The sequence below is a fragment of the Lutjanus erythropterus genome, chromosome 24 (assembly GCF_056507025.1).
Source record: "Lutjanus erythropterus isolate fLutEry1 chromosome 24, fLutEry1.hap2, whole genome shotgun sequence".
NCBI lineage: Eukaryota > Metazoa > Chordata > Actinopteri > Lutjaniformes > Lutjanidae > Lutjanus > Lutjanus erythropterus.
This window is the reverse complement of record NC_139340.1, coordinates 14,535,301-14,679,479: the sequence shown is the minus strand read 5'-3', so window position 1 is coordinate 14,679,479 and position 144,179 is coordinate 14,535,301. Positions and strand designations below refer to the sequence as shown.

Sequence of the window (144,179 nt, the reverse complement as noted above, 5' to 3'; positions counted from 1 at the left end):
AACTGTGGCATATTTCTGGAAGGAGACGTTTTCTGTTAGAATTTTGAGTAATTTTTCAGAACATGCCAAACAAAACTCTCCTGACTAGAAGTGACGCAAACGAGCAACTGAGCAAACTTCAGATTATTTCAGGTTTCTCTAATGAAGATGTCATAAACTGCTCTGTGCGACAGCGAACGGGCAAAGCAACATGTCGCTTGTTTGAAAAACTACTCGCCCTGATTCTGTTTTTCTAAGTTTGGCGGACTTTCATCACCTTCAGCCTATTTTCAGAGGTCAGAATTGACACTGACGTCCTTGACGCTTCTGTGTCCCTTCAAGTTTGCAGTTTCATTGTTCACTTGAGCAGCGTGAGAGGAAACTTTGTTTTTCGATCGTCTGTTTTTTTTCTCCTGTTTTGTTCGTTCTTGTTTATCACCTCCTGCAGAAGTTTCATCATTAAAACCTTGCAATACTAAAATTAAGATCTGACCTTTTTTTTTTTGTTTTGTTTTAGAAATTTAAACAGTTTTTTTTTTTTTTTTACAATGAGCGAAATTAGGAAGCTAATTGGAAGAAATGTCCGTTTTGTTGTTTACAGACACTGCTGCAATGCAGAACCAATTATCAGCAGTATTTCACAATCGCAGATCCACAACCTGCGTGGGAGAAACACAGCAACAAGTGAAATGCTTCCATATGGACTTCAAAGTGTGAAACATGAGGATTTTCTGCACTAACGTACTCTCCACATGCCACTGTGGCATATCCATGATCAACATTTGATGCCCCCTGTGATACAAGATGAGAGCTTATATGGAAACCTCACATGGCATGAGTGTGTCACAGAATATCCAGAAGGCACTTGCAGTGAACTCGTTGTAACAAGCTCCATTATTCCTCATACTAAAGGACTGAGGCTTGGCTGTAGCTATGAAAAATGAAGAAACATTAGTGGTAATCTTGCAGATTACCACTTTAATGTGGACTCCAGTAAAAAATATTAACCTTGTGAGCCGTGTAAAACCATAGTCTTAATGGACTTTATTACAGACCTCCTTAAAATGCAGTTTAATTTGCACTCCCTCATATTCTAATCAGCAGAATAATCACAAATCTATGCAGATGCTCCTGCTTATTAAAAGCATTTTTCAGCGCAGTTCAATTTGACCGGCTAATAACAGCTACCTGCTCTTCATGAAAAACCCTAAGAAAGAACATGTGTGTGAGTCAAACCATACGGGTCAGGTCGAGGAAAATATCTGATGAATAATTCACTCTCAAGCGATACGCTCACGCTGATAGCCTAACAGGCGACTGGGTGAGGTGGAAAATAGGGGAAATTCTACATGAGAGCTTAAGTTGAAAGAGGGAAAAAAAAAACGAGTGGGTGGGAAATCACATAGATCGCTGTGGATGAAAGAAGAGAAACCACGAAGGAGAAAAACTGATGCACAACACCTGGGATGAAATATGTCTTTTACATGCTTTATCAAAAGCACCTCCAGGTATCTGACAGGTGGCATTATCTCTGTTGTTATAATGCACCGCTGCAAACAGCCAGTGTCCATATTATATAGTTTACATATATTATTATAGTTACAACATGTAAAAAAAAAAATATATATATATATACATATATATATATATATATATATATATATAAAAGACATGAATAAATATTTTAGGAGTTGTAGCATTGCCCACAAACAATCATCAGATGGAACCAAGACAAAATTAGAAAAAGTCTGCGTCAGTGCCATCTGAAACACAAATAAAAATAATTCATTTGCTGATCTGCTACCATGATTAAACACTACAAGGGGTTTTCAACTGGTTGTGAAACAGTTTAAATTTAATACTGATGCCTATACATGCCCTACATAAGGAAACAAGACCATCAGCAAGAAGACTCACTGCTTGTACAAAGTTGTTCTTTATGCCTGCCAACAGGTTGGATTCTCCAATCGAAATGATCAATCGACCAGAGGCTTGCAAGAATATAAGTTGCCAACTATTTGATAATCGATTAATGCTATCAGTAATTTTTCGATGTTTTAGCTCCTGACAAATAATAAATAAACAGTAAATCAAGAGTCGGACTGTTGATGAGGATGTCACTCAATTGTGACGAACATGTTTCACATTGTTTTTGACATTTTATAGACTAAATGATTAATTGATTAATCATGAAAATAAATGGCAAATGAAACTAATAATTAACTGCAGCCCTAGTGACAGAAACCTCCTGCTGTCTCCCTCAGCTGAAGGCAGATTAACTCTCACAAGTTAGCCGACTAACTATACCAAAGCTGAACTAAGAAACAACAGTGCAAATAATAACAGCACGACTGGAGAAAACACACAAACAAGAGCCCAGCAGAAAAGTTATGAAAGTTCGCTGTAGCTGCTTTGATATTTGGATATTTTTAAGATGCTAAAACTACTTGCCAAAATATCTCCATCATGGTTACCTTCAGGTCAACAACAATACAAAGTCTTTTTTGATTGTCATCCGTCAGATGTCCTCTTGTCTTTATTGGACCAGTCAAACTATCCATACACAAGACAAAAAGAGCAAAAGGATTGAAAGTGCCTTCCTTTACTGTCAGGCAGTTTACTCTTTTACTGTTTACCATTTACTGTTAGGTCAAACAGAGTGTGACATTCCCCTGAGACGTCCCTGGAGCTGACATTAAAATGCCAAGCACAGCGGTGGTTGTTTCGGACTTGTGCACCAGCATACAGAAAGAAGGTCTTATTTGCACTAACAATCTCCATGCCATGCACCTCCTTTGTTCTCTGCCTGTTGCTTGTGGCCATACCGTTCAGAACAAAGAACGCAGACAGCATTGAGCAACTTGTTTAAATTTAGATGACTGAAAACTGCCACGAGGTTTAAGTGGACTCCCAATTAACTTAAGTGTACTACACTGAAAAGTGAGTTGTGCAAGCGCCACCAATATCATTTTTCTTAGCTGATGGTCTACCTGCTGAAATCAAAATAAGTGTTCTTACAAACATTACAGGAGGTTCTGCAATCAATCAGCCCTGCATGGTTCTTCCATGTGACTTGATGTAGTCAGTCTTGATCACAGCACGTCAATGCAATCTCATTTTAATGTGCTTCTGTAACGTGGCCTAGACAATATAAAAAGCTCTGCAAGAATATATGGAAGCCCCGGGTTCTGAGAGTTCATACATGAGTCACTATTTCCCTCTCCCCTGTGTTTTGGCAGTGCATAAGTGATAGACTGTTCCCAAATAGAAAAGGAGGAGGCACACGAAAGGGAAACAGCATTTGGGCTTTTGGGAGTTCAGCGCAATACCATCAGCGTCCCCTAAGTAGCTTTCATTTGCGTATGGAACAATGTATGGGAGAGCTTAACATCTTTATATTCTGATCTGATTAAGAGTTCTGTCACAGAGACAAGCTGTAAAAGAAGACTCAAAAGTGGACAAAACACAATATGTACAGAGACGTCTATATCATGGATTTTTAGCTCAGCAACCTCCAGGAAGGGCAGATTTACTTTTCATTTCCTCTTTCTAGATCTTATTCAGACAATGTCTTTGTTAGGAGTGTCCAAGGGCGAAGTGGAAATACGTGACCCTCTCTCCTCTTCTTCAATGGAGGGTTGAGCTCCAGCACTGCTGCCAGTGTCAGATGCCAGCATTGATAAAGCCAGAGGCAAGATGGCAACTGTCCACCCTGGAGCCTGCATTTTAAAACTGCTCCTGCCTGCAGCTTTCAGATGGGCACTAAATGCATAGAAGAGCTCTGTCTTAGCAAGCCTTCCAGTCTTTTGTTCTGCTTTTTCTAGAGCTTCTGAAGGTTTTATTTAACATGATTTTCAAAATATGATAACAATGCTGTGTTGTGATGAGTTATATTATAGATCAATATAATGTCTTTCAAAGGATCTAAATCTGAATTCTTGTTTTAATTTATTTCAGACTTATCAGTAGAGCTTTCAGGCAAGAAACACACTGCTAAAACGAACATCTACAGCACAGCAAATAAAGCCATTAGACGTCACAGAACTCCTCACATATCCAGTCACACATGAGCTGCTCCGTAAACACCCCGAACACACCCTCTAGCCATGTTTCATGGTCCCCTCCAATCTTGAGATTGCAGATTCTTTATCAGCACGAAAACACCTGGCAACTGTGCCTTCAACAAACTGCATCAAAAGACTATTTTATAATTTTCTCTCTGAACTGCACAACATGTAATTCAGTGGCAAAGGTAATTAAAAGAAAATGAAGCTGGAAGAAAGCAATGCCACGGCTTTCTGATGCTCACACACACCTGCAGAAAATTAGAGCTGGGACGGTATTCAACCAGACTCGGCTTCCCAGCATGTAGAAATGAATTGTGAAATCTGCACTGACAGTAGCCAGCACTAATTATCAGTGAGGTCATTGAAACACCATCCAACCAGGCTGCTAATTCACCTTATATAGGTCAACCCATGCTTTTCTCGCAGCTCAAATTATTTTCCTTGAACATTATTTTAAAGTACTGACCTCAAAACTCACAACCCGCATTCAAAGAACTTTTTCCCACTTTGAGGACTTACTGTAATAAAGTTAATGTGGAACTTCCCTCTGGCACTGTGCCATCTGCCTCTGAAACAGCAGCAATTAAATTGCAACTAAAAAGCCCATCCTGGAGGGTTGAAAGTTAGACATTTATGATCTGATTGCTTTTGATTCTGATGCACGAGCTTTACACAGCCACTGTCACTCATAAACATGCGCTCATTAATATGGTAAACAATAACAAACTTCTAGGTCGTCCAGAGTGTTATTAGAGATCATTATTTTTATCATTAAAGCTAAAGTCTCCATCTATGTGTTAGGTTTTCTAATTCACTATCAATGAACCATTGCAGTATCTCTGCAACAGTATCGCAGTATCTCTGTGCTTAACAACAGGCATCACCGATGAACGGACTTTGTAATGGCAATGGCCTACTTATAAAATGATCTAATAAATAATGTAAACACAGATAAACTTGTAATGATCAAAGGGCTGGATTGAGGTTGTTTAATGGTGGGATTCTCATTGTGCATTCATGAGGTGAATAATAAAAAAAAAACATATTATTCCAGACAAGGAAAATTGCCAAAGTTTTGGTACACGACTTGCCAAGTTGTTTAGGTCATGTACGCAGGCTGACAAAAGCAAACGCTCATTTGATGACAAGAAAGCTCACTTGTAATCTGTTACATGGTCATGTTCGTTACTGTCCATGTAGAGTGATCTTGATTAGTTAGGTAAGGCAGTATTTTAGTAGTTTTCAGGAATGTACCGGTGCAGCAAGAAGTCTAGGACAAAATCACTTTGTAATATAACGCTTCTAACTGTTTTAGTAGTCTTGAATAGCAACATGAACCTTCACTGGGATGCTTGTCTGACTCACTGGGTGTATTCTGTGGGCATAAACCATAAGTGGCATTGGCAACAATGGCATCCTTCATAATTCTTATTTTTTATGTCTCTTATAGGACCTTGATATGCCCCACAAAGCTAAATTCTATGTTAAAGAGTAACTTACCATCCCCTGAAAATGTTAGTGGTCAGAGGTGAAACAGACTTTCATGAATGTTTCAGAAATTTTCACGGCCACAAGAACGACTACAAAGAAGAAAAAGTCAAATTACTTAGTCAGTTAATATAATCAAGGTCGTTTGGCCTAGAAGTTACGGGCATCACAAACTTTACTTACTAGAAGTGGAGTTGAAGGACATTGCTGTACTCAGTCACTTTCCTGTTCTCATTTGAAGGAGTTTTTTTTTTGCAACAACGCTGTTGTGGAGAAGACACTTAACTGTACTGAGACAGCTGTCGTCATATCGACAGCGGTTGTCTGCAAAATCAGCCAATAAAGACTATAATATGTCAAAGGAGATGGCACATTCTCTCCTCTGCACAGTTTTCTTTTTTTTCCCTTCAGCTGTCTTTATCTGGTCCTCCCACACTCTCATTCACTGTACAGAAAAACATCATTCGTCCTTTTCTCCTCCTCTCAGTCATATAGCTCTGTAGCTACAGGAAATATATATGTATAGTGCCTCTTTACGTGTGTGTGTGTGTGTGTGTGTGTGTGTGTGTGTGTGTGTGTGTGTGTGTGTGTGTGTGTGTGTGTGCGTGTGCATGTGGGTGGGTGTGGGTAGGTGCAGTATTGCTTCCTCTTTGAACTCTTCACAACGATGGCCACCCAAAGCTGTGATCTATAATTTATCTGCCATGAGACGTGTGTGCACGAGTGTGCACGTGTGAAGAGAGTGCGTGTGTGTGTGTGAGTGAAAGAGTGTGTAGGGGAGGAGCCTAGAAAGCCATGCAGATCGTGACTAATGACAAGACACTGAACCCAGACCCATTCTTAAATGACAAGTAAGTACAGGTATAGAAACTCTTATGCAGAGCAATGTGAACAATCTGTGTTACTGTACATTACAGCCTTGAAAAAAGAAAAATCACACTGCGGATCCATAGTTTGTGGGGGTGGTGTGCATAGTGCAGTAAAAATGAGGAGAACATTTTCAGAATTATTTTGAGATTAAATTTGGACATTTTCAAGGGGAAAAAATAATTAATCCAAGTTTAGAACTGGAAATTTAGGACAGAGAAAAGTCAGCATTAATCAGAGGCTGAAATAGGGCTAAATTAATTTCAAATCAAAAAGACAAATCTGGGAAGCAAAGATTAATAAAAGTTAGAAGTCTCTGACTTTGACAAAATTGATTAAGCGTCCCTTTAACTTTCAATTAGACACTGGGTATACTACTTAGCCAGTGAAAACAGCGTGACTTGAGTAAGTTGGTTGAATTCAAGACACTTCACATTTCTGACAGAAAGCCTGTGTACGAACTGAGAGCACTGGGGTTTAAAAGAAGGGTACATATCAGTCAGGGGATGTCTAACAAAAGATGCTATAAAGGTGCATTACAGGAAGCGTAAGAGCCTTTGTTTTTGAGCTTGACCCACACTAGGGACTAATATATCTTGACCTCTGCTACATCAATTTTTATCTCCGCCAAGCTTATGCCTGGAGGGGTGCACTCATGCATGCATGCGTGAGCGACTAGCTGGTCCTTTGGTTTGTCCTTAGCTGCGGACAATCAGCCTGCAATTTTTTTGTGCACATTATGTCTGTACGCTCAAGGACTTCTCGTGGTTGCGGTGATTCACAATGTTTGAAAAACTCTACAAAAACCTTTATAAAGCACTTAAATAACCTACACCCACCGCTGACTCTCCACTCCCCTTCACGGGCCAGTACAGCGCACAAGTCATCAACAACTGCCAGACTAAAGAAAGTTTTACCTACTAGTAGAGATTAACTACATTACATGTAATTAAATGACAAAATCAGTGTAACTGATATGGTTACTGACAAAAAAAAGTAAATAAATTAGAGTTACTCAGGCTGGATAGAAGTACCTTTAAGGTATGGAGCGAACCCAGTACCAAGTCGAAAATTCACCCAACAACACCTGCATTCAATCTTTTCTTTATCCAGATTTAGAGAAAATATGACCATTTGCATGATTTTGCTTGCAGCCAATCACCACAGGCATCCTTTGATTTAATGCAACCTGTGATTGGCCTACAAATGAAGCAGCTACAACCCATACAGTCTGTGGTGTTCAGCATGCTGAGATGCCACCAAAACATCTGAAACAGGGCTGCATTAGCAAGAATCTGGTGATATGATACATATCACGATACAGGGCCATACTACACATCTGTGGTGTGATAAAAAAGTAATGCATGTGCATGTGCCAAAACCCTATACTTTATAGAATTACATTATTTTCATTTACTGCTGCCAAGAAAAATAAATGCAATGTTACTTTCAGTACAGAGACACGATGATCACAGAAGATATTATGGATATATTTTGCAGAGAACATGCAACATTTTCTGCCATTTGCATGGAAATAGTAGACAATAAAGTATTCTATTCTATAATAATGTGCATACTTATGTTCTAATAGCTTAAAACAAAGCAAATCCTGTATTGAAACTGAATCATCTTAATATCAGATCATCACTAATTAATTTATTCCTCCAATACTCTGAGAAGTTTTCTGCATATGAATGCTGTGGACAAGCTGTGCAATTTCCGTTTTGATACAAAAACATAAAACCAGCTTTGATCATGTGTTGAAACTTAAAAGCTGTTCTGGACAAGATTACATACAGAAATTTTATCATCCTGCATCACACAGTGTAGCTTCCTTGAGGCCTGTGGATTCTCTTTTTTTTTGTAAATGAAGTTCTGGTCACAGAGATAGTCTGATCTCTGCCCACAGGAGGTGCTGAATTGAAACTTTGTCAAAATTAAACTCTGTCATACCCAAGAGGAAGCCGCTTAGTCCAGCCACACCACATCCTTTGCCAGTATTTCAGTCCAAAGTCTATAGTTTACTGTCATTTTACTTAAATTGTAGGCATTAAAAGTTATATTTTCATGCAGTTTTACCAGTCTCTGCTACTTGGAGTAGCCAAAAAAATGAAATTGCCCTCCACACACATCTTTGAGTATTCAGCAGGGCAGTGAAAGGTGTGACAAATTAAACAGATTAGTCATAACTACAACATACGTTTATTGTTAATGCAATTTGTCCTGCATAAATTTGGTCTAGATGTGTTTGAGTGTCTTTTGTCTATTTTCTCTTATCTCCAACTCACAGACTTAATTACCCGTGTGAGTCCATGTGGAGCACGCAACACTGAGAGGTGGTGCACCACTTGTGCTGGTAATTATTTTGTACTTCACTGAGCTTGTAGACAACCCAGTGAAAATGTAAGCAGCATCCATGATGACAAAGTATCAGCAATGGGCTGCTCTGGGCTGATTACAGCGTCGAAGACTGTAAGATGGATTAAGCGGCGGGGAGGAACATTAGCCATCTTGACATAAAGGTCAACTTTGTGCTTACAGTTGGATGAGTCACGTTTTTCTTTCAACTCATTGTATGTTTGACTTTAATCAAAGCAATTCCATCAGTTCAAATGAGTGTATCTGGATTAAGAATAAAAGCAGCAGCTGTATAATTACTCTCATTTACATTCCAGGATGGTGAGCATACAGTTACTGTGCATTAAAGCGATTTAAAAATAATGACTGTAAATTACAACTGTCTGTTTTTTTTTCCCCTTTGAATTTATACTTGGTTATAGAGATATGAACTGCAATTTTCTTTAAGCAACTGTGAGCGATTTTGCTTGTTATCTTGATAATTACCAATCAAAGTCAATTTCTGCATTATTATTATAAATTAAATGTATAGTAATGTACAGATAAAGTATGAATAAGTTATCTGACTGTTGCTTTTTTTCCTGCATTCCTGCAAAAATGAACCCTTTGACTAAATATTGTTTGTGAGATACAACAGTGAAAATAAGCTATTTCAACCAAAGTCATAATGAAATAATATTGCAGGTTTAATATATTCCTCACCTCTGTCACAAGGTAAATTCTGCTAACTCTGTATTAGTCAACGATTACCTTTTCCAGGAGTATTTCTTTCCAATAAAGTCGTCTAGCCTTTACTGCCGAACACAGTTTGTGGCCACTCACGATATATACCGTCGTCTATGCTGAAACTTATTCAACATTACAAGTCCTTCTTAAATATTTTAGCACATTGTCTTTTTCTGTCTCCTAACAATCGCTTCTCCTCATAATGAGATGCTTTACTTAGGAAAAGGTTTCAGAACTGGCTGGTCATGCTGAGCCCTGCGTGCCGGCCAGGTGTCATCGCTTTAGACGAGCGTTCAGAGACAAGACCCCTCACTGTCACCAGCTGCTGTCCTCTAATCTCTATCCCCTCATCTTTTGCTCCTGTCTGCCTCCTTATTCTCACTCTGCTTTAGTCTTGTTTGTTTCTCATGCTCGTTTCATTGCTCCTAATCTCTACCCCTTGTTTTTGCCTCCCACTGATTTCATGTATTTCTCCCTCGCCCAAATGCTGTTGAGGATTGTAAACTCGCTAGGCAAAATGTTGCAGAAAATTAAAATGTTCTTTTGATGGGGTTGGAATTACACAAACGCCTACAGCTAGAACACCGGTTATTTATTCAGTGCAGTGGGCTAAAGGTCATGACTAACACCTTTCAAAAGTTTTTTGGACAACTGAAAACCTGCAAGAACTTTCTCAAACTATTTGCAGCAATCCTGAAACTTGCTTTGAACAATTATTAATTACAAGCTGTCACTGGGCATGTCCATGGGGTGGTGAAATTTATTAGGTAATGAGGCATTGTCAACATTGAAAAGAGGATAAAACAATGTGCTCTTGTTGACAACTGATTATGCTAATTTGAAGAAACTGCTTCCTTAAAACAAAAGTTTAACCAACTGTTGCACCATATACGTCAACTCCAGCTCCAAATTCACTGTTATGAAGCTTTTCTTACAGTGAAACTGACAAACCCCATTAACAAACAGCACAAAAAGTGGAGCAGAATTACATTGTGTTTGTGCTAATCACTGTTAGGAGCTACTTGTCAGCTTTAAAGACACGTTACCTGCAGAATCTTTCCCTCATCTGCTACAGAATGAGGGCTGCTAATTTAGCCCAAAGATCTGTCTGATCACTCAGAGCATCCGTCTGTGGGTGTGCGGTAATTACAAGATGTGCACATCACTGTGGAGAGGGATAATCAAGGACATACAAGCGCAGTACAACCACTTGGATGAGCTGAAAAACGCTTTAGAACAACAGCTGTCATTATTCCTGCACCATACCTGGCAACCTTGAGAGTCCAGAGATAAGGAGATTTTTCAAAACCTTACTTAGAAAATGTGGAGATTCAGAGATCTTATTTCCTGTTGCACTCACACTGAATGGATATCAAAGATGATGAACTGAATTGTGCTTTAAGCTGCCTTTTTTTTAAAAAAAAGAAAAAAAGAATGTAATAATCATGAAGTTAAATCTACAGTCAGCTCAGAAAATATCACAGATCTTTGTGATATTTGCACACAGTCTTGCTGGGATGGATCAATACATCCAGCATCCACACTTTTCATTCTATCATCTCTTCCTCTGGCTTTGTGCTTTTGGAATTATGCCTGGTGGTATATCAACACCAGTCTGCAGTCATCAAACTGTAACCCTTACCAATGATTTACTTTCTGGGCTTGTTAAATACAGAGCTTCTAATCAGTGCTACCAGCTGGTGTCGGACGGACACGCCATGTGGGGAGAGCTCGGATAAAGAGGTGAAATGAGGTGGACTAAAAAGACGAGAGCCATGTTTTCCCCTACTTTCTCAAGTCGGTTAAGTTTTCAACACTGTCTGATGGCAGTTTGTTAAACAGTCACAAAGTTCAATCTATTAGATCTGTGTGCATGGACACAAATTTATTCATACAAATTGAGTTAAGAATAAGGTTTAAGAAATATTGTGGTTTAGGTTAAAACAACTACTATAAACAGATTTTATAGGCCCACAACAGCATTATTGGCCAACTCAACTCTCTAAGAAGACAAGGAAAAGCTCAATTAAAAGCCACGTAGAAACAAAAACACATGCTTTATGACCGACATTCAAGGACGAAAAGCGTTTTTGGTTTCTCTTATTTGGTTAAATAAGTTACTGTGCCTGACTCCGGAATTTTTATTTGAGCACAAAAGGAGGAAACAATGTGTGAAAAGAACATGTCTCTCTATTACAACCCCAGTTTGTGACCTAGGCTCTAAAGAAAAAAAAAATATCTCGGCTGTGTAGCTTTAAAGTCAACAGAATTTTTCAAAGATTCTCTTTCAACAACAGTAGCTTTCTCTCATCTTTCCGGCTCTACTGGTGCAGCTTATTCCCAGCCCTTCTCTTTGTCAGTCTGCTGTATGTCTGTGAAAACAAAGAGACCTAGACAGTTCATGACACATTTCCTCTTTATAATAAGTCACCCTGAAGTGAAAACAAGCTGGATTAAGTCCTCTCCTCTTGACCATTGTGTCTGTACTCACACAGCAGCAGAGGCGTATTCAATTTATAGACAGCGCATGCAGTGCAGTTGTACTGGGGCCACTTGAGCTTGAGTTTACATTTATTTAAACCTATAACAAAATTATATGCTGATTCCACAAAAACAATAAAAAATATGAATAAACTATTCAAGTCAATGAATAATGTATTGTATTCTTTGGTGTTTTTGTCAATACAGATGTGTGATGATGATTGCTGGGTAATATGTGTGTCAAACTCTATTTGGTCATGTGACGATGCAAGAATATGAATCTGTCAAGACTGACAAGCTGAGCGCATCTGCAAGCTGAGCGAGCAGCCACGCTTTTCAAACATAAAAGTGGCAAAGAGGAGAAACACGAGAGAAAAGAACAGGAGAGGAAGAGGAGATTAATTTGGCTTTTTTTATTAACAGTTGCCAGCCCACAGGCGACCTCCATCTTAGCAGTAATGCAGCATTTTGGCTGGCATCAGCATCAAGGCTGCCCTCAGTGGTGTGTAGACAATGAATGTTAAGATTGCAAGCTGCTACATAACTGGTAACTAGTGTGCACTAGGGTCCATAAAAATTAGCACACACTGGGGCCCATCATAACTGCCTTATGCCACTGAACAGCAGTGACATAACCATCCAGATCTGAACAGATTTAAATCAGAGTTAAGACAGCATTTATGAAACTCAAATGAAAAGATATTCTGTGTCATACACTGAGTATAATTTTGCCGTGGGGCGTCACTGTATGTCAGATTGTCAGGAAGAGAAAACTGTGGATAAATCCTGCTAAATCTTCTGTGATCTTAGTGAGACTTGCATCAGTTTTCGGAAACACATTCAATTGTACTGTTTGGCTGCAATCTTAGAGCGTTTGCGACCTCAACCTCGGGTCAAACTTTTGAGAAAGTTTGCGACAAGGACCCCATTTTTCCAGCCTGAAAACAAACCACGCACCAACCCGACTTCCATGCGTCACTCAGTGCTGCATCACTTTTCATTGCCATGATTGGTTGTAGCTTTATCCAATTGGAGGCATTTCAGTCTGCACCAAATGTTAACACCCCTTGGAAATTGAAAATGAAAAGAGAGATTCCAGACTGATTCGCATTTGTGAATTAGTCTGGCAGTGCAAAGCTAGCTCGTCATCACGTCGAGGTGACTTATTATACGGTCCTCTCCGTGACCAATGCGGGTACACTTGGACAGCAGTGACATAACCGTCCAGATTTTAACAAATTTAAATCATTGTGAACAGACAGCCTGCCAGCGGTTCAGTGTTCAATTTCCATTTGTGAAGTCAAATGAGAGGATATTCTGTATCACACACTGGCATAGACTGAAGCTCCGGGGAAAAATTATCAAAGTGGGAATAAATCAGTCTAAATCTCTTCTGATCTTAGTGAAATTTGCATCAATACGCGCTTAAGAATCTACATACTACATACTACTATGCCTTGGATGTTGTTGATGGCTACTCACTTTTGGCTCAGCCTGCTCATCTGTGGGAGATCTGGCTCATCACTTTCTTACATTTTATGTTGGCCATGAAAATAATTGATTCCCTGAAGACAGGGGAACCAGTGAGCGGCAGTGACCGTCCACTTTAACATTAAAGCTGAGCAGCAACTTGATCAAGTGTCAAGTGGCAGCGGCGCTGCTTTGAAACCGAACCTTTGATAGTGGGACGCTCGAGGCTTTAAACCTGGTTAGTCCAATGTAAAACTAATGTCCCTGCTAGTCCAGATAGTTGAATAATGAAATATAATGACAAAGAAAAGGTGCCTTCGAGTATCTTTTCCTCTCTCAGTCACCTATATTGACTGCTATCCATGTGAAGCTGAATTACTGCAGCGCAGGCCTCACATCTCGATGTGTGCTCTGTGTGGGCGCCTTCCTACACCAAGATATGAAATTCGGCTTTGTCAAAATTGAAAATTATAATACATTTGATATGTCTCCCGTTGCCTTTAGCGCATTCTGTACAATTGATGTGAAACACTCAGAAAGGTGTGTGGGCAGCACACGTCTTCCTCTTGTGTTACAATAATTTGTTATGAAAATGTGGAAACACCATTCACATGGCTTCCATGTTTGGTATTCACCTCAGTAAACAAAGGCAAAGTGTTGTGCTTCAGCTAATTGTTTATAATAACCTACAGCGCATATTAGCATTTTAATTAGATACAGGCCATTTTGGAGCTTGCATTTTTTCAGGACTCTTCAGTTCAGTTAATAAGCAATAATTACAGTACCTTACCATAATACATTAATTTTACTCGTCATTTATCAGTGATTAAAAAATATTCCCAAAACGAAACATTTCCCTCCCTCTTATCCTGTTTTAATTTCATTGTTCACACAATGTGCTATTTCTGCACCCAAGCCCCCCTTCAGCAGAGTACAGTCAATAACAGTGGCTTCAATGAATATGAATTTCCCCTCTGCCGTGATCCTTTTATTGTGACTCCATCTTGGCTACTAAAAATATTCACCTCATGATTAAAGGTAGAGATGTGGCACTATGGCTTTCATTACCGCTTATAAAAAAAAAACACCCTCTATTTCACCACTGTGGAGTAAAAACGTATTATTTGATTATTTGCTTATCCCACCAGGAGACACAGCATATTAAACCTCCTGACTCTGATCAGGCAGATGCAACAGGCAAGTGCACTCTTGAATGGATTGATGCCGGGGAAAAAAAAAAGGGCTCCATAAATAACGTCTACAAATTCTCTTGATGGCAAGGACAGCCACACAATAAAACATAAGTGATAGGGGTTTGATCAGAGGTAGAGGTTGAAATAGTTTTCTGGCAAGGCCTTGCCATCTAAAGCAGGCACAGACACCCCAGGGGGGGAAAGGGGATTATATTTGTTTTACACTGAAACATCAGTGTTCCCAGTAGATTCAAGATACACCAGGCTGGATAGTTACATACTTTAAAAAGCTCCAGATTATCAGCAGCATTTACTTTGCAATGCAAGTGGGTCCATGTTGGTAAAAATGAACATGTTTAGTACAGTTTCTGATGTTAAGTTCTGTATTCCTCGATTATTTTGTTGCTATTTAGAGCCACCAGTGTATGTTAGCTGCCTTGTGTAGCTTCTAATGCTGCGGATAACATATCTTTCCCATGACAGTGATTCTACAGAGTCGCTGAAGAGCCACAGGGGTACTTTTGCTTTCTTTTGAAGTAGTTTTTATGTTCCTGTATGGCACTTTTTCCCCCATTACTTTGCAAAAGCAATTCCTTATCAGCATAAGAGTAAACACCATGTTTACATGTTTAACATGCTTACAAAGCTGTATTTTGCTATGATCTTCCTTTAAAGTTAATAAAGCATAATCCAAGAACTACGTGTGTTCAGTAAATTGCACTGTCTTGTGCACCATGATAATGGAAACTTTCACATGGCATTTCACTTTGATGTAAGGCTCTGGATTCTTCCCAAAACTTAAAATAATTGAAATAACATATATTAATTAACAAACAACTCAAGACTGTACATTTGACAAACAAACATGGATGAATGGAATGAAGCTGCTGGTGTGTGAAGAATTCAGCACCACAGTTGGGTGGACAGCTCCACCTCAGGGAAACAGTGTAAACTCCTGTCAACGATGGGTCTCAGTATCAGTATATTAGGATATATTAAATTATATTATCAATACACTATTTTAAAATGAGTGCTGGGGAGGTGGGCCGCCCAACACTGATAAGAGGGTATTAAAACACTTTTTTAAAACAGGAATATCATGACATAGAGCAATCCAAAACAGAAACACTACTTGAAGAAAACAAATGTCCATAAGAGTTTAAAAGGAGATTCCAGCTACTGAAATTCAGCCAAAATGCAATTAATGCCTTTTTAAACTTTAAATATCCATAACACACTTCACACATTAACAGAATCACTGTCTTAATATTAGGCTTCATTTAAACCATCCTTGCATGACTTGGACAAAACTCACAGGTGTGGGCTTCACACATCACCAGGCCATCAGAGAACATCATCCTCCCATGTAGCAGTGCCAGCATTGTGCATGCACGGCCAAAGCCCCAGGGAGCTCTAACTATTATAAAAGAATAGAAAAACTGTTGCAAGAAAAGACCAAAGTATTTTGAGGGAATGAGAAAATATTTCAGAACAATCCTCCACTGTGGCTTGTTAGCTGTTCCATATTATCCAGGGTTAGCAGTTGTGGTGCGGATGTATTCGTGACTAATGCCTGTTTAAAAAAAAGATGTTAGGTCACGTTCAAGCTGAGATAGACACAAATATGGAAATTGGATGGGGTGACTAACAACAGCCCAAATGGAGCACTAACAAACAGATTTTTTTGCTAAATCTAAAACCGCCATGCGCCCTGTGAGTTCCCTCATTCTGCAGCATCTAATTATGATGCTTTTATTCTGCTCACTGTTCTCTCTCCGACCGTTATTAATCCATTTTAGAGAGAGAGGACATTATGACAGATGGGATACTTCTTGTGCTCATGTCCTCCCACTTTGATTGCAGCGACCCATCCATACCGCCCAGGGGGCCATATGTGCTGTACTCCTCCTTGAAGGAGTGCAGGGAAGGGGCATGGAGACACGCCAGCTCGCAGTAGCCTTGTTTCCAATATGATGCCAAACATGCCAAACACGGCTTTTGTCACTATTCAAGACAATTAACCCTCCGCTTCTTGACACAGTTTCTTCTACAGTAAGCAGTTTCAGGTTCTCAATTAGATTCTGTCAGAAACACAAAATCGATCATGCCATTTTGTAACGTATCCAAACCAAATGAGCCATCATTTGCACGTTTTGTTGCCAGAAGAGATGGTTTACTAACTGGGTTATTGTTCCCAATAAACAAATAACAGTTTGGATCATGCACTGAAGTAAATCATGCTGGATTGACCTCAGTCCTGACAGGCACCGCAGGGTTCTTCTGTGAGGGTTCTACTGTGAAACCACTGGCAACAATCCAGGGCCATTCTGTCATGTCAGAAAGAGCTTTTATGGACCATTTCCAGCACCATGCGCCATTTCTATTGACCTCGGTGGTCACCTCTGCTCATCGGTGCCACCCCGGAGTGCCGCTATTGAAGGGATAGTCACCCAGGTAGGCTGTTATCTTTAATGTACAATATCTTAGGTTGAAGTGGAAAGAGCAGAGGAGAAAGATTTAACAGGTGAATTTGCATCAATCTTCCAGGTCTGCGTCTCTGCAGGAGGCCACCTGCTCTACACGCTACAGCCCGTGTTTCTTGTCAAACGTTAAGACAAATTGCAAGGAAGTGAGGAGGTCAAAGGAGTGACAAAATGTGACGCAAATACAGATCGTGCTTCTATCCACTTATTGAAAGTAATCAGATTGAAAAGTACGGTCCGCTGAAATCTCGCCGTCATTATTAAATGCAATCCCTCAGCTCTGGCCTCGTAAATCTATCACAGTCCATTCCCGAAAAGCTACAAGTTAATGCTTCAGCAGGGAAACAACGTCCGCACCCATCGCTGATTTAAAGTACAACTTCCAAATACAAAAGCCATTACAAAACCAGACTAACATAAATGACCCTCGGTGGCTTTTTCAGTCTTACTTCATCAAGAGTGATATGAACAAACTGATCCAGTCAGCTGGGTCCACTGTGTTAGATGTGGTTCCAATTGCCTCCAATCTAGTTCCCTTTGTAGAGCATGTACCGCCTCTGGCATTTGGAATCTATCCACCACTCAGACTAAATGAAATAACACACTGTAACAATACCAAAAAAAACAATATATATTCTATTACTGTGACTTCTTATAATGATCAACACTGATTTGTGAGTAATAGCACAAATGCCCAAGTTGATAAGAATTTAGAGACTCATGCAGATGCAGTGAGCGAGGAACTGGTCGCATTTTTCTGGTCCAGAAGGTGACAGTTATGCAAATGCAGCGTCCTGATCTGTCAGTAGCATTCCTCCAAGATTGATATTTTGACAGCATGACAGACTTGAGCCTTCTATTTTTGGGAGATGTCTTCGACTGTCAGAAACACTGACTGAACTGTCTTGCATCAGGAGAGAGATTATGTTTTGGGGCATATTCTTATTTAAGCTTCTGAGTTTTTGATAGACCAAAGGAAACGCCTTTCATCCACTGGTTTAGGGCTGCAGCTAAGGATTATTTTCATGATCTGTTTTATTAATTGGCTAATTATTTGTTTAAATCAACTGATTAAAGTTACAAATGAAGGCTGAATTGTCTCCTCTACCATTCCTGTGATCTTGTCTCCCAAAAAGTTTGCTTTTCTCTTTTGGTCCATGGCTATTCCTGACTAAACTCGTGTGATTTACAGATCAAATGGGTTTCTTTGGCCTTTTACACTCAGTATCTTTTTTTGTGTTTCTAAATGAGCAAAAATAATGGGAAAATAAGAAGGTGTGTGCAGAGGGCAGGGTTTCTGTGGCTGCAGGCGCCACCACACACCTCTGGTCGATTATAATTGCATGAGTCTATGCATTTTTTTTGTGAAGAACCTGCAGCTTGCCTGTAATCACACCTACAGAAATTATCTTCAGATTATGTTCAAGTATAAATCTTCATTTTATTAATCTTTGTAAATGTTTTGTCCTATTATAACAGCTGAATATCTAAAGATATTTAATTTACGATATCAGAGATCAGTTGAATTCTTCTAGATTCAAATTTATATTGTTATCTAAAATTAGTATCTAAGGTTTAAATAAATGCATTCACTATAGATATTTTATGTGTTTTCATGAGCATATAAGTTAAACTAAAGACCTAAAACATGCAAGTACTATTTCTGTATCAGCAATGAGAAAACCTCTTAACCATGTACCATTACTTCCAACGGTGCAGTAATTTGCATCCAGTTTTATGTTCTGTTTTTTTCAAAAGTAACATGACAGGTAATACAAATAGCCTCATTTCTAGGTGCACAACACCCCCTGCAAGTTTAACAATTAATGTACACTCTTGACAAACTACCCTCTCAATGAACTTCTGGCAGGGGTGGGCTTAGCACAAAATGGCCATTGAATAATTTGAGTGCACTATCAGAAGCAGCTTACGGACCAACTCTGCAAAATGGATATGATCACACACATCTGCTGTATACAGTCTATTCTCAGTATGAAGGGATTTACAGTACACAGGATGGAAGACATTTTCTCATTGCTGCTCTTCATACTGTACATATCCAGTAAACTTAGAGCTCATGTGCTGCGGCTGACTAAATGTTCATGGAGGCGGCAGGCATCTGACCCAATGATGGCCCTCATTCTCCCTAGCAGATGTAGAGAGTGCAATTACTGCTCACACAATTACTACTCCTCGCAGTGCACAGCAGGCCGTTAGGTTCAGATTCTTTCTAACGCGTTGCTCAAAAAAAAAAAAAAAAATCTCCAGAGCTCTGCTAAGATGAAGGAATCCTCTTCGGGGGCACTTAAAACTGTCATATTGGAAAATAATGTATTTGAACCCACTAGAGGTGACGTGGAGATTTCAGTTCATGATTGACAGCAGACATCAATGCAGCGTTATTTACAGTTACTATTAAAAAGTTATTTGGTCATTTGAATTTTCATCAGAGAGTAAATAGTACACCTGATTCCTGCAGCACACGTAATATGGACTCATTTAAATAAGGAAATTCACTTTGACAATAAATATAAAACTCTACTCTCATTGAGCTTTGAGAGATTCAGGGCTATTTTGGGCTTTTACGGCCTGGCTCTCAGGTGGAAAATACTCTGGAGGAATGAGGGTTTTCTCCTCATATTATTAATCAAACCAACAATGCATCCAAAGAAGCTACTGGCGCAGAATGTACTTTTTTGCCCCTCAACGACACTCTGCTGACCAATTTCCCATCACTTGCTCTGACTCACCCCATTTTGAAGAAGCAGCACAATGACTTTATTACCGCGGCACAGGCAGACGGGGACTCATAAAGCTGACGGGTGTGATAACTCGTTCCCTACCTTGTCATGGCTCGGAGAGGAGGATGGAACAAAGGTGTGATGGAGAAGGGCATGAAGCCATCGTCCCGCGGTGTGCTCGATGGGTTTTCCCAGTGACACCCTGTCGCTCCAGATTTAAAGAGTGAGGGGAAGGCCCAGACAGTGATGGGTGATGGAGTGCCGGAGATGCACACAGGGCCGATGTACCTCGGTGTTTATGTCTTGCCGTGCACATCTCCTAAGAGCAGTTTGTTCTCTTGACTGAGGCACTTTTAATGGCTCGGGGTGAGAAGGGCATATTGGTGCTTTCGGGTTCCTTTACAATCTTTTTTTTTTTTCCTTCTATGTGTGAATGCTCCGTCAGGATTGCTACTCAATTTCATCTGTTCTGTGCAAGGACAATAAAGGAATTCTACTCTATTGTACAGATAGATCCATAAGGTGCATACCTTTTTCAGAAAGTCCATTCATTTTTAATAACATTATTAATATTAAAACATGTCATAATATCATCAATATTTAATATGGGGACCTATCTTCACCTGCTGAGTTTTACATACTCTACATAAGGAATATGCACACAGCGACACAGGGAGAAACCTTTGCTCCTCATGCTAATGCAAATACAAATGTTAAGTAAACATTTTGCTGCAAGATTGCAGGGGTCTGGTGTTAAATGATTCTCACAGGCAGGAAAAAAAAACATGAATTCATCGCTTCCTATACATAAACTGGAATTTATAAAAAGAAGTGGCATGTGGTGAGAATGTGCGCATGTAATTCATGCCTCAGACACAGTACAAACTGTTCTCTAGATCAGCTGAGTGGTTATATAGTAATGTGGAAATTTTATCACCTGCATATGTTTTTTTCTTTTCAGTCTGCAAACTTAGAAACTGAAATTATGCAGCAAATCCTTGAATCTAAACAATAAAATCAGCAATTGTTATTGCTTCCCAAATTAACCCATATACTGTGAGTATTTTCAGATCTACCACTGCTATAGTTAAGGTTTGATTAAGTTCAAGTGACTAATCCTCATTGGTGAAGGTCAGGGAATGATCGAAGTCATGATTAAAACAGTTAATAGTTTTGGTTTTTTTTAAATGACCAATCCTGTTACTTTCCAGACGAGGACAGTCTGAGAGTACGTGGTCAAAATGAGCACTGTACACAGTTTTAATAGCTGTAATATTATTTTATTGGTTCTACTTTTTATGTTTTACCTGTTTTTTTCCCTGTGTTTGTGCTTTTCATTTTACACGTTATCATAGGACTGAATGATATGCAAACAAGTCCCATATTGCAATTATTTTGACAGATATTACAACTGCATCCCTTCTAATTATCTTTATGTTGCTTGATCACATTCACTTAGATACAGTATGGGTGCTTTAGTTGTTAAAAGTGACAAATTAATGCATTTAAAGTTTGGCTTGTGCATGTGCACAAATTTGACAGTGTCTCTGCATATTTCCATGTACAAAGTTTTTGTCTATAGAGTTTCATTCATCTGGCCCTCAGGAACAGCAAAAAGGACAATGTCCCATAAAACTTATGCTGTTATTCCCCAACAACTCAGACTATTGATTTTGCTCCTGAATAGTTTGCCGTCGAGACGAATAAGAACAAACTTGTGCAACGTGTGATTTTGGTAAAAGCTTGGACTCACAGGTCAGAGTATTCTGAATAGCTGAGCAGTTTAAGAGGTCATCACTGGTGGGAGGCTATCATCTCCTATTCACGGCTCTGCAAGTTTGCTCGGGGGTATTGTCGACCTCTGCGCTGACACAAACTTATTGCTGGTGTAAATCACACTCCAGCCACACACCACTCCTGCCCTCTCGCAATGAATATTTAAACAAGTATACATACATACGACGCTGCCTTCCATTGTCTAGAATACAGCCTGAAGTAATGTTTGAACGATGCCTTTCTCTCAGGAAGTGCAACTTTGGACAGCTTCTGTACATCCAGACACATTCTGATGATATATCAGATGAGAAAATATCCAAAGCCTGCCTTGTGCGCTCGGTGTCATTTTCTTCACGAGGTTACTGGGGACACAGAAGTGACGGGGTGTATCCACGCTAATGCATCTCTGCTCACAGACAGATGACACACCTCCAGACCTATCTGTTCATTTACCTCACAATCAAGATTCACGGCTCTATTTTCCACTGCCCTGTTTGCCAGAGGTGCTCTGTTTTCTTCAGTGTTAAATTAATTAAATGGGCGGGCTGCCAAAAGCACCGCTCATTCCACATACCAGATATAGCAGCAGCGTGTCTGCGTCTCGGGTGTGTATAGACAGAAATTTGGAGCGCGTTCACACGCTGCCTGCGGCTGATTCAAAGCGATGGATTTTGGTTTCAGCTCTCTGCACCACGACCTCTATTTTTACAGGTCAAGCTGTGTTAATGTCATGATAATAAGAAAAAAATATATATATTAATACCGGCTTTAAGTTATAATTACCAGAAGCATTACTTTTAAATGCCAGTGCAGATTTCACACTCAGGCGCACGCAGAAAAGTTGCAAAGAATGTCACTGTGATGAGTACAGTCTCTCTGCTAAATGAGCTGCAATAAGCCTCGTGCCTGAGAAACGGTGAGCAGCAGACAGCCGAGGCTCAGCTCTGCATGACTGGCTCCGTCAACGGCAGCATACGGAGGCCTGGCGCTGGCCAGGTGGCTCTTACATCTGGCCCATTAGCTCTCAACCACTGCAATGACTCTCCACACCGCTGAGAGCCTGTTGAAATAATATCATCAGGACCTGTAAGTGCTGAAGGCCGCCTTGCCCATTGCCTGCTCACAATAGCGAGTCACGAAAAAGCTCTGGATCTGACCTGTCAGCTCGGAGGCCAGGTCCATTTCTGAATGGAATATCTTGTGAGGACACTGCACTGCTGCTCAGGTGTCACGTTAATGCGGCATGCGTTTGATCAAATTAATATAGTTTTACAGTACATCACTGGGAATTAAATAACATTTAGAGTTTTGGACCAAGAAGAAGAAAGGTTTGTGTGTTTGTGTTTTCTTTGTTGTATCTTGCTGGTGGAATATCTGACTGCATCTTTTAAATTTATGGTTGTTCCAATACCAATATCATATCAGAAATTTATTAATACAGCCTAAAATACTATGCACTGACATGTTATCATGTATTTTATTAGTTCACAGATTTATTTTAATCTGACTTCTACCAAACCAAGAGGTTTTCGAAGTGGGAGGCAACTTAACAGGAGGCTCAAGTGAATGGAAGTGAAAAAATATCACATTACCTAGTCCATTCCTTATGAGGAGGAGATCACAGAGCCTAAATATGTGTGATCTGGTTAGAGCAGTTTTTACTCAAACTTTTTATGATATGCTCCAGAAGCTGAAAAGAGTTCAGTCCCTGTACCCCACAGTTCCTTTTTTTTATTTTTATTTTCATATATAATTAACAATGATGGGGGAAGCAACTAATAAAAAAGGATCCCACTTACACTGAGCGAAGTACAATAACATCACATTCATATAGGGTGGGTAGTATACAGCTGTTTAAAAATAAATGTGTATGTTTATTTTTTTAAAATGCACTAGAATCAGGAGTGAAATTCAGTAAAGTTCGGATATCAGGAAGGAAGAAAAGTATTGGAACATCTCTATTATTTGTTAACATTTTAAAATGCAGCCTTGTGTCTCTCTGACCACAAGAGTAACGATTTTAAAAGATACAGTCGAACTGCTGAAAACTTCACCACATATATTTATGGATTTTTAAAAAGAGCAGCATAAAGTATAGGTGTTGTCTGTGCTGCAAAAGTTCACTCATATTTTTCACTCAGATGTAGCAGCTGACTTTAAATAATAGATGTTTTTATCTGGGACCTCAGCCGAGATAATCCGGAGACACGTCTGTCTCTGGTGAATTTTGTGTCCCTGTCAGGTCATGGTAGTTAACGCGAACAAAGCGGCCAGGTCTTTGGCCTTTACTTTCCAGTCTCCAGTCCCCTGACTCTCAGGGATAAACCCCCACGTCCAAAAGCATGCCTCTTGCCCTGAGCACTGCACCAAGTGACACATTCTATCCATCAACCGCTGTGCGGCAACATACGAAGCAAAAAAGTGCAGGGACGGCAAATTTTTCATGCATATGATATTCGGGCTACAGCACATCCGCCTACGTTAACCCAGGAGAGCACAAGACATGTTGGGGGGGGGAAGGAGCTTTGAAGATGGATTACCAGATCGCGTCACGAGAAAAGAGGCTGTTATGAGCAAGCAGCAATTTCAGGAGAAGGCCCTCAGAGCGAGCGTGTGGGGAGAGGAATACAGATGCTCATTGGTACAAAGAGTTTATTTTCATGTCAACAGACGAATGCTGTGTATTAGTGCTGTCAAATACTTTAAACCCCAAGCTAAAAGCCACTCTTTTTTCACATAAATAAAAGTAAAAAAAGATGTCATGGGCTTAAATTTGAAATTACAGAGCTACTGACATTTTTGCAGATAAGTGGAGAACTTCTGCTTTCTCCTTTTTGGTTTTAGCAATCAATTTTCTTACAGCTAAGCCACATTTGGCATGTTAAAAATCTTCACTTCAGCACTGTGTTTTATGAGTGTAATTCTATTGAGCGAAAAATTAAATGCATAATTCAGGGTTGAACAGGCTGCCCAATTCATTTTACTAAAGGGGACACAAGCCAAAGAAAAAAGAAAATGGCAATCTGTGGATTGTTCCTTAATTCATCACGGCCAATACAGCAGTGATGAAGAAGGTAGACTTTAAATGTTGCTCTATTTTTCCTCCTGCTGGCAGCTAGTCTGTAAAAAAAACAAATAAAAATTTTTAAAACTGCTTTTTTGTCCTTAAATGACAAGGGCTTGCTGATGAAGTTGCTCCTAAATAAAGGAGGACCAGCGTAATGAATGCCCGGATCTCCCTCTTGCCAAAAACTGCATTACAGTGCTCCTAATGGTTTCCCTTGTCTGAATCAAACTATCTGTGGACGTGCTCCCAGCAAGAGTGAATTAAACCCCCTGAGATGAATTGTGGGAGGGAAATGGGTGAGGGTGGAGGGGGGGAAATAAGGCCCATCAGATACACGACCCCATTCACAAACCAGGGGCAGGAGCAGCCATTATCATAAGCTCTCTAAAATGAACGACAATTCATCACATCCAAGGTTAGCAGCTCTCACTCAGCAGCGCTTTTTTCACCTCAAGGACAGCATTTGGGGAAATGTACGAAGGCGGCTGTGAGAGCAATGTGATTACGCAACAGAATCGCTTTTACCAAAAATGGAGCTGTAACTTCATGTCCTCTGAAAATTGCATAAATTAAGAACATCGATCACAGATAACCAGCACTTTTATGTGTGTGCATTCCCAGTGTCACCTCGCTATGTCTCCTAAAAATGGGCAGATTTCATGTTTTGGGCATGAATAATGAAAGAAGTGCATGCTTTCCTCATATGAAAGGCCATTTCCTTCATTTCATGAAAACGTTAGCAAGAAGCCAACTGAAAAAGCTTCACTTAAAGGGTGATTTTCTGACCTGAGACTTCCTATTATCTCCAATCCCACTATGGATTTTTGCAAAAAATTTCATCACTTAGAGCTTTATGTTGCTCAAACTAAAAGGGAGCACTCTTATCTAATACACACACTGAGAGGACCAAAGGTTAAAGTGATTAAAACACATTCATTCAACACATTGACAGTCAGAGTGCAACACAGTCTAACATTCTGAGTGTCCTTTAGAAAAGTGGTCTGATGCAGACAAAGAATATAAAATCTGTGTGTTTTCTGGGCATCCAGAATATGAGTGACAGGTTCAGTGTTATTCTATAGTATCTGAAAAGTAGTTATATTTGGGAGATAAAACTGTCCCTGGTACAGACTACAGAATGAAAATTTATGTCATCCCTGATGACAGTGGTTCTCATCTTTTTAGCAATTAACAAAGAACTTTTACAAAGAAGACGGCCAAAAAGTTCTGCAAAGTCTCCGAAAAATGTCAAGTTTCATAATATCAACGCTTCTGTAACTGAGCAAATGGCATCAGTTGATGAAGATTGTGTGATACAGCTGAAAGCTCTAGAGCATGCAAGTAAAACTGAGGCCACACTACACAATGTCAGCACTGATTTCTCTCTTCTTTTTCTGGAGATCACAGACAAAAGCCCCCAGATCACAGGCAAACCAGCGCCCCTGCCCCCGTGAGCAAGGATAGCTGTGTATGAACTGTTCAAAGGTGCGACCAGAGCTCGGTGAGAACTCACTGATGCCTTGCTGTCGCCCCAAAGAGATATCGAGCAGGTTTAATATCTGGTCCTGTTGGGAATGGCTCAAGGAGCCATGCAACTGCTCCAGCCAATGAGAACAGACAGACAGAGTGCTGCAGAAACAGGATGGATGAGGAGAGGAGGAGAGATGGAGGAACACTGGAGCAGCTGCCAGAAGAGCCCAGATTAAAAAAAAATAGCAGAAAGCAATTATAGTAGTAGTACTGGATATAAAGTTACTGAGGCAATGCTGTGAAGACAGGTACATCTATGCAGTATCATGCTGCACACTAATGCTTCAGTATTAATAATCTAACGTCACTTCTGTCGTGGGTTTTGGTGATAAAATATAGTTTCAGTGTTTCACTTAGATTCAACTAGAAGCAGCTGCACACTGCTGTAAAAATGGGCTGAGTCTCATCTCTTTAGAAACAAATGTTATATTATTTTGCGCTTCAGATGCTTCAGTTCCAGGTTAATTAACACACTTGTGAGTAAAACATATAAATGACGTGACCAAGGTGTAAGCGGACCATAATAGTTGTGACCCCTTCACCACGTCGCAAAAGTACAGAAGTTATGAACTACGATAACCAAGAGATTGTCCCTTCTCAAGACTATGTTATTATTTGCATAACTTAAGAGGCTCAAAGAGATACTACTATCCAGAGGTCGAACTAGCCAGGAAATTGGAAAAAAAAAGACAATTATAGAAACAGCAGCCAGAAGAGCATGTATGCCAATTTTTGAAGTAGAAGTTTCTTTTCTATCTTGTTAATTAACTCATGACCTCACAGATTTATCTTGCAAGCCATTACAAGGTCCCAACTTCCAAGTTGGGAACCATTGTCTCAAGCCCACTGCCTAAACCTGCATAAATTTTGAGTGTTCATTAATCTTACTTTCTATTTAAACAGTAAATCGGATACCCTCATACTCTGCTCATGGTATTTTGAATTTTGTGTGAAGACAATACTGATAATCAGGCTACTAACTTGAGGAACTCTAAAAGAAAAAATTTCTGGAAGAACAAAGCACTAAAATATTTAAAGGAGAGAATCTTCACATAAAGGAACACTTGACTTATACAGTGTATGTAATTTATTGCTCACCAAGTCATATAATGGCTCCCAGTAAGACCTGATTCATAATTGTCCAGTTCCTAAGCATTGTTTAGTTCCTCGGACAATGACTTACGGCCAGGTTGCACACTCTCGGGTGCACACTTTTACAGTTTATTTGCATGCACGACTTGAGCTATGCAAAATAAAGGAGTTTAAATGCGTGGGCACATTTTAAATTGGATGATGTGGAAGATTTTAAATAACCTTGCATGTTGGTGTTGCCGTCTCTCCCTCCGGCTCTGTCCTCCTCATTCATGCGTCTCAGTACTTTATTGTGCGATAACTGTGTGCCTTATATTTACGTTTTAAATTTTCATATTTTCTACTGATGGGGATTGGGTGTGTGCCCACGCACTTCGTTCGAGTTAGACTTCCATAAATCTCTCGACTTCTTATTTTGGAGGAGTTTGATTTAGGGCGCCAGGCCCGTCTGTGAGAAAAATACAGCACTGAGACGTCATCGGGCCTTTTACATATAAATAATTAGTGTTTCAGTAATACCAAAGATGGCACTGGGCAAGCTTGCTGGGAAGTATACGGTGAAGAGATGTTTAAGGCTGATTTTTAACCTGACGAGTAGGAAGAATTGGTGGAGAAAGACGATGTATTCGGAGGCCATCTCTGCCAGAACCCTGTGGTTTGTCATTTGAGTCAGACAACTACTGCTAGCTCAGCAAGTCAGGCCCCTGCAGCTCATTACAGCACACTGGACTGCTATAGTTTGTCCAGTGAGTCAGACTCCTGTAGCTCATCCTTTAAGGTGGGCCCATTGTTTAAAAATGTCACCTCAAAATACACTTGAGCGCTCCAGAGCTGCTGCAGCGACACCGAGAATTGAATAAGCCTCTCTGTTGGGTCCACGTTCTGAGTCCTGTGGGAGCTGGATCACTCCTACTTCATCTCCCACATATTGTATCCATTTCATTAGGTTTTCTCTACGTATCCTGTCTAACTTTGTTAAAGCCCCACAGGAGCATCAACTCACCAAGTGCATGTAGAGTAGCTTGTTCAGGTCAAGTGCTGAAACAGCAGAGCGAAAGACGACTTCTTCCTTGCTTGCAGCATCATCTCCTGTGATGGACAAGGACAGTATAATTTATCATGTATTATGACAATGACTTTTTCTTTTAAAATTTTTGCAGCTAAAGGAAAAACTCCAAAGTTTCTTACCTTCCACTCAATTGGAGTCCAATGTGGAACGTGTGACCGCACTGTACAGCTGAGGTGTCCTTGAGTTCTGTGAAAAATATTAACCATCAACATACATAATCTATGTACATGTTTTCATCTCACAGAGCCCTATGGCAACATCAAAACCTGGTAATAGAGGTCTGCACAGGGCGGGCTGCTCTGTCCCGCCTGACTGAGAGCAGATGTCGGTGGCAAAGATCTTTTTTTTTCCTGCTTTCTACAGGGCTGCGTGTGTGCAGCTTATGTGCTGGACAGTCTGCCGTTTGTCCACAAAAGCACCAAACTGCTGATTGTAAAAAACCTCTCACACTCAAACAGCATTTATTGGAATCTTTTTTTTTTTCTTTTTCAATCAAAATCAATTTTGTGAAATGTGAATGGTGCACAGCGCAGATGACAGATTGTGAGCTGGCGGGCAGGCTCATGCAGTGGATGGCAGGAGCTGAAAAACCCTGCAGATGTGACCAGCAGTGGTGTAAAAAGCAGCGGGAGCAGCCAGTGCATTGCTGTGTATTGCTACAAAACCGTGTGAAAATGAATAAATCTATTCCTCACATTCCACAATCCAAACCATCGACGCATCAAATTTGTTTAAAAGATTTTCTCAGTAATAAGTTCTACATCTCCGTAAAGCTCAAATTAGATTTGGAATGAAGCGTGTAGTGATATACTGTGATATTTAAGAAAATGAATTATGGATATCATGTTAATAAGACACGAATGGTAATACTGTGCAAATATTCCAGCGCCTCTTAAACATACCATAACCTCTTAAATATCTGTTTCTTTCTGTTCTAACACCCCTTTTTACTTAATTGCACTTCATACATTTATGGTTACAGACTCTCTCCACCTCCCTACGCTTGGATTTTTAGGGTAATCAATTTGCCAATAAAGAGACAATAAATAAAAGATGAACTTGGCTGATAGCATTTTTAAAATTTTCTATAGACATCCTGATAAATTTGTTGTTGTGAATTCTTTTGGACACAAAAATCTGATATCGTGACAGCATTATTGGGAACGTCTTTCGCTGCAAAATATTTTTAAAATAATTATTTCTTGATTTAACAGTTGTCACATTTCCATCTCCCTGACTGATGTATGTGTGAATGTATGTATCGGAGTATTACTGAAAAAAGGTCAAGAACATTCTGCTGAGATTATCGGACTTATCCTGAGGTAAGATATAACACTTAAAATATTTATTATATTCTTGCATCTAATATTTCAGTGCACAAACAACAACTCACACACAACATGCTTCACAGAGCTGTTTTACTTGTTACTAGTCACCTGTCCATGTCAATCTTTTGGATTGCTTGGACTGTGAAAGAGACAACGATGAAGCAATATTCAAAATGATAAAATGATGACAGGGATTGCAGCTAAATAGCCAAAGAGAAAGACTGCAAAAGGTTAGAATACGGTTTACTTGATCAATGGGCTGGAAATTGTGGCGACACCACTTTCAGTAGTTTTCAATACTTTCCCTTAGATTTTTTTTTTTTACAACTTTTGCAGGTACTGCCTGTACAATAAGGCAATTCAGACAACCAAAGGCTGTTTAAAAAAAATTCACCTCTGTCTACCAGTAGAGCAGGAGACCCAGGAGAGACAGCTGTGCAGGCGGGTGGCAGGTAATGAGCACCCAGGCGAAGTGCAGAAGCAGACAGGCTCACTGAGGGCACGCGGTGGACAGGTGAGGTGCAGCATCCAGCGAGCTTCAATACAGAAAAGAAAATAATTAGTAAAAGTAATCTGCATGACTGTCACCTCACTGTACTATTACTTTACACCTATTTTCGTGGTACAGAATATCAATCAGTATCATTGACAACACCTGTGTTTACATGACTCTTTTATATTAAAATGGTTTCTGTAAAGGTGATGCCCCTGTTGCTCAGTTTATAAAGCATTTCTTGCAAACCCAATTATAGAAAACCATATTAACTTAAATTTACAACAGCTGATTATGACTTTTCTTAAGGAAGTCCAGCATGATGCAGGCTATACAACACAGGCGTTACCGATGATGCTATTTAAGGTCCTGTTCCGTTTAGTAGCAGAGCCTGTCCAGTGAGCCAACATGCAAAACACCAGCACCCTGACCTGAATGGAACAGAGCCTTGCTTCGTATCTTTGGTAACGCCACGGTTCATTAAAAATGGCTGCCGCTTAAAAGGCTTACAGCGCAAATAAAGCAGGAGGAGGACCGAGATAATTAAATTCAGGTGTGATGGTTGCATGTCGTGCAGTTTTGCACGCTTCAGACAGAGCAACTTAACCCAACTTCAACTCAATAACAAACCAAAATGCACCAATTTCTAACTAATATTTCGGCCACATGAGCGCCCCAAAAGCCAACTGTAACAGTGCATTATGTTTAGCTAACATAAACGGTGTTATTAAAAAATTATTAATGATATTTCTCACCTGGAACTCTTGCACGAAGTTCCAAGCAGAGACCCACCGCCATCTTTTCCCGTCCTGTCAGTCCGGTTTGTTCGGTCTCCTGTCCTGCAGAAGCTCAGACTGGTAGACCTGGAGACTTGAGACAGAAACTATTTGGAAATGCATGGTTAAAAACAAACAAAACTTACGCCAAAATGCACATATTTTTACTGTAATATTCCAGCGTTTTGCAGAAGCACCAATTAGCTTGACGGGCAGCAGCTGCGGTCGGCCGGCAGAGGGAGCACGCGCAGCGTCCGACCAACCACAAAGCTTCATTCAGAGTCAGGAAATTTAAATTTAACATTAATAATTATTATTATTATTTTTGTCCATTATTTTTGTATTATTATCTAAAAAATAATTAATTACAAATACGAAAATTACTGTAATTAAATTTTTTGGGGCAGTTTTATGAGTACATTTTCAAGTCTGTATTTTTACTTGTACTTAAGTATTAATTATGCAATGTAATCTACTTAGTTACTTTTAAAATCATAGTTGAGTACTGAGTACAATTTGAATTAATATTCAGACCTTTGATCTGTATTTTTGGAGCCAATAAAGTGATTTGATGGCAAAAAAAAAGCCAATGAAAACCAGGACATATGGACAAAAAACAAAACAAAACCCAAAAAAAAGTATGGATATTTAATCAATAGTCGTGGCAGTAACTAGCTTTGTTTTGTCTGCTGGAGACATTTGCTGAATAAGGAAATACAAACTTTAAATGAGAGAAAAAAAGACAAAAAACAGCCAATCAAAATGAGGGGGAAGAAAAACACTTGTTTTGTATCAAATCAATTATTAATGATTAATTGATTGTTAGTGTTTTAACTATTGGTGAAGCAAAACAAACAAAATTTAGATCCCTAGTCTGGAGAGGTGATGGTGACATCATCGGTTAAAAGTAACTAATATTCTGAGTAGTTTTTTGACTTGAAAACTTTGTACTTTTACTTAAGTATTTTTCTAACACTAGTACTTTTACCTGTAATTGAGTAATATTTTAGTAATATAATAGTACTTGTACTTGAGTACAGATTTTCAGTACCACTTACCTTGTCCCGTAGAACAGCCTTGTATGACATACCACAATAAAAAGTTATTCCAGTTCCACTGGGTCCATTCCAGCAGACAACGTGACAAAAAAGCAGTGGTTATACATGTTTAATCTAAATGTTAAATAAAAAAAAATGTCCAAAATAGCCTCTATCATTCTTGTAACTCTTTAAATGTTTATTTGTATTTACTCAAGACAAATTCAATAAACAACTACATCATGCACAAAATATTAATTAACAGATAATTCAAGATTTTATTTGAAACTTTATAAAATCACATCAAAGTAACAACACATCTATTTAAACAGACAAAATTATAAAATGTTGTGACGGAACTGAAATGAGAGAAAGACAGACAGTCATAGATGCAAGTTTTTTCTCAGGGTATAGAATTTGCCTATGTTTTGGGGAACAAATTTAAACAAAGTATAGTAAATTAAAAATAGATTCATAACTTTTTCTATGCATACTGCAATAATAATTCACGGTTGTCACAAAATCCCACAGCACACCTGGACTCGCTTCACGGCACACCCTATGGGAACCACTGTTGTGTCCTTGGTGCAAAAAAAGAGAGCTGAAAAAAAAAGGCAGAGCTGCTGGATGGAGTGTGTTTGCTTTTCTGATTCAGTTGTTAAGTAATCTCAACAGTCTTCTCTTTTTGGAGTCAAAGCTCTGTGCAACAAGCTAGACAGCAAAATTGCCTGTGTGTAAGCAGAAACCCTCAGTCCCTGCAGCCCCTGGTATTTTCTATTTTGGCACTTTCCTGTGACGTTATCAAGGTATGAAGACGATCAGGCCTTTATAATTAATGTCCCTGAACTAGAATGTACAGGAACTGGAACAGGGGCGTTCACACATGATATCTGAACATGAACATATTCAATCTCTGTCACTGGAATCAATATTTCAGACCTGCTTTTCAAAGTTTCTTCTCGCATTTATTATTTAGTCATTTGTCCCAGTTTGTTCTTAATGAGGTGAAGATGCACCTGATTACCAAGAAGGTTTGAGAACATTAACATAACTAAGTTTTCACAAAGTTAAAACTGTCAATAATGCTTTCGAGGCTGTGTTTATTCACAAGATCCCACGAATGATCAAAAAAAGATGCAACGTAAAAAAAAACCCCTATTGTTTAGGAGTATCCAATTTCCTGTGATCTAGTGTCAGAGTCAGACACCCCGAAAATAACAGCTTGAAGCTTGTAAATCTCTCTCCCAACAGAACATATCCAATCAAGTTTGCTCTGTCTGTTTGTGTCTACATTGTTTTGCCAAAACAACAGAGCAGCAGGGTGTCATGGTGATTAAGGAGACCGCCCTTCAACTGGAGGATGCTGTGCTCAGGCCCCCGTGTTGGCAAGCATCTGTCCGGTTGTTGTGTGTCAGTTGAGCAACACAGTGAGCCCCCCCCCACACACACACACACACACTCAAGGGAGGTCTGCTCTCTTTAGCCACCTGGGGAGGATTTCCATCACAGTCTCACAAACTTCGTGGAGATGAGCATAGCTGTACTCTGTAGATTATATGTGCTTCTGCAGCATTTCGGTACACTATACATCAGAAAAAAATCAATTTTTTGCTACATTTCTTTTTGAAGATATTCATTTTTCTTCCGCCTACAGCACTCTCACTTCATAGCAGTCATATTGGGCTTGTTTCGCCACACTCCAACACTTTCTATTAAGGTTATGTCTATAATGCATTGTTAGCGCATTCATAAGACGTTATAATGCTTTTACAAGTCTTTATGATGTTTATAATCATGCAAGATAACTTATAACAAGGTTTATAAATTGACAAACCCACATAATAAAAGCTAAAACTCTTCATAAATGTTAATGTTAATGATAACCATGTATGGCAACTTGTAACAACGTTTATAACATATCATAAGTGGTGGATTGGTGGAATCCTGATCTGAGTCTAGCACATAATAACTACCATGACTTTAGACAGTTATAAAGACACATAGACAATTGCTTTAAAGTGTCATAACAGGTTATAAATTCAAAGTATCCAAAATAGAATAATTTCTTATAGACCCCATACAATTGCTATAGCACATTGTTGCTTTTAATAAGACTAATTATTAATCTGTTATGATCATATTAGCATGGAAGTATGAATGTTGAACTTACAGTACATTATAAGCCACACTTTTAACACTTTTTAAACATTGCTGAACGTTGCATAATTCTAAACATTTATAAAGAGTTTTAGAAAGCCATATAAATGCACTATAATGCCTTATGATTATGTTTATAATGCATCATAGACATGGCATTTGGTGAGCAGCATGAATCTAGGGTGACATTTTTGTTGTAGTTACATGAAACTGAGCTCATTCACATCTTCTTTACGGCCAGACTGAGAATTTCAAAAGAGATAATCTAAGCAACACGTTCTCCTAATTGAAAAATCCTGGATCGCTATAGTAACTGTATCCGCAGCATCATCATGCCAAAGCATCCACCTGAGACAGCTTTGGCTACATAATTAGATGCTCTCTTCCAATGTCGAAATCATAAAAAAGGAATGAAAAATCAGGCTGATCTGACAGGGAAAAAGAGTGATGGTGGCTTGTTAATTCATAATCACCCTGAATTAATGATTGAGTGAGACTGAGAGGCACGGGGCATATGGAAAAGAGAGGGCTGCAGATGCTCCCCGGCGCCTGGGGGGCTTCGAGGAATGGGAGCAACTCAGTGCCTTGTCACACACAAACACGCGTGTATGCATGCCCATAAGCATAAACACACACACACACACACACTCAGACAGACACACACAGACTATCCCGACACGAAAACATCTCTGATAAGGAAATAGTTTCAGTTTTACTCAGCATTCAGACCACACCAGACAATATTTTTTCAGTTTAGGTCTTAGTGGTTTGGATGCTGACAGCCCAAGGGAACTTAAATAATGAAAAAGTGATATTTACTCCTCCCTGGACAGTAAATTGCAGAAGGATTGCTTGAAATAAGGTTCTCTCCTTTCCTTTTCCTTTCCCATGTCTCGACTTTGCTGAACATATCCATTCAATTAATAAAACCATCCTTTATCCTTGAATAGATTTTTTGCAGATTAACCTGAAGTGCTTTCTACTCGAGCTCGTCGGCCATTCGCTCCATATCTCTAAACTGGATCGCGGCATGGTAAACAAACGCCACAAGTAGAGGCCACAAATTGAAATGAAAACTGCCTCCTCTGAGAATCCCACCGACGCCTCAAGCGAAAGCAGAGGGTTTCTTTTTCTTTGACCAAAAGGATTATCTGGACAAGCCACAAAAGAAATCTCTGTGGATTCATTTTCTTGGTGTGAGAATATTGCACATCCTATCTTCTGACATACAATATAGCCATGGGATGCTGGAATAAGTGTCCGGACTGTGGCACTGTGAGCAGCAACTAACTGTCTGCTATCAATATGTACAGCTGGTATTAAAAAAAGGAGGAGAAAACCCTTTATCCCACGACAATAAAGCTGGTAATGTTTGCCATGCTGGTATTTTTGCAAAATGGAAGATTGCAACCCCAAGAAATGGCGAGCATTCTTTTTTTTATATTATTTATGCTCATAGAAGTGGGTACGGATTGGGATTTGGGAATGACTGCTAGCTATTTCTGCCTCTTTTGTTTTCAACTCCAGCATCAAAGCGCGGACATATCATTACTGTATCAGCGTAACACAAAAGAGGTCAGAGAACAGCAGGTATTCAAAGCTACTCTCTTGAGAGAAATGCTTCGGTGGCATTACTTTTTGTCGGCTGATGTGCACACAGACCTATATTGGACAGGTGGTGACATATCATCACACTATAATTGCTAAGTGGTTCTAGTATAAATATTGTTCCCACCCTGTCAGTCCCCTTTTCAAGTTTTCTTTTACTGAGTTCCTCAGTTTCCCCCCAAATAGAAACAGAGAAGTTTCTTGGCTAATTTAAAACTACTACAAGTTTATTTTCTGGCCCTTCCTAAGCCCCTCCCCCTTTCACAGGACCTGTGAAAGGGGGAGTTTTCTCAAAAAGTTTTCTCCTTTTTTATTTCCTGTACCTGTACATGCACTAAGATAGGCTATGTGCTAGGCTTGTCTATGTTGAAAAGAAAACCAAATTTTGAAGCTGTAAAAGTGTTATATATTTACATTTTTAAGTAGCTAATGTCTGCAATATGCTGGCTAACTTGCTAGCTAATCTAGATCTCCAATCTAGATAATTGGATGCATGTTAACACAGACTCAGTCACTACAGCTACTCCCCACTGATAGAACATTAAACTTTAATATAAAGCAAGATCACAATGATCTCATCTCTGATCCTACCCCTCCGAATCAACTTCAGCTGACGACTCAAACAAACTGCGGTTCGTGGGAAGAAAATTTAGCCTGAACTGATTAGGAGAGAGTGGTGAATGAAAGAGCAGAGGGCACAGATTTGTGAATGAGGCAATCTTCCTGATTGAACCGGGGCTAAGCTTCATTTGGCTGCTATTGAGACAGAATAATAAAGACTCAACAGTGTGAATCCATGCTTAAACATGTAGTTTGAGCCCATGGGTATTGAGGGACTAATTCGGTTTTAGTGACACATACTTTTTACCACTTAAACCTACATTTCTGTTGGTTTGACTCGTGATAAAACTGTTTAAGTCACGCAGCAGCAGCAAAAGCAATATGACAATCATTAGAGGCAACATGTGACTCAGCAAACAGCATAATGACTGTACTGGTACAGTGTTTACAGTGCACAGGAAGCCTGTCTGATTAGGTGTGGCTTTTCTTTTAAATCTGTCTGTCACCAGCGTCAAAACTCTGGAATAAGATGGTTCTAAGATTTTCCCATGATGCACAGTCACAACTGGACAGTCAAGCTGTCAGCAGCACAGAGGGGAAGCACTCACTTTCAGACTGAGTTGCTGTCTATACTGCGGTGCCAGCTGCAGGACTGTATGACTGGTCGTGTCACTTTAGCTGTTCTCACTTTAGCTGTCAGTTAGCAGTGCTCTTCTGAATGTTTTTGGTGATGTCCCTCCCCTTCTGGTAGACCACTATGGGACCCTACTTCAGAAAAAAATATGTGTGGCAGACAATATCTGCAGACAAATGTTTGGTCTGTTTTCAGACTTTGGAAAATCTAGCCCATGATGGGAGACTTTGGCCAATCACAGGTTGGTAAGACCTGTCACTATTTGAAAACATGAGAATGAGACTCAACAATCAACCATCTTTCACAAGATTTGGATACGGCACCTTTAATTAGTCCAGCTTAGCATATCTAAACTGTGATATATGATGATCTATACATTCCACAGTTATGATCCATTCCATTTTTTTATTTTATATTTCCAATGTTTGTCTCTTGACTGGATTTTACAGTCAGTTTTACTTTTCGAGCTCTGAAATGTGTTGACTTTACTGGTCCTTATGGAAGTCTGGATATAGAAACTGTTCTTGAGGTTCACTTCTCTGACTCACCATGTTGCACTTAAGTTAGCTGCAGCAAGAGCTGCTCATTTCACTTTCCTGCTCTCCTCCTCTGACTGTATGACTATCTGCTGACTTCACTGCTTTTTATAAGACTTTATCAAATTCATACAAAAGAAGGAATTACATACACTAAAAGAAGAAGTAAGAGAGGAGACATCCCATAAAGCCATGTTGTCAAATACAGCTCATAGGGCAAGGTTCATCTGGTGACCAGAGTTCTTTGTCTTTTCAGCTCTTTGACAGCTGACTTCACCATATTGTGGTATACTGTATATACTGCATTCACACCAAGTCAGCATAATGGGAAAAACCTCTCATTATCTCAACTTGGAGGCGTTATTAATGTTCAAGCCCTGTAGGAGCTTAGTCTATTACTTAAGCTACTGATAACCCAGGAGTGACCTTGTTGACGCGCTTGGCTGGTATTTGATGTTACTGTACGCCGTGTGTTGTGTTGAGTGTAGAATCCACAGGCTGTTCAGGCTGTTTGCAGCATAACAAGCTCTACATTTCCTCTGCTGTGCATAAACATGAACAAAGTCCATTTTTCAGTTGCATCAAAGACCTAACACTCAGCTCACAGCGTGACAAACAAACCTTTCAACGCCACAGCGGTCAAAAACCATTTGCCCTTCAAAACTAGCATCAAACATCTGACGCCAATACTTTCCTAGCTTTAAACACAAGGTCAGAGAAACTACCGCTGAACCACCACTGCTAGTGATGTCATCACTCCAGACAATTGGAAACCCATGTTAGCTTTTTCTGTAGCATGTTAACTACTGAAAGCAGATACATATGCACGCACGTGGACATTGCAATAATGACAAGAAAAAGAAAGTCATCAGGGCAGAAACTGCTATAAATGCAATATACAAATACCTGCGGGGCTAATTTTGCTTTTTAGATGGTGGCATAGCAGCTAAACCCATCAGCTTTAGTGTGCTGCTGCTTTACCGTCACCTACTGGACTGGGGGAGCAGAACAGGCCAGAAGATACACTGTAAAGAATATAAAGAAAGAGAGAAAAAGATTATAATAACCATCAAGTTGACTCAGACAAATAACAAACATAACTATAAGTGGTTTTCATTGTACCTCCATTGTTTTAATAAGGGTAAATCACTCCATGCACTTGAGCTTAACTCCTCATTCTCCCCCTGGACACCGTCTGCAGGAAGCTCATCTCTGGCCTCTTCCCACCTGCCACGGAGGAGCCGGTGAAGAGTCTGTTAACTCGCTGCTGTGTTGATATAGGGACCCTTTTTTTAAATAACTGAGTTTTTTTTTCTAGGCTAGGCCATCCTGACTAAAATAGGATGGCCTTCATCTTAAGAGAATAAGGTCTCAGATGTTGGCTGAGAATATTAGCTCCTGTCTGCAATGCTCCAGTCTTGCAGGAAATGTCGCCCGCCCTCTAACTTCTGTTTGATGATACTTTTCCGGCCATATTGCAATGTATATATTTGCAAAAGCCCCAGGTCGCCGCTATGGAGAAAGTTACTTCTACTGAATATTAAACAGTTGCTTACTTAAGTCACAAGTTATCAGTAAGTCAGGGAAGTTCCAAATAGAAAAAAGAAATGCAAGATAGGATTAAAAACAATCACACGCCCACACAGGAAATGTTCCCAACCTGCAAAAGTAGTAAGAAGTGGTAAGAAGATGCTTGAAAATAATATAAAGAAGAGTATAAGAAAGAAAGAGAAGGTATTGCATGCTATAAAAATGTGTTCCAATTTATGGTATATTGAATTTAACACTGTATACAAACAAAATCTTTTTTTCATTACCAATTTAAGCCTTTACAAAGTGACCCCAATAAATGTTTGGTAAATACTGAGCAAAAAGGTTATGAAAAACAAAACATAAATATTGACTTGTAATTTCCAGGAGCTAACAGCTTGTGCTATTTCCTTTATTATTTCTTCTCTCTTTTTTTTTTTTTGCTCATCTGCGGGCAGGCAATAACGCTTTAAGGTCACTTTATTGGATGTAGCAATAATAGGTGGGTCTATAATTCACATTATATTACAAGCAGACATCCACATCGCTAGATAAGCACCATCTTTCAAGAGCCAACTCCATCCAGCTTGGACTTAGATGGAAAAAGCCACTTAACCCAAAACAGGCTGTGGGAATAACAGATAGGACTCTGTCAATCTGGGAGGTATTTGTATTTGGATTCACTCGTAGATCCCTTTGTATTACTAAAGGGATATTATTCTGCTTCTTTAAGGACACATTTTACCATGCTAAATATCTTACTTCAACTTCATGTGTTATAAAATGCTATACTATGAAAATCCATCATCTAGAAGCTTTAAATAGCAAAATATGGTTCTGGAATGAGGATTGTGGAGAATGCGGGTGCATGGATTATATATGTAAATTATATCTATCATGGGGGGATTTTAAAATTACTGAATTAATTGCTGGCTCTAGGGGATATTATATATACACCTACATAAAATTAAGTCATCATATCAAAACGACATAATAGGTCTTTGTCAGCAGTTCTGAGTATTTTCTGATCAGATTAAAGTTTGATACGTTTAGGCAACTAAAAATACTTGATTAAGGTTAGAGAATTATCCCAACCTCCTTCTTAATGGTGCAATACGTACTAATTGGCAACAAAGACGTGGCGAGTACATGCAAGGACAGGAGAAGTGTGAAGCGGGGAAGGAGTGAGAGGGAGGTCAGGCATTAGTTAGCACCCACCTCTGGAGGTCTGAGCAGGGGTTAAGACAGGGTCAGCTCCGGGGTGCCAGGAGCCAAACCAGGCAAGAAAAAAACACCTTGGTGTTGTTGGACTGAGGGCAGGTTGGATACTGCAGTCTCGCCTCTTGAGGTACAAAGGACAGGCTGAGGATAGCTGGTTAGCATGCTAATTTCATATCTCTGCAACACAAAAGATAGACACCTTCAACACAACATTGAAACTGTTATTTCATCATATTTTGTTGATGATTTTAGTGAATTTCAAAATTAAAATTCTTACGTGTCACTCCTTTAAAAAGTTCTGTAGCAGTAAAACATTATCATGCTTCCAGGCCTTCGACTTTTAGAGAAGACAGCAAAAGGTACATGAGCATATTTTAACTGTTTGATAAAGACTTTTCAGTCACTTGGAATGACATTTTCTTACAGAGCTTTCAAAGAAATTCTTCCACACAGATGTACTGTGTGTTGAGTGAAAACATGCTAAACAAACCGTTGGCACAAAAACCTGTAACGGCTGGCCTCCTGCTTGTTCTCTGGCCGGCTGTTGGGCCAAAGGTCTCTGCAGGTTCATCTCCTCACTTGGGCAAAGGGTAGCCAAGGAATTATGCCAATCCGTGAGTGAGTGACCAGTTTGTGAGAGGCAGCCCATGGTGGCAGAGCTCCCTCAGATTTTAGCATTTCTGTTCAGCACACAGTAGATATAGTTATCACTTTTGCAGGACAGTGCAGTCAGTCATTGCAATTTGCTCATTTTCTCTTTTATTGATTAAATAAACACTGTGTTGTTGCTATTACTACAGCTGCTGCACTGGTCTGATTGATGCCACTCATCTCAGCTCATTATTACAGAAGTGTGTCCTAGCCGGCCCTCTGCAGAAATGGGAAATATCAAAATGCACTTAAGTGTTCCTTGGGAGAGGTAAACCCACAAGAGGTATGAGACCAAAGCTGCACCTCAGTGGTTGTTTGGCTTGTTGTCTCGCTGCTATCCCTGCTCGCCTCTGAACACAGATGGAGATTCATCTGTTGCCTGTTCCCTCTTGACTCGTTTTCCTTTTCTATTCCCATCTTCTTGCGTCCCCCCATCCTCCTACCCCCCCTCCCACCCTCCCCTCTCTCAAGAGCCTGTCTGCCAGCAGAAGCCCTGTACCTCACCGTGCGCTTATCAGACAGTTTATCCTTTTCCTGTGGGCGCCGTCCTCCATCTGTGGCTGTGACAGCCAATCGCCACGCCGAGGGTCCATTCCAAGCCGTGATTTAGACACCCAGCCTTGCCAGCGCTGCTCTGTCAGCCCCCTCTTTCCCCTCTCTCATGCGAATTTTTCACATGCGAGGTGTTTGGTCCTTACATAAACCCATGCACAAAAACAATTATCAGCTCTTTAACTTCCTTACATCCCCTCGCACCTTCACACTCACAGGTAATCACAATATATATGTCAACAACATCCTGCACCAGACCCGGAAAGTGGATATACCTTATTAAATGCAAAGTGGTGGAATGATAGGAAGGGACTAATGAATAGGCCCTGTGTTTACATTCCTCAGCGCTTAGGCTCTCTCCCTTAATAGCAGGGCTGCAGTCGTATTGCTCAGCACTTGCAAACATCCTCAAGAGGTATCTTCGTTAATATTTTACTCAGTAGAGATAGTAAATAACAAGCAAGGCATTTCCAGAGAACAAGAGCAAACAGAACACAGCAAGAGTGAAGAGGGAGAGCAAGAGGACGGCTGTCTCCAGGGTGTCAGCCACAATTGCTTTCTCATTTTTAACTTGTCAAGTTGGCTTTATCTGTTTTATCACCAATGGAACTCCAAACGCACCGAAAGGCTAAGGCAGCTTGACAGAGCAAATATGGCTATTACAAATTTCGATGGGGCAGCAAAAGGAGATTTAAGAAAAATCAGCTCTTTTCTGTGCTCCTCGCAGGAAAATAAAGAGATACAAAGCAGAAAATAAACAAAGGAGAAGTCCTCATCCAACCTGCGCAGATTTCTTCGAGAACCATGTTAAATGGTGTTTGTTCAGCAAGGTATGAAAAAATAAAAGGTAGCAACTGCACAATCTTGCAAAGTGAATTTTAAAGTGTCAGCTCCCTGTGACAAACAAATAGAAATGAAATAAATAAAGGGAAAACCAAGCCAAGGTTGGAGTGCACCTCCCATCCCAGCACAGCAGGTGAGTGAGAGATAAACATTTGTGCAAAGTCGGCCGGGTCTAGTCAAGTGGCTGCTACTCCTGGTTCATTTGCAGTTGCCAGCGATGTGTTAAATGGCCATCTGTGATGGGGTGAGAGCCCCTGTAATGACTTCCTGTCTGGGAAGGAAGACTGGCGTGTAGGGAGGGCTGAAACACACAATCCATTTGAAAACATGAAAGGTGCAGTTGGGAGCAGAAAAACAGTGGATGTTCGCGCTTTCTTGTGTGGTAAGTGTCCCGTTTGTGTGGCCTCTCTGAAGTAGCTGTTGACACGAATTCTCAAAGTGAGTTGTTAAAAGTTTAAAATAGGAGACGCTGAGTAAAGAAATCAATCGTCTCTGTGTCATTCCGCCCAAAATCTGTGTCTGCTATCTGTAACAGCAAGACAGGTGCATTTCATATTATATTCCCAACGGACAAACGTCTAAATTTAGATGCTTTTTTGGGTACATGTTTTGACAGTACAAAAACTATTATATAAACTTAACTATATAGAAGACATTGTAATACACATGATACACAGAGTCTAACCCCTAACCCATTAGGTGCTATATAGAGTTTGGGAGCACTGGGGGCATAGGACCTGGGGAACATAGTGCCCTGGGAACATACAACCTTCACAACACACAAACTTGGAAACATGGAACCTTGATAACATACAACCCTGGGAACATGGAACCTTGGGAACATAGGACTTTGGGAAAATTCAACCTTGGGACCATAGGACCTTGGAAATATAGGACGGCTCCATACACATTTGATTAGTTTGTACATTTACAGCACATCTACTTTATATGACTTTAAATGTCTGTCATGTGTTAAAGTACAGTTGGTTGTGGATTATAATATATCAAATATGAAATCAAAATAAATAGGAATGGCAGCAGTGAAAAAACAATTAACCTTAATTATACCACATTTTAAGTAAAATCAAAATATTTTGCCAGATACACCTTGATCAGAATATCATTCACATGATTCGTATCCAAGTCTATAATTGTCAAAATTATGTACCACCTACAAATGAGTGTGGGTGGTACCTCTAACTAAAAATAAATAAACGCACTCATGTTAATAGATCCAAATATCTGCAACAACATCAGCAGAAGCATGGATATGATGGTCCTCAAGGAGATGATGGTATGATTGAAGTTAAGTTGTTTTATGTCTCCGTGCAGTGAGTGGCCATGTCCATGTTTGTAATGTTTCTCATTAGATTTGATAGACGGCGGTTTGAACATTTTGGGTGAGCGTCCAAGAAGAAGAAAGTTATGTTGAAGAGACAACTACTGTGTTTGAAAGGGGATCCAACATGTGGTCTGGCTGCTAGTCTATGGAAGGAGAAAACTGAATGTTTAGCAGCGTTGGGAAAAAACTAATTAGATCCTTGACATAAGCAGCAATGGCATGATTTTAAAATATTCCACTACGAGGAATGCTCCTGCGTTTTATAGTTTACCAAAGTAAAAGTACACACATTAAACATTTATTGTTTTCATGAAGAGAGGTGAAGAAAATTATAACTACTGGCTCTAGTATACAGATGAGACATGATGAGTTTGTTCAAGGAATATAATATTTCAGATGAGCATTCATTTTTTTAATAAGTTAGGTTAAGAGGGGATTTCTTAACAATAACAACTCAAGTCAACAACAATGTTTTGTTTAATTAGAAAGCTGCCTGATTTGGAATTATTTCTGATTATGTGTGAAATAACTGTGATTTTAAATAAGTGTTGCAGAATTATTTTGGGCTTTGTTTTGAGCCGTAAAGTCTGTAGCTGTAAATTTGTTAATAGTTTTCTTTGGTTCATTTATTTCATTCTGATTTTAAAGTATAATCAGTGAAATGTCATGTTCATTATGCAGAATGGTCCTCTAAGTGTTATATTATTGCACATTATCATCTGATTATCAAAACGAATTTAAATATTAATTATTTTGCACTAGTATCTTAATATTGTTGCTGGTGGAGATTTTAACTTTAAATTGCATTTAAATTGCATTATTTTAAACTGTGTCTTGTTGATTTGTTCATCCTGTGATAATGCATCATATGTTTTGTATGAAACGTATTATGCAAAGTAGAGAATTAGTTCTTAATGCTATATAATATAAAGTAGGTTTTCTTCATACAGAACCACTTATGGTTAAATGTCTTCATATGTGAGATGTCACAGTTGTCATGACAAAACACTGCAGACGCTCAGCTGTATTCTATTTGTGTGTCCATCCCAGCGAACCTTTGAAATGCGGAAGGTCTCCCCTTAGAGGGCATTCGCTGCTGCATAATTGCCCGTAATCATCTTTTCACCCAGCTCGCTGTGTAATTTTATAGCTTGACAGCTCTCTACTTTTGTGTTCTACTTTCAGCACCATCAGCACTTCTGTGTTCAGGTTCTGTGGCAGTAATTTAGCTTTCACTCCAGATCTTTCACGCCTATCAGCGTGACTCATGATCTAAATTTAGATCAGGTCGTCGCTATGAATGAGGAAGATGGACAGTGAATGTAGACCCCAGCCCTTAATGTGTAGTTCCTGGAGTCTGTTGAGAAGAAAAGTTAGCTGTAAAACTTGTTAATTCGTCTTGGTTACAGGGTTGGGTACTGTTATATTTGAACCTCTTGACGTCATGCTCAGCGTGGGCACCTCCAGTGTTGTATTACTGTATATAAATGTAGAGGCTTCAGTAGCTAATGGGTTTCAAATATGATGTTTAACTTGTTAGGCGCTGGTTGCAGGTGTGCTAACGCTAATGTTAGCTGCAGCTGGGACTTTTGTGGGGAGCTTCTGCAAACACAGCACACTCTTCAGCTTTTGGATATAATTTGTATTTTGAGAAGACACTTTGCCCTCGCTGAGCTGCAGGGGCAACTCTGCTTTATCTCTTTATCTCTGTCTGTCTATACTCTTAGTTATCCTCTCATTCAGAAAGTGCTCCAAGGGACCAAAATTTGGCACCAGTTGAATTAATGTGAATCTATACTGAGTAGTGTCACTGTAATTTGGTTGTTACCCTTAAAAGTACTGACTTCAGTACCCAACCCTACTTGGCATCACTTTGCACTTGACAAGAATTGACTGGAAATCCTTTTATTTATTCAAACAGCTAATATAGCTTTGGGCTGGCCGTGCTAAAACTTTGTTAAATGTGTTAAATGAACTCTAAGCAGGCCAGTGTAAACACGGCTGATTTTTATGCTCAGAATTAAATTAACTGATAATTTTGCTTGTTTGACATTCTCATACAACTGCTCAAACTTTGTCAAAACAAGGTGAGTGTATCTTCACACGCATTTGGCTGTGCAGTCGAGTGAGTGGGAGGAATCCTCTGCCCGCCTGATGCTGCCTGGATGGAGCTTATTCCGTTGGAAAGAGGCGAAGTGAGGACAGGCGCTGGCTGCGAGCGCTTTTCACTCAGCCATGAAAACTGTCCACGCCGCTCGGCTGTTTCGGAGTCTGCCACCAAATCAGACCGCGCTAATGACACATGACCCCGGGACAGGGGGCCCCCGGGGCTGGTCAGCGGCTCGCTTCTGTCATTTTAAGACCCCACCACCCACCATTATACTGTCCATTTCTGTTGCCTCTCACTCACACTAGCACGCACACACAACCCTCCCTCAGAACACAGTGAACCCAAGGTGCTCACCCGTCCTGCTCCTGCTATTAGAGCAATGTTCTGGGTAATGCAATGCTCTGGGAGACAGCAGGAGGATTTTTTTTTTATGTGTTTTCTAATATTTTTCTCTATTCATGTGTCTGAAATGCACTTGACAAAGCTTTTCTCATTTAAAACACTAAACTTGACTTGACTTTATTTAAAAGGGCAATTAGGCAGCAACCACTGTGGCTGAATTTTAAATGCCAATGTGACACAGGAACACCAGGCAACTTTACCCTTGTATTACAGTGTCAACTGTTTTGTGACAAGAAGATAAGGTCTGAGCACTTTTTTTGTCTAAACGTCTCTGTGGCATTTTTTTTTTTTTTTAAAGGTATTAGTATGCAGAAAGTCAGCTCCAGCCAGACTCCAGCTCATTTCCCAAAATCTAAATTTCATTCTCTCACCGAACAGGCAAAAAAAGAATGCTTGCTGTATTTATTTTCAGAACATTTGAGAACTAACAAACTTGAAGTCCTTTGACTTGAAGTGACGAGCTGAATGAAATCATCTCATTAAATTAAGTTAGAAGACTTCCCAGCATGCACTGTTTAGGAGTAAAAACTCAAATGAAAAAAACGAACCACGATGAAGCTGGAACAAAGTAGCTCAGACAGGAGCAGCTGAAGCTTAATTTCTTTGTTTGAAATGAAGAGCTAACATCTCAAACCGAGAGAATTTAAAAGGAAATCGAGTTTATTTGTAATGTTTGTGAGCGTGATTTTACAAGATGTTCAACTTAATATCTTCAGCTTATTCAACATGTTTTCTCAAGTACAGCTAAAGTAATATTGAATTTATTTGATTGGAAAAGATTATTTGTTTTGAATCATCAAAATTACCTCTTTTCAAATTCAGTCAGCTTAAAATTTTAAGGCACCACAGACACTAAGTTTTTAAGTTAAAACAGTGTTAAAGCTGATTCCATGATTTAAAACGTGTCCTCGGACACCTAAGCACATCACCAATGGCAAGGCCACAGTGAGGACATTTTCTCCTCACTCATGGCATCAAATTACCATCATATACTTGCAGGGTTGATCGTGTGGTGATGAATGCCAGCCACCAGCTGTTGAGATTTCTAGCTCTCTAAACCCACTGTCTAGCCAGTACTCAATTTTTCTCCTCCCTCCTCTTCACACTGTCAGACGCTAAATGATTTACAACAGTGCCACCACAGAACAACTCACATATGGTCTCAAGTCGGAAAACACACACATAACAACACAGTATTATCATCCTGCATGCGCAACTTATTATGTCTTTATATCCTACTGAACATAAGTTTATATTACATCCAAAGCCACTTACAATAAATGCATTCAACCTCTGTATGGACAGGCAAACAACCAAAAGTGTGATCTAATATTTTCCAATTAGACTGGCACCTGCACCTCCAACAAATTACATTTATATCAAACTACTTTGATTATGTTTGTCTTCAGTGTACCAGAAATTATAGTCCATGCAACATACACTGCCACCACAATTATTCTCTGTTATTAAAACAGCAGCTGCAGCTAAAGTATGATGGATGTATGCTTAAGTTTGATCTAAAACCACATTTAAGGTGACCTCCGCACCTCCACCTTATGCTCCACTTATTGTAAACGCTGCTACTGACCATTTTCAAGCTTTGTTCAGTATAAACGCAGTAGTGTTGCAGGGTAGCTAGGCAAATAGAGGAAGAACAATAAGGTTCTTTTGTGTTATTTAGCTCAACAAAGCCAAGATGTGTTCCTGCAGCAACAACTAACTTGAGATTAGCTAACCCGCAGGCTCTCCGTACTTGTACTTCTTGTTAGCTAAGTCTCTCTTAGCTCACTGGCTAGCTAGATTTGTCTCAACTAGACAAATTACATTAATATTTTGTAACGTGTCTGCATTAAAATGCCAGACAAATGTTTTCAGCAATGCACAAACACAGAGAAATCCATAATTTATTCATGGTAATGGTGTGTTTCCTGCTAGCTGCTGCTGGCTAGTTGCTATAACTTCCAGGAAAACATGTCATATGTTGGATATGTGAGAAATGAGGAAGTAAGTTGGCACAGAACATCCTCAAACTACATCTTTTGTTGCTGTTTTAATATGACAGAGATCCCCACCTGCAGAATTTACAAGGTATGTTTGATAAATTACGCTTGTTGGGAAGCTTTTATTGCATTTGCTGTAACATGATGACTGGTCGTCAACTTGAGTAACTTGTGTGGAGGGTAGAGGGCAGGAGAAAAACTAGCGTGGCCGTAAATTATAGCAAAGCGCAGTAACAACCAGCTGAAATGAAATGAGTACACATAAATTAGGCAAACAACCTAGAGTATTTCGTTTCTTTCAGGGGGTGCCACCCCCTCCAAGACAAAGTTGGGGGAAAGACTGAAAAGAAGGGGTAGAAACTTGCCTGAATGCCTTTGCTACTTGTTGCAGGTCAGGAGAAAAACTAACAGTCCTTTAATTCATTTAAGTGGCTGTTTTGAATGTGCCAGGGTGCATTTGCATTCCCATCTTATCATTTTTGGCTCTGGGCACAAAACAAATGCTCCTTGCTGACCAGCCTTGAATAATAAATAAACAAATACAATAAAATATGAATAAGAGTAATAATTGTATGCAACAAAGAAAAACTCTGGGTAACTGTTGTCACTGTTTTGCATTGGGACATTTTGTCAGAGGGACAAAACTGGTCCCCAAGGCCACCTTGAGAGAGAGAAAGTGAGGGAGGAAAGAAAGCGAGCACAGACAACAAGAAGAAATGTATTGACAGCCGTGGCCGACTAGCAAAGCCAAAATACAGAAGCACCTTGTAAAAATATCAGGCTTGTAATTAATAACTTCACGCATATTTAACATCCTCTTTATTCATGAGCACCTGCTTCCATTGACCCGCGGGGGCATGCAGAATCAACCTGCATTTTAAACATTTGCAGTTGAGAGACTCGATTCGACAGCCAAACATTTTAGAGTCGTCTAAAAAAAAGTTTGACATAATTAGTTTTGACAGTGCCATTACGTGGTCATTTATTCACATCCTGCTGAATGATGCTCACTCTTTGTCAGTGGTCGGCGACATTTTAATGCGCTTAGTGTCCGAGTCACATAAATATCTGAGTCCTTGAGCGCGGAAAGTGCATCCATTCTTAAATATCCACCTGGTTACCGCTGAAGCTCGGTTTTGGTGAGGTAGATAGAAGAGACAGTAACACGATGACCCTTTGTGGGCTAAAAAACAAACACAATTCTTTTACCTAACGCACTTCCCTCAGCCAAATCCCACTGCAATTTATATTCAGCAGAAGAGGAAGATTACTCAGTGGACAGGAGTGCAGACCGTGGGTTCAAATAAGACTTGTGACCTTTGTTACATGTAATTCCTCATCCCTTTCTCTACCATCGTGTCTGCTTCCCCTCCACTGTGCAGGGTCTTAAAAAGAAGACAAAATATTCAAAACACAGGGGTGGATCTCTTTGTAAAAACTACACATTATTGTGTATTTTGATTCCAACTGGATTCGTTTTCAGGATTTGATAGAGCTCACTCATTTCTCTTGACCTTTTGCCACTGAACAAATTGCTTCGCTCTTGTGTGACTGAAAAAAAAGGAGAGAGAGAGAGAGAGAGGGAGAGAGAAGAAAAAAAGCCAGCTGCTCTCAACCAAAAAATGCTGGGCTCACTCACTGGAAATATCTGCTGATAGGAAATGAATGGAATGTTTTATCATTGCTAAAAACAGTTTGACACCAAAGACTCAAACAACAATGGAATAAAAATCGACATACTGGCAAAAATAAGAAGTGGCTTTAAGCGTCCCATTGTGCAGCTTTGAAGTGCAGTTGACGGAGAGGCTGTTGATTACATTTGCATGTGAATTTTCAAATTTTGACTGCATACTGCAGTCTAAGGGGGAGAAATGTGAAAATGAGTATTTTAATGTGAAGTAGGAAGTCAGGATATTATTGATACTACACTGACTGTGGCTTGATTAAAAGAACAGGTAGATATTTTTTTCTGTTTTCATGGTGGCAGGGTCATAAGCGTTCTCGTATGGCAGGTTAACAGCACACTAAAATATGTTTCTGAGATCATCTGAGGTGAGAAATATGCAATGCACAAACTTTTCACTCATTTTCATAAAGTTGAACTTGAGTGTTGATTATGCAAATTCAGATATGGCGACTAGTTCGTCAACTCGCCCTGTGGTACCCATCATGCACCATGCAGTTGTTTCTCCTGCTCTGTCAAAAATACATCCAGTGTGTCTGCACAAGAATGCTTATTAACATTACAGTATCTTGCTTGCATTATCTGTGCAAAAACTCGCCAACAGATTGTTCCGTTTATAACACAAATTGTTTTTGACTTCAAATTTTGCAAAGGTGAAAAACATAATTCCAAAAATAATGAAGTATTCCTACTTCTGATTCATATTTGCAATGTCCTGATACTACACAACATACTAATCTGAAACAGCTTTTGAGTATGCAGTGTGTTCACACTGCAAAAGTCTGCAGATGCTGCTTATGCACAATGAAAACGGAGGAGCTGATGGAGGAGTTACTCTTGGCTGCAAAGTATTAAAATGAGCTGTGGAGTAAATTAAGTATTAAATCTCCTGAAAAACAGTATGCTGTCTGGCAAAACAGTCTTAGCCCGTCCATTTACTGGTTTTATTGGAGGTTTCAGCCACACCTAATGGTCCTAATCAGCATGCAGTTCCAACAATCAAAGGTGAACTGTAAAACCTAAAATAATTTAAAAATGGTAAGCTACACTGGCTCATAGTCCTAGTATGTAGTATGGAAATGGAAAACAGCAACACTGCCTATATAGTAGACCTTTTCACAGCATTTTGAAAAACCACCAGTGAGCCACTGAGCCAGCACGCACAATACCAGGTCCCTGATACCTGAACACGTATGGAATGGAGCCGTCATTGTTAATACCTGTGCTTTCCCTGCTATGACATGTCAAATTTAGACCTAAGACTTGAAATAGATGAATGCTTGAGGGATCAGTATTCAGACTATTGAGTCGCTGTTTTAATTAAATTTCAGCCATTTATTTTTGCTGTAACCGTCCCTTGAGAATTCTACAGCCCTGCTGCTTTAAACCTTTTCAGACAGCAACGAACATCCACCAATCAAACTGAGCACTCCACACGCATATTTCAATGTGATTCTGACGATCAGTGGCATTTTCTTTTAAAGTGATAACTGTATTGGGGGCTCCTAGGTCACAAATGGAGAAATTATGAACACTTACAATATATGTACTATATCTAAGTGATCATTTGGGGAATGAAATAAAAGGAATAACTGGCCCACGGTCCCGCTAATTTGAACCAAATCACTGGTTGCTGTCTGGAAGGAGCCTGCTGTTGTAAAACTATTAAACCTAAAGAATATACGGCTGTAACGGGCATCTGCAGCACCATGGCAGCAAGTTTTGCCCTTGCTGTTCTTATCAGCGTCCTTGGTACCTGCTCAGGTCTTCGGATTTATCATTTTAATTCCAGCTACATGCCATCAAAACGCTCCCTTTCACTTCCTTTCAGCTCTGTTTGCTCAAGCAGAAGTGACAGATGTTTGAATGTCAGTACAGATGTCTATGAGAGGGATTTCGCTGTGTAAGACTATTCAAGTCATGTACAAACACTCTGTCACTGTGTTCACTTCCTCTGAGTCGCTTCTGTAACTCTTCGGGACTGGAGCGCTGGTTTTCTATCTAGCTTCACAGTTAGTTAATTACTGTTAATTACACTCACCTGGCATCCCAGGTGTAAATCAGCCCCTTTTTGAGATGGGTTAAGATGAATGAAAAGCAGCGCAGCTGTGCATCCCGAGGTCCAGAATTAAAAACTACAGATATAAACTTCACATTCTACCGAGAGGGAATTAGTCATTCCTCAGAAACTCAATCCATCTGTGATGGCCAGGGCATTGCAGGAGCTATTGTCGGGATGAAGTGTTGCACCTTATTTTTTGGTGATTTTTTTTCTTACATATTTCTTTTCATTTTTATCGGAGGGACACTGGTCAGTAGAATGACACAAAAGCAAAGTTGTTAGTAAGTGCCCTCCAGAACAACTATTTCAAGCATTTTCTGACCTGAAACACCTGCTGTCAATGCCTTCCTGAGCTCACACAGCTATAGTTAAGGTTTGGGCACAAAAACAGCTTTGTTAGGAACAGAGAAAGATTGTGGCATGATCGTGGTCACAGAAACCAGCGTCAACTATGAGTAAAACTGGTTGCTAACAGCCATCTCTCCTGTCAAGGACCATCATGTCCACTTCTTCCCGCTGTGCAAAAATGAAGCCAAAATATCGCGGATATAAGCACTGCCATCTTGCACTCATGATGAGGTGTGGAGCCAGAGTTTGTGCAATAGTGATCAGGGTTGGCCGACTCAACTGTGGACAGGGCTCAGCTGTCAATCATGATAGACATTTGCTATCATGAGGAGGCAGAGGATTTATGACCTTTACTGCAGCCAGCCACGAGGGGGACATCAAGAAGTCTTGGCTTCACGTTTATGGAGCTGTCATGTTGCCCATTTATAAATGGTTCAGCCTCTGACGGATTCATACCTTCACAGGTTTGGTTTTTATATGCAGGTGCAGTGAACAATATCAACAGCAACAATGGAGTAACAGCTACTTCCATCTCCTAAAGAAATGCATTGTGCGGCTGTATTCCATTGTAAATAGGAAGCCCTGCTTCTTCTGAGACGGATATTTCCATATTGTGAAAATAGGTCATCTGGAAAGCAACTACTTCTTCAATATCTCTATGTGGCAATAACTCTTATCCTTTTTACTGTGCAAAAGTATAAAAAAGACAACTATCAAGAGCAGAAATGCAAGGGACGGGGCTATATTTTAATTATATTAAAGCGTTAGAGTGGATATTTCCTTTCCGAGGGGAGAGAAACGCATTTCCATGCATCTCTAATGTAATACGGATGATTATACTGAAAACATGTCTCAATAATTTACTAAATTAAAAGCTATAAAATGCTATCTCCTGGCATCTTCCGCAACATTTCATATAAAGACCAACTTCTATTAAAAATCTGTCCCAGCGCTAAGATTTATTTTGTTACCATGTGCCTTAATATAGAACTGCCTCAGTATCTATGGAGCTGCTTGGGAGATAATGAGCAAAGGAAAGAGTGAAATATTCTTACATTCTCTCCTGAGCTAACCTCTGGTGGCAGAATGTATTTGGAGCATAAACTACTGATTTTTGGATAAGCTGAACGAAGCACCATTTGGGGCGTTTATGGCGTGGAGGTAAAATACAGAATTTATGGCTCCATGAAAGGGCAACAGCTATGCAGAGAGGCAAACAAACCAGGAGGTCTGTCTTTGTAGCTGGTAGCTCTCTGATCTTGGTGCACAAGCGAGGGGCAACCTCAAAAAAAAAAGACACATCCGAGGCGCAGGGGAGCTGTAATGCATTGATTGTTTTTTATCTTTACAGCCATGTCATAAGAAAGGCATTTTAACTTTGACACTACTTCTGTGGGCCTCAGACCTCTTTGTTTCTTCTTGCACTGCCAAGATCTGTAAGCTACAGTGCTTACAACAAAACACTGTGTTCGGGATTTTGCAAAGGACCTTTCTGTAGCCTCTAAAACAGCTTTTAAATCCAATAGAACCTACTGTTAAGAGTGACAGGGGGGTTAAAGTTCATATTTCCTATAATGTTGTGTGGTTAAGATGTGTGTTATTGAAATGGCATCACTGCGAGGTGCGCACACATCCACTGTAGTGGTTAATTATGTGACAAGGCTCAGGTGTGGAAGAGCGCGGCGGTTGAATGAGTGTTCCGCTCTGCTAAGGACGCACTACAGCTCCACCACCTTCCAGCTCAAGGATTTTGTCCAATGAAAACCAGCCCTTTTATTTTGGGATACATGCAACACCGACCCTAAACTGAACTGACAAAACAAGACGGCGCTTACGAGAGCAGGGGCCGGTGCTGGCGAGGCCCGGACCGAAAAAGTGCAAGACGCATGCAAGTTTTAAGAGAGTCCCAAGTTACCGTGGTGAAAATGAAGCAAGTCAAGTTGAGACTCTGCTGTAAGTAAAGCAAGTTACAAGTCAAATCATGCAAAATTATGATTATCTACCCCAGTTGGCATATTTAAATCAAACACGGCTGTGTTAGCTAGTAACATGCCCGATTAAAATTGCATGACCTTGCAATTTTGTCAATGCGATCACTGCAACATTTTGACAAACTGGACCAACTATCATGGCTTCCTTTGAGTTCCACCAATCACAGCAGTCCCCTGTGCAAACGTCATACATGCATGTCTACATGAACCGAATAAATTAATTATTTTTGGTATTTTTAATCTTTTTATTTTGTCCCTGGTATTGATAAGTACCTAAGTCAGTGCTATTGATATTTTATTGAAGCTCTGAACACTTCTGTATTGTGGACTATCCCCCAGGTGCACTTCTTAATTTACCAATAAATCATATTTTGTTATAATTTTTGTCATCCCGGGCCTTTTTCGTGAGGTTATTTAGAACACTCAGAACAGAGTGTGGTTTTATTCTACCTGTAACAAGTTGCCTTTGATTTTTAATGATTTTTCTTTTGCTAATTTTACTTGCTCCCCCAATTTCATGGTAAAAAATGCCTAAAAACATTGCATGACACATCCCGATTTTTTAGAAAAGCTCCCGTGAAATTATGCATTTTAAGCCACAAAAATCCCCCAAAAAGCCTGTTAAATCCTGGAGGGACTGTTTTAGGGCCTTGAATCAGTCCCCTGATTGTGCATTTTACTGAGAAGAGTTAGAAAGCGTCTGACCAGCCAGTAAGTTGGCTAAAAAGGCAAATTCACATGCCTTTCTTTGTGGGGTTTTGTATTGATGGATGCAGTTGGATGTGGTGGTTGTTTCACTGAGCTGTGGACCGCTGAAAATCTTGAATATTAATTTTGGACAAGCCACCTCAATTATAACTGCCACGCTGGTGCACACTGTATTAAAAATGACCCAATTATGCTCTAAAAAAAACAACTAACTTCCAAATATTGAGAAAAATGCAAATGTATATCAAGTCAAAGTCAAGTCGAGTCTTTTGTCAAGCAAGTCTCAAGTCACATGCGCAACTTGGGTCAAGTCATTTGACTCGAGGCCATGCATTCACACCAGCCTCTAGTTCTACTACTGAACATTTATGAAAGGAACAATTTGCAGTGATTTGCAGCAGTAATTTTGACATTATCGCCATAACATTTCTCTGATGCTGCTACATTTTGTTCTCAAAGAGCAAGCTATCAAAGCTAATTTATTGCGATGGTTTAGATAAACACTCTGTGGTTTTATCCCCTGTTTCATTTTTTTTTTTTGTCTGTCTGTAATGAGAGGCAGCAAAAGATGGAGCGAGACAGAGAGAAACGAGAAAGACTCCTGAGGGATTTAATGTAGGCCAGCATATGTGGGCTAAATTGTGGGAGTCTGAACCACCAATGGGCCACCAATTTAATTTACAGATTACAAATTAACACCCACATATCTACGTGAGTGGGTTGGCCACATTTACATATATTGCCATAGCTGTAATATTACTACATTCCACTCCCAGCAATAGCCTGGAGACAAATAATCGTATTAATCCTGTTTTACAAACATCACAACCAAATAGTAAAGGTACAATATATTCCTACACAAAAACAGTACAAATATCATAGTCCCCAAGGACGATAATGTCTCTACAGATGTCCATATATGAGTAATGCTAAGTAATAATAATACATATTATTTCAGTTTCATTTCAGACAGAGAAATTGCACAGCAGGAAGTCTGCATGTCAGCCAACAGCCTCTCACCCTATCATCCCCCATTGATTATCTTCAGCCATAAATAGCATTTAAAATTTATTTAATTTTCACTCTACAGAGTGCCATGGCAACAGCTGCTGTTTCCTCAGTGGTATTAACATTGCTCCTCCACTGAAGTCACTGAAGGCTGATCCCCGCCACGGTGACAATGGACGTTGGTGCAACATGGGCTCCACCTAGTGGCGGAACATGGGAACTCAAAGAGCGGATCACACTCACTGCCAGAATGGATAAATGATCAATCCACTGATCAATTAATCCTATTATCTACTGATGGGCCATCTTTAAGAAGCAGCTGTCTCCATTCAAGGGGCAAACTCCAGTCTAAAAAGCAACTATTCCAGCCTTCTAATCAGCTCCCACAGATTACTAATCAATGTCACACAAAAAACTATAGGCCAACTACAAAACTATACTGTGCACACAGACTTTTTTTTTTTTTTAAGCATGGCAAGTCATTACATTCCTACTACAAAAACACCCTGTAGTGCTTTAATTCCAACTCCCAAAAAAGAAAAAGCACAAGCATTTACATAAACTTGTGGTTTTACAAGTCTAATGCACTATATAAAAATTGACACTCATTTACTATAATATGTCTGGAAAAAATGTCCAACTAGTTTTGCACACTATGAAAGAGCCCTGGGGACAGACATAAGGCAAAAAAATGAGGGGTGGAAGATTATTTTAATTTTGCATTTTGAGAATAAAGATGAAATGTTGAGAATTAAGTTGAAATATGATCTTGATTTTATTCTTCAAATGGTATTTCAACTTTATCCTCAACATTTAGACTTTTTTTTCCTCAAAGCAAAAACAAAACAACCATCTTCCTCTGATTTTTTTTTCATTTATCACTGGGACAAATACTTTAAGTTCAAAAGTTTGACTTTATTCCCAAACTGCAAAATATAAAAAGATCTTCCCCCTTGAATATTTTTCCCTAATGCCTGGACCCAATACTCTTCCAGGGTGCATGCAGATTTGTGATGAAAACGAAAAGCATAAAGCAACACATCTTAACATCAGTCAGTTAAGGTGCACATTACACATTATGTAATTGCAGCCTGTCATACAGACAACTTCTGAAATATTACTGTAATATTTAACTATAATATGTAAGAGGCCTGAAACACAAACTGCTTCCCTCAAGTACCTGGCTGTCATGCTTTAACAAACATAACTTTTGTACAAGAAAGTTGCAGAGGTGGTGTTTGCTTTAAACATAATACAGATGAAAGGGATTCAAACTTCCCATCTGTTACGCTACATGGAAAAAGCTGCTCTTTGATATGACTGTGCACAAGGATACAGTAAGACCGAATCACACAACAGATGAAGAAGCGTTTTGCAAGTACAAAGTAACAACTTTATTCAAATTAAGTCTATTTTATCAAAAATCTTCAAGTTTTCAGGACAAACAGCAACAGTGCAATCAGTGACAAAAACATTCTCTACAGACGAGACGTACACATAAAACTAAAGTCAAAGACAGCAGAGGCAACAGTTTCAAGTATTGTCAACAGTAACAAGGACATATATACACACACACCCTTATAAAGCAAGAAGAAAGGCCATTTCATACTTTTAACATGTCACTGGTCAATGCAAAAGTTATTCTATACAAAGTTCTAAAAATATACATTTCAATTTATCTCAGCACCAACCTAATGCCACATATCTCAGAATGCTAATGTTCCTCTTGAAAAACATGTGTTCGTAATAAGCTGTTTGGTAAGATATTAATGTAACGTTACAAACAAACAACTTTGTCACAAGGTGTGCCATGCAACAAATGTTCAACTCCTCGCAACAGTACTTTCCAGTTGATGTGAAAATCCAATGTGATTAAATAAGGGGATTTATTGCATTCAACCATTCAGAAAGTAGTTCATTAACCTCATCTGGCACTTACTATATTTTCAGCTGCAGCCCTGCCCTTTGGAAGAATACTGTAGTGGTTTTTTTCAAAAACAAACACTACCACGAAAATGTTTTTGGCCCTTGACCACACATAAATCACTCAGATCATCTATTAAGCACACTTTTCACTGGGGTGCCGTCAGCTGGCTACATAGTGTTTCTCATGTTATTTTGTGTCCATGGAAGAGTCATCAGCACATCTCATAATCCTCTGCAACTCCTCAATACAGGGCACAACTGACCGGCTGTGCAACTGAGCCATCTTGAACCTTGAGAGAGAAAAAGAAGAGTCGTCTGTTAGACTGGTTCCACCCTGAACCTTTCTCAATTCTATTAACAATAAACTGATGATGAACTGCACAAAAAACAACTACAACTAAACACTGGCCAACAATAAGGAAATGATGATAGCAACTAGGCTTGACAGCTCATCAAGACGCTAGATAGCTAGCGGCAACAGAAAGACAATTTTAACTACACAGTTTACAAGCTAGAGAATGTAAGTAAGTAAGTTTAATTTAGTTTAATTTAAAATCTTCCATGATAGAAAAATGTCATTTTATGTCACAGTGACAGTACATATATATATATAAAACAATATGGTAATTATTCTATATATATGTTCAACTAAGAAAATTTTAAATAGTTTTTTTTATTTGGAACTTCAGTACAAACAAGATAATTGCAACAACACTTAAGTTAAAAACTACTAAAGACTTAAAACTGTAAAACTAAAGGCTAAAACACACCACCAGCAGAGCAGCACGGCGCATCGTGAGCAGCTTTCGGTATTTTATAGCTTTAAATGAATGTACGAGGTTTAAAGTTTAGTTTCTCTTTCAGGTTTCTGCATTATTTTACTGTTTCGTCATATTTTACCTTCAGCTGATAGGAGTCCTGTTAAGTTACTGCTGATAAAAACACTTCCTGAGATTGCTGCTTCATAATAAAAGTATTTTCATAACAATGGCGGATTTTTATGTTGAAGAATTTATTACAGTGGTGTGTTTTAGCCTCAAACTGTTTCAATAAGTGTTAGAAGTGCAAATAAATACTAGCCTGGTTGGGACGTCTTCTGCTCTGTATTTATAATTTCACTCTCTTCCTCCATGTTTTCCTGTTTGTCTCTTCTTCCTGCTAAAGGCGCATCACTGCCACAAACTGCCTCTCTGACGACACGCAAGAACGTGGCAAGAAGTCCTGCTGCCTAGATCATATTATCTTGTGAGGCAGCTGGATTTGCGAGATGACGCAAGAATAACGCCCACGCGGGAAACAGCATTACCAAATCTCTTCACCCAGAGGGTACAAACCCGACTGAGTGGTGAAGAAAAGTGGAACTTCTAGCGAGGCAAAGAGACCCAGTTAAGTTCCTCAGGGGTTAGTGTACAAACCCACAGATAAAAGGTGACTGAACTTACATTCAACAGGTGATAAGACAGGGATCCAGTAGGATGCCTCTGACTGCTGATGCCTCTATATGACCTACATAAGTTAATGAGACCATCTGCCAGAAGATCAGCTACTTCTGTATAGTTATTCTTAATGGCTGGCACCCGGTCTTATTCTCCTTGAAGTCAGATGAAACGAGTCTGTGTTTACATTTCCTCAGCCAAAGCTGCAGCGAGTAGCGCATTAGCCAGTTAAAAAGAAACAGGAGATTTTTATTGAGAGAACTTTACTTCAGACATCGTATTTTGTGGTTATGGTGGTGGAATTACCACCACTTTTGTTCACAGGAGCCTCCCAAATCAACACGATAACAAAGTTATTTGCCAACACATAAGCAAGGCAAACGCAATAAGCTGATATCAAGTATGTTAGCTGTGAATCTGGTTTGAGATTTCTCTGCCTTTTAGTTCTCAAAAACACAAGAACAGATTTATGGTAATAATTTATATACAACGAGGTTTGCTGTAGCCTGATTTCCCTGCAAACCTGAGCTGACTTAATATGTTTAAGTATCTGGTTATTGCTCAGAGGGATTTGGCCAGCCGGTAGTAAATATCTTTTCGGTGAAAACGAGAGTGACTTTATTGGTCTGCAAACACACTGTTGAGTATCTGGTTCACTCTGTGACCTTTCAATTGTGTGCATAAAGTCGAACGCTGGAATAAATTAAATTACACGCCCAGTAAAAATGTTAAGTTTAATGTGATTTAGCAAACAAACTGTGGTGTTAACGTGATTGCTGAATTTTGCCTTAATCTCAAAAGAATAAATAAGTAATTAGTGTGCATATTGACACCATCAGCCTATGAGTTATTAAAAATCTATGTGTGGACTGTTTATAGACCCTCAAAGATTTGAGTGTTACCTTCTGAGCAGCTCGCGTCCTCTGTTGGGTTCAGGGTGGTAGTGCTGGAGAGCAGATAGGCTGTGAGCCGCCAAAATGCTGTAACACTGTTCTTGGAGAGCGTTATGGTTTGCCGTATCCCACTGCGGCAATTCGCTGGTGTAGCGCCACGCCATCAGCGTGTGCTCCAACACGGCGTCCCACTCTTTGTTCCTCAGAAGAACCTGGCCCCACTCCTGACACGAAACCTGAGGGAGAGGATAAGGAGGCAGTGAATTAGGATGACACAATAAAACATTCAGCTCACATAGAGGTAACATATGGAGCAGTTTTCAAAACACTGGTGCCAAAAATTTTCTTTTATGAAGAAAAAAAGCTCAATCAGAAAAGAACAGTGTGCGTGCTACGAGAGCCAACAGTTTCCTTCACAAGTCGAAAATAAAATAAATCACTTTCCTGCACATGAAAATTGGACAGCAGATGAGTAACATTAAATCTGCTTGTTTCAAAAGAAGTATCCTCATGTATACAAACACGCCATAACAACTCTGATACTCACTTTGAATGCCACCAGGTGAGGATACGCCTTTCTATAGCAGTGAGCGTCCCTGTTGGAGCCAAATCGTGAGTAGGGGATGGACCGGTAAACATTTGCTTTCTTCAGGTGCAGGTCGTCCTGGAGATATTTCAGGTCTGATGCAAGGATCCTGGGCTCTTGGCCCTGCAACACATCATATTTCAGATTACACTGCATGTTGTGAAGACTCAGATTTGAGTAGTACATTTTAGTTGACATCTTGGCTATGATAATTCCTCTTGGGATAAGAGGAACGTTGTGTCAAACGTTCAGGATGGGTACCTGTTCAACTAAGATGAGGGATCTGATGAGCTGTACAAGCTGCTGTTTGGAGAGAGGGGTATGGTGCTCATCCATCTTCTCACACTGCTCCTCTATCCCTGGACTCCACACCCCACCAATGGACAGGTCCACTTCAAAACAAAGAGATATGATTATCAGGACAATAAGAGACCACAGAAAACAATCACAGTGAGGGCTGCATTCCCTGTAATTAATGTAAATAGGACAACATAACTCATGTTCCCTCAAAAGTCTGAATAGTGATGCACTAGTTATCTGGCACTTTCAAATAATCAGCCTGCCTCTCCTGCATTACTGTTCTGAATTTCATTTTGTCATTGTTGCAGCATGATCAATAGTCTATCCAAAAACACATTGAAAAACTAGACTAAAGTTAATACAACTTTATAATAGTAATGTTGACTTCATAAAACAATTAAGACCTGACAAAACTGTATTGTGTGACATTTCAAGGCCTAAAATTCAGATGTTTGGATATTAAACTGCAGTATCTACAGAAACGCTATGGAATAATGCAGTTGAAGTATGTCACTATTGACATACTTGTTTCCAATTCATTAAGAAATAAAAAATACCAGTAAGCAACATGATACCCATCTTTATTAGACTGTATTGTGCAGGGAATAATTATAATTATATATGACTTTTATTTCTTCTGATATTGGCATTATATAATCAGCATTGGCTGCCCTGCTCTCCAAATATTGACATCGGCCATTGAAAAATCTATAATGGGCATCCACTAAAGCACAACATCTTTTACTGGTCTGAACATTATCTTTATTTTGCTTATGAAAGCTGGCAGATTCCCGAACACTGACTATCAAGGGACACAGAGGTGGCAGAAGACAACACCATCAGTCTCTGCACTCACACACCACTTCCGTTACACAAGGTTAAGTTTCTTTTTCCATTTTGTTTCATGTGAAGTCGACTCACAAAACCACTGGCAGTAGTTTAGCAGGTGGACTGATGCTGGTTTCATTTGGTTACTTACATGACTGTGCACGCTTTGTGTTTGCAGGTGTGTTTCTCCCTCTTAGAAGAGGTGATGGAGCCAAACGAGCACCAAGAATTTCTAGATAGGACCTCCTCATCCGAGCTGAAAAACATTTAATAATAAAAAATGTGTTAGATCTTTGTGTCCATGTTAATATTCCCTATATATAATTGTTATACACTGCACAAATCACAATGTATGAATGGACTGTGAAACACATTTTAATGGTAAATTCATACCACCATGATTTTGTAAAGTTAAGGTAGTTATTCACGTTACACTTTCTATGAACAATAACAGAACAGCTGGCGGTTAACTGTTGATCCTGGGGGCGCTTGCTTGCTTATGATAACATTAGCATGATAGCAAAGTGGCGCCTCCAGCACAAAGACGAGCAGTTTTCGCAGCTTTAAAAAGAAAACCGTCACATTTCAGACTTACCTGCAATCTTGGGCTGCGGTGCAGGTATCTCCACCAAGGCACGTCGTGACTGGCACACAGCTGCCATCGTTACCAAACTAATGGGTGAAAATATGGAGCTAACTTTCTGCTAGTAGCCGGTGACGCTACTGTTAGCTGAACTTTAAACCCCACGGGGAGCCCAACAATAACTTCTCCACGGCTGTAGTGGTTGTCCTCAGCTTCTCAACTCGGTGTTCAACGGCTCCTACAAAGGCGTCAACACGGTTGTCAAATTCGCCAAGTATCCACTGTGAAGAAAAACGTCCTTGAAATTAAGTGAAAAGTACAAAAAGTGCCTGCTGAAGTGGAGTTCTGGACAAACTAACTTCTGTGTGCTCCGCCGCCAGTACAATGATGAAGCGCGCGACACGAGTTGCCGCGCGGGCGTGGTTTGCTGCATGCGTCGATCTGATTGGTCACTCTCGCCGCGTGTGTGGAAGAGGCGCCCAATATGTTAATGAGGTCACCAAAGCCCTCCCCCTCATCTCCTCTGCTGGCTGCCGGGGACGACCACGTGATCACACGCTCGCGCACGCACACAATACATTCTTTATAACATGATAGAGGATGTTAATTTAATTTTTACATGTAAAGCAACAGCATTAAGTGCCCTTTTCATTTTGTTCAATTTTAAACCTGTATATAATAATAATGATGATAATAATAATAATGATAATAATAATAATATAAAAGCAATTTCTGAAGAAATTGTGGGTGTGAATGCTGCAAACTGAAGTCAAACTGCAATGCTGCCTTGAATAAAATGAATGAATGCTGACAATAAATCAATATTTGAATTATGTAGAAAATTTGATTGTTTGTTAGAAAGCTGAAAGAAAGAAATCTGAAGAAAGAAAGAAGGAAACAATTTTACATGAAGCAACTCAAACTTTGAATTTATTGACAGTTAAAAAAGACTGCTGTCTAAAATGTCCAAGGTGGACAAAGACAGAGAGGCAAAGACATACAGGGAGTCTTTTTAAACTGTTCATTTCAAACCTTAAGCTGCTTCAGGTGTAACTGTCCCTGCATGAGATTTAAAGAACTCAGGTCCTCTCAGTATTCAAATTTGAATGTTCTGTAACACACAGACAATTGGTCAATTTCACCAGCCTGCTGTTGATTAAGTCAGCCAACCGCCTGCAAGCAATGGCACATTCAATTTTAGACAGACAGAGAGACACAGACAAACATGCAGAGTGGCAGACAAAGATAGACAGACAGTCTTTTTAAACCATTAGTAATTTCAAACCTTGAGCTGCTTCAGGTGTAATTGTCTCTGCATGAGGTTTTAAGAATGCAAGTCCTCTCAGTATTGAAATTTGAATGTTCTGTAACACACAGGGAATTGGTCAATTTCAGCCTAACCGCTCTTGGTTAAATCAGCCAATCGCCTGCAAGCAATGGCACATTCAATTTTAGACAGACAGAGAGAGATACAGACAGGCCTGCAGAGTGACAGACAGAGGTAGAGAGACAGTGTTTTTACACTGTTAATAATTTCAAACCTTGAGCTGCTTCAGGTGTAACTGTCTGCATGAGGTTTTAAGAACTCAGGTCCTCTCAGTATTCAAATTTGAATGTTCTGTAACACACAGGCGATTGGTCAATTTCACCAGCCTGCTGTTGGTTAAATCAGCCAATCGCCTGCAAGCAACAGCACATTCAATTTGAAATATGCCAAACAAAGGGAAAATTGAGAAAATGTACGACTCAAACTCCAGCCGTTTAATGAAAAACCGTAATTGCTACAGTTAAAAACTGCATACGGTGAGCGAGAGGACGAGATGCCGAACACAAAGGTGCAAATTTTATTTATGTGGTGTGAAAAATGAGGCCAGTAGTGCGATGGAAAAAACAGGGATCGTCTGCTTTCTTCCAGAAATGGTGGCTCTCGCTTAACATTAGTACCTTTCTGACAGTATGGTCTTCTGTGTACATTTGTGCCATACTGTCCTATTATCAAGGTGTGTATATCATCACAGTACTCACTATCATGTGATCAAGTGTGTGTGTGTGTGTGTGTGTGTGTGTGCGCGCGCCTGACTTGGAGCTTGTCTTTAGCTAATCTTGCATTTTACTGAACTGAACAGCCTAAAATCTTTTGTTCACATTTCTTCACTCTACTGAGGCCACTTTTCTGGTTCATTATTGTGATAATACTCTCTTTTTGTCTTCAACCAGGTGCAGCTTGCTGTGGATCCTTTCCTCATCCGGATTTTAGTACTGAGAAGGATGCTTGACGACAGATAAACCTGGATTCTGAAGGGCAGTGCCTCTGAGCAGGAGTGGAGGAGCTGACATTAATGAATTTTGAGCAAACAGTTTAGTCAAATTACCCTTCATAATCTCTACTCCAGCACCATCTGCGGCCCCTCAGTTGCAACAGACTCTTGAACCTGTTATGAGAACAGCAAAAGGTACCTTGACAGCTCTTCTGTACTGCATCTTGAATGTGTAATAACCAAATATCTGACACTAGATAAAACACGATGAAGGAAACAACGTTTAAATAAATGTGCATGTTGCATTCAGTTTGAAAAATGGATGGTTCATGCACAAAGTATCTCTGCTTTAATATTAGCAACCTCATGTAAGAAAACAGTAGCAGCTTTATGAAAATGACATCAAAATTATCAGCTGTTCTATTTTTATTCTAGGATGGAATAACGTTTGGAACACATCAGTGCTGACTGCATGTCACAGTGAACCAGTCAAACCAACAGACATAAAATATCTGTAAAATGTTTTAATAGATTTGTGGATTATCGAAAAAAAAAAAGACAGGAACTGAATTTCTTGTCAAGAGACATAACTGCATCTTGATACATAATGTGAAATAATAAATCATCCAAGCACAGAACTTATTCCAAAACAGATGATAATAAAACACAAAAACTTCAAAATAATCATATATAATTAACACAGTGTCAATCTGAAATAGTTCTTAATAAATATTTTTAAAATCTAAAATGTTAATATTATATTATTATTATAGTTTTGGGGGGATACTTTATTATTTACTGTTATTATTTTTTATCTGAAAATAATCTGTGTGCTAAAATATGAAGCAGTGGTATATGCAGTGCAATTTCAATGTCCCTGTATTTTCAACATTCATAACAAATGTTCCTCTCATCTTGCAAAAAATAAAAACTGCCTTTTAATACAACAGGGTTGAAATCAGTTCACTTTTTTAACAGTCATTCAGAAATTCAACCTCATATTTTTATCGTGTGAATAAAATAATAGCAACAATTTCCTCACTGGACTGACAGTGACACATGTTTTACTTACATTACATTTTTTACTTAAATAATTATAATCACAACTATAAACATCCGTAGTAAAACTGCACTTTTATGAACTGATTGCACTCAAAGTGAATTCACTCCAGCCCTGTACAATATTAGAGCAAATTAAGCTGAATACTCAATGGCTTCTTGAAACTGCTACAGCAAATAATATAATTATATTGTATTTATGTACATTATTTACATTTTTTTTAAATAAGTTACATAATGCACAAGTAAAAGGGTATCTATTAGGTACATATCATATTACAAAGTTCTGTGACAGTATGGCTTTGTAAATATACATTACAATATTGTCATCAGAAAAAGCAAGTGCAGTCAGATGGGACTGCCTTTCAGCATCTTACTAATGTTTCAGTGTGAGTTTTATTTAACTTTAACATTAAGTCTAACTGTAATGAGTTGTACACATTATTGATTTTGATATGGAGACCATCTAGAGCTTATATGAAAGATATGACTTCCAGCAGACTCAAAAACAGCAAGATGCTTAAAGACAGACTTCTATTGACTGTGTAGGCCACACTATAAAGCATAAGGAGTAGCCTCTACTTGCTAAGCAGCGTTTTAAGGGAGCGGGTGAGTGCGTTAGCAATGGCCGACATGGTACTGGAGTGGCGGACCAGGGCTTTCACACTGTGCTCCCCTGGTGCTCCCACGGTGGCAGCCTCAGCCGCTTTGAGCAAACAGATATAGTTCATAACGACTTCATCAACCTTTGCCACAACCTCTCTCTGCTGGTGTGAGGCCGAGGCTCCGAGTCCCCGAACCAGACACATGCAAGCTTCGCAGAGACAGCATAGCACCTGGAAGCTACAAGTTACAGCTAGCAGCATCTCCTCAGGACTGCCGTGGGCCTGTGCCATCCTCCGGCACGCCCGGCCCAATTCTTTCGACTCGACGGAGAGGAGCTGCTTGTACTGGGATACATCCTGGATAGGCATCTGGGGTCCACGATCGCAGCGACCTACGCTGGATCTCACCAGTGCAATGAGCTCACTGGCGTCACGGCGGACATCAGTGAAGCCGGAAGGGAAGCCATACATGCGGTCTTTGAGCGCGTTGATTCGTGCGAGACGGTCACTGAAGCTCATGTTATTGAGGACCTCCCCATACAGCTGCTCCCCAGCCGCGTCCACTGCTGAGCCACAGGGCAATATGGCTGCAGCAGCACTGTCATCGATATCGCTCCCACCACGGCTTCGTCTGGGCCTCTCCCACTCTATCTCATCCTCCTCACCCTCGCTCTTGCGTTTAAAGAAACAGTAGCTAAAAGGCCCATTGCATCTCCAGGGACTGGTGTCCAGCTTTTGAGAGCCCTTCATGTGTTTAGCGTCTTTCTGTAATGGAAACGCCACAGACGCCCTTCTACTGTCCACCCTATTGCCTGTAGACCAGCACGTGGTGTGGGAAGCTACAGAGCCTTGGGAGTAGCTCTTGGAGAGCCGCTTCCTCGTTGGCCTCCTCTGGACTTTGGTCTCACCTTGCTGGGGCACAGACGGTGTCAAGGGCTGCTGGCTCCGGCTGCGGGTGGGCTTATCAAACAGTACTTCCACACTACCAGAACTAGCGGTCACATTGCTGGAGCTGCGTTTGAGCTCCCGGCCCCTTTGCAGGTTATTGCTGAAGGGATCTGTCTGTGGCAGGGTTGGGGTAATGGCCTGAACGTGGTTCTGATTTGGCCGGGACTGGATGGAATGGATTGAATTCTGCATGCATCCTGAGTTGCTGGAGCTAGCATTGGCTTGCCCGGGAACAGGCAACGGAGGAGGTGGCGGGGGTGGTGGTGGAGGAGGTGGAGATTGTGGGTTGGGAGTTGGAGATGTAACGCAAGCCCTATTTCCAGTAGATGCCTGCCTGACAAAAGCTGACGGATGGTCTCCCCTTCCTAGTGTGATGGTGTTGAGATCTGCACGTTGACCACTTACACTGGGGGCAGCAGAGAAACAAAGAGAATCATTAGGACGGGGATGAGGAGACTGACGAACTGCATGCTTTGCTCTCGGGTCTGATCTGAACCAGTCCTCTGTGTTGCTACTAGGTTGGCTTCTTGACCGAGGTGGAGGACGGTTAGTGGTACCCCCACCCTCGCGATTTCCACCTGCAATGAATCCCCCATCACGGCTGATACAGCCCTCTCTCTTATACAGTGACAGCAAGTGGTCTGGGTCCATACCACTCCTCTCTAGTTCCTCCAGGCCAGAAAATGAGCTTCTCCTCTCAGCAGTAGCTGGCCTGAAATCTAGACTGTCGTTTAGTCTCTGAGCATGCATGTCAGGACTTCTCTTGAGTTTGGCTGGAAGTGTGGCTGAATGGTATGCCCGTGGATTTTTATTTGCCAGCTGCATGTTGGCCATATTAGGGTTTACTAAATTTGGGCTGAGGAATGGGGATGATACGGAGGAAGGCATACATGGGCAGCGACCAATGGTATTCCCCCTATTCTTAACCATTTCAACAAGTTGAGGGTTGCTAGTGATAAAGCGCCTGGTGTCCTTTTTCACTGCCCCTCCCATGCCTGCACTGTGCAGCTTCCCTCCCTGATGCATCTGGCTGACTGTTAGATAGTTAATCAGTTGTCTGTAGGCCTCACTACCTTCCTTTTGGTTCAGTCCCTTCAAACAGGCCTGTTGTTTGGCATGTAGGTCATTGTGGGGCCTCTTGCTTCCAGTACCTGTGGTCTCTTTATGCTTAGATGGTGTGGCTGAGGAGGGGCGGCCTGGTTCAGCCCCAGGACCGGGAGGGTGAATGTTGGGCAACATTTTCCGAAGGAGGGCAGGGTCTGCGTGAGGATGGAGGTCTTTTCCCTGAGTACTTTGGCCAGGGATGCCACGAGGGATTCCAGGTTTGTTATCTTCATAGTTTAGCACCCTGAGTAATGAGGAGGAGGAACTAGAAAGTGGGTGCCTTTGCAAATGGTGGTGCTTTGATTCAACTGCACCAGGGCCTAGGGGTGAGTCAGTTGGGGTGGCACAGGCGCTACTGTTCGTGCTGCCACCAGCATCTAGTGATGAACACAGAGAACCCTGCAGCGAACTGTGGGCCTCTCCTTGCAAATTTGAAATCCTTTTAGCTAGATGGTACTCACACAACCGTGCAACACTCTGCTGTCTAGACATTGGCGGATGGTCACTTTGTATGTCTGATCCCTGGTCAGACCCCCCTGGTCTGGATTTTTTGGTTGGGGACAGCAATGATGCTACAACTAGATGCTCATCTTGTTCAACAGCCCCGGCTCCATTATCAGCACCACAGTCCCCTATGTTTACAACATCCAAGAGATGATCGGAGGTAGAGGAAGGAGGGCGGGGAATTCTGTGATGGTCACGGGGGAGGCTGTTCATTGCAAGGCCCTCGGCTGCCGAGTTTTCTCCTAAAAAAGAATTCTGTCTCCTTTGACTTTCCCCTCGCTCACAGAATGAAGTGCGCTGGTCCAAGTCAAAGCGGATGCGGTTCCCACCACTCTCACCTCGATACCCTTCCCTTGTGCTGAAGGTGTTATACTTCCCACTGGAGTCTGCAGACTTTTTGTGATGCTTGCCTCCTGGTGTGGTGGAACTTGGGCGTTGGAGAGTGGATGACAGGTTAGTCTGGGACCTCACGTCCAAGCTGTCTGGCCCTGACGATGCGGCGTCTGGCTGGGGGCTCCGTCTTGGAGGAACTGCTGGAGGTTGAAGGTGCCGTGTTGGACTACGGGGTTTCTTCTGTGTCGTTCCTCCTGTACTGGGTGAGACGGGGAATTCTGTTTTCTCTTCAAGCAAAGGTTGGTACCCTTCCCTCGTGGCTACCAGAAGACGCATGTGGCTCTCGCTGAGCCTGTGAGTAGCAGCCAGCTCAGAGATTTCAGTCATCTCTGAGGAGTTGGTCTCGTTGCCAGAATCTGAAGACGACTCTGGGCTAAAGCCTCGAGATGTGTAAACACCTAGAGGATAAGAGATACAAAGTTAATATGGGTTATTCATTTAAAAGTTAACTTCTGTTAAAAGTGTATTGTACTGAAAATTTATCATAGACAATAGAGTAAGTGGATGTAGCCACAGTAACATCCTCCATTGGTTTGTGGACAACTGTTCTGAACCCTCATGTTTGGCATTATGGTGGTTGTCATCTTGGTTTTTGCAAACAGTGCATGCACAGTATAAACAACAGTGTGCAGCTGGTCGGTGATGTAATACAACTTGGGCGGTGCTTGCTTTTAGCTTGTGTGTTCAGCTGGAAATAATGACTGGTTGCCATCTTTCCCATATTACAGCAACAAACGGCACACTATGATAGGTTTCTGAAAACATTTTAGGCAAGAAATAAACAATGTTGTGAAAGAATATTGATCCATTATTTATCAGCACTGCCTAGTGTTACAGTTTGAGCTGAGTTTCAGAAGGCTTTGGAACTGGAAACATGAAGACGGCAGCCTGGCTGCAATGCAACATTGGCTTCACTTTTCAGACCTGGGAGTTCTGTCCACCTATTCTGCTATCTATATTTGCAATTAATGAGATCGTATATTTTAGAAATTTATACAAGTTTCTGTTGTGGTGTCATGGACATAGAAAGACAAATATTTTCTCTGACAAAATGCACAAAAATAAAAGGTCTGGAAAAAAAAATACTCAACAAAGAGACAAATGATGTGATCAAACATTACTGTGCTTGCATTAGTATTCAACAGACCTGGATTGTTACTGTTGGGTGGTGGCGGGGGAGGCCTCTGTTCAGAGACAGACAGAGCCTCCAGTGCCTGTAGCGTGTTCATGACTGCACTGTCCAGCCTCCTCTCCCCTCCCCTGCTCCCTTCCCCCTCCCCATGTGTTGGGACGGCATCAATTAACGATACTGGGATGTCATCATTGTCACACGTGCTTAGCGGCCTTCCCTCGGGGGCTGTGTCCTCGTCTGAACTGTCCCGAAAGCCTGGCGGTGGGGCTGCAATCGCGAGGTTGAGTGTCTGTAGCAGCGTGTCGTCCTCCTCATCGTCGACGCCATCGTCTCCCTCAGGAGGCGGCAGTGATGTCAGGTCGATGATGTCATCGGTAGAACCAGAAAGCGTGAGGAAAGTAGCTTTGCCTGCTGCTGTAGGCAAACCTCCTCCTTGGTTACCACAGTTTGCATCACCTCCTCCTCTTTCGTCACCCACTGGCGTCCCCCCTGTGGAGTCCTCTTCACAAGAAGCGTCGTCATCATCCTCGGCGTCATCGGTTGTGTCACGATAAAACAGATCCCTCAGCAGTGGTTCTTCACCGCCTTCCTCGCTTATAATGTTACTATAGACATGCGTCAGACCACTGAACTGAAATGGCACCCTGTCCTGTGGCCGAAAGTCTGTGTTGTTGTGCAAGTAGGGCGCTCTGTGCTCGGGCACCTCAGGGCTCTCCAGCAGTCTTTCATAGCCTAAGTTCTTAGCCTTGTTCAAGGGCGGATCACCCCCGAAAATAAATGACACTTTGGCGCTCCGAGGTGACTCTTGAGGTTTGTGTCTTGTAGCTGGGGGAAGAGGAGGGGGCAACGGACTTCTCCGTGTCTCCAGGTCAGGATTTTGGGGTTTGTGGAAGTAAGGAGAGATGCTGTTTTCTCTCTGCCCGTTGCCTGAATACTCAGAGTCTCTGTTGTAGACCTCGTCCTGGCCGGGTGATTGTTCCTCGTCCCCCAAAGATGTGCTGTATGGCCACTCCAGGACACGATCCTGACCTGCAGATAGCAGCAATACAAGGTGTTATTACTTTTATGTGTTTTATATTTTATGTTGATTAAATTTTAAAGGGGCTTCTTCACTAGACTTTTGAGTGCTTCACTTCAAGACTTTTGAGGTTTTATACTGCACTGTAAAGCATCAATTTTTAAGCCATATAATCCAGCACCAAGTCTTTTCCTTCCAAAATGTGTGAGAGCAAGGGCATTCATCAACTATCTTAACATCTTTTAATGATTTTATTTAGGGATGGCACCGATCCCATACTCGGTGTTAGTATCTGTCAGACACTGGCCAAAATCACTGGCTTGAAAAAAATAAGTACAATCTGATACGATCTATTAGCCTAAACTATCACATAAATTCTTAACTATATTTTGAGAGACGTGGCGTAAAGAGAGATGTGTAACACCCGTGAGCAGCATGTGTCATGTAGCCAGAATATGAGTGAAACCTGTCAGCAGCGCTGTCATCCTGTCAGCTGTGTGGGGTTGAGTGAGAAAGTGAGTGCAATTTATGCATTTATTTATATCATTCTGAATGTTTGAATGACGATGAACAATCAAAAATGCTGTTAAATATTCTGTGCAAAACAGTGTTAAAAATAGAAGCAGGGGTATTGCATAACTGCACTGTTATAATGAAAAACTTGAGATAACACAAAAAGACAAGGTGACTCACTTATTTTCGAGTTCGGAGCCCTGACAAAGTTTAACCAACTAATAAAGTATTATTGAGATAATTTCTTTCTTTAGATAAGCTTGAATTTTTGAGTTTTAGACATTTAAACATCTGTTGTTCAACTCATTAAACTCAAGCACCCAAATGATAACAAATCAGGTTCACAGTTCACTGTGAACAATTTTTGCAATACCTGTTTGTTGGGGGTTTCTAAATCTCAAATATTTTAGTTTATCTGCAGAAGAAAAGGAAATTATCTCCAGTATAGGGCTGCAAAACTTTGGCTATGTATTTTGTCCTTCATGGGAGCAGAATATTTGTTTCTCAGTTTGAGTTTGATGTTTTTTAAATGGCTAGGTTTAAAAGTGCATCCTCATAAATGCATGATTTCCAGCTTAGTTGTACAAGAGAGAAAAAAAGGTGGTATGGGATTGTTATTGGCAGATACTCAGTATTGGTACTGCACATAAAAAAGTGGTATTGAGCCATCCCTAGTTTTAAATGGAGTGTTTTACCAGGGCAAAGATCTTGCCACTTGTTTCTACAACACTGATGATTCAAGTAAAACCATATTGGAAAAACACACATTTTCTCATCCAAATGCAAATCATTTCACTTGAAAAGATTCAAACACCGACTGTAAACTTTGAACTGTGAATGACATCTTGACATTGTCAGTTTTTATGCTGTGCAGTGTGCTTTTCTACTGCATTTCGTGGACAAAGGCTTTGTTCAAACATGTCAGATCATCTGTTCTTCAGACAATAACAGCTGGATAAGAGCTAATAGCTTTAATGAGAGAAAATTACCTCCTGCCAGACAGCGTGAAGATTGTATTTTTGTATAAATAAGTGCCATAACTTGGAGGCAGTGTTAATTTTGACAGCAAATTTTGATTTAGTTTTAGTCATAGTCTTTTGACTAAAATGCCATTTACTTTCAGTCATATTTTAGTCTAGGTTTACTTTAAGTTAAACATCAAGTGCTCTACCTTTGTTCAAATGTGCATTCTTCTTTTTGCTTTACACATTATAATTTGAGGACAATGAAACTTAAAGTTATTATCTTTAACATGGCAATCAATCTTGTTTAAATTTATGTGTATGATATATGATCAAAGTGTCAAAGTTTCTGTCATCAAAAATTAGTTTTTGTGAAAAAACTATGGCATTAGTCAGTGAAAATAAACACTGCCTGGAGTGACCTGTGCTTTCATTATTTTTTTTAATCTATATTATCTTGACCACACACGCATAGTCAGTAATAACTCACTGCTGTCATCCCCTCCAGTGCTGTTGCAGTGGGGCATGCTGAAGATAGATCTCCTTGCGTCCACCAGGAGGCGATAGTAGCCTGCTGTTATACAGGCCAGGTTCATTGCATCACTCGACTCCATGATCAGGGTGATGGGCTGTGACAAAAAAACAAAGGGAGAGGAGGGAGAGGAAGGAGGGAAGAATGGGTGGAAGGATGTGGAAGAAACAAAACAGATGCTATAAACTGTGTGGGACAAAATAATATCCTGGACTTCTGTTTTCAGACAGAGCTGTGCTCACCCTGACGTCCAGAACGTGCAGCTCTAGTCGGACGTTGGTCTCATCCTCAGTGAGGATCTCTATGCGGTTGACGTGGCTGAAGTCGGCCAGTAGGGCCACCAGGTTGGTCCGGGCGTTGATGACATGGCTGATGCCGTAACGTGGGCCCACTAACAGCGTCACGTCTGTCTGTTTCTCCCCTTGCTACAGAGAGTAGTGCGTATGCAGATAATGACATTTAAAATGAATTAAAAAATATAGATATAGAGATATAGCTCTAAACCAAACTCAAGTTTCCTCTCAAACTTTTACAGATCCTCTCTGGAACTAATGGTCTTACCAAAAGTATTGATTTGAACTCCCTCCCTCCATAGAGTCTGAGTTCGCTGAGGTACCTCAGGTAATGCACCTTGGCCTGCAGAGCAGTCAGCTGCACAGGGAGACAGAAAAGACAGAAGTGAAATACATTAGGAAGCATTTGAAAAGAAATCACTTCAACCTGAACAGACGGACTCTATTTGTCTTCTGATGTCGGGACGTAAAGCACTCTCAGGCCATTTTGATCTGGGCCGCTGATTTTCCATTATATCCCATCATATCATTTAAATCTGATCAGAATCTGAGGAGCGGCTCTGCTGCAGTGCTTTTTATGGCTTGCTTGTGCGGACGTGTGCCTCTCCAGCCATTTAGGCTCGATGAGATTTTCAAACTTCAAACTTGGAAGTACCAAAAGTGAATTTTTGCAAAGTACTGATGCTTTCACTGCAATGTGATATACTGTGTATCGCACCTGACGCATTTTATATTTTATTGCTAAATCCTCACTTCTATACAGAGCAGATGATGTGTTTCTTATTTATCCCTCGTTTATTTATATGCAGCTGGCTTTTTTCTTCTCTTGAACGTCTCTATATTTCAGCACTATGTTTTGTTTTCTTAGGTTTGTTAGTAGCATTTTATGTACATTTCTTTATTGAAGTTGTTGTGTTTGTGTGTTTTTATAGATTTATAGTTATTTATAAATGCAGAATATTGGCTGATATATGGATATTGGAATTCTTTACTCCCCAATATCGGTATCGGCATCAGCCCTCAAAAATCTTGTCTCTGTCAGGCTGTAAAAATGATCACAATTATGGGTATATGTATGTGTTATATGTAAAGCTGCAATTATAACAACTTAAAAAATCATCAGAGTTAAAAGAATAGTTCTAATTTTTTCGAGTTGGGTTTTATTTATCTAAACTCAAACTGGTAAAATCCTTAATTTTACCCAGTTTGTGTTATTGTTTGACTCTGGTGAATCCACCAGCATGCATCAGAGAGAATCCATGAATCCGATTTGTCCTTTTTCTGTATTCTGTTGCAGTTTTTCAGCACAGACCAGCAGATGCAGAGCATATTATAATGTTAAAGTAAGTCAGGCTCCTGTGTGATTGCTTGAAGAATTAATATTCATGTTTAAAATAGTGACAGAAAGTAGAATTACGCATGTAGCCTAAACATTACTTTTAATGTATGTGGTCTCTGAGCCATGAAGCGTTCGATGAAGCTGAACGTTTAGGCAACATCATTCATCAGCAGGCAAATTAGCATTGCTCCATGCCCAATTTAATCTACTTGACACATCTTCATGTAGTGGATGAAGGATCGTAGCACATGCTAAACACACCTGAACTCTATATTTGTGCATACAAAGTCTATAAAATGTCAGTCATACTAGAGGGATATTGATCTCTTCCCTCCCAGCCCGAGCAGTTTGATGCGCCAGTTCATCATCTGCATTCACGGTGGCAGCTGATATTCACTCTCTTCATTAAGGAGAAATACAGCCAAGCAGCACCAGCGAACTGACGTGCAATTCAAAACATCGGCGCTCAAAATTAGCTTTCTCATTACGGTCTTGAAGTTATCATTCAGCCCTCGCCAAAGAGACGCTGCTCATTCAGTTTTGTGGGAAGGTGGCGGTTAGAACTGAGCAAGAGTTTCATAAAAACAAACTGACTTTTTTTTTTTTTTTAATGGAGATGTCTGGTTTTCAACAAGTAAGGTCAGACATCTCATTAGCTTTTTATGTCTGAGACTGATGGTGGGAAAATATTACAGGATTACACAGTCGACTAATTTTATTCTGAGATTTAAATGCAACCTCAAGAGATACATGGTACCATATTAAAGGGATAGTTTTGATATTTTGAGGTGGAGGGAAACAGCCGTTCTATAAGACAAATATCGCTCTCTCCAAAGCCACCAGACTCCTTTGACAAAATCAGTATTTTTACCTCACAGGACACAGGAGTTGCAGGTCTACTGCTGTGTCAATCTGTTAGTTTGATTATTTTATTCTGTGACTTTTGTGAGCCCGAACTATCCCTCTAAAACCCTAATGGATGTTGGGCCACAAACTCAAAGCCAAAAGTAAAAGGAGGAGTTCATTAAACTGACTTCACCCTGAATATACATGATATTCTATAGTAAAAAAATAAGAAAGAGCAAAACTACAACTGTAATTTCCTGCTTCCCTCTCCTGTCTGTGGCACTCTGCCCCATTCGTTAGTACTGCAGATGTAAATCTTTAAAAATGGGTCAAAAATTTATGGTGTCATTTTTAAAAAAAAAAGGCAGAGTAATTTCCTAAAACAGCTGGGCTCTGTAGTTCTTAGAAGTAAGAGGAAATAATGTTCAGCAGGGATTGTGGTGAGTATTTATGGCAGCAGGACTTTGTATGTGGGATCGACTCAAACTACACGGCCCACGTTCATCAACATGGAACCCAGTGCAATTTGAGTACACGGCTACAGCATGTCATTCATTGTTATTTTCATCTTTTCATGTCATGAGAATTGTTGTTCATTTCACCGCCTCAACATTTGTTGCAGAGAGAGAGAGTCTGACTTAAATAACGCCATGTTTCATCAGAGGAGGCTTTCTGACAGAAAAGTAAAGCAGCAAAAATATCATAAATATAGTAACAGATACCCAATTTCCAATGTTCAGAACTTCTTTGGCCTCATCCACAAACGTTCATAATTTAGTTTGAAAGAGTTTGTGTCTCCTCTGAGATTCACCTGCAGCCAACCTTATTTGCATGACAGCTGATAGTAAATCACTCGCTAACTGTGAAACTGTTGCATGGGCTGATTTTGTTTTGGCGGGCTGCTGATTTGTACGTGTCAGAGGAAATACGGGGGTCACGCCGGCCGCCTGTATCATCAAAGCAGTTCCGCAAAGAGCCCAAAAGTTCACCTGAAGTTGGATCAGAGGCCCCTGACTGGGCCATGTGTGCGTGTGGATATGAATATCTTATTATGCACGCAGTTTGACAATGCACTTGTTATCCACATTAGCATTCAAAGTCTGGCCCGACAAAGGGTCTTAGGTTGACAAGGGTGAGAACCTTTGCGAGGTTGAGGATGGCAGCGATGCTATTTTAGGATATTGCATCAGAAAACAAAGAGACAGTGTGTTTGTGTGCATGTGTGCGTGTGTCAGAAATTTTATTAACAAGGGCAGAGGAAGACAAAGGGAGCCGCTTACTTTTTTCCCCGGAGGAACGAGGTTCTGGTTGGTTTTGAGGATGTGTGTCAGAGCCTTCTTGATGTTTTTCTCCTTCATGCTGGACAGCACAGCGGGCGGCAGGAAAAGCGACAGACCCCACTCCTTTCTGTTGAGAGGAGATTGATTTCGGCATAAAGTCACCCTCAGAAAGAAATACGTCCACCAAGCCCGGGTTAAATCAAAAGCTAGAAATTGGATGATGTCTGGTCTCGGACAAGCCGTCAGTTACAGAACAGAACAATGACTTTCTCTGTGGAAAGAATGTCCCTCAATAAAACTTTGTTTAAAAAATGTGAGAGATTCTTCCCAACAACTGGGGAGGTTTTCCTCACCTGAATCCTGAAGGACAGAGGTATACAGACTGTAAAGCCTCCTGAGGCAAAATCTGACATGTGATATCGGCTTATATAAATAAAATTCAACCTGATTTGAACCACAGAAATGTTGCCGGGTGGAAATATACCAATAAAAGCTTAACATCTAAAGAGAAAACCTGCCTCAGTAAAATGACAAGCCCTGATGATAATATTGTGAGCAGAATATTAATCTCGCACTCAATTAGTTTTAGTAAAATGTTTCTTCTTAGTTCCTGTATCATATTTAAAGCCCAAATTCATTCAGATTAATGCATCATAATTCATCCTAATTAAATTCAAGTGCCAAACACACTGTCTGCACATGAGAAATCTGAATTTCATTGGTGCCAGTAAAGTTTCAGTTTATTTTCACACTTTTGGAGAAAAATCCAAAATGCATCACTGCAAACACCATGTGAGAACGTTCACTTATTCGTCTATTGGTTAGATGTGTCTGAGCAATAAAGGAAATACAGGAAGAAGGTCCTGTGTCCTGGACCGGTGCATATTTCTGTGAGAGAAACATCGCTATGCAGTTTAATGTGGAGCAAGGGCATTTGGCAGTTGGCATTTGCTCATAACTGTGGTTATTATTGCAAAATAATATGGGGCCAGAACAGTAACACTATAATTTTGGCACTGAAAACAAAATAAGGACATCCAAAATCTCAGAAAAAAAAACACCAGAATACCAGGAAAACTATCAGATTGTTTTAATTTAAAAATGCACTACTTTGGCTCTCTCTTTCTGTCTGTAGTCATCATTATTCTGTGGCGTCACTCAGTGTCTCTCCCACAGTATTATCTGATTGGTTACAGGTCAGAAGTAGTAGCCTATCAGTGCTTTACTTTTTAAAACTTTGGGAGCTACTTTGTTTATTTATCAAAATGTTCAGGTGCACATTTTGATTAAAGAGAACATTCTGTTTTAATTAAACATTACGCTAAAAAACATTCAATTGCTAAAATCTGCATTAATATAAAAAGATATCATTCAACTGCTACTGTGATTTGATTGTTTAACTGGAAAATTGTGGTTTGAAAAAAATGTCTCCAACCAAGGAAGGAAAATAGGACAATGAATTAATGTATCCCTGCAAAACTTCTGTAAAACTTTCAGAAAAGGAGGAGGAGAATCATTTATTATTGATGCGCAGCTCCAGGCTATACAACAGTTTAACATTCCACATCATGTTTGTAGTATCAAAAGCACACACACGCCCTGATTACAACTGCATTTACACGCAAACTTACTGGATGTATTTGAGCGAGACCTTCTGGCTCTGCCTGGTTGTCATGGTGAGGATGTACATCTGCAGTGCAGCCAATCGCAGCGCAGCGTCGTACTTCAGCTCCGGGCCGAACCGCTCCAACACCACGTCGTTACAACTCTGCAGAAGCAAAATTACATAAGAATCCCAAAGTCCGGTTTTTGGGGACTGTGAAGGGCATTTCATCTCTCCATCGAGCAATTTGTGCAGCGGCGCATCCCTACTGAGCTGAAATAAGCTGTTCTCAACCTTCGTGGCTTGAGATTCCTTCAAAGGGATGCAGTTTCCAGTCCCTGACGAGGGACTCTGAGGAACAAAACGGTGAACTCTGACAAGAAAAGATGATTAGCTTTCCTTCTCCCGGGCTATTTCACGTCACTAATTATCAAGAGGAATCCTAGGGAGAAACAATTTATTATTTCAGTGATAATAAGTTTATATAATGATGGCTGTAGGTGAGGGCATTGTTTGCACATGAGCTTTTTGTTTTGACAAGCTGAAGAACCACATTTCTAAACCATCTACCACCTACTTCATATCAATATGGCTGCTGTGGAAAAATGTCTATAGACTACATTTTAGAAAAGCGGAGGGATGTTGGATTATTTGAAGTGGGGTTGTATGAGGTACAGCAAGCAGAGAAGGGGAGCACTGCTTTACTTTGCCATCAGACAGCCTTTCTGATGGGTAATCACCTTAAATGTCTAAACTAACCAAACTCCATAAGCAAAATCAGTAATTCCACCTTGCAAGAACACAGGAGTTTCTTGTCCACCGCTGACTCCATCTGTTAGTTTGTCTGTTATTGTCTCACTTTGTTGAATCCAAACTATCCTTTTAAAACACAGAAGTCACACAATATCAGTTTAATCAACGCAGCAGTAGACCAGCAACTCCTGTGTTCTGCAAGGTAAAATTACTGATTTTGCCTATGGAGTCTGGTTGGTTTTGAGAGAGTGATATTTATTTGGCTTATATAACTGCAGTTTCCTGGCAGAAAAAGGCTTTCTGATAGCAGTGCTGTTTTAGTTTTTAGTTGTAGGACTTCAAGGGTGATTTCGCTCACCTGTACATAGAGGTATTCAAATGCCACAGCGTCTCTCCGCAGCAGCTCCACAGGATCTCTGGGCACGAAGCTGACTCTGAAGAAACACTTCATCTTGTCACAGCCAGGCCTCTGGGTCACCTGGACGCACGGACAAGGAGGGAGGAAAGAATCAAGTAATAGCGATACTATGATGAAAATAACCATTGCAAGTAAAAGTTCTGCCTTCCAAATTTGATTTAACTAAAGTGGATGGTATTATCAGCAAAATACAAACATGTAAGCGTCAAAAGCAGCAGAATGGCTCCTCTATTTTTACGTCTTGTTTTATGTCCCACAGGTTTTGGGCTGCAACTAACAATTATTCTCATTATTGATCAATCTGTCGACCATGAAATGTCAGAACACTGTGTCCCAGATCCAAAGACGCCATTCTTAAATTTCTTGTTTTGTCCCCAACCCAAATATGTTCATTTTATTGTCACAGAGGAACCAGAAAATATCCACATAATGAGCAGAGAATTTGACCTTCTTTGCTCAAAAAAAAGTAAAGTCTAAGCAGCTCTAAATGAAGACCAGTGGTATTACTTGTTATTCAAACCACTTTACAACCTAAAGACATGGTTGTGTAATTCAGCAGCAGAAAAAAAACAACTTGCTGTGCATTTGATTTCATTTCTTATTCAAGACAAAACCACAAGACCGGCATCGTCTTTTAAATATTGATCATATTTAATAAATTATTTAATGTGTGGAGAGGGCGAGGGGAGTCTATTTTCTTATTCAAGGACGAGCAGCCTTCACCTGCACACACACCTGTCACCAGGACTGACACTCAGGTGTGTTACAGTATGGTGTGTGTTTTATCAAGCATGTCGGGGAAGAAGAGTGACTCTTAAACATTCATCCGCCGCTGAGTGCTCCACGTGCACGGCTTCGCATCTCAGCTGTGTGGTATGAATATTAAAATTGTCCTCTTGTGATCCCGCAACCTCATTAGAATGTAGCGGGCACCGTGGGTGAGTGTGTGTGTGTGTGTGTGTGTGTGGTGTTTGTGCATTTGTGCAAGTGTGTGTCTATGAGAGGGTAGATGTAATGTGAGCTGTCGCCCCTGCTGTGCCACTGCTGATAAATGACACTGGGGTCCAAATGCTGCTGGAATACTGAGCAGGAATGTGTGTGTGTGTGTGTGTGTGTGTGTGTGTGTGTGTGTGTGTGTGTGTGTGTGTGTGTGTGTGTGTGTGAGGGAGAGACAGAAGAGGAGACAAAGAAAGTGAGAGAAGAGGAAACATCTCCTACCTGAGAAAGCATCTCCTGTTCGTGCAGGAGAAGCAGTTTGCTTCCAGAGCCTTCCGTCCTTTGCTCCAGTACAAGGGAGAAGTGCTCGATGCATTTGATTGACAGCTTCTCTTGCAAGGTCAGGATCACGTCCTGAAGTAAACACACCACATGAATGTTTAATTAGATAAGTTGCTTAATGGTGCTGTGTATGTATGAGTGAATATCTCATATGCCACATTTCCACCGCAGGAGCTTCCCTGAGGGACTCGGAACCATTGCAGGAACTTGATAGCTGTGTTTCCACCCAAAAATACCAGGAACTTTTGGTCCCAACGACTATTATTTAAGAGACAAAAAGGTTTTTTCCTGTTGTCTGTGTGTCCTAGTTCCTGTGTGTTTCCACCGTAGGGACCAGGCTCTACATGATTATTTTACCACCCAAAAAGTTCCTGCATGGGTGGAACTGCGGCGACAGAGTACAGATTTTTGGTGAAACAAAAAATTTATGCACTTTTCAGTTTTAATCTACCATTAAATTACACCATATGTGCACCAACATATCAATCAAACAGTGACTTGGGATCGCCGCTACTGATTTCCCTTCACTAATAAAAAGCACAATATTTTTCCCAAAGATTGTTTGTTTGATCTCCAAGATCTTTTTCAGTTGTTCTCGCAACCATCTGCCATTTGTTTCAAGTTTCTCCAGTTCTGCAAAGCATCTCTACAGAGCTGGGTGGTCCTATATGCACACTACACACGTTCCTAGGGCCCCTGCAAATTACACAGGGGTCCCCTTGTGTCAGAGTTTACACCTTCGATGAGAGGATGAGGCAGAACTATCCTGGTTGCAAAGAGAGAAAAAATGGCGGGAACAGCACTGTACAGTTGTGGTACTGTTCGGCTACATGTCATGAAAAAACAGCAACGTTAAACTGATGTGAATCTCTCTCTCTCTCTTTCTGTCTGTCTGCTAACCTGCTGTCAGTGCACCTCTTGCTTGCCAGCCTCTTCCAGGGCTGTTCTAGTGAAATACAACCACAGCATTTATTATGTTTGATAAACAGGCCGCTGTGTTTAGAAACCACAGCTCAGAAAAGATAACCGCGACGCACATGAACACCTGTTCATATGCACATGCACGAAACAAATCCAGCTTTCCGGCAACGACCTGTGTTTGGAGTCCAGGCAGCATGTGAGCATGATGGCTCTCCTCCCAAGCGCACATCATTTTGCGAATTGCATAATATTGTAAAGACTGCTTCTCTATTTCCCTTGTGCAACTTCTTGTGGGACAGCAGTATAAATCAATCAAGTAGCAGTGTTTTATACTGACTCACTTTTAATTTTGCCACAACCAGTTTAGTTGGAAAATTCTGAATCCAGAACCAGTGTTTTGGTTTGTAAATTCTGGGCTACTGTAGAAACATGACACATAAATAATGCTGCAAATAACTATTATGTATCTAAGGCTGAAGAAGTTTTGTTAAGATGACATAACCGTATTCGCAGTAGAGCTGAGTTGCTTGCTTCACGCCAGGAGCCATGGCGGATCGCAAATGAATAAGAATCTACAAGTCAGAAAATGAAAATATGCTCTTTGCCACCTTTGCCTGAATAATGAGCTGCTCAAACAAACGGAACCCAGAAAGTGATTGAATTTCATGGTCTGTGTGTGTGTGCACCAAGACACACTAATTTGCACTCTAAATGAATTTCTCCCTTTGTAATTATAGATGCTGCAGAGACTGCTAATTTTGCCGAGTACGCCTTAAGGGGTAGAACACACACACACATGCACGCACGCGCGCGCGCAAGCTCGAACAGACACACACCTTGATAGAGGTACTGCTGTCGAAGCGAAAAGATTTTGTCTGCCCGTTCTCCAGGTAGACCTTCAGGACATTTGGCATGAACAGAAGAGAATTGTCCTTCACCGGGTTCTGAAAAAGAGGAATCTGATCAGAGTTTTTTCGATCTGTGTGTTTGTTCACTTAAACAGAAGACAGATGAAGTTTAATATGTGACAAGAGTTCATAAAAATATCATTTTTATAACACATTTTTATAATTGTTTTAGCTGTCTGGTGTTAAACTGTATTATGTGGTAAATGGCAACCATCTGGCATTTCTTATGTAGGTCATATATAGTGTGTGTGTGTGTGTGTGTGTGTGGTAGAACTGACTGGAACCTGGCCGTTTATAATGACCTCCTCTGCAAAGCGCACTTTGACCGGATTGGACTTGAGCATGGCTTTTTTGGCTGCACTGATGAACGCTGACTTAGGGGACTGGGAGGCAAGCGTCCAACAAGAGAGACAGAGAGAGAAGAGAGGAAGAAAGAGACAGACAGATGGAGGGAGAGAGATGAAGAGAGGCATAAACACATGCTCAAATGAAGGAGGAGGAAAAAAAAACAGGTTTCCAGCACATGAGCTCAACATGTAACACAAGAAAATCAACAAAACATTAACAACATAACCTCTCATTTCCTGAAATTGGGACAGTGCAAATTAGGTGTGAACAAAATGCTTTTTTTTTTTGCAGTTTTGGTTGCCAGAAAAACAATGCAATGCAACACAAATTTAAGAAGAACACGGGGCAGGATGACTACATTTTGTTGTTTTTCTACATTTTTTTCGGTTGCAATTTTTTTTTACAGTAAATTTTTGCCACTAATTAGGCAAAAACTAGAAATAACATGTTATTTATTACAGGGGTTCTCAATCTTTTATAACTTGCTAAACAATGTCCGAGGACCACCTTCCAAAATAAATGAGCAACGAAGCATAACATGTTACATGGAATTATGCATTTTAATTTGAAATTTTATTTTATTTATTGGAATTCTTGAGCATATTTAGATGCAAAAATGACAAGCCAGGTCCTTATTATTTTACCTCAAAGAACATGGGAGTTGCAGGTCTACTGCCTGCTACTGTTTGTTTTATTGTGTGACTTGAGGGTTTTAAAGTTAAGTCATTTTCACTGAAGTTGCACAGTGACACAAACAAGCCAACAGATCGAGGCAGCAGTAGACCCTGTACCTGTCCACAGCAGTACATTACTGAGCTTCAGTGCTGGTCGTCCTTCTCCAAAGTGAGGCTGTGTGCTCTGTTTACTTCTGTTCGTTGTCCAAACAGGAGTAAACAGTGCATTTGCTGGAGACTATTTTTAACGCTGGATTAACACACATTCATTCTCCAGTGAGAATGAATGGTGAAAGTGGGAATGATTCAGCATCGACAACAGCTTAGTTTTATTCTTGACCTTAGAGACGGCGCTCGACAAAACATTCTCGCCTCACGGTCCGTGTAAACGTTGTTCGAGAGCTTTCACACATATCGCATGAGCCTCATCGAAAGAGTAGGTTACCCAGGTACTGGACAAAGTGAATTTGCTGCTGTCCTTGAAGTTTTCATGGAATCGTTTTTTGAAAAAGAAAAATGTAGACTATCACTAGCCTTGTCTTTTATATGCAGGGCAGAGTTTAACAGGCCTGGATGAGAGTCCAGACCTGCTTCAACTGAGGGAAAATTGGAGGTAAAAGCCACAAATCTATACCTCTCCATGTCAAGGGCAGACAATGTCCTTGATGGAGGTGGATTTATTTTGCAGGAGAAAAGTTATGAGAATTCAGAGAAATGCTAGAAGATACTTAGTCATCACGGCCCTGTTCTTGTTTCTGGATTTATAAAAGTATGAATTATTGTGTCCTTTTTGAAAAATGTAGCCTGTGTTATAAACACACATATATAGAATAACTCTTTTATTTCAGCACTGTTTTTGATAAATATATCTGATACATAAAACCCCTTATGTTGTGCTCCAGAATTAGAAAGGAAAAGGTCATTTGCAGCAGCTGATGTACTCACAGGATATGGTTGGACAACAGTCAACATGATGGATTCTTTGCAGCTCCTGAGGTGAGAAGACAGCAAATCACAGAGTCAACAAAATCATCTGAAAACAACAATCGCAGCAAACAACGATGGCAGATAAGCAACTGGGACTTGATTAGCTCGGCTGAAATGGAATGAGATGCCTCTGGCAATCACCACGAAACAAGTAGACACACGCACACACACATATGCACTCATTAGTTTCCCATTTAATAAAACATGTGACAGTATTTCTGGCGAACAAGACACGATTCCAGTCAGCGTAAACTGTGCGCACCGAAAGCTTTGTATTTTTCTGTCTTCTTATTAAATGTGAATATTTATTCTCAGATCATTATGAGATGATGACTGTGTTTGTTTGGTGAGCAGAACTGTATTAACCATGCAGATGGATGTAAAGCATGACTAATATTTGGCAAAAAACTTCATTAGAGTTTTGCATAGTTTTGCAAAATTAAAGAAGAGATTTAGAAAGATCTTAAAAGCAAATTAATGATAATGACTTTGTTTCATCATGACCTTGTCTGGCACTTTTCTTCCTGTTTTTTTTTTGGCTCTGATCAGTACTACACCTGCTTTTTAATTTAAAAATGACAAATGCGGTCCAGAATTGCCTCAAATGAATCACATAAAGCCAAATAATGTTTGAATACTGACTGAAGCAGAGGATTTTATAGCTTATGACAGGTTTGCAGGGTTAAATCACTCTCACTCACCATGAATGCAGACCTGTGTTTGAATGTATTGAGATTTTGACAAACCTGCCTCTGCCACATTAAAACAAAGGAGGCGAGCAGAATTTTGCTTGTGATGCTCAAATTTATCAAACAAGAAATTACATTTGGACGTTCCAGGAACAATGTCCAGATCTCTCTGGTGGTTACTGGGGCGCAGATCAGATAAAGTAAAGTTCAGTCACAAGCCATTTTTTTCCCCAGATACGATCGTATAAAGACCCGAGATCCATCATCTCAATGGTAATATTCAAAGGGCTGAAGCTGCCTGTTCCATTGATAATAAATCCATAAAGTCTCTTAACCAATTATCAACTGTTGATGACAGTGATAACTGGAGAGAGACTGGAAAGGCAGGGGAGACAGAGAGGGGATGAATGATACTGGAATCGAACCCAGGCTGCTGCGATAAGGACTCCAGTGTTTTTGTTTTGTTTTATGTTTTCTTCATGTGTACTTATTGTGTTTTATTTCAGATTTTAGGTTTTTAAGATTTAGGAGGCTGCACTCTACAGAGGAGCAACAGAAAGCATCCTGACTGGGAACATCACAAACCGGCATCATGGGATCAACAGTGGGGGATAAAAACTGCTCAGAACATCACTGGTGGTCCGGACAAATGAAACCCGAACTATGTGCACTGGCATTGCCAGATTCGATTCAAGCTAAGTAGAAAAACATCTGTTTGTAATATGAATGGACTGGCCCTTTAAATTCTAGGTTATCAATACCCTTCAGTGCAGGGTAATGATTTTGCCCTCACCTGACGAGGTCGATGACTCGTTCTCTAGGAGCCGAACTGACGGGTTCATCATTGATCATGATGATCTCATCGCCTGGCAACAGCTTCCCCTCCGATGGACCACCTACACACACACACACACAAAAGATTATCTATGAATGAATCGGTGTAAAAAACAGCTGATTGGACTCTACAGACGTGTGTCAGTGTACAGGATGCTTCTAAGATGCTTTTCTGCTGAATAGGTGTGAGCATTAATAAACTACAGCGTCCTCAAGCACATACTGTATGTTCCTGTCCTCTAAATAGAATATTCATTAGTTCAATTGTCTGCTTGGAATTCAGCACTCATTGATTATTGAGATGCCTAATCACTGTGTGTGTCTGTGCAGCCACTGGAGCTGACAGGTGATAGGAGTGTGTAAGCAGTGGTTTGGCAGTAATTTGGCAATCAGCCAATCAACCAAAATAAACAATACTTCCAAGAAAAATGCACACACACACACAAAACATTAATTTGTATTAATTTTCCTTCTCAGATGAGATCAATACTACTTAACTTGTGCAATCACGGGTTGGAGAAGCCAGCAGTCTGCATGGGTTCCTTCTAAACAATCATCATAACAACTGTTTGCACTGATAAGCACCCTTCAAACAGTAAGGAGGAAGGAACTAATGAAACCGTTCAGTGCACTCTTTCATCATACAAACTCTCAAATTGTACAGTGATAAGGCCTCATTAAGATATCAGGGCTTGTTTTGTTCCGGTTATTTTATTTATTATTTAGTTTTTCTTATAGCATTATATCATCCCTCCAGTGTTGACTGGTTTTAGTGCAGCCACCGCGTACCGCCCTTCTTCCCGTCAATCATTTGACACTAACAGGAGTGAATGCACCTCTGCATCAGGAAATAACCCCTGTGTTATTCTTTGGGTAAATACATGCAGTTAAAGTCAGGCCTGCAGTTTTGAGATCAAGTCGAAAACACTGACACGTTTATATTCTGTTGTCTTACTGTCAATCATTGAGTCAACTGTGACCAAACTTCAGCACTTCACTCAGTAAAAAGTGAAAAGTACCCTGAGATAACTTGTTAAGATTTAGTGCCATACAAAAAGACACTGATTTGATTTGACTTTGAGGGAATAAAGAACAAGATTAATCTGCCAGAATGTTGCTAACATTGTAAAAGCAAAAATGTTTCAAGCTAAATATGAAGGATATGATATCTTTCCACATATAAAGAATTTTTGAAAAAGCAAAAACCCATAAGAGGCAAGATTGGTGGTGAAGGTCGAGTCAAAACATCCACGAGGCCGAGACAAGTCCAGAATAATAAGAAAAATGTCTTGAGGCTGAACTAAAATACTTCAGCCGTGGTTGGAACATGAGTTCAGTCACTATGGACAGCGTAAGGCTCATGTAAAAATCGCTATCTATCTGAGAAAGAAGCACAGGAAGGCAAAAAATCCCACTTGAGATAACAGAAAGTGCACAAAGCAAAAACCACAGCCAAAATTAGATGACTGGGGTTTAAAGTAAGCATTTTCCAATGTTCCAAAAGACTTTGTATGAAACAAAAAGTTTCTTTCCAGCAGTTTATTCCATCAATAATGATTTAAAGCCCCACTGTGTTAGATATGACAATTTCTGACTTTGTGACTCCCTGTGGTAATATCGCAAAAACACTGTTACCCAGCCTTACCTGGCGTGACAGAGCGGACCACCACCGGTTTCTCGCTGCCAGCCACGAAGCCGAAGCCCAGGACCGGGTCCCGTCTCATCTCCACCAAGCGAGGGGCGGGGGGGACCCCGTCCAAGTGGACCTCCTCCAGGGAGCTGCTCTGGGACACTTGGCTGGAAAAGACAGCAGAGGAGGAACATGGTGACTAAGAGGAGATCGTAAAATGAGTCAGCAAACAGATTCATTTCAAGCGGACATGTAGTTGTTGGGGGCGAATCAAGGGTCAAACCTGGAGGGTCTGTTAAAGACTGTGACACAGTGCACATTAAAAATCCAATCAATGCATTCATCCCCACAGGAAAGATAAGTTTTAGCTCTGAAAGATAACATTAAACTTAGAATGAATGATTTAAGCTATCTGATGGGCGGTTCATAAATCAGAGCCTTGGCTCAGGTTTGGTCATTAGCACAACATCTCATGCTTAAGAGCCACTTATAAAAAGGGAGCACAGGTCCTGCATTCATAAAACGTCTCGGATTTGCAATCTGGAACCAATTTGCCTCTTAAAGTCTGCAGACTAGTCCAAATAAAAGTGTACTGATCATTTAATCAAGTCACAATTCTTCAATTTTAATATGTAAAGGGCTTGTGCGTCTATTTTTATATGCACTCTATAAAGGGCTGCTCTCTTCTTTATTGCTGCAACTATCATCGGCATTGTTGTAAAAAATAAATGACCCAACTGTTCCAACATTTTTTCAGTGACGTTTAATTTAACTGTTTCTGTGGTCAGGAGAATTAGCAACTCTCTTTTATAACAGACACAAAGACAGTTACAGTTAGTTACTTTCTGCCTTGAACCTTTAGCTTTAGCGTCAGTCATCATTAGCGCAATAGCATTAATGTAGCTGTCATGAGCAGTTTAAGATCCATCTTACAAACTTCTCTATAAACAAAACTAGTCACTGGAAGCATTAAAATGTCAGCTAGAAAGTTACTCATGGAGCTAACGTTATTTTATTTGCTAGCCAGCTACAGCTGATACAATCTGCCACAGTCAGGTTTCATTTCAGCTGGGAAAATCTTCCTCTCTGACTGTTGCTGATATTTCCTGGATATCTTTTCCGGCTAACTTATAAGTTTGATGCATTTGTTAACTTTTATCAAGAGTCATTTTTATCTATGTGAGTGTTCAGTAACTTCAGAAGCTGCTGGTTTTTTTTTTTTCCAGTTCTATGCGGTGGATAAAGTGATATCAATATTGATGTACGGCCAGAGCAAGCAAGCAGGAAGTTTCAAGTTGAGCATTGCATTTTACTCTTTTGAAGTTTATTTCATCATTCCTGCAGCATCTCATGTTGATGTCATCCAGCATATGATTGCAATGCAGAATGGTGAATCTGGAAAAGCTTCTTCTTTTTGAGGGACTGACACTAAAACATGATGGAAATTTCTCCGATTCATGACTTTTATGAGAAGTGTCGGGGCTGCCAATATTTAATGCAACTAATGCAGGTTAATATTAGTGGAATTTCACACTGTCCTTTTCTTTGCCTTATTGCAGGTTGCTCGGGCTGAGAGCACCACTAAAACGTAGATGTACCACATTAAATTAAAACTTCCTGCTTGCTGAACCTCAGATGTCTGTCTCGACCGGGACACTGAGAATGCAGAGTGCCTGTTAATTAAGAGGTGATATAGGCTTTCAGTGGGGTTAACTCATTCTCCCTCTGTCTCCGTTTCGTCCTCCCTCTCTCTTCTCACAGCTTAAAGAGCTCCCTTGGCAGCTGTCGCTTCCTCTCTGCACATTAAGTCCGGTACAGGGTGTCTATTGTTACCTGGCTGACATCCACTCCATCTTTGTCAGCCCCTACTGTCCATAAAGCAGAGCTAACCTTCACATTGTCAGAAATGTGTTTGCAAATGCTGCTGAAATTGGGTGGAACTACATGATTTTGGCAATGCTCGCTAGATTAATTTAGGTCACACTTTATTTTACAGTACAATAATAAAAGGGTCTTATATTGTCTGTTGGTTTTTGTCAAATTTGACTCAAAGTACGTCTTGTTATTGTACTGTAAAATAAAGTGATATTGTTTTCAGATTATGCATGATCAGTTTGGCTTTATCCGTGGATGTTTATCTAGACACACACCTGCAGCTTTGCCTAAATCTGCCCTCGTGATGAAGCATGTACCAACCATGCGGGTTGTGACTTTATCTCCGACCAATCCGGATCAGTCTCAATCTCTGCCCCACCTTTCACCTTCCTTCCCCTCTTGCGCTTCCTCACTCTCCCTCTGATTGCGGCATTGATCTGTATTGTACATATGGCGCAGAAATCTCAGACTAAATCTGTCTGTAATGAAGCATGTTCCAATATGTGACGGAGGCTCATCCTCCTTGTCAGGGTCGGTCGAGTTTAATCCCACGGGAGGGCAGAGCGAGGATGTCAGGGGGTCAGGGGAAAGCTGCACAGAAAAGGTCAAATTCTGTTGTTGCTGCTGGTCCTGGAAAAATTGGGATGCAAAGTTCTGGCTTCTTGTCTTGTCTCATATCAGCAGTGTTTGCTGAGGTTTGTATAATGTAATGTAACCAAAATCAGTCCCTAATCTTACCCAGGTGGTTGGAGATTCCCACTGTGCAGCCAATACTTTATTTTATCTGCGTGCTGTGATTGGCTCAGGGGTACACACCCACTGCACAAAGGTTGACACCCAGTCACAACCAGAGCACAACAAAAAAAGACAATACAGTCAGAGAGCAGGCTCTCTTCAGATTAGACACAGTCATGCTCCTCTAGTGAGTTACATACATAAGTCTTGTTTTTTTTTTAGGAAAATCCTACTCATTCTACCTTTAAGTTAATATATTTATAAGCAAAAGTCTTTATCACAAGCAAATTTCAAAGAAATTCAATGGATAACCACAATAAATCACTGCCATGTCAGAGTTACATAACAAGATTAAGAGACATAGCTAACCTTTGTGTAGTTTAGTTTTATGTTATTTGCACAATAAAAATAAAGAATATACTGTATAACACATAGAAAGGACAGTAGCTGCAGTGCAGGAGAGGAGTCCTTCCCTAAAAATCGCATTATTGTTCAGCAAAACTGAGCAGGACAAGCACACATCTACCTGGCACCTTAAACTTAAACTGTGCATATAAGAAAAGCTGGGTGACAATATGATATACAGTGCGAGACTATATTAATTTGCCAAGGGTCAGACATTTTTCTCCATTTTGTTTCTATCTATCTCTGGCTAATGTGGCAAATCAGTGAGCAGGAATGAATTATAGCAGTCTTGGATTTGCAGGATTTTGTGTCAATGTAACCTTGATCTCTCAGGTATTAACTTTGTTCGGATAGGCCTGTTAAACTTGTCACTCCCCTAATTTGGCACTTAAAGATACTTAGAGATATACATGACTGTCTGGTAGACATCTTGGACCTTTTCAAGAACTAGTTTGCAGTCCTTCAGGGTAGGACTGCAAGCTGGACCTGAAGGCTGCTGCTGACCTGGTGTTTAAAGTTATTTTGCACCACTCTGCTTCTCCATTCACAATACCAGCTTCCTGCTGCAGCTCACATCCAGTAGACTGGAACTAGGTGGCTGAAAACACTTTGGGCCTACCTCGTAAGGCAGTTCGATTCCTGAAAACCACGAGATCACTGGCCGGACTTCAACCTACTTGTGTTCATAGTGCCTCAGACCAATTAGCATGCACTCAGGAACAATTGGCATGGTTGCTGCTATAGCATCTGTTATATCAGAACTCAGGAGTATTTCTATCTAAAACATATCACTCACTAGCAGATCCACAGCAACAGGAAAATGAGACAAATACTGGGTGTCAGAGGGTGAAGACACTGCACAAGGACAGTTGTGTAAGTGACACAAAGATGAGTTTACAAAGCACATACTTTACTCTTATGCAAAATTGAATAATTCCCAGTGTAAATTTGTAGGATGTCAAATATACAAATATACAAATACACTGACACTTGAGTGGAGAACAGCAGGGGAGTTATCTGTCCAGTATAGTTAAATCAATCATTGGTTTTACTCGCCCTCACTCTCTTTTCTCTTTCTTCCACCGTCTCACAGAAATCCAATTGTGACACTCAATCTCTGTCACCTCCTCTAAAGCCAACAGCTTTTCTCTGGGAACAAAGCCACATAACCAGAGCTGTCCTCTGTGTCATATCTGACTCCCCTGTCACAAGGAGCGAGGTAAGTGAGGGAGTGGCAAAGAGGAAGAAAGGGGTGGAAAAGACAAGAAATAAAACTACGGGAGCAGTGAGAGGAGATATAGGGAAGGGTGAAAAGGGAAAAAGACGAGGGCAAAACTATCAGTGAGAAGTGGAAGAGGAAAAAAGAGGAGGCAAGAGAATTAGTGGAAAAATGAGAGGCAGATAAGTGTAAGTGGAGAATGAAAGGTACACTTATGCATCCATTGTCAGTCCGTTCACAGTTTAGTTTGTGCAATTTGTGCATCAAAACACACCATGTCAGCGCAGGTTAATTGGATCACAGCTTACAAAAAACAGACACATTGGACAAAAGCGGCAGTGAACCTTTTGCAGACAGTTAATTCTGTTTTCTTTATGTTTCTAAGCAGTGGGTCAGCCAACATCCCCACTTTGTCCACAGTCCTGGTAGAAAGGGAAGTGATGCCAGGAATAAACAACAGACAAGACAAGACAAGACAAGACAAGACTTGATTCTTGCAGTCTGGTCCTGACATCCTTTGCACTGTTACTTTGTAGGAAAAAAACAGAAGTAAGTTGGAGATCTGCACAGTCTGTTCCACACTGTTTACACATAGCTGGATTCATTGTGCATAACTCTCTGTTTGCCAAACACTCAATGCCAGGCCAACTTGAGGATTTGCATGTTTACCTGGCAGGACAAATTTACACAAACAACAGGTACTGCATGCACAGGTAGAATGCAATGTGAGTTAGCTAAAAAATGGCTACTTTTTGTGGATGCGGGGAGGAAGGGGAGGATGAAATCATGCCCATAACACCGGCTCATTAAAAATACGCTCATGAGTAAACAAGAGCAGTGATTTCGGGGAAGGCTTTGACTCATATTCAACTGTTTAGTGGCTGGCTTTGCTTAATCATAGTGTACATACTCCATACATACACATGCATTTACATGCACTACTGTTTGCACTATTAGTTAGATACCAAACCACTCTCTGCAGTGATAATAAAGCTGAAGGTCGGTGAGTTGGAGGTGTTGTGTATGCCCATCTACACCACCAATTCCAACCCAAACAACTTGCAGCCAGACTACTAAGTGGTTCTGACTCCTTCACACAGCCTAATGCTTGTTTTCTGGCAAATTTCTTGAGACATAAAAGTTTAAGAGAGCCCCGGAGGTGCCTCGAGTTCATTTAGGGCGGATACTAGAGGACCGCAGTAGGTGTGCATATAAAATATGACTGGTCATGATGAAGAAGATATTAAAACTGAAGCAGTATGATTAAGAATAGAATCGATTTAGCCTATTATTCGCATTTGTTTTGAAATAAGAGGGGATTTTGCACCACTTGCATGCTTAGATTTACCAGGGATGATAACAAGAATAAATCTAGCATCGCTTTTGTTTGCAATTACTTTTTCTGCCTCTTCTCTTTCATCTATCTTTCAGAATTTAGTGTCCATTTAAGCCAATTTTCTATCATTTCATCGCTATTTATGTATCTACACATTATACAGTAAATATATCAAACTAATAAATTCAAATGTTAAATGCTCCTGGCAATATTAAGAATTTCACACACATGAATTGTAAATGAGGCATGATTTTGCAGAATAATACATCAACGAGTAAACTGTGAGGATTTTTAAAATTAATGCATATGGCAGATGTAAGGTGAATCCATATCTCTGAGTGGCTCTCTCTGCTCTCTGCGTACTTGTGATAAATCTGCTGAGCTGCTGTTAGAACTTTGCTATAAGCAGGACTAAGCTAACTGATAAAAGTGTCTCAGTGCTCTCAGTCAGTGAAGAACCTCGACTCTTATGTGTAATTCCCAGAAGTTAAATAATAAGGGCCATGATTCCTTTAAACATCTACCTCATGAAGACACTCATAACTTTAATTCGGCAGCGGCTCTTCATGATGCATGTGCATGCTGGTGTTTACGATGACAGTGTACATACTTGGTGAGGCAGTCCCGTCCCTCCCTGGTGCTGTTCATGCTGTCCCAGCTGTATGGAGGTCCCTGCAGTCCACCCCAGGAGCCTGGGCCAGGGGGCGGCCAGCCCGACATTTTGTTCTTATGGCTGAAACAGAAAGGGAGTGTTAAGATCAACTTGTGATCATCACAAATCTACATGTTTCCACTCTTGTCAAAATATGACAGCTGACCTCTTTAGTGTCAGTTTTGAATGTGCATGGCTCTGCGGTCAAGTTAGCAAGAATAAATATGCCTGGGTAGAATTTCAAAATAAAGGCACAACAACTACTTGCTTTGGTTTGGGAAAAGATCATACTCCTACTCCACTCACTTCACCCGTAAATTGTCTTCTGCAACATTCAAACGTTTAAACAAAACTGCTGGTTCATGCTTCTGTGTAGAGCTGCAACAAACGAAGCTTGATTCTAATGTTTTCATGTAAGGAGGCAATCTGCAGAGAACAGAGCTCATACATAAACATCACAACACCTGTGTCTACTTATTTATAAAGTTAAATCATTTAAGAGAAGAATGAACGGTGAATGAATAAATCCTTTTTTCTCTCTCTAAATAAAAATGCTCAGACCCTCTGTAAGGCTCTGGTTTTATCATTCTCAGTCCAATTAGTGTGACTTCTTGTCTCTGTGTGTGTGTGTGTGTGTGTGTGTGTTGTGTGTGCAGTGTGATAGCACTGCTTAGTGCAATCAACCGCAGTCAAATAGGCGATCAATAGCTGCACGTTTGGGTAGCGCTGTGGTAGTTGCTCTGCAAAATTGTACGCGCACACTGATGTGATGGCTGATTCAGTTATTGCTGATTGCGCAAACTGTGTCAATGAGGATGTGAGGATGGTGGAAGTAGGAGAAGATCGGAGAGGACAGCAGCTTCTCCTCAGTTTGAATTTTACAAAAGAGCTCATCCTATAATAAAAATTGAACAGAGCATCCTCCTGAATCAACTGTGCTTAGTTAAAAATTCATGCACAGACCATAAGGCGCCATCTCCACAGAAATAATCACAAATGCAATAAAAGATCATAAAGCCGCAGAAATGCCACTGAATTTCAGCGTCTATGCACTTCATTCTCATATTTGATTTATTTTGTTGAACACTCTCCCACAGCTATAAACCAGGCGGACGAGTTTATTGTCCTGACCTCAAAAATCTGTGATAGCAAGCTGATGCTCGGCTGCAGAAACAATTGAAAAATGAATGGTGTCTCAGTGCCAAAATTCAGACCAATATTCTGTTATGCAGCATATTCTCCACTGTGTGCTTTTCATCACAAAGACGTCACACATCACAGTTTCAGCTCTCGGGCCTTTACCACTGAAAAGAGTAAAGTCCCAGTTGATGGATTCATATGCAAATACGACTTCTTAAAATAGAAGAAAATGCGTACTAGATGAGGACATCATCACCATAAGAATCCAGCCGATCGATTCCCATATCGTGCTGCTGATGGAGTGAATACATCAGTCAGTCATGTCATAGCTTGCAGGGTGTGAAAAAGAAAATCGGCCCTCAATTAAAAGTGTGTAACGAGCTCCACTGGAGTACAGTGAAGCTGCTGGCAAAAGTGTCAGACGATCTCAGTCATCTTGCTGAGCAGTTCTCATGCAGAAGAAAAAAAAAATCCATGAACACCAACTGCAAAGAAAAACAAACAAAAACAGCTGATATTCAAGCCATCCTTGGAAACAGTAGATCCGTTTCAACGCTCTCAGGCTTCTGACTTTAACTCCTCTAGTTTCTGTTGCCATCCACGGATTTCAGTCAGACGCTCCTGTTTCTGCTGATCTTCACTCATCCGAAAGAAAAACAGATCCACGGCCACTTCAGAATCCCAATCAGAGGCTCAGAATATGCAGAGGCCGCGGCGTTAACGGCTGCGCACATCTCCAGCGTGTAGCCAGACATTCATCTGTGTTTGTCATTGTGCTGCTGCTGAGAGCAGCTTTGGTCCAAACTGAACTAAACTGGCGTGGCCTCGCCTCCTTTATCCCATAATCCCTCTCATCACAGAGAAAACAAATCCACGCTGTGTGTTTGTGTGCAAGTATGAGTATTTGTGTGTGTGTGTGTGTGTGTGTGTGTGTGTGAGAGAGAGAGAGAGAGAGAGAGAGAGAGAGAGAGAGAGAGAGAGAGAGAGAGAGAGAGAGAGAGACGAGAGAGAGAGAGAAACAGCAGTGTGTGCAACTGTGCATGTATATGTGAGGAAGTGTGTGAGTGTGTGTGTAGAGTAAGAGGATTTTCGGAGAGCAACAACGTGTATGGAAACACCGCACCATCTCAGAGCTGAAGCATCACAGCAGGAGCAGGATGTGGAAACTGACTCTTAAAGTTCACCTGGATGGCATTAATATTTCACTCTTCACTTTTGGTTTCCCTCCAGCGCAAAATAACTTGTCTTTTTTCATTTTTGTAAGTCTGAATGAGACAGAAAAGGGCAAAAAAAAAATCTGCCTGTAAGACAAAAGCTGAATGCAGAAAATGTATTTGAGATAAGATGCCAAAATCTGCATGACAGCTCTGCCCAGCATCACGGCGTAAATCGTCTGTCTCTGCAGAGAGGTCCGGACTACTAAAGCTAGCTACCAGCCAAATTGAAAGCTGAGCTAAACCAGCGCCCTCCTTATTATGGTTCAGGGCTCGCAAGCTGGAGGTGGTAACACTGGGGGCTCGTCTGAGATTAACTCTGCAGTGGTCTGGACAACACAAGAGTACAAAAGAGCAAGAACCAGGCTTCAGTTCCTGTGCGAGACCATTAATCAGTATTGATTACTTTAAGGAAGTAGTTAATTTAACCCAAACCATGATCTTTTCTGAAGCCTAACCAAGCAGTTTTGATACAAAAACCTACTCAAGATCCTTATTTTGAAAGTGCATATTTATTATTGCTAACTTGACTGTGGAATGAGAATAATGTTGGATAATACATAAGTTCAAAAGTTGTGGTAGGTGTCAAGAAAAACAAGGAAAATCCATGTTCATGTACGGAAATATAATAGATTACATTTTGTCTCTAATTAGCACTAAATGCAAAGTACAGCTCATCAGTTTTGCAGGTATTTGTTCAGGACATTTGGCCAAATACCCTGACCACAAATTCAGTTTCAGTCAGAAATACGTCACAGTACAGAACCTGTTCATTGCATCTTTAAGAATCATCTTCTGGAGATCTTGAATATCTGTACCAAGTTTTACAGCAATCTATCTGATATCTGCTGAGATATTTGAGCTTAGACCAAGAGTGACCCAGAGACCGGCTGACTGACTTGCTGTTCCCGGTGGCCAAAAATACAAGCTAAGACCCAATTGTAAATGAATAAGGCATCTAAGGATTTTCCACAGTGTCAAGGACCTTTGTTTCTGATGTCACAACATTCTAAAACACAGGTGGCGACCTGCTGGTGGCATCTTTAGATAACCACAGTCCTTAGGATTCATTCTCAAACCCTATAACGAACAATGAAACCCTTGTTTTTCTAAAATGCGAATGCAAAAGTTTACTGACTAAAAAATCTCTGTGCAGAAACCTACAAACACTGAAAGATCACAACACAGTGCTGCTGCTAGAAATGTAACCCTTGCCTTCACATCATGAAAGTAGTCTCCTCGGTGAACTGTGCAGCAGAGTTTTTGTCCAACTTAAGTAGCGCAGACTTGCTGTGTTGACATAAGGCCTTTTTCCCCAGTTTCCCCTTGTTTGATGGATTTCCCTTCAGCACACCAGGAATCCAAACATATGCATTCAAAAGAATCCGCAGGGTGTTTTTAGGGCTGCCTTTGCTGAAAAGGCCAGAGTACTGCTTTGAAAAAGTACCTTTTTCTTTCAAACCGATCACTTCATGTTCCTCTCAAAGACGGATCAATTTCTCGCAGTCTTTCACGCTACTGCACAAAGGCCAAACTTTATACCACTAACTCAAACAACTTCTCATTCTTTCCTTGACAAAAGTATAGTGACAAGAGCTAGTTTTTCAGAGAAAATGAGGATGATATCTATGGATGTATGTAGCATAAAAACCTCATTTGCAAATGAGGCAGCAGCAATTGAAACAGTGAAATGTAATTGACTTAATAGATGGATCATATAGATGATAGATTAAATGATTCGTTTTGACAGGCTGCTTGTACAGAGAGAGACTGTCTGCACATATACTGCCAGGATTGTGGCTCTGTGAGGCTGTAATCCTATGGTGCTTTTTATGGTCATCATCTTAAATGTTAGAATAACTAACAATTGCTAATTAGCACTAAACGCATTTATGCACAACCGTACTATAGGCTAAACACTAATATCAGCATTAGTTAAAACAGTTTGTCCTGAGGAAAACCTGGGTATCACCACTAAACCATTAAGCAACCCTATTTCAAGGGGTTTTTATCAGCATTTTGTTTGTTTTTGTAAAACCACAGTACAGTATATTTTGTTTCATTGAGGTGTTTTTGACTAAATTAGAAACCTGATACTTGTTTTTCCTGTAAAACCTTGCATTGATTTGTCATAGCTAGTCCTTCATGGACTGCCATTACAGACATTGATCTTTTCTGTCTTTTTATTGGGTTGTTTAAAACGCCAGGACCAAATGTTGGACCACAGTGATGTCACATGACCAGGCATAACCTCTCGCATAAGCACAGTCACTGTGAGAGAGAAAAAGAGTCTCTGAAATGAGAGAAACATCATTCCAACTTTTTCCACCACATCATAGCAACAAAGATGTTGGTTACTGAAGCTAGTCAGGGTGTTTTTTTTTGCTGCATCATATGTCAGAGCTCCCTATCACAGAAAGCAGTGGAGCCAGCTGGCGCAGACCTCCCCTGCTCAGCCACCACATGCTCCAGTCAGCAAGAACGCACAGCCCCAAACGCCAAGCTCTGGGTGCATCTCAACAAACCTTTCATTTCCCAGATACTGCGGCTTTGATTCGGACTGTCGCCATCCAGTAAAGTAATCCACCACTGGGTTCAGCCGAGGGAAAATCTATAGTACCACATACTCATGTCCATTAGAGTAGATTATAATCTCCCAATTCTCTGACATTTATTACATTTTATCAGCAAATATGACTACTGTGGATTTTCATATTCTGCAACTCATGAGTCACTAGAAATAGGTTGTTACGTCCAATGATAAATATCTCAACACCGATTGGATGGATTGTCAGATATTCATGTTAGGCAATTAAATTATGGCAAATACTATCTGCACCCAGGCTGGAATAACCAATGTGGCTATTAGCACCCTGAGTGAACTAGCTAATGGCATGGCAGATACAAGAACCCTGGTGTTGGTAGCCAACAATGCTGTTTGCAGCCAATGTGGCTATACATGGCAAACTATGATCTTTTCTTCAGCCTAACAAAGTAGTTTCATTAGCTAAACCTAACCAAATATCACAATGTGGCTCAAAACATGATATTTGTAGATGTTACTCTGAGATGCGGGACAGTGTGATGGCTGTTTTTCACAATTCTCTCATAGTTATAATACAGTATATTCTGTTTGTGTGCTTTTTTTCCCTTCTGAGACTAAGCAGTCGCTCTGCTTTTTTTTTGTTTGACCTGGTATGTGACTAATGTCGAGTTTGGGCTCTGCTGTGCCACTGAACCCTAACATTAGTCAGCTGCCTCTTCAAAGGAAATTCAGGAAAGCGCCAGAGAGGGATCTGAGTCACTGGGGGGCATTTCTGCATTGACCTTTATTGACATGCATTTTCAATTCAGAATTTGACCCGTGATTTTAAAGAAGACACTGGAGAGCTTCAAGGATCCAGCCTGAGGATTGGGGCCATTTAAAGGCCTGTTTCTGCCAATGGCCTGGCTACTTATGAATACTGGGAGTGGAATTAATTTTGTCTGACCTTCCTTTTTTTTTGTAGGAGACCACACATGCTCAACACAGGACATTAAATCTTGTAAAACCCCTCAAGATCTTTATCCAGACTGACCGAATTTGCACAAAAGCTGAAGCGCTCTCCCAGATGCTTTACCCTACATTATGACAATGCTTACTACAGCCTGTAGCATAAAACCCACCTCCCTTTGCCAATTCTCACCACTTTACACTCTATAGAACAACTAGGGTAATTTAATCTTGACCACAACTCTATGAAAGACAGTTATTCGTCTTTTTAAAAGCTCAGCTGCTGAGTGTCCTGCATGCCGATGGAGCTGTGGACCCCTCTCAGCATACAAGGACATGTAAGTTACAGTAAGTGGTGGGTGGAGCAATGCGAAATACACATAGAAAATGTAAATCAGGGTTTGGGTCATTTCCTTCTCAGTTTATTCATTTTAACATGTCAGCTGAGTCTGCACTAAATAGATAAGTGTTCGTTCTCTGTCTTTTCTTTATGGACTGATATAATGGCTTAAGTGCTTTAGGAGAATCTATTCCAGTAGAGGATATTTCAGCTCGAGATGAGATGCAAAGAGACAACTTTCTACTTGCCGTGATTTCACACCACTGAACCCATGAATCTCGGGAAACAGATAAAGAAAAGAAAGCAGGAAATTCTGTAAAACTTCGCAGTTCGCCTGAAGTAACTCTTGGTGTGCGTGATTCAAGAGTGCATCATCTTCAGACTCAGCAGGAGGCTCAATTAGAAATGCTCGGCTCTGGTTTAAAAAGCCCCCCATAAAAAACCAAGAAGACAAAAAAGAATGGAGTTTTTCTCTGGTTCTGGTGTAAAAGTACAGCAGAAAAACACATAATACAGAGTGTAACTGACTCAAACCCTATATACGCTGGGAGATAGCAGCTTGCAGGTTTATTGCATGTCACACTGTGTGATACAGGTCGATTAAAATGTCAGCTGTAATCTGTGTCAGACAGGCGATATGAAGTTCGAGGCATGTTAGATGAGTATCTGGTGAATCACAGCACTACAATATAAATAGGATAAGCAGAACTTGTGTCATCCATTTGCACTCATAATTTAAAAAATTATGGCAATTGAGCAAAGCACTGTCTGTATGAAAAATAAAGCAAACAAATGCTTCATATTTTGAACAGCAAAATCTGATTTGAAAGAAAAAATTCTGAGTCGGGCATGGCCCTCGTCTCAAATGTATTATCATGTTAGAGCTGAAAACAGCAGATGAAGAATCAGTTAGGCGACCGACAGAGGAATAATTGTCTCTTTCCACTAATGCTTCAAGCAAATTTGCCAGATTTTCTTTGATTCTGGCTTCTCAAATGTTAGAATTTACCACTTTTCTTTGTCACAGGTAACTATAAAATGAATATTTTGGGGTTTTAGATTGAAAACAAGCAATTTAAAGACATCAATTTGGACACATTTCAACTTCCTGACATGAATAAATTAACTGATTCATCAGGAAAGTAATCTGCGGAGTATTCAATTATGAAAAATAACTTGCCATCTTATATCTCATGATTAATTCATTATTAACGGAGGATAATGTAGCACTTTTCTGGGGATTACACAGTTTATACACCTAAAGCTGAATTAACTGGATTTGTGCTGCTGTCGTTAGAAAAGGATTGTCCAATTTGGCATCGATCTGTCGCTAGAAATTTCCTAATTGCTTGCTAATGGAGCTTCTTTCCTCTCAGTCTTCCTCATTATGCGCATTAATGCTCCGACTTAACACACTCTAAGCTCCTAGCGAGACAACTCCAGCCATCGCCTGACCTTCTTCCTTCCCTTTGACTTTATGCTGTTCATAAATGAAACATGGGTGCACGTTGTTAAAAGTTGCTCACACTTTATGAAGCTTTAGGTGGTCTATCAGAGGACAACATGCTTCGGTTCTCAGTGCTTTTCACACGTGGACACAGTTTCTTTTTATGCAGCCGCTTTAATTTTGAGCTCCATTCTGCATGCTGTTGTCGGTAGAATATGATTGTCCATTTTGGCATTGATCTGTCACTAGAAATTTGCTAATTTGCTTCCTAATGGAGCTTCTTTCCTCTTGTTCTCATTAACAGTCCAACTTTACACACTTGAGGCTCCCTGCAAGACAACTCCGACCATCGCCTGACCGCCCTCTCATCCAATCCACATCCTCTTTCTGTTTGTTGGCTTTTTTTTCCCCCACTCTCTTACTCACTCAGTCTTTCTCCATGACTTTGCCCGTTCATAAATGAAACATTGGTGCATGTTGTTGAAAGTGCTCTCACTTTATATAGCTTTACAATCTGAGGACAACATGCTTTGGCTCTCAGAGCGTTTTCCACACCGAAGCATGCACGCACGCACACATGCACACAAATAAGCGCAGACACTTTCTTCTTATGTAATCTTTTAAACATTAAGCTCCATTCTGCATGCTCTCTGAACATCTTGCAGTGAGGATGTTTGCTAAACAAGCATAATGGAATGAAAAAAAAAAAACTGCAAGAGTTTCACAAAGTTGTTAATTTGTGGCAGAGGCTTTGCAAACACTTGAAATTAAACAAATTCGCTGAATGCAGAAAAAAAACAACTCAAGAATTATCCATTCACTCATGAGCTAAAAGGTTAATGGATCCATCCAATCAGATGATTTCTGTTTCCTTTTCCAACCATCCATCTGAAACTGAAAAGCTCATTTATCTTTTAAAGACCCCATTCAGATTTCCTGTCAGAACAACCACGAGTAGCACCAGGCCATCAAGACTTTGGACACGGTCCATCATTACTAAAGCTAAATGATTCAAGCTCCTGATGGCAAGCCTGATAATCAGACCGGACTGCCATTTTGAATCACTTCAGCATTTAGTCAGTTTCTGTTTGCAGAGGGAGTTGCTTTAATAAGGCGTGATCACACCATTTAAAGTTGATAAATTTCCCAGCAAAAGTGAAGTAATTTCAATTGAATGGAATAAGCTTATCAGCTGCATTATTCACTTTTATTTAACCTTTGCAGAGTATAAACAAGTCCAAAAAGGAGGGCTTGTGAACAAGCTAGCTAACTCAATATCTTGTTAAGTTATTGTCCTGTTAACTAATTTGTTAACTGTCAGTGAGAAACTGCTACTTAGCAAGCTCATGTATTGGCTCGGAAAGCTTTTTACACAGCTTCATTAACTCTTTACTAGTCCTGAGAGCAAAATAACAGGGGGAGTAAAGCTCCATACAGAGACAGAAAAGTCTGTCAGAGACAGAGAGTTACTGTGACTGACTACAGCTAGCATGTATCCAGTTTGCACCGGCCTATTTTCCAATTATGAATGCTGTCAACTGATATAAACATTCCACCGCCGACTTTTGCTTTAATTTTTCACCACGAACAAGGAAATAATTAAGAATAACTATACAGATTTAGCTGATCTTCCTGTGGATGGTCTTGTTAACCTCTGCAGGTCATATAGAGGCATCAGCATTCAATTCAGACTGTTTCATAACTTGTTAAAAAACTCCTTGTAGTAGTTTTAAGTTGCAATTTTTATGGCACTATTTCTGAAACTATTTTTCACGGATGTATTTTCAGGCTTGGCACAGGCGGATGATGCACCCGTTTTTAATTCCACCCACAAAGCTCAGATTGGTTGGTTGCTTTCTCGACTGTGGAGGCAGCCATCACTGAGCACAGCACCACAACTATTTTAATTGCCAGAAAAAAAAAAAAAAAACATCTACAGCATTTCAGAGTTCTGGAGCGGTCTATTATACACACTGATGCTATTAATCTGGAACGGAAAGCAAAAAACGCTGATGTTAAATCAATATCTCGAAAGGAATTTTCTCAAACATGTTATTTATTTACTTTTTGCCCTGTAGTCTCGCATCAGGTTCGGGCTACAAAACTCCACCATATGCAATCATTTGTACTTCCCTGTCAGCCACAACGTTGCTAAATCCATAGTCTATCAGCACTAACTGCAGAGGCAGTGAGTCACCGCTATTCTGCTCTTTTATGGTTGCGGGTAAATGTTGCGTTTGTCATGTTGCACTGTGCTGCACTGAGGGCTATAAAGTCTTTCCCCTGCATATTAACTGTCATCTGAGATCATAATAAAGACTGAACTGTACTTGAGCTGATTAGTGGGATTTGGATCTTTATGTCCTCTGGAGATTAAACTCAGCTCCTTGAAAACACTGGACTGGTTTGTGCCGATGTGGAAACTCGCCAACAGCGTGTGACGATGCAATCAATTAAAGGCTGACCATAAAAAGCTTCTCCTTATAAAGACATCAGAGTCGGTGAGCCAGGGAGATGCATCACCGGGGCTTTCGTTCAGCTGGTTTCAGGACCACGGACAGCTCTCTCCTCTATTATACAGCACTGTTCAGGATGGGAATACTGATTTTCAAGTCAATGCAGTGCAGAAAATAATGTATGATCCTTCTGTCCACTGACACACACACACAGCAATACACAAGCACAGACGCATGTCAGGGTTATGTCAATAAGTACACAGTCAGCTGCATCAATCACAGCTGTCCAGCTGGGTTAAACCTCCTGCGTCCTCATTACCCACTCCCATCACTATCACCTCAAACATACAGTGAATGAGATCAGCCCTCATCAACACTTCAGTCTTAAGGGCTTCAGCTCTTGTCCCAGAGTGTACCAGACCAGAATACACCCTGTCCTTTCCCAAACTCCTGACCAGGCTCTTGACCGTGGCAAAAAAAAACAACACACATATACTCATCTCCACCCAGTGACTGTCCTTAACTACGCTGCAAAATGGCATTTAAAGGCTCGAAACAAGCAAGCGAGCGTGTCAGAAGGTCACATTTCACTTAAGGATTAAAGTTTTCCGCGAGGAGAGAGCTGCATTTGGTTGCAGCTCCAGTACAAGTGTGTTCATTTATAAGATAAGATGATATCAGATGAAACCTCCCAGTAGGGGAGTTAATATAGGATCTGGGCGAGACTGTAAGGAAACTAAAACGGAATATAAATAAGCCAGAAAAAAAACAGAAAATAGCTCAAATAGATGTAAATATCTGAGGAGATATCCATATGTCAGACAGACTATAAGTGTAGATGCTTCACTGTAAAGAATTAGTGGTCGCAAATTATTTTACAGTCACTAATAAGATATAACAAGCCGTGCTTTCTATCAAATTAGACAAAAACTAAAAATAATATGTTCTCTAGACTCTAGGCTTTGTTACAGGCTAATTGGAGACACATTTCTCTTTAGTTTACAGTGCAGTTCTGTTGTAACCTTCTACCGGGGTTTTATAAGATCTAATAAAGGTTCTAATACTGTCATTTTGTGTTGGCCTTTGGGAGCCATGTAAGTCAAAGCTCTGACTGACTGACAGGATTGCTGGTGTGATGAAAATGGCGGCGCTGAAACAAACATCAATAAGGATCACGACCCTTGCAATGCAATAGGAGGTTGGGCTTGTTCAGCTCAAAGTATTGCTCTAGATGATGAATGGCCTTTAAGGCTTATGTAGTAAGTCTGCATATTAGCAGACTTCCCAGCATGCACTGTTTGAAAGTTAAGGCGAGGCCAGAAAAAGGCAAACTATATGATTGGGACAAATGAAATATATTTTGCTGGTGTGTTGCTATCCTGCTTGTAGTTCATTTATGTCTACAACCTGCCACTGTGCGACACCACCGTTAGTTCCCACTGTATCTGTATCAGCAGCAGACCTACAACACTTTACAGTGATGCTTTTCAACCTTTGCAGCGCAGCAGTAGATCTCTGCGGGACAACAGTCCACAGCACAACACACCATTGATTCTTTGTAAATGTCACATAAAGCCCAGCGGAACCAAGCAAGGGCAGGAAACACAAAGGGCAGCACCGAGCAAGTTTCAAATTATGTTTACAAAAGAAATCTGGCGATTGGCTGTTTGAATTATGTTTATGCTGTTGCTGAATCAATTATTTCTGTATTTGGCTTGAAGCTCTACTGGGACATCACTTGAATTCGCTGCCAAAACACACACCAGCGTAGATCAACTTCTGTATTATTGCACTGTCTGCATGCACTTTTGTCAGTGTCTCTACACTGTAAAAAATGTACAGAAAACTCATAATTTCAAGGCAACTGCCCTCACTAATATTTGAGTAGTTTTTAAAGTCAAACTCTTATGATTTGAAATGCTGAAACCTTTTGCTGACCTGTAATTTTGAGACAAATTACCTTTCTTCTTTAGAAAAACTTGAATCTTTCAGTTTTAGAAACTGAAATTGTTCATAGTGAGCTGCAACTTGTCATTATTTGGTGCTTGAAAATTAAATGGTTGCAACTGAAAATATTAAAAAGTAAACCATCTCAACAAAAGATTACAGGCCAGGAAACTTTTCTTGTACTTAATTTTAAAACTTAAAAGTTAGAGTTTGATTCAATACTCAAAAATTTGTTGCAGATAGTTGCCTTGAATTTTTTTTACAGTGTGCATGATCCCAGCCAATAAATCTATATAACTTTATTGCAAGAGGAGAATTAATGGATCCAAGAATAAGCTCTACGATGACCAGGAAAAAGAAAAGTCAGGGCTTAAATCTTACTGTCTGTGTCACAGCCCTTTATTCTTGACTGGGGAGTAGACTTTAACTGAGGTCATGCCTATGGGGAGTTTCATTACCAGTTAGTTTCTGGTTGGTTGACTGTACTCGCGTGATGCGATGACGACCAAGCATCGACTACCTCCGCGTATTTGGTTCAAGTCAATCGTAAAGGTTAAAGGAGAGCACAGCATGTGTGATTGCATATCAGTTTGCAGTGGGGAAAAAGAAACCCATGGCTGCTGCAGAGTGTGTGTGAATATAAACTAAACACACTCGAGTGACTTCATTTGTCACCGGCTGCATTCAGTCCATGTCAAAACACATACACTCTGAAAACATTACAGCCGACGAGAACATCTGCACCCAACATTGAGGCATAATTCCGTGGGCTAAAAATACCGCCGCCGAACAAGCGTCGCTAAACGCTCCCTAAATAAGATTACACAGGAGGATGGTTATCATTAGGATGAATAAGAAACACTTATGCTCATGTCTCGTGCCTTGAATCATAACGTTGGAATGAAAATCTATTCAGTCGCTGAATGCATGTGCAGCACAAAGACATAAAGAAAATAAAAAGTGCGGTATGCCAGGATATGCCACGGATAAACATGTTGCCACTCTGACAAGTGTTTTCTGAAGCACTTTGAGAAATTATGCTCTTAAAACATCAAACCTCAAGCAACAGAATGGTTCAACTTTTTGCATAATATGCTCATTTGCTGTCTGTCTGAGAGCAGGATGAGAAGATGGATGTCGATTTCATGTCTGACTGGAAACAGGGGGACAAAGCTGGCCTGGCTCTGTCTAAAGTTAAGTTTGATTGCATCTAGGTAATCAGTCCTGTGGAGAGCAAATTTAACTTTTAGCAATTTAGCTTTTTAAAGATTTATCTGCATTCATGTGTAGATGTCTGCTTATAGAGATTAGCCTCCAACTCTATTCTGTCTGAAGTTGCTGATTGGACTGTAAACAATGACTGGCACACAGAAGAGGAAGTCAGATGTCAGACGATATCCAATGGGATCCTACAACGCAAACGTGTCTAATCTCTTTAATCTACACATCTGCTATACTTGCAGCTAGCTGGTGACAAGCACTGTTTGCATTTTTCTGTAAAATGTTGAACTAAAAGTTGCAAAGGAATCGGGATGTTTGTGGAACTGCAGCATTGTGTCGGACAGAAAGACAGAACCAGATTAAAGGCCATACATGGAGTATTTGATGGCGACAGAGTAACTTTTTGTGGCCACAGACCATGGCTAATGTCAAACTTTTGTCTCGTTCTCATAGGTAACCTGTGTAAGTATGGTTGTATTCATCCTCAGGGGCTGATTTGTGAATTGCTTGTCAATTTGGAGGTGTGAATATCCCAGAATCACCTGTACTTGAACACTGTGTGTCCAGTTAGCGATGAGCGGTTGTAAGAACAGCGGCTGTCCAAGCATCCACAGCAAAAAACAATGAAAATACTTGACATAATTGGCTATTAGCTAAGAATATGGGCCACAGGTACATGTTTACACATCATTTGCTGTATGCAGAAGATGAAGCATAAAAAGAGGTCAAACAAAGCATAAGATATAAACTGACAGCTTCTGATTCAGCGATTGCTCATAGCTTCTTTCCAACGCATTTAATGTTTCTAAACAGGTAATGATCTGCTGCCTCCTGGCTTCCACTTACACATGAAAAATGCAGATGTGCAGCTCTAACCCATTTGACCAGCTTCACTCCGCTGCGGTCAGAGAGGCAGGACGGCTGAACTGATGTTTGGCTTTTCAATGTACTTTAAATTGAATTAGTCAATTCATTTAAATCCAATTAGGGGGAGTAACGGCCGCGCTCAGTCAGTGAGGGAACGGGTTCGGGACTCTTGACCTCGTGTTGACACGTGTACATACATGTCAAGCTGCAACATGCTTGGGTGAGCATGTGCGCCACACTGTATGTGGGTTTACAGTACATTTGGTGTGTGTGTGTGACAGCGTGGCTCCGAGTACAGTATACACAGTGGCACTTAAGTATTATGCGATACTATTTGGAGCAGAACTAATCACTCCACTAGCCTCTTTAGCAAACAGATGCATCAACAAACAGACAACTGGCTGAAGTCAGTGTGAACTCATACATCATCGGCCTTATTATCTTTACACGTTTCACTATATTTACTTAAATGTTACTTGTCAATCCCCTGAATTCCAGAAATGTAAGTTTAAACATCTCACCTCCCATTTTGTATCACCTACCGTGTCCAACATTATAACTGGACAATAACAAGTACAGCTCAGACCATTATGAAGCAAAGCATTATGAAAAAAGCAAAAAAAAAATTACATTTAAAAGGAGAACATGCAGGCTGTATTGTGTCCTTTGTCTCTAATGACATGTCATGGTAATTTTATGATTTAGTATAGTTAATATATTACATATTTTCCCTTTAAGGTGAGTGAAAGCATTTGCAACTGTCAACCTATGCAATGCTCAGCAGTGGGAAATCCCAGCTAATGTGAAACCGCCTCCTCAATACAAATGCAAAACAAATGAGTGCAAGTAAATAAAACTTTACCGCTTGAACAACCGACATTAAAGATAAATGACAAGCGTTCATTAATGCCACATTTCCTCTGTCATGTTTGATTCATTTGTTCCACAGCTCTGTCTTCTTCCCCCTGTTGCAAACTGTGTGAGAGAATATAAAATGTAAGATGCGGAAGATATTTTTAACTTTTCTTCTGTCCTCCAACCACAGAATTGCTCGCTGCGTGTAGTAAAACTGAGCCAAAGTGATCAATTATTGAGCACGCACTCGCTAAGAGGTATGTACAGCATGATTGTATGAAACATCCTCACACACTCATCATTTTACTTGGCATGTGGAGGCTTTTATGTACATTAAGCTCAGTGATGATTTAAAGAAATACACCACTTTTGAGATGTTGTTACTTGTTATATAATGCGAACACAGATGCGAAGATCACCCATGTGTCCTTGGTGTTGCTGCACACTACAGTGAATGCATCCATGAACATTTATCTGAAAAGGGAATAACAGCAGCTGAATGAGTAAATGGTACAGAAAGTGGAAAGCTGTGTAAATGTACTGTACATTCATGTTTGAAAACACTTGTTTTCTGCAAATGTTGTGCTGGGACTATCTACTGCAGGACATATTTGTGCACCTCTTCACACGTGCAGCACACAAACCTTATGGTTTAAACTTAAATGCATCGCCAGAAAATTGTCATCTTGGCATTCGATCTTTGTAAAAGAATAGTGTGGTGTTTTGGGAAATACACTTATTGAGTTTCTTGCTGGGAGTTAGATGAGAAGATCGATACCACTCTTATGTTCGTACGCCAAATGTGAAGCTAGACCAGGAAGTGGTTAGTTTAGCCAAAGACTGGAAGCAAGGGGAAACCACCCTGGCTCTGTCTAAAGGTGAGAAAACACCCCTGAAGCTCACTAAAGCTCAGCGTTTTTGTTATATCTTTTGAAATTCTCTTAACACAAAAGGAAAAGGAAAGACAAAAATCTGGTATTTGTGGCCTGTAATAAGTCCATCCAGTCATTTCATCCAGTTTGACCCGGCCATATTCACTATTCCCAATTCCCTAACATGCTAGCTTGACAGCTGTGAGTACTAACAATAGCCATATTTGTTGTTTACGTTCGTTATGATGATGTTAGGTGCTTTCTTCCATTGTAATGAGCGCTCATGTGTTTTGGGGGAGTAGTTTTGAAGGCCCAAAACTACTACCAACCCTAACTTTAAGTCTCATTTGTTTAATTAATTAAAACAGTTACAGGGGCTTTTGCGCGGGACTATTTTTGTCTGTTTTTATCTTCCTGGAGTCTCTGCTGGTTGGCTGGCATGCTCACCTTTATGACTCCGTTCCAACCCTTCTCTATTATGTGAAATGCAAAGGCAAGAAATGTGAGCCAAAATTCAAATATGATGTAAAACTGGCAGCAGAACATGTTATATGGAAAAAAAGTGATGAAACTCATGAGAGGATTAACTGGGGAGGGAGCAAAGTGCATAAACTGTAAACTGTATGGTTGGCAATCGAGCTATGTCACTCGGTCAGCGGCAAATAGGTTTTATTTAATTTAAAAACACACTATTATGTACATTTCTGTGCCATATTCAAGGTAAAATCAAGTGTCTCAGTGAGGTGTTGGGCCTCTAGAAGATTCTCCTCATTTCTGGAACTATGCTGGAGGGACACTGTACCTGAAAGATATTCCCTAATTTAGGGCTTTGGTGGTGGTGGTGGTGTTCCTTTAATTTGTCACCTTTATTTGCAGCATGTGTCTTGAAGTAATCCTAAAAGTGAAGACAGGTACATCAGCTACAGAATATTTATCTGAAAGATGTGGTATTGTATCCAGCTGCCAACTCAACATATTGTCTTCTGTGGTGCTACAATGAAGTTAAAACTTCAGAGAGAAGATCAGTCACTTAAGTGGAGCAGCTTGGGACACTTGGGTGGTTTTAGTGCCTTTGTTCTCGGGGATTGTTATGGGGTTCAACCTCAGGCCAAACACCAGTACATGCCTGGTTATGACGGGCGTTAGGGAAAAGAGAGGGTTGTCTCAGCATACAGAAACGCTTTGAAATGAACTTCCACAGTTTATGCAGCAAAAGCCTACGCACCGATGTGACATTAAATAATGCACCAAGCAGTGTTGCATCTTCACCAAGGTTTCATGAAGAATACATGAGACATGAGAGCGCTAACAGAGAAACACGTGCTGTGTGTCTAATTCTCTTATCATTTACAGAACATGTGATGCACTCCAATAAGAGCATCACTGATCAGCTGGTGCATCACGTCTGAATTCCAGCGTGCTCGCGATTTTACAATTGAAGCGTAATTGGGAGATGATGCTTGTTCTAAAAGTTATTTGTTTTTGCGCAGCAGAGACGAGGAAAGGAAGTTTGGATGTGAACGGAGCAGGAAACAAAATGGGTTTTGCCTCATTTGCATAATTGATCAAATTTGTTCTCTCGTCGAAGAGAAGCGGAAGCACGGGGCGCATCGCTCCGGTCTTTCAGTATTATCTGCTGTAAGAGATGACTGGAATTATTGGAAATAAAATGCGGTAATCATAACATAACTGAATATTAGCGTTTGCCAGGAAATGAATCCCTGCAGAGGAGAATGCAGGACTGATTAAAGCATTCCATTTCAGAGCTGGTGTATTTTATCAAAAAAAAAGCACAGAGCGATAACAAATGTGTTATTCTGCTGGGCTGAAATTAAAGTTCCTTCTGTGGCTTTACACTTAAAAGAAAAAAAGCCTTTTCTTTTTCACGTGTATAAACAAAACATGCCTATTTCAGCATCCTGACACACTCAAAAATATCAGTTGCCAGTTTAAAAGATGGATCATATCTCCGAAGCAGGCTGTACCTGCTTTAAATTACAGGCAGGGACAGATACACAGATAAGTGGATGGATGTGTTGCCATATAAAGCAGACAGATAGGTAAGGCAGAGAGAGAGAGAGAGAGAGATGTGTGTGATGTGATTTCATATACTGAATGAACCAGCCAACAGTGTGTTCGCCCTGCCAGCCCCTCCTGCAGTGATCACCGACCAAATCCCTTAGGAGGATTATCCAGACTCAAATCAAGAAAATCGTGCAACTTTAAGGGTTACAGACACAGAGTGAGAAAGAGACAAATGGAGCGGGGGGTGGTGGCGGTAATGCTGTGGCCTGATGGTATTTTTTTTTTCTCCTCTCCGGCATCTGATTTGTGTGTTGTGACATATGTGCTCTCTGCAGCCACACATCCACCTACATCGAATGGCTGCAAATTTGTGACGAAAATACGAGTTGCTGATTAATATTCTGAACTATAGAGACATCTAATGCGCTGTTAAAGGAAAACTATTTGTTATTGGTTGCTTAAATGGAATTTCATACTAAAAAAGACCATAAAATCTGGAGGATATACTGTAAAAATAAAGTTAACTTAGTTTAGTTTAGTAAGATAGACTTAAAAATCTGCATGCATCCTTTAAATCATACAAAACAAAACTGGTTGCAGGCTTTTTCTTGTTTTTCTTGTCTTGTGAGGACTGTTGTCACCCTCTCTTCCAGGACTTGCACATTTGCAGCGCAAGGTGGACAAAATATGGAAATGAGGCCTCAGTATCTACAGGAATTATGTCCATATTGGACGATTCCGACCTCTTGATTTACATCCAGCGCTCGCAGTCAGGGCCACTGGAGGAAGCAGTGCGCCCTTTGTGTAACATGATGAAGAAATATGCTGCAGAGATGGATTAGAATATTGCACATTAGGCTTTTATACAGGAGATGAGTGTTTGTGTCCAATCACAAAACACTAATTAAAATTTGCCTGCAACCAAACTTTGCACTAACCTGGCTTCATGTGTTTAGTTTGTATTTGTAGTAGGACTAAAAAGCGTCAAAACTCCTCCTATTACTATGATAATTGCTGTCCGAAACAGTATTGGAATGCACCAAAAAAGTCAAAAGACTGGTAGAAATGGAGCTCTTCTGTGGCGAAATTGCTAAATGGGGCAGCTCAGACAGAAAGGGTGACTTTCACAATCATTCGGTACAATACTGAGTAGAATGGAGGAAGAAATTCTACAGATAAAAATGTAACATCTTACATTACAATGTCTGAAGCGATTATGAAACGCTTACAAGTGATTTTAAGTAATGACTGCGCTGACTTACTTAAAATTGAAAATCACTTGCTGTACTCTTTAGGACGCCACGACTTGTCAGATGGCTCTCAGTACAATGGAACTTTGCCCTCTGAAGTAGCAGCATGCATTGGCATAAAGCAGACGGCAATTTGGCACGCATTATTGTAATCTGATATTCAGAACACAAACAAGCCCTGCTGGCTACTTTCGCTGCCAAATGCCGACACACTTAAGCCAAGATATTCCCACACTACAAACGCTGATACGGGTCCTGTCTTTGTCTTCAGGATGCGTGGATCGGAATGGATAAGAGAGATTAGGTTAATGTTCCTGAAATACAACCAGATGTATGATGACAGAACTCCCGTTCCTCCATTGTGAGAATAAAACAAATACTGACAGATCTTCCTCACCTGCTGCAGCTGTTTTATTTCTCATCCTCCCATGACAATGAATGATTTATTACGAGCATTAAAATGTGATAAATGATCCACAACTTCTCATTAAAGTTTATGAAGCAAATTTGGCTTGTGCGCCTTCTGCAAACAGAAGGCTTGAAATTGTATTACGACAGCTCATGGAAACCACACCGGCCATCTGGGTACAAGCAAAGTGCAGCTAACTTGCCAGTGATGCAAACACTCTCTTGGTGCCTGTTAGCATTACGCCTTTATTAATTTTTCGCCATTTTACAGTCTGTCAAGAACGGATGGAGCCAAATGTGTAAAAGTGGGTGTGGTGAACATTATGACTGGCTGACAGAACGGTAAGGCATAAAAAGAAGTGCAAGTGGTTCCCAGGAGGCTCAAACTCTTGGCAAACAAGGGGAGGGGAAGCACTTCTTGTGAGAAATTGAAGCTATTTATTCAAATCAGAAGTCAGATGAGGATAAAAATGAGATAATATGCAACATATGCGCACTTTAGGCGCTTGCTTCTGTTCTGTGTGACACATTCATCTACATTAATGGGAGAAATATGGATGTACTCCATTTTATGTGTTGTTTGGAATACTAATTGAAATAAAGTCTAGGTTTATCTCTCTCCTTATGATTTACAGAGATAATTCCAAAAGATTCTGGATGTTATTACTGTTCCACAGACACTAAAAGCACCAGAGGGCACGGTGTGTTGCCTTGGTTCCTTTATATATTGAGTTAATTTGGAAATAGAACAGCACCCTTGGTTTTCCTTCTTGTTTTTCACAAACTTATTTTAAAAAGTTTTGCTTCTTTTGTGGATAGCAAAGTGAGACAGCACAGACGGATGAAGTGATGTGTTACGAAACCACAGATTCACAGATTCATGACAAGAATGTGAGCCACAGCAAACAGTCCTCCAAACTAAATGACAAAATATGTTGTTTGTCCATGCTGTCTAGAGCGATGGAGGAACACTTCTGAGCTCATCCTACCAGCAGGACAACAGCATTTTGGTTCGGCTTGGTTTGGTTTCAGGAATGGTTTGGGTTAAAATGAGTACTTTGCTAAGGTTACAGGACCTCTGTTGTCATGGTTACAGCAATAAACCTGGTTAAGGGTAAGGAACAAACTAACCTGTCAGATGGTTTGTTAAATAGAACAAACTGAGAGGCCATCCAAGGAAACTGTTTGGAAAAGGGCAGACACTTTCAAATCAAATTCAAATCCATCTGTCTATCACGGGTTAACTTAAGCCAATCAGAACAACAAACCAATTCCATCGAGAGAAGACATTAGCATAGCTCTTTTCTCTTCTTTTAATGAAAACACACTCTCCAATTCTGATGTAACTAATGCTATAGCAGCAAAAACGCTAACTTTTTTAGGAAGTTTCAAACAAACATTCGCTTCTCGCCATTGTCACACCTAAATCCTGCCTGTAGCTGACAGTTGCTCCTCACAGGACGCTCATTAGTCTAAACGACTGTGGTTCAGTCACAGGCACATAATTTGAAGCCTGGCAGGACAGATTCTCAAGTGATCTTGCAAATCCAGCTGCCTTGCAAAGTAAGGAATGGACGTGCTCATGCTGTTGTTTTCCGCTGTTTGGAAAAGGGAAACGAACAGCAGTCTCTTGTGTTAAAGTCAGAAGGCCACCAGTTTTTAATATACTGGAGAAAAATGTGAACTTCTGGTTTACTGAAAATTGCAGACGTGATTGAGCGATGCCCATTGTTACAACTGTTCATTATTCCAAAACCTTAATGGTCCGAAAAATGCCCCATCGTGCCAAAAGCTTATTTGTTTGACAACCCTTTACCTTGAAAACACCATTGCTCCTTCATTTATGCTAAAAACATGCTTTTTACCATTCATTCTGCAAGGTACAGCATTGAGTTTATTCAGTCTGTGAAATGCAAGTGTTCCATAAGTCATAACTATGGACTCAAGAATTAGAAAGACTATGTGGTAAATATAGGGACTGAAGCAGCCTCTAATTTAGGAAAAAAAAAGACTTAATGATGGTCTTGAGAAGGCATCAAATCAGAGATCGATTTTGTAGAAACGGCCGTGTTGTTGTGAAGTCTGAACCACTATGGAGATTTGAATTTCTTTCTCTCTTTCTGCCTCTAAGAAGCGTAGAAGATGCACTCCAGATGCTGTCCTCTGAGTGTGTATATGTGCAGGTTTAAAAGATTTGTCATGAGCCATGTTTAGTGGGCTTAGGGATGTGACCACGCATGAGTCAAGGATCATGCAAACATGTATTTACGTACATGTGTGTCCACATGGCGCATCGTGTGGTGTGTATGTGTGTGAGCGGCATATAAAATCACTGTGAGCGGGGATTGTTGTGTGCTGAGCTCTTCATTATCACTGCAGCTCCTACTTATAGAGTCTCCTCTGTCTTAAGACTTCTTAGTGTTTCTTCACATTTCAGGCCCAGGGCTGTTTCAGTTCAACTTGTGCAAAATAAAGAACTACTACCCTGGATAGTTTACCTCAATATTTGCATTTTAAAGAAAATCAGTGACTTGAATCAGGCATTTCCTGTCATTTTTTAACCTTTCGCATGCAGGCATGGGGACATTTTCTGGGACACAGTTTTACACCATGCTGTCTTTTTAAGTACTTAGTAGTCTTGTTGCACCTCTTCCTCTGGCCCCACCGGCTGACTTTGTGTTCCTATTCTTTTCAGTAACCATTGTCCGTCCTCTCTTGTTTCTTTATCTTTATCTTTCTTAATCCCTCGCACTATCTGCTTGGTCCTTGGACTCTGACTGTATTCTACCTTCAATTTCCCACACTTGCTGATCCCCTGTTGTTGTTGCTGTTGCAAGTATGCATATATATGAGTTGTATCTCATAGATTTCAATATTTTGATTCCTCAGTGACTCAGAAACACAAATAACAAAGACAAAACACAGTTAGGCCTCTACAGGGGTCACATACAAGCCATTCTTGCTTGTCCTTCATCAAACATTCTTTCTGGCCTGGTCACCAAAGTATATCAGCTGAAATACAGTAATTTCATTTATTCTAAGAGTGGCAAAACTTTTTGGTTGAAAGACACAACACACAAAGTGAATGTCGAGTGCATTTTCTGTAGAAAACTTGGGAAGACATGACTTTTATATCCTGCACCAACTGATCAGCCTGATGATTTCACTTGGAAATATCTTGGATGGATTACCTTGACTTTGCTCCCAAGGACGTGACATTTCTCATGACATGAAAAAATAGATTTCTCTTCTTTTCTCTCAACAAGACCCAAGAAATTGGAATAAAGGGCACATGATTTGCGCCCCCAGAGAACAGCAGTGGAGGCACGTACACAAACTCACCCAGACAGCTTTGGCATCTTGGAGAAACCAAACATGTCCATGTGGTCTTGCTACAGAGCGCTACGTCCCAAAGCTCAGGTGCTCCGCATCAGCATTCTAATCCACATCCAAGTCCCTTCACATGTAAAACCCAGACAATCCACTTTCAACCAGGATCCATACCAAGACTCAATGAAAGCCTTTCGAAAGCAGAATTCAAGGAATTTCTCACAAACTCAAACAGCAGCAAGTATCACCCTTGTTGAATGTCCCGTCCGGTACGCAGACAGTCCAGTTCCCTGTCTTTCCACAGTGTTGCGTTCTTAAGTGATGACAGAGGCAGTGAGGGTCACCTCCCACCTCTCTTCTCTGGGACGAGTCAGCCCTTTCCGCTGCTCTCCACCTGCCTTAGTTGAGCTGCAATAAGCCCACTGTGTGCGCTCTCCATGTCAGCGCATGGAGAAGTGCGGCGATCATAGCCGTGGCAAGCTGGGGAGAAGAGAGGATGAGGGGAGGAGGGAGAGAGAATTGAAGAGGGATGGGATAGAGAGGGAGGGAGGGAGGGATGGAGAGGGGGGGAGGACAAAGCGAATAGATGACGGATGCTCTCTGGCTCCGGTTTTGCCCTCCGTTCATCGGGGCTGCCACTCTCTTTGCAGGGCAGAGGAGGGGATGCAGGGAGGATGCAGAGGCAGGGGGGGGTACAAGTGGATGAAAGATGGAGGAGGGACAAAAAAAGGAGAGGAAAAGTGCTTTGGTTGTAAAGAGAAAGCAACTGAGAAAAACAGAGAAGGGAGGGGGGTGGTGATGGGCAGAGGAATGCTGACTCTGCAGAATGAGACGCTGATGGGAGCAAGACCCCGTCTCTCAGGTTTTTTTCTTTTCTTCCCCCCTGTTTGGTTTCACTAAGTGAATGCGCTCACATTCATACTGCATTAGTCTTGTCTTGAATCAACCAGAAGGAACATTCAATCTGTAAATATGACTGCATTTCCTCTAATGAATGGGATCAACTCGTAGTTACATGTAGTTGGATGAAATACTATATTTGGTGTGTTTTTGAAGCAAAAAACAATTTTTTAGAATTTTCTTGACAATCCAGTGTTATCCATTACTCTCAAAACCTCATTTGGACCGAAAATAAATATGTTTTAATGGACATTGGCTGCGTTGCACCAACACAGATGAATTTATAATGCAAATTAAATTATGGTTTAGCTTTAAATTATGTTGCACCAAAACTTTTAAGGAGGAGGTTTAACTTTTAAAATGCTGCCTTTTTCTTGATGGATTGAGCAGAAATAATCAAGTTACTCAAAATTTCTTGAAATTAGAGTTTACTTGCTGAGCCAGCACAAGGACGCTGTTAAAATGCTAACCAGGCAAACTAACTTTTTGACTACCTAGCAAACATTTTGCAGCTTTTTAACCAGCTTGTAAACGATGTAATCTTTGTTAGCTAACAAAATGTAACATTTTGTGAAGATTTTTGCTAGCTAGCCAACAATGCACCACTTTGTTCACCTAAAAGTTAACTACCAAACAATATAACACTTTGTTATCTTTTTAGCTGTGGTTGGTGCAACCCAGTGTTAATATAAGAAAATTGACTCAAGATTGTTCAAGGACTCTTATTGTTTTGTTGTGCACACACACACACACATACACATGCAAGCATCCCTTCGGCATGCTGTCATCAAACCCTAACAACAAGTCTGAGCCTTGAGTGTGTGCGTTTGCATTTGTGCACGCGCACAGATGGTTCAGCCTTAGCGAGATGCTGCTCCTGCTGGCCCTGTGCCACGAGGGGCCAAGGACGAGCACAACTGAAACTCAGTGGTGATTATAAACTTTAACTGAAAGCAAAAGAGCGGAAAGTATGCTTAGCATTACATGTAATCCAACTCAACTGACCATGGAAAGACAGTAGTACATTTTTCTTACTCTCATTATTGTAGTATTATCAGTTGACACAGAATGTAACAGGACATGGTAAGGGGAATCCCAGTCAGGACATATAGTGTGATATTTATTCACCTGACCTGTTGTCAGTCACTAGACAATAATTATAGATTGGATCCTGGAGCTTTCTTAAATTTGTAATTACATATCTGTCAGATCAGGACATAATATCACCCGACATATGAAATGATATGAAACGGAAGCAAATGCCCTCAAGATGACTGCCACAAGATTTCAGAATTCATAAAAGTTATCTTGATGGTTTGAGACAGTCTAATGACTATTTATGAGTGTGAACGTTTCTCCAGGGAGCAATGCAAGGCTGCTTAATCGCATTAAAAGTTTCAGTCTCAGTTAAGACTTTCTTTTTCAGAGAAATATTTAAAAAAGTTTTGAAGAATATTGCTCAGACTGTACCTGGATATAGGAACAAGCTGACATAATGTTCCAGGGTTATCATCAGACAGACAGACCTTCAACCATAATAGCAAAGAATGATGAAATACTCTGGAAACAAGAGTCTATACAAACAAAACAAAACAGACATGCTAGCTGATCTAACTCACTTTTGCACTGTCAAAACGCGCATTTTACTCATGCATTAGTGACCCAATAAAAATGGGTCTGCAACTATCTTTGTGAAATGCTGCACTACAGGAAAGATCAGGAGATCCAGTAGTTATGAAGACATTTCACCTCAAAATCAGAAATGCAAACCTCATGGAGGCACTGCAGGGAATGTCAAGGGATCATCAAATTTATTAAGATCAATCTTCTAGATACCATGAACATCTACACAAAATTTCCAATCTTCCAATCCAAAAGTTGACTTTCATATGACATGGAAATTGAAATTAGTGGCATCCTGGCAGGTCAAACCTCTACAATAAATGAGCTCACAAATGTGAGTAATGCAATGCCATCAGTGATGCACAAAGTTAGCCATGTCCCTGTGGAAATCTACTGTATGTTCAGTGTGTGTCTGTAAATAAAAGGCATCATGTGTGTCCCCTTTCTTACTGTGTGTGCAGAGCAGTAATGTCAGAAAGCAGCAGATTTTACGTCATGCAGCTTTGATGCAAAGACTCTTTGATGACCCTCGTCCTCCCTTGGGCAGGCACAAGAGCACATGCATCCACACACATCAAATGCACTTTGTGGGTGGCAGGATATAAAAGGCCTATTTGCCCGCTCATAATTTCATACTGGTTTGGTCACATCCCATCTCAGGACGAGAAAGAGACAAATGAATGAAGACCCTTTCATCTGTTAGCGCATTCAATTTCCTGTCAGAATTTATTACAGACAGAAGCTATTTTGGGATATCTGGCGTTGTGCATCGCTGGAGCTTCTGGATAGCAGTTCAGGAATCAATCCTGAGCTGTGAGCTTTGAAATTGAGCGACTTTTTATTTTATTAAAGAAATCATGTTTGTGTCTTGGGTCAGACTGGTGATCTGTATATGGGAGGTTCTTAGAGGAGTGGACATCTTTAAAGGTCCAGTATGAAACATTTATAGGGGTTTATTGGCAGAACATGACAGAAATTGGATAGAATATTCATAAGTATGTTTTCATCAGTGTATAATCACCTGAAAATAATAATAAGTGTGTTTTTGTTACACTCTTAGAAATAAAGATGCTAACTAGAACCATATTGAGTCTTGTCCCCACACAAAAACCTTTTTGGTTCCTGGTAGAACCTTACATAAAGGTTCCACTTGCAACCTTTTCAGAGAGTTGTATCTAGAACCCAAAACAAAGAGTTATATCTGGAATCATCTGTGACAGAACTCTTCTCATAGTGAGAGGTCCTACAGAGAACCCCTCTATTGTGTAATGATTCTACCCAAAAGCCTCTCAGGGGGTTCTATCTATCTATCTAGCCCTTGACAAACCCTTGATGAAGAGTTCCTCAAGAACTCTTTCTTCCAAGGATTCTTAATGGAACCCTTAGTCCTTTCTGGGTGTGAGTCCTCTTCCATGGAGGCCGCCATGTTGTACCACCATCTTCCTACACAAATTAAAACTAAACACTGGCTTTACAGAGGGCCTTGTGCAAATTTCATGGCCACCCTTACACACCTGGAAGGGGAGGGTGAGGTGCAGTGTTTGCAATCTGCAATCTCATGGCTAGATGCGATTTAATCCTACACACTGGTCCTTTAAATCACTGGGACAGCAGAAATAAACCATCTCCTCCCTAAATAAGTCCTCTGAACAAGGAATTGTAGAGAGAATGCAATGCAAGATAGAGTATTGATGGGGCTTGTGCCTAAGGTAGCTGGATGTTGGCATCAGCATCAAAAGCTGGAAGCAGTGCAGTACTAGAGGAGCTGATTGGATTGGCGAAGGAAACGGTGAGTAATCATTGGTTCCTGTGTGGGTAAGTGAGAGGAGTGGTACCTTCAGGCTTAAGAGATTGGATGAGGTGATCGAGGAAGGAGTTGCCTAATTCTAAATTGACAGGATAATAAAGGGAAGCAGGGATCTGTGAGAATGGATAAGGGCCAGGAGGTATAAGGGCGGAGGGGGGGGGGGAGTGAATGAAGAAATGGGGAGAGTGAATGAACTTTTGCCAAGGTCCACAAATTCCCATTTTATTATTATGACTTGTTTCATAAAGGGATGCAAGACAGGACGAAGAGTGTGCTGATTACCCATAATGTTTTCCACTAACCTCCTTGAACTGAGCGCGAGCTGCTATTACCTTTGTGCCAGATCTGATGTTTGTTTTTTTTTAGAGGTTTAGGCTCAGACTGCAGGCCTTTTTCCTTCCCAGATCTAATCTTTTTGAGCCAGTAAAGCTAATTTTGATTTTCTTTGTGTCATCCTCCCTTCTTCAAAAGTAGGGGGGGGGGCAGCAATTCGGTTCACTAAAACCCACACACTGAAGCGGAAATGCATAAAAAATATGCAAGATGGTTTATTAAACAAGTCTGCGATCTTAACTTTCTGAGTGGGGTGTGTGAAGGACACACGGGGCCTTTTACTTCTAAGCTTGCAATTTACTTCCACACTTCAGTGAATCCACCTCCAGTGACTGGCCCACCCGTTCAGCTTTCAGAGTTCCTCTGAAAATGTTACAAGAGGGACTCAAACAGTAGCAGCTTTGAAAATTGCAATATGAAACACTGATTTCTTATGCTGTTAAAATCAGTTGTTTTTGGTTAACTTACATCATAGGACATACGTTTCTTGAAATAACTGTTATGCCTCCAGTGGATTGGTGCCCAAAAATTATCTCATATAACTGTATGCAGAGAATCAACTCTGTCTGGAGCGGTGACTATTTTCTGTTTTCCTTGGAGACTTTTCTGTTCTTGAATTTGGCATCCATAGCTAGCCCAGGGAGACTCAAGACTAGCCACCGGCAAAATTTAGAGGAAAAGGCACCAAGCTGTAAGATGCACATTTGTTATTTTTGGTTTTTTTCATTTAGTGTAGACCACACATTTTTAAAATTCAAGAATGTAAGAATCAAAACTATTTGGTTAGATGTAGGATAATAAGGTTTGGATGCAAATCAATATCTACATCATAAAAGTCACATGATGTAAGTGGCACGTTATGTAACTTAAAACTTTAAATAAGTCAACGTTGACTTGGTTTCACACCCCTCTCCTCCAAATGCTGCAAATCCCTTATACTGCTTATAACTACTACAGCCACTGGAGTTTTCCAGCTAACTAATAAATCAAACGTAAAAATGGGTTGTGATAAGTTGCTCGCACGGACGACCTATACGGCTGGTGAGGACAGGCTGAACATTTCGGTAGTTGCCTGGAAAATTATGTCACTCCAACAGCTGCCTTGGTGTCTTTATTAAGGTCGCTGTCCAAAACACCATCCTTCAGTCACCCAGTGTGACAATGACACGTCACCTTCTGTTTAATATTCTCTCATCTACTATCTCCATGACTGTCAAGTCCCCTTTACCAACTCTCATATTAGTCAGGGAGTGTTTCGCTTTAGAAAAAGATGTTTTTGACTTCATGTGAAAATCTAATGATTACACGTCATTAGCAGCTGCACTGTTAATACTTTCAGGTCCCCTAATATCGCTACCGACACCTACATTTTTGTCTGCTGATTTCTGGCAGCAGCGCTTGAATATGTGAAAATCTTTCTTTCTGAATGAAGGTTGCCCCCGAGTGGGGAGGAGCGAGTAGCCTCATATAGCAATTTTGGGATGTTAATTATGATCACGTCTCATGAATGCACGAGTAGGTGCCATTCATCAGGCTGAAGTGAGCAATTACATGCAGTTTGTTTGAGTTTGGTGATTTTTAAGAAAATAAATCCACAAATGTCATTTGAAAAAAAAAAAAAGTCTATACTAATCTGTATCTCACTCAGTCTGCTCTCCCTTTCCTCTGTTCATCTTCCCCAAATTGTGAATGAAAGAGAATTAAAATGCTGTTTCATTTTAAGAAGTCATCTGAAAGGTTTGTGAAAGTGTTAAGCACCTGACAGACGGGCAGCGGGACCTCTCTTTTATCTTCCAAGGCTGCTGTCTGATCTCTCCACTCGGCTGATTTAAAACAGCGATGCTTATTACAGTGTGGACAGATAGGAAACGCCACCAGCATCCCACTGCTGGTTTGTGTCCCACAGAGATAAGGGGAGAGACGGCAGTCTGCTCGCCTCTGTCCACTAATGAATAACAATATAGCCCAAGGTCACCATTGGAGTGTGAGCGACTGCGTGAGCGTGTGAGAGAAAGACAAAGCGCGTGTGCTGCGTTACTGCACACCACATTGGCATTCAGAGCTTCACCTTGCGGTCTATGATAGTTGACACACACGTAGAGTTAATCATTAACCTGCGCAGTGTGTGTCTGTATCTAGAGATCTCTTCTGTCTCGTTTAAAAGGGCAGGATGTAGCATGTCAGACAAAATAACCATCATGACAGTATTGTGAAATGAGATTTCTTTGAGGCCACTTCAGAAACAATAAAGTAGTTGAAATGTTCTCTACTGAAGCATATCCATCATATAATAAAACATCTGGGTCACACTTTATTTTACAGTACAATCATATGACGTAACAAGCTGTACTTTCTCCCCATTTTAAACAAGCTAAACAAGCTCTACAAAGTAAAAGCCAAAATTATAAAGACAGAGGAGTATTTTGTCTTTGGGTGACTGTACAGACTTATTGTAATATTGTAGGCAAATAATGTGATTTGTGTCCCTAATTAAGGGCTAACACTGACTAATAAAGAGCACATTTTGTTTTAGTTTTTGTCTAATTTGATGCAAATTACGGCTTGTTTACATCTTATCATTGTACTGTAAAATAAAGTGTGACCAACATCTGGTTGAACATCTAAAGCTTTGTCTCTTTTTTTTTTTTTACCACCAGTGGAATTTGGACCTCAATGACTTTGACATTCCCACGAGTCTGAGTGGTGCTGTTCATACATAAATCATTGCCACCTTTGCAACAACCACCTCATTGCTTGTTCTGTATTCTGCAGACCGCTGGCAAATATATACACAGTTGGCTCTGTATCTGCTACAAAATGTTACTTATTTGCTTTGCAAATTGGGTTTTGATGCAAGCGCCATTTCTACCTGGCAATGCTTTGTTTCGATTCATGAAATGTGACATCTTTAAACTGTCACAGCGTGATAGGCGCAGCATGCAAAGCGCAGGAACCCCCACAGGCCAAGATTAGCGTCCTGCACAGATGTGAGTTTATGCGGCTAAAACACTTGGTTGCTTTTTCAACATTTACCCAAGACCACAACCTTTCTGTGACCTTAACCAAGTGCCTTGAGTGAAATATGAATGATGCTTGAATTACCGCAAGCAGATATAATAAAAGAAGTAAAATAAGCTGACAGTGAACATTTTAGATGTTATCAGTATGAACATTTACATGTCATGGTGATAAAATACAGTTTTTCTTTCTTTTTTCTAACTAAGCACAATAAGCACAGTACAAAGTACAATTTTGAGGTACATTTTATGCTATTCTATACTTCTACACTACTGCAGTTCAGGGAGTAATATTATACAAAACATATGATGATTCACCTCGACCAATACTGTGTTCACATACACCAGGGTGATGTATTACAAGTTGATGTTGGATAAAGCAGATTAAAAGCGATGCAATAGTTGAAAAAGGAGAAGAACATGCTTTGCAAATAGTTTATGAGATAACACACACATTCAACATATTTTTTCCTCATTACGGATCATTTACTGCTTTTTAAGTGAGAAATACTGAACTGTTCAGTTCTTATTTTCATTTTTACATGTGATGTCCTCGTTGGAATACATGAAAAAACAAATCACACTTTACTGCGTCGTAGCACAGCGTGAGGCGTTTAATCATAATATTACCTCATCCTTTACTTTATTTCTTCATGCTTTTATTACTAGGATGTATAGCTGATTGCTGTGTAACGTCGAGTTTCTATCACCCAATCCATCATCACACAGTGATTAAATATGATGTCCAATCTTCACTACATCATAATGATAAATGAATACAATAAAAGTGCAAATCAGCCATTCATTAGACTGTCTTTCTGTCACCACACTAAAGACACATGCATGATTTCCCAGCATGCAACAGCACGGGGCCAGGCTGGCCCCCTGTCATTACAGCGGATAAAGCGGACGCCACCCTTCGCATGCACACACATACACCAACTTTATGTGACGCGTCTAAACAATGAGATCATAGAATTTCATTCCCGCACCCCCTCTAATCCAACTGGCAATCTCTCTCTTTCTCTCTTTTCCTTATGACACAGGCCTAATCTGACAGAGCAGACGACCCCACAGCCAGGGAGGGGAGGGATAGATGGAGGGAGGGTGTGAGAAAGAGGAGAAGTGGACCGGAGTGAAACAATAAGGGGGAGCGAGGGAGGTGTATGTATGTGTGTGCAAGGGGAGAGAGAGAGAGAAAAAGAAAGGTCAGGGAGGATAAATGGATGGAGGGAGAGATGGATATTCGAAAGTGAGGGGTTGTAAAATGAAGGTGTGATGTGGGAGTTGATGATGGATCGGGAGAGAAGGAGATTGAATGATGGAATGAAAGGAATAGATGGGAAAAGGGCAAGAGGGGAAGGGATTATGTGACGAGAGGTGGAGACGAGAGAACAGAGAAGGAGAACAGAGAGCGCTTATACTTTATCTATACAGTATAATCTGATGTCTAGTTTCATGTTGCCATTCTTACTGTACATACTGCAAACATCACAGAGAAAACTCTACTGCAGGTGATTCAAACTGCCCGAAACATCAGATCCCCAATACCCATGCCAGCCACAGCCTGTCCACCCACTCCAGTTTTAGTTTTATTTACTCAACCAATCTACTGTACATAATTTTAATGTTTTTATATGAGTAGCAAAATGGGAACTACAACTTCATCTAGCTATAAAACTCTGTGTTGTGTAACGATAAATAAATAGAGCTTGTACTAATGACCTGCCCTATAAAATATAAGTCTTAAGTTGTGTTATATTTACTTGTTAGGTTTACTTAAAGTTTAGTTTTATTTAGCTAATTGTGAGATTGTTGCAACTTAAAAATGGCAAGTGGAATTAACTTATTCTTTCTAAGTGTAATCGTAGTTTGAAAATGAAAACGCCACTACTAAAATCAGGTTTTGAGAGTTTAAAAAAATCATAATCATTAGCCAATAGTATTGTTTTTTTACACTTATATTACATTTGTATGAATTGTGACAAAGATATGTACTAAATGCAACACTTTACAGAACAAAGACTATTTCATACCTCAAATATATTTTGACATTTACTGCAGTTTCTTGGGTAACACTGTGCTTAAGACTGGCATGGCTTCATGACAGGTGTCATGTTATTAGTCTAGTCAAATAAAGTGTTACCATTTCTTGTTACCTATTGTCTGTAACTAGCAGCAAGTCCTGGTGTTACAGTTTGATTAAAAATATCACACACCTTCAATCCATCTATTAACTTTCAAACTTTTTGGCATTCCTCAAGAAGACAATACCCCATAAAACTTTTCCATGGGCCCCCGAGAATCCTGTCTTTATATTAAAAGTTTGTCTATTGTTCTCCCAGACTTTTTATCTGCCTGCTGTACCTGGCAGCAAATAGACTGTTCCTGACGCATTAAACCTGTTGACTGCTCCATGTGGGTTTAGACAAATACATTTGGCTCAGGTTTGTTTTTGTTTCTGCTTCTCCATCTCTCCGTCTCTCCCTCTTTCTTCACGCCTCCTGCTGTCAGCCTACTAAACGTCCCTCTTCAATAACGGGGCTTGTCGGAGACACTTAGGAGATAAGGCAGAGTGGGGGAAACGACGGGAGCTATTTGTCACCTCGCAGTGCATTAGCAAGCTGCACGCCGCCCTGGACCCCTGAGCTTTTTCTGGGGGTCGCTTCCACACAGCAGCTGCAAACACATGAAAAAACATCTTCCAAGAAAAAAAAATCACATCTTTCTCTGGAGTATAAATTCACTCGCCAGTTGCACTGCCACACGCACATATTCTCGTCATGCCTGGCGTGCACACCCATCAAAATGCAGAGACGGAGACCCATATGTAGACTGAGCAAATTGATCAAATGCTATTAGCTATTCTTCAAGCCCAGTGTGACATTTAATTACGCACACATGCGCTCACTCACTGAGCTTGAATGCTGACGAGAGATGTGCTTTTTTCTTTTTTCTTTTTTTTTGTGAGACACATCTCTCGAGGCGACCGGCAAAGCCAATAGTCTGACTGCCAAATCCACTCGCACACAAACAACCGTGCAATTACATACAAACATGTGCACGCACGACTGTCTCAGTGAGAACAGCTCGCTGTTTATTAAGGAACTCATTACAGTGGGACATTTCTTTATATTGCTGCATAATAACTCAACAATCTGTGGCAAAAATTAAAACCCCACACTGAGAAACAAGGGTTCCAAAAGGTTCTCCCTGCAGGGCTGAGATGCTACCCAGAACCATTTGCTTCTGAAGAACACTTTGAAGATAGATTCTGACTGTTTAAATCCTTTCGTCAAGGGTTCTTTGTACCATTATTTAAAACGCTGCTTGTTAGAATCTCCTGGATGGACTCTAGGTAAAACCCTTGGAATATAAAAGGGTTCTTGGTAGAATCAATCCGTGGATTCTGGATAAAACCCTTAGAATATAACAGGATTCCCAGTAGAACCCCCTGGGTGGTCCTCCTTTATATTGGGTTCTCGGGAGAACTCTCTGAAAGGGTTCCAAGTAGAGCGAGGAACCAAAAAATCTTTATGGTTCTAGTTAGATACGTCATTTCTGAGCATGCATGACAATATAAAGCCGAGCAAAATAGCTTAATCCAGCGGAAATGAGAAAATGAGTTGACTGATTTCAGTCATTTTCAACAGAGTAAATACAGTTTCTTTGTGGAAAAGCTCGAGCTGAGCTGCTTGCTCAGTGAATGTGGGGAACAACAGTGTGATTACCAGGCTGAGGACCAATAATGTGTGATGACAAAGGGGGCCGCAGGCTTCTTGTTTGGGCAACAGTCCCAGAGTTGCAGGACATAAGTGGGCAGCGCTTCCAGTGATGAGAGGAAAAAAAGTGAGAGTCAGAGTAATGGTGGAAGTGTTCTGGGCAAAGAAGTAATAAATAACTGTTTTTCCTGGAACAGAAGATGAGAAGCTGTATTGTGTTCTCTGTGTTGCGCTTTTTAAAGCAGTTTTACTTGCTTTTACTGTGTTTGGACTAGTGTGTTACACTGTGACACTACAAATGATGGAAACTTTTCAAAGGATTATCACAAACTGGCAAATGCTGTAAAGTACACCACCATCACACGTGTCCAAGCACATAGAAGTGGGGATAACAAACTGTAAATGTGGTGATTTGCCAGTGTACACATTCCTGCACTGTGTAATTTATGCTTTTTCACACACTTAATGCTTTTTCATATTTGCATGAATGGTTAGTGATATTTTGGGAAATATGTAGATCAAAAATCAATACCACTCTTACGTCAGTTAGATCAACTTCCCCTTCAGATGTGCCTGAAAATGTTAGGGAACTAGAACCTCTGAATGGTTTCAGATTCATTTACAGGCAAATAGACCCAGATATGTACACCTGGATCTTGTTAACGGCTATCAGATCTTTATACCACCAGCTGCTGGGTGATTAGAATCGTTAAATCACCCAAAATTCAAGGAGGAGGACCACCTCCTCCGAGCCAGCAGACTGCTGCATGATATACTGTCCTGCAAAAGAAATGAGTTGCACTTAAATCTTGTATTTCTAAAGAGCAAAACCATTTCCTACCTGACTTTACATCACGAAATGCAGCTTTTAGTTCAAAATTAATGAACTTGTCAACCTCAATTTTGGCTGAGGCGCCGTATATTTCATTCGCAATACAAGTGCGGTGCAAAGGGAAAGGAGACCCACACATTATTATTCAATTTTGCTTTGCAGGTAGTTTTCAGTAAATCATATAGCCTGACTGTAAAAGGCCTTAAACTATGGACGTATTGCTGCTGGTGCGCTGATGCTGAATTTGTGTGGTGGCCTGAATGCTAATGAAACCGAATTTAAATAAAAAATTGTTTTTCAGCATATTCCTGCAAATAATCTGCTCAAAAAAATACAAGTTTGAGTCATGGAGGTTGCAACAAACAATATAATGTATTATGGGTGACAGAAACTTGCTCATCTAAATCTTAACCATCTGTTGAAGCCATTTAACATGTGAGGCTTGTTCAGAACATATGCAACTAAGTGGCATATGTTGCTTTAAATCTCGCCGTTTCCTATGGTAGACTCGCAGAGATGAGCGTGATAACTCTGTTGAATGTAAACGCTCTTAAAGCGGCGGCGCGGCTGCCATATCTGCATTTAGTCATTAAAGGATTGTGGCTTTGCACATTAGCTCGTCTAACATTTATGAAAGATCTCTGACTGTTTGGAAACAGGCGACGGATTTGCGCCGCAAATCCCCACTTAGTGCAACACGCGGTTACACGTCTGGTCCACACGTCCAGACACACACACACACAAACCCATCCACTAACTATGGACATTGTGTGTGTGTGTGTGGGGGGGGGGGGGGTAAGTGGTATTCCCAGTGAGATTATCATCATCTGCCTCCATTAGCTCCTGCATGGACAACAATGGGGCTAAATAAATACAAAGCTCTGACAACAACACGCAGACGTCCTGCTGAGACCACATCAATACCTGCCAGTGTAGGTAATCAAAAACACTCTGGGGTTTCAGCTGCTAATGTGATATTGATGGTTTTGGCTCATTGGTCAATGATGTGTTCAGTTTTTCTGGTGACAGGGTGTCTTGTGAAAAGTCCATCATTTGCAGGAAACATCCACACATTACAGTGTTGTGCCTGACGGTAACTTGCTTTATTTCTGACTATTTGCCACAAACATTTCCTGATTGTGCTGCTTCGTAACAAAAGCTTTCAGATCACAAAATATCAGGGGACTTTTATTAACATTTTACAGCTGCTTCACTCAAGATGATGCAAATCCTGCCATGCTGGGCTGAGACACTTCGTTAAACGAAGGCAGCACATGTATGAAAAAGGACCATGCGAGAGCAAGCATCTTCTGATTTGTGCTCATAGTGAAAACATGTCAAATTAATAGATACAGAGAGATAAAAAACAAAGGGGTGATGCTAGACTGTGCAACAATGGCAGTCATAGGAATTTTAAAGATATTGTTGTCACAGAAAGATTCAGTCCAGCACTCTGCAGCACCCTGCCAGCGCCTTTCTTCCAGAAAAAAAACACTATGTGGCCAAAAGTGACATACAAAGACGCCTTGACAACAGAAGCCCCTGTAAGCGGTCCGCAAAAGAAAAACAACAAATTAGCACCAACACAAACTAAGGGGAATTTTAACATGTATGGCCTTTTAAAAGTTCATGACTGACTCTTTTTTTAAACAAGCATCTAATACCTTGACTTTGGGAAGTTGTCAGCAATTTATAAATCCACGCAGCCACAGAGGCAGCCACAGACTATGCCTGCAAACAGCAGCAGGTAGTTTGCTAGACATTTTCTATCAGATCAAAGCTACAGTGGAAGCTGACACCCCATTTCTGTTGGCGGATTTGCAACCTTGTCGTGTACCTTTCAGGAAGCTGCAATGAGTAAAACTGCAAAAATATTGGAATAATAAAACCTTGCTATTGTGTGTGTTTTGTACATTTCCTTCCAGAAATGTTGGATCTATGAATTCTGAATTGGAAGGGCTGAGCAGTGATGGTTACAGTTGTGTTTTTCATGATGCATTCCAAATCTTTCTGTTTGCTTTCTGCAGCCAGCAGGAATTTACATGAATTTCCATGTGACAGGCAGAAGACGAAGAGGAAGGGGAGGAGGAAGAGGACTAGACTTTGAGCACCTGCCAGCAAACTAATCGGACTATGACCGATTTGGCCTCAAGGCCCTTCCAGCCCGGCCCGACCAATCTGAGCACAAACATCCTACAGTGCGGCGGGGCACAGAGGTGGAGCGACAGCAGATTATAATCAAAGGAAGAGCACTTTCATTAGACACACAACTTCCCTGCACTTTTTCGGAGAGTGAGGGAATTGAATTTGGTCTCTTAACAAAGAAAAACAGCTACTGTGTCTACAGGAGACCACTGAATTTCATCACATTCATGTTTCACTAAAATTTTAGTTTGTTTTCCTTCAATAAATCATACTGGATTAAAAAAGGAAAAAGGAGATCCCCCAAGGGATTTTTTGGGGATGTAGGTGCACTTTGAATATCAGATGAATAATCACAGTCAAGACACAAACTCTTGTCTCTCATTTCCTGTGATTATCTCTGACATAAACCTTTAGAGAAACATGGATTAGAGGCTCAATTTAGTATTGCCCTTACATAGAATCTAGTGACTTTTTTGTGAATAAATGTCCTTAATTTGCTATTTAGCTGAAATCTTGATTGCTGGTTTGGGACCATTAAAAATACAGCCTCCTCCTTTTGCTGAAGTGTGGCACAATATCAAGTATTAAAATCTTTGGAAACATCGTCCTCGAAGCCCGTTAGAGGTTTTTAAAAATATATATACTAATAAATAATTTATATAATTTATGTATAATGGTGTACATTTGGTTTATGTTATGTACTTATTTCATATGATCTTATTTACTGTAACAGAACAACAGATTTTAGTTTTGCAGTGAGCCTTCTGTAGCACAACGGGAATGAGAAAAGCAGCACAGCAGGTTCACATGATTTCACTTGCATCGCAATGTGTGTCACTCATTCTGCAGCTGCTGAGTCAACATTCAAATATTTGGAATATCAGTGGTTTGAAAACCAGGAACAGCAGGTGGAGAGATTGAAAAAATAAATAAATAAATCAGTCCACGCCTGGCTGTCTGTCTGTCTGACTGACACAGCGGAGCAGAGTCTGAATCTGAATCAAATTTCATTTGTCTGCTTTCTGGGCCACATGTTTCCTGGCCAACGACCTATCACCTCATTGCTGTAATCCTTCGACAATGATGCTGCGATCTGGCGCTTCCTCAATCTCACAGTTCACTGCTGACCAGCCGCTGCACGGGCTTTTGTTTAGGTAGAGCAAAAAAAAAAAAAAGGAGAAATAAGAGCAAACATTTCTTTTCTACATTTCTCTCCCAGCTGCTTTAGTCAAAAAACATACAATAAAGTTGTGTGTTTTATTAAGTATTCATAATAGCCTACACCACTCCTGAAAACACACGCATCCTGTTGTTGATCAGGGCTGCTCCACAACTACTACAACTACTACAACTACACAAAAAAGCCTGCAGTCTGTTCATGTAGTCCCTGGCTGGAAATCACTAGGATGTGTTATTACAAATCTGGTTAAAAACACACATTGTTTTGCTGACAGATCATCAATCACATGATTTCAATGTGTCCACAGCTTTATATGTGGATTATCACTCCAAATGACAGTGTAAACACACGCCACCCGGCTGCTGAAGGGACGATATTAAAACAATTAAATCCTGTCCTGAGCCTCAGTTACTCAGTATGATAAGTGAAGCCAACACCTCAACCTCACAGCTTGCAATGCACATTTAGGCACGTGTTTACGTACTGAATATGCACAGTGCAGGAAGCAACATGCATGCAAATATATGTGTAAATGAATTTTGAATTTTGAAATTTATGAGACAGAGCCACACACACACATGCAGCCACATTTCCCTGCAGCCAGCGAGCTAAACCCCCTCAATCCATGATGTAATCTCTAAGTGTGTTCAGTAATTACAAGGTCCTGGTTTCCTCTGCTGCTTGGAGCCACCTCAGCCTTACGTAACAGACAACTCACGTGCCGTCAATTCAGTGAGCAAGATTACAATATGGCTGCTTTAAAGCCTGCAGTAAGACAGTCCGGCATTAAGTCCATCAGCTTGCTCAGATCAACTACAACGATAGAGAAGAGATGATGAAGAAAAAAAGAGATGACAAAAGACCTGAAGGGTTTCATTAGCAACAATGCTAACAGTCAGTCAGTCAGGTGGAAGATGTGTTTAGCACATCACTTTATTTAATGTATTGCAGATGATCGCTGAGGAAAGTGACAATATGTGAGAGTATTCCATTCAGCCTAATTTGGTCGGGGATGCAAAATCATACCGTAGAGACATACATATAATATACATCCATAATGATGTAAATTATGCTTGTGAGAGTCGTTTTCTCACCTCATGCATTGTTTTTGCTTTTATAACCAGTGGTAGAAAGTAAGTAAATTTACTCAGTACAGTCCAGTACAGTACAGTACTGAAGTATTTCCATTTCATGCGACTTTGCACCTCTACAAGTCAGAGGGAAGTACAGCACTTTTTATTCTACTATGTCACTATAACAGCTACTTTTCAGCTTAAGATTTAATCAAGATTCTGGTTAAAATTATGATCCATTTATCAAATATGACGCATTACTATTTAACTATCCAACAGTATAAGAAGTAAATAAAATTAGCTCCACCTGACCAAAGCCAAGAATGGTCAATGTAGTTTTTTTTCATCTGCATGTGCAGATGTGCAGAAGACAGCATGCAGGCGTCTTTTTGTTTTGCATCGCTGTCCATATGCACCTGTGGATCTACAGGTGTGCAGAAGTTTTGCTCTTTGTAATCAAGCTAACAAAGCTTGTTTTCTTGAGATAACAGCAGCCACTCTTGGTGTCTGTAAAAAACACATGGTACTGCTTACATATTAATACGTCAAAAATAATGATCAAGTAATGTTATAATTAGTTATTCCTCATAATGTGCCAATACATATATTTTTTCTTTGCAATACTTGAATAATTGTTCTTAAATACAATTTCTTTAACTTGTAATGGAGTGTTTTTGATGTGTTATTGCTACTTTCACATATTTAAAGTAACATACGTCTTCCATAACTAATTGTATTGACATACTGATTCAGTCACATTTCAGTTTTTTGTCGAGGACTTTGCATCAACTTCTCTAAAACATTTAATTGCTTTTGGTTTATGACTCAATATTCAGCTCTGAATAAAGTGACTTCATTAGACACAAAGCAGAGCTTAGGAACAATAAAGCTGCATACACATAATCCACAAAACACATAATCCATGTATGCTACAAAAACAGCAATAAGGCAAGGCATCAAAAGATCAGTCACCAACAAAAGCCGTGAAACAGCACAACTGCATTCACAAAGAATCTGTGAAACTGAGCAAGAGGCCCATGACTGGCCCAAACAACCAGCAGCAACCTCCATGTAAACCTCCCAAGGAGCTTAATCAACAAAGCTCTCACTAAAAAGCTTTAACACTCTGATTAGGACGTGCTGAAAGAAGTGGCAAGGGGTGAAAATGTGTCTTCAATGCAAAGAAATTCTACTTTGCAAAAGAATCCAAAATGGAGATGACATGCGCTCTTCAGCAAGTAAACAACAAGAAGTGTCAGGGGACACCAGAACTTACTGGAAAGCGGTTAACATCCCCAATTCGTCATCGTCGTCGCACGGCTCCATCCCGTCAGCCGGACCGGACAGATGAAGGAATGAACGGGTGGAGAGAGTGGGATGGACGTCCCGGCCCCACCACCACCAAAAGGTTCAGAGCGTCGGAGAAAGAGCTCCTGTCCCGCTCCCCGGGTCCAACTCCTCCACTAAAAAATCCACCTCTGAATCTCTTTAAAAAAAGAAAAAAGAAAAATCCCCAAACTCAATTTTCTATGTGTGTGTGTTTGTGTGCATATGTGTATGTCTGAGTGTGTCCCTGTTTTTCTTTTTTTTTTTTCATTCCTAGCTTGGTGCCAAATGTTCCAGCTTAGCACCGCTGTGCAGCACCGCTGGTGATGGATTTAGCCGGGGCATCTGGGCCAGCGGGGATAAACTCCATTCACACACACACACACACACACACACATGCACACACATAAATGCACACAGACACTGGCACACACACATGCAACGCGGGGGAGTGTCATGCGGTGTGAGATCGCAGGGGACAATGTTGGGAAAACCTCCCCCCACACGGCATCATCAGAGAGATGACAAGACGTGTGATATACAGTGTGTCCGGCACACTCGCACACACCCCACACACACAGCACACACACAGAGCGGGTGGATCAATGCATGAACAGATGTGTGCCAACTTTAGAGCTGCTACTAAGCACAGACATCAGCAGCTGTACTTACAGCGAGCTTGTGTGTGTGTGTGTGTGTGTGTGAGTGTGTGTGTAGCTCAGACACAAAGATGTCTGACGCGATGCCACAGGAGCGAGGAGGTGTGTGACATACGGTGGACATTTCCTCTATATATATATATGTGCCTATATGTGTGTGAATCGATGATTCGCTGTGGTTGGAGCAAACAGAGGTCAGCTGTGCCTGCGGGCATACAGCAGGCAGCCGGAGATTAACACAACAATAATGTATATACAATAAGAGGAGGACACATAACAGTGCAGTCGTCCTTGCTGACACAGTAGAGGAGATAAACAAGGACTAGTGACAATAAAATCTGATTGTGTAGTGTGAGAAAGAAAATTTATTCACATGCCATCGCGTAAACTACTTTTACCCTCCCTTTTCTCTCTGGTTCTCTCAGTGAAGAGGAGGATGAGCACAAACTAGATGAAATTACACAAACACACTGTAAAATCTATACTGTCCGGTTTGTGTGGGGGTGTGGGGCACCGGTGCTATAATGGAGGCAAACTAGGAGAGAGAATCTTCACTCCCTCTGCATTTATGTGTGGATAAACAGGAATTCAAGGGCAGAGTTTACAACAAACTTTATAAAACTCAGAGGGTAAAATGTGATCAATTAAAAAGGACAGGAGACAGGGCTTGTGCCAAGATTTTAGAAATACAGCTGCACCTGCAAACCACTATTTCTTCTATTTTTGGATTTTTTATATTCTATTTATTCATTCAACTTTTTAAGCATATTCGTGTTAATTATATTTCTCAAGAGGAAGGTCTAAATTCAGAGTATGAGTTCTTTGTGTTCAACCTCAGTACATTCTCAACTCCAACCACCCATCAAATGTCTGTACTAGATAAAGGGCAAGATTTTTATGGCACACACACACAAAATCCAGCGAGGACAGTCAAACTAGACGATTGCTGATCAAGTACGGATCAAAATTCAGCCAGAACCAACAACCGTCTAAGTTGCCGTACGTCACCCAACAGCTCCACACTCTTGTCAGTATTGCACAGGCTGTTGTTGCAAAAAACCAAGATAGGAACTGCATAATGCCACACCCAAGGCTCTCACCATGCTATATCCATCATCTCCTGCTCTGCAGAGAAAATCACTAAGGTCGGTCAACTTGACATCCGTCAATGGATCCAGTGTGTCTGCATTATTAGTTGTATGTGCTTATTGTTTCATCAGTTGTTCCAGCCTTGATAACTGTACACTGTTAAAAAGTAAGACAGCATATGGGCAACAATATCAAATCCCTGAGTCCAAATATACTGGAATCAGTTTGTGAAATAACTGTGTATGTTTTCACCTCTAGAATGTAATCTCCTTCTAGGTTGCTCATACCCACAAATTCCCAGACAAAAGACAAGAGGACATGACCTCAGATGGCTCAACAGTATCTACAGTAAACCTCGACAAAGAGAACAAAGACAGCCCCTCTGAAAAGATGCGACCAACATGAATTCAATTATAGTGGACACACTTTGCAAGAATGCAAAAGGGATAAATTTCACAGAGGTGAGGTCTTGGTGTGGAAGGTATAGTGAAGTGCACAGGCTCAGCAGCATTTTGTGCTGTGGGAGATTCTCAGTGCAATAGTTTGTCACCGGCACGATCCATTGTTTTCCTGTGGAGAGCACGAAGATGACAAACCTTGAAACAATGCTTCCTTAAGCATTGTGTGCCACACAGATTTTACAGCTGGCCTCACTGCGGTGCTCAAGGTTCAATCAATTATGCTGACCTTGCTTGTTATTTACCTCTCAATGCTCAACTGATGATGATCAGTCGAGATGACAGCTGCCCACAACATAACCTGTAAGCAACCAATGGACAACGCCCAAACACTTCTTGATCACTGGGATTTTACTTGTCTTTGTCTCTGCTTCTTCTCAACTTTGACAAGGACAAAATCATGATGGTTAGGTGACTGGGTCAGAGTATATCGAAAATGGCAGGTGCTGTGGGGTGTTCCTGGTGTGCAGTGCTTAGTACCTACCAAAAGTGGTCCAAGGAAGGACGTATGGGGCTGTGTATCGACAGACCAATCAGATTGCCCATGCTGATCCCTGTCCTCTGCAGAAAGCGCCTACAATTTGCATGCAAGTGTCAGAACTGGACCATGGAGCGATGGAAAAAGGAGGCCCGGTGTTGACAGGGTTTTGACTTGACCTTCAAATTCTCCAGATCTCGATCTGATTGAGAATCTTTGGGATGTGCTGCTAGTGTCTTGCTGTCAGATACCACAGGACACCTTCAGATGTCTTGTGAAGTCCAGGAAGTCCACATGATTGTTAATGTGGCTGATTTCGAATACTGTGGCAGTAGAAAGCCTCTGAGAGTACTGGATAACCTTGGCAAAATCAGACTGCTACAGGTCCAGAAAATTGATCACAGCCTACAAGTGAGGGGCTGCAATTGCAGGTATAGAACGCAAACTGCAGACAAGATAAACCAAGAAATACACTCAACTTCAATGAGATGCTTTGAAAGTAAAGCCAAGAAATAGTGAAATTGGCAAGATCTCTACCTCAGACTCCATTGGTATTATGTAAACTTAACAAAACGTGTCAAAATCTGATTGCACAGGATTTAGATGAGGCCTGTAGAAGAAGTTACAAAAGATCTAAAAAGACTTTTCAGACATCTGCCAGTGGGAGCAGAAAAGCAATACATCATCAAATCATCATTCCATATATTTATTTTCAAGAACCATGGCAAGTGAAATACTATATTTATTTTCAAAAATGATGTGTTGCTTTCTACAAATAAACTGATGTAAGTAGTACATGCTTTCTCCTGTCAAGATAAATAGTGAGTTTCGAAAGTTTTGAGTGATGTCAGTGAATGAAAGGAAAGTAGAGGAGGTGACATTTGCTGCATTTTCTGCTAACAGAGAAGGTTCAACAAATCACTGATCGGCTTGTTGGAGTTGTTGTTTGCCTGATTCAATAAAACATCTATGATAGCAAGCGCTGCTTTGATAACCCAGGTGATAAACAGCACCTGCAATCTCAAACACTCAACTTTATAACATCAGGCTTGCAGGTGAAAAGTGCTGCCTGTCTGATTCGCCTTCTGATTTATGACTGCATGGTCTGATGTCCTCTGCAGTCACCCTTTGAGGGTGAGTACATCATTCTTTTGACAGCTGAATTTAGCTTCTGTATATTGCAACATCAGTTTCTTTGTATTACAAAATGCAAATGGATGTTCCACAGAATTTTATAGTGACATAAAATATAGTCAAAGCCATTTCAGCTGGCTTTTGAAGATGTGGCGAGACAGTTTTTGTAGCACTATGGTAATAATTAATTATGGTAATAATTTACAATGTTCTGCATTCTAACTGGTCAAATTATAATAGTCTATTTGCAGATATAATGCTAGTCCTGCACATTCCAGCTCAGTGGAGGCCAGCTCCATTTGTTACCTCTGAGAGGCCACCTGGTACTGACTCTTGGCCAAGTAGCTATCTATAGCCATGTCTACAGGGATGTCACTGCTGATTTGTACACGCTCGTGACCCCTGTGTGTCTAAATTTATAAACAGCACAATAAAAAATTAAGGTTAGACTCAAATGTCTGCTGATACGGTTTATTTTATCAATATAAAATATCAAATATCAACCTACCAACATAGTCTTTTCCACTGCAGACCACAGGGAAAACTGCAAATAAATTCCACTTATTCCCCTCACTTATGTAGTCATGTGTTATATAAATTAATTCTACTCGAGTAGAATTGCTTTTATTTCCCTGAACATAGATAGATGTGTCAGCTTGCTCTGCCTCAAAGGTCAGGATTTAGATTTAAAGTGAGCTTAAGGTTGCTATGAAGGTGAATGTTTGGCAGTGGCAAAGGTGGATATGTAGGGAACAAATATGGGATTAAGGAAGAAGAATAAGCTCCTAAATGCCCGAGAACACACGCATACAGGTGTGCGTGCGTGTGTGTGTGTGTGCGTTTATTTGTGCACGTGTTGTGCTGGAAATGACTCCTAGCCAAACAACTGGACCTCGGTCATGCCCATCTGGACGCTTTGTAGGCTTTATGTAACCCTGTTTGTTTACTGGGAAAAGCAAGCAAAAGAGTCTCCTAAGTAAAGGCAATTTACTTTTTTAATCCACTTACTACCATGATCTCTATTTTGTGTAAAAAGGAGGGTAAAATCAGAGGAAGAAGGGAGGAACAACTTGATGATGACTCATTGTGGGAAAAAAATAAGTTGAAGGACTTTAAATTCAAGGTGGAGGGACCGTAAATAGGAAAAATAGAACGTAATCCTACTACAAAACAAAAGCAATACCCTATCATCAATTCCATAATCATGATCATTCACATCTCATTCACAGCTAAGAGTCTCATCTGGTGGATTTGATGCAGACAGCTCACACCCAAAGGTCCTTACTGTTTCATTAAAAAGACAATAAAGCTTAAGTCTCTCTTTAATTACACCCTCTTCTATCAATCATAATAAACTACGAATGAACTGACCCAGCTGCCAGCTGACCAGCACAGAAAATCTGTGCTTCACTTTTCTATATTGTTGATTGTTTGCACCAATACAGTTGCTCACCTGCCTGTGAGCTTGACAACATTTCTCCCCTTCTAATTGCTGCTTAAAGGTCAGGATTCGGTTAAAAAGACAAAATGTGCTATCTCAGATAGCGCTGCTCTAGTTTTGGATGAATCTCGCATGCATTATCCCAAAATAGCCACTGTAATTAAATGTCAAGATGTCTCATTTTGATAGGCCGTAAGTCTCAAGTCTGTATTCCACACGCATCCAGCCATGCTCACAAATTCAACTGGTGGCCCAATGACAGCCCAACGAAAGGTCAGAATTTTAAATGTGATGCATCAGACAAAACTGATTTTAGTCATCTTGGAAAAAAAGGAACATGCTTCTTTTCCTCATTATTTCACGTGTTTTCCTTGTATTGCGGCTGGACTGCTTCCAGTCTGACCAATTCCATTTCTGGCTTTGAGGAAAATATGCTTGTAATGCATCAAGAGCTGCCACATTACATTATCTAGTGTGACTTGCTCACAAAAGTCACTCTCGTATGACTTTGTAACCATGATACTGTGCAAACATAGCAATGACGTAACCGTAAACTAATTTAAAAAGGAGCCAACTGCCCCAGAGGACCGTCACATAATTCTAATCAGGTCAGAAAGGCCTTTAAAAGCTCAGCCTCCATTTCTTGTTGACATTATTGAAGCAGTGTACCAGCTCCCCAGTACTGGGACTGTTTCCGCTATAATTCATTGGATATGTTATCTCTGACCGCATTTGTGAGATAATTTACCACAGTATGTGACACATGGATATACGATTTAATCTGAAGCCATGTTTGTGCTTCCCTGTGTTCAGGAACTAGTTGTTAACTTCGCTAATATTGTGTAGGAACTTGTGCAACTTGTTTCTAAGTAGCTCTTCTGTGGGATTGGACCAGACAGGTTAGACTTTACTCCACAGGCCCATCAGTGAGCCTTGGACACCCACCAACTGTCCTTCCTTTGACCACTTCTGCTGCATACCGGGAACACCTCACAAGACCTGCTAATTTGGTGCTTTGACCAGTCATTTATCTATCTCAATTTGCCCCTTGTCAAAGTCAGGCCCTCACACTTTCCAATTTTCTCTTGTTTTGAAGAACTGCCTGACCCTGACTGACTTTTACATATCAGTGGTTTTAATGCTGCGGCTGAATGGTATTTTCAGCTGCCTGCTGCAGATAGAAAAAAGGTTGATGAGAGCATGAAGTCTGAACCAAAATGTTAAGTCGCGGGCACTAAAACCAAACCAATGAGCTGAAATCCACTAAAAGACTTTATAGAGCTCGGGGGAAATGGAGAGTCAGGTGATAATTCTCAGTGGGTCTGTCACTACACAAAACACTTTTCATATGACAAACTGTCAATGAATCCGCTCCAAAGTATGAAAAAAATACTGATTAGCGCAGCTTTAAGTTCAAGTAGTGTTTTGTAAGTTTGGTTTCAAATACACATTACAGCTTATCAAGGCTGATACCAATCAACAATCAATCTTACTTTCTGAACACACTGTTAAGATTCTTTACTGTCCACATAGCTCATTAAACCCTGAATAATCTATCAGATTTTAAAGCCTCAAATTAAAAAGTGCGCGACAAGAGTTCAAACTGTTTACCTTTATCTATCAAGGATAGAGTAGCAGTGTATACACTGTATGTGGGTTTAGGCAGCGGCCACCCTACTGACTGCACTGCAGAGCCTCACACTGACTTTAAATCCTCTCAAATTTTATGTCCAAACCACAGAGCTTGAAAGAAGTAGAAAATGCAGTTACTACAGTAAGATAAGTGGGAGGGTTCTGATCAGAGTGCCTCCACCCAACTGTGAAAAAGTCTGTCTGCCACACACTGTGCTTGCCTGAAGAGATAGAAACAACTTTCTCCAAAATTCTCCAGAAAAAACCGAACCATTTACAGACTCTGCGCAGATGAAATGAGGCACTAAGTGCACTGGAACATGGAAACGCACTTATATTTGATTATCTATGCTGTGCCATAAGTAGATAAAATTGAATAGATGGAATTATTGTGCAGAAAAGTCTGAACTAGTGCAATAAAGAATCTAAAATGAATGAATGAATCAAATAGCCAAGATATGGGAGAACAAAGCGCATCATATTGTAGTCATGGAGGATGAGATGTGAGTAAATATATCTCATCTTACCTCATGGCTCAGTGTGCCATCATGCTGCGTCTCTCTGCACGACTGTATCCTAATCCTCCGGCTGCCTGCCACCAGCAGAGCGGCAGACTCCAACAAAAACAATAACCACAACTGCAGCAAAATTACTTTACGTTTGGGTCAGCGGGGGTGAGATGAGGAATGAAACAAAATGGAGTTGTGAAGCGGTCGAGATACCAGAAAGTGGAGGAGAGAAACAAAATGAGAAGAAAGAGAAATGATGGGAGTTGGAGAAAGCTGGGAATCGAGGGCAAAAGAGTGGCGACGGGGGTCAGTCGCTCAATCTCTTTATCTGCTTGTTTTCCCTCTTGTCTTTACATCTGTAGTTCTCTGCCTCTGTGGTATGATCCTCTCCGCACTGCCTCTCTTATTTTTTCTCACCCTCCCCTCCCTCTCTACACATCTGGAGATGTGATTTGAGTTTTGTTTTGTTCATAAAAAACACAGCACAGCAAAGGCAACAACAGTAAGTCACAGAATTTATGTTCAGATTTGCTAGTTATATTATTATTTTTTGTATTATTATTCTCACGTGAGGTATCCCATCTTGTTCCAGATGGCCCAATCATCGCTAAGCTTCCCTAAATGCACCAGCCAATAGGGTTTAAGCGCACTGACCGCTGTAACCTTTTTAGACTTTAAATACAGCAGAAGAACCTTAACTGTTTCCATGCACGAGTCAGAGATGAGCACAAAAAGAAGAAAGTGCAACACAAATTCTCAAAATTTCCCATTTAATTTCATTTTTGGAGCTACGTCACAAAATAAGTAAATACAAGAAGAGAAAAGAGAAAAGTAAATTCATTTTTGTAAATATTATATGCTGTATATCCTTTATATATGTGACCCTAACCCGAGAACAAAAGTGCATTGCAAAATGTTTGCATTGTCAACAAGATTCCCATTTGCTTTTCTCCACACTTGGATGTGAAAATGTTTAGTCGAGTTGACATTTTCCATTTTACAGATGAAAACCCAGCTATTCAAGGAAAACTGAGAAAAAGAGCGAAACACATTCATATTCCTCAACTGGCTCTGATATATTCCTCAACCAAAGTTTAATCAGTCTCCGTGTAAAGATACTGAACACTCCACGGGGAGCTGAGGGTGATTTAAAGACACGGGGAGAGTGTCAGCCAGCGAGTGTGTTCAGACTTTTGTCTTTCTCTGGAAGGGTAATTATATATCTGGGCATTGTGGAGTGATGGAGAGTGGAAACAAAGAAAGGAAAGAGAAAAAGAACTGCTTGATGAACAACATGCCGGGTTTTCCCACTTGCCAGAGACTGAGATTCTCGGAAGAATTCAAGGAGAGGTGATTTATGGTCTCTATCTAAACTAATGCAGCG

General features: G+C 40.5%; 2 protein-coding genes across 5 annotated transcripts; both read right to left on the bottom strand.

Annotated features, from left to right (window-relative positions):
* Positions 1-57,943: 57,943 nt before the first annotated feature.
* LOC146304824 (uncharacterized) lies at positions 57,944-62,927 on the bottom strand. Its single transcript, XM_084713647.1, has 6 exons — positions 62,534-62,927; positions 62,090-62,194; positions 61,072-61,202; positions 60,772-60,933; positions 60,234-60,460; positions 57,944-58,185 (listed from the first exon to the last, which is right to left on the bottom strand). The coding sequence occupies exons 1-6, from the start codon at positions 62,598-62,600 to the stop codon at positions 58,083-58,085; spliced, it is 795 nt and encodes a 264-aa protein (XP_084569773.1). The 5' UTR covers positions 62,601-62,927; the 3' UTR covers positions 57,944-58,082.
* A 2,296-nt stretch (positions 62,928-65,223) lies between these two features.
* On the bottom strand, positions 65,224-143,055 carry LOC146304823 (FERM and PDZ domain-containing protein 4-like). 4 transcript variants are annotated; one of them, XM_084713831.1, is made up of 16 exons: positions 135,346-135,639; positions 94,531-94,653; positions 88,366-88,517; positions 86,680-86,782; positions 85,156-85,201; positions 83,467-83,571; positions 83,117-83,224; positions 81,300-81,431; positions 80,022-80,141; positions 78,939-79,075; positions 77,308-77,434; positions 74,111-74,200; positions 73,792-73,974; positions 73,508-73,646; positions 70,540-71,553; positions 65,224-69,790 (listed from the first exon to the last, which is right to left on the bottom strand). In XM_084713831.1, the coding sequence occupies exons 1-16, from the start codon at positions 135,393-135,395 to the stop codon at positions 66,417-66,419; spliced, it is 6,003 nt and encodes a 2,000-aa protein (XP_084569957.1). In that variant the 5' UTR covers positions 135,396-135,639; the 3' UTR covers positions 65,224-66,416. The 4 variants fall into 4 exon arrangements, with proteins under 4 accessions (XP_084569957.1, XP_084569958.1, XP_084569960.1 ...); XM_084713832.1 differs by lacking the exon at positions 135,346-135,639 and adding an exon at positions 117,450-117,885; XM_084713834.1 differs by lacking the exon at positions 135,346-135,639 and adding an exon at positions 95,950-96,446.
* Between the last annotated feature and the right edge of the window lie 1,124 nt (positions 143,056-144,179).

Coding starts and splice junctions, on each gene's coding strand:
- LOC146304824 (XM_084713647.1), bottom strand. CDS start 62,600: ATGGCAGCTGTGTGCCAGTCACGACGTGCCTTGGTGGAGATACCTGCA. Junction 60,461..60,771: donor CTCACCTGGTGGCATTCAAA/GTGAGTATCAGA, acceptor CCTCTCCCTCAG/GTTTCGTGTCAGGAGTGGGG. Junction 58,186..60,233: donor GGACGCGAGCTGCTCAGAAG/GTAACACTCAAA, acceptor TTCTCTCTCAAG/GTTCAAGATGGCTCAGTTGC.
- LOC146304823 (XM_084713834.1), bottom strand. CDS start 96,023: ATGTATTCACTCCATCAGCAGCACGATATGGGAATCGATCGGCTGGAT. Junction 85,202..86,679: donor CGAGTCATCGACCTCGTCAG/GTGAGGGCAAAA, acceptor TTCTCACCTCAG/GAGCTGCAAAGAATCCATCA. Junction 69,791..70,539: donor ACCCAACAGTAACAATCCAG/GTCTGTTGAATA, acceptor CTTATCCTCTAG/GTGTTTACACATCTCGAGGC.